The sequence below is a fragment of the Ammospiza nelsoni genome, chromosome 2, assembly GCF_027579445.1.
Source record: "Ammospiza nelsoni isolate bAmmNel1 chromosome 2, bAmmNel1.pri, whole genome shotgun sequence".
NCBI lineage: Eukaryota > Metazoa > Chordata > Aves > Passeriformes > Passerellidae > Ammospiza > Ammospiza nelsoni.
The window spans coordinates 120,489,656-120,623,804 of NC_080634.1; the positions used below are offsets into that span (position 1 = coordinate 120,489,656).

General features: G+C 59.8%; 10 protein-coding genes across 17 annotated transcripts; 3 read left to right on the top strand and 7 right to left on the bottom strand.

Moving 5' to 3' along the window:
• Nucleotides 1-1,869: 1,869 nt before the first annotated feature.
• Nucleotides 1,870-10,886, bottom strand: TRIM3 (tripartite motif containing 3). 2 transcript variants are annotated; one of them, XM_059493851.1, is made up of 12 exons: nt 10,781-10,886; nt 9,693-9,834; nt 7,788-8,022; nt 7,269-7,429; nt 6,843-7,023; nt 5,535-6,258; nt 5,295-5,398; nt 4,699-4,866; nt 4,451-4,619; nt 3,686-3,756; nt 3,421-3,561; nt 1,870-2,150 (listed from the first exon to the last, which is right to left on the bottom strand). In XM_059493851.1, exons 2-12 carry the CDS (start codon nt 9,818-9,820, stop codon nt 1,998-2,000), a joined length of 2,235 nt encoding a protein of 744 aa, XP_059349834.1. In that variant the 5' UTR covers nt 9,821-9,834; nt 10,781-10,886; the 3' UTR covers nt 1,870-1,997. The 2 variants fall into 2 exon arrangements, with proteins under 2 accessions (XP_059349834.1, XP_059349835.1); XM_059493852.1 differs by lacking the exon at nt 10,781-10,886 and adding an exon at nt 10,536-10,572.
• A 3,100-nt stretch (nt 10,887-13,986) lies between these two features.
• Nucleotides 13,987-19,240, bottom strand: ARFIP2 (ADP ribosylation factor interacting protein 2). Of its 3 annotated transcripts, XM_059493809.1 has the most exons (9): nt 19,174-19,240; nt 18,237-18,344; nt 18,055-18,163; nt 17,122-17,232; nt 16,549-16,664; nt 15,987-16,208; nt 15,544-15,701; nt 15,294-15,468; nt 13,987-14,970 (listed from the first exon to the last, which is right to left on the bottom strand). In XM_059493809.1, exons 2-9 carry the CDS (start codon nt 18,333-18,335, stop codon nt 14,815-14,817), a joined length of 1,146 nt encoding a protein of 381 aa, XP_059349792.1. In that variant the 5' UTR covers nt 18,336-18,344; nt 19,174-19,240; the 3' UTR covers nt 13,987-14,814. The 3 variants fall into 3 exon arrangements, with proteins under 3 accessions (XP_059349792.1, XP_059349793.1, XP_059349794.1); XM_059493810.1 differs by lacking the exons at nt 17,122-17,232; nt 19,174-19,240 and having other exon boundaries at nt 18,237-18,448; XM_059493811.1 differs by lacking the exons at nt 15,987-16,208; nt 19,174-19,240 and having other exon boundaries at nt 18,237-18,448.
• A 46-nt stretch (nt 19,241-19,286) lies between these two features.
• On the top strand, nt 19,287-20,246 carry TIMM10B (translocase of inner mitochondrial membrane 10B). Of its 2 annotated transcripts, XM_059493616.1 has the most exons (3): nt 19,287-19,392; nt 19,638-19,733; nt 19,803-20,246. In XM_059493616.1, the coding sequence occupies exons 1-3, from the start codon at nt 19,354-19,356 to the stop codon at nt 19,980-19,982; spliced, it is 315 nt and encodes a 104-aa protein (XP_059349599.1). In that variant the 5' UTR covers nt 19,287-19,353; the 3' UTR covers nt 19,983-20,246. The 2 variants fall into 2 exon arrangements, with proteins under 2 accessions (XP_059349599.1, XP_059349598.1); XM_059493615.1 differs by having other exon boundaries at nt 19,288-19,392; nt 19,638-20,246.
• Nucleotides 20,247-20,347: 101 nt separating this feature from the next.
• LOC132087423 (F-box/WD repeat-containing protein 7-like) lies at nt 20,348-27,337 on the bottom strand. Its single transcript, XM_059493606.1, has 13 exons — nt 27,025-27,337; nt 25,751-25,930; nt 25,152-25,454; nt 24,785-24,867; nt 24,322-24,460; nt 23,919-24,053; nt 23,718-23,841; nt 23,503-23,639; nt 22,790-22,903; nt 22,378-22,559; nt 22,047-22,272; nt 21,204-21,414; nt 20,348-21,030 (listed from the first exon to the last, which is right to left on the bottom strand). The coding sequence occupies exons 1-13, from the start codon at nt 27,145-27,147 to the stop codon at nt 20,762-20,764; spliced, it is 2,226 nt and encodes a 741-aa protein (XP_059349589.1). The 5' UTR covers nt 27,148-27,337; the 3' UTR covers nt 20,348-20,761.
• On the bottom strand, nt 27,110-29,814 carry RRP8 (ribosomal RNA processing 8). Its single transcript, XM_059493613.1, has 6 exons — nt 29,662-29,814; nt 28,944-29,585; nt 28,634-28,763; nt 28,263-28,369; nt 28,068-28,164; nt 27,110-27,428 (listed from the first exon to the last, which is right to left on the bottom strand). The coding sequence occupies exons 1-6, from the start codon at nt 29,724-29,726 to the stop codon at nt 27,318-27,320; spliced, it is 1,152 nt and encodes a 383-aa protein (XP_059349596.1). The 5' UTR covers nt 29,727-29,814; the 3' UTR covers nt 27,110-27,317.
• A 180-nt stretch (nt 29,815-29,994) lies between these two features.
• Nucleotides 29,995-36,171, top strand: ILK (integrin linked kinase). Of its 3 annotated transcripts, none has more exons than XM_059493610.1 (13): nt 29,995-30,116; nt 31,843-31,936; nt 32,946-33,111; nt 33,382-33,477; nt 33,556-33,652; nt 33,746-33,829; nt 33,934-34,019; nt 34,252-34,361; nt 34,607-34,734; nt 34,831-34,952; nt 35,033-35,132; nt 35,205-35,335; nt 35,566-36,171. In XM_059493610.1, the coding sequence occupies exons 2-13, from the start codon at nt 31,848-31,850 to the stop codon at nt 35,713-35,715; spliced, it is 1,359 nt and encodes a 452-aa protein (XP_059349593.1). In that variant the 5' UTR covers nt 29,995-30,116; nt 31,843-31,847; the 3' UTR covers nt 35,716-36,171. The 3 variants fall into 3 exon arrangements, with proteins under 3 accessions (XP_059349593.1, XP_059349594.1, XP_059349595.1); XM_059493611.1 differs by having other exon boundaries at nt 30,026-30,080; XM_059493612.1 differs by lacking the exon at nt 29,995-30,116 and adding an exon at nt 30,248-30,267.
• A 444-nt stretch (nt 36,172-36,615) lies between these two features.
• On the bottom strand, nt 36,616-38,486 carry TAF10 (TATA-box binding protein associated factor 10). The gene is made up of 5 exons (XM_059493614.1): nt 38,306-38,486; nt 37,728-37,879; nt 37,474-37,538; nt 37,251-37,365; nt 36,616-36,777 (listed from the first exon to the last, which is right to left on the bottom strand). The coding sequence occupies exons 1-5, from the start codon at nt 38,484-38,486 to the stop codon at nt 36,688-36,690; spliced, it is 603 nt and encodes a 200-aa protein (XP_059349597.1). The 3' UTR covers nt 36,616-36,687.
• A 190-nt stretch (nt 38,487-38,676) lies between these two features.
• TPP1 (tripeptidyl peptidase 1) lies at nt 38,677-44,419 on the bottom strand. 2 transcript variants are annotated; one of them, XM_059493608.1, is made up of 13 exons: nt 44,359-44,419; nt 43,739-43,834; nt 43,532-43,671; nt 43,310-43,460; nt 42,842-42,963; nt 42,368-42,558; nt 41,935-42,133; nt 40,509-40,697; nt 40,352-40,424; nt 39,991-40,111; nt 39,741-39,899; nt 39,494-39,631; nt 38,677-38,929 (listed from the first exon to the last, which is right to left on the bottom strand). In XM_059493608.1, exons 1-13 carry the CDS (start codon nt 44,367-44,369, stop codon nt 38,789-38,791), a joined length of 1,731 nt encoding a protein of 576 aa, XP_059349591.1. In that variant the 5' UTR covers nt 44,370-44,419; the 3' UTR covers nt 38,677-38,788. The 2 variants fall into 2 exon arrangements, with proteins under 2 accessions (XP_059349591.1, XP_059349590.1); XM_059493607.1 differs by lacking the exon at nt 44,359-44,419 and adding an exon at nt 44,276-44,293.
• A 5,249-nt stretch (nt 44,420-49,668) lies between these two features.
• DCHS1 (dachsous cadherin-related 1) lies at nt 49,669-91,502 on the bottom strand. Its single transcript, XM_059466355.1, has 21 exons — nt 91,330-91,502; nt 85,540-87,354; nt 71,215-71,403; nt 70,888-71,119; nt 69,632-69,868; nt 68,322-69,341; nt 67,753-67,940; nt 63,039-63,135; nt 62,686-62,843; nt 60,349-61,183; nt 59,548-59,787; nt 59,026-59,151; nt 58,551-58,760; nt 57,168-58,031; nt 56,593-56,706; nt 55,698-55,909; nt 55,402-55,556; nt 54,114-54,244; nt 53,374-53,660; nt 52,665-52,803; nt 49,669-52,442 (listed from the first exon to the last, which is right to left on the bottom strand). Exons 2-21 carry the CDS (start codon nt 87,289-87,291, stop codon nt 49,828-49,830), a joined length of 9,801 nt encoding a protein of 3,266 aa, XP_059322338.1. The 5' UTR covers nt 87,292-87,354; nt 91,330-91,502; the 3' UTR covers nt 49,669-49,827.
• A 17,280-nt stretch (nt 91,503-108,782) lies between these two features.
• Nucleotides 108,783-128,520, top strand: LCMT2 (leucine carboxyl methyltransferase 2). The gene is made up of 14 exons (XM_059493992.1): nt 108,783-109,094; nt 109,153-109,547; nt 111,195-111,276; nt 111,600-111,780; nt 114,041-114,197; nt 114,603-114,792; nt 115,275-115,382; nt 117,392-117,482; nt 119,621-119,878; nt 121,427-121,657; nt 122,653-122,750; nt 124,334-124,521; nt 124,716-124,851; nt 126,737-128,520. The coding sequence occupies exons 1-14, from the start codon at nt 108,783-108,785 to the stop codon at nt 126,902-126,904; spliced, it is 2,595 nt and encodes an 864-aa protein (XP_059349975.1). The 3' UTR covers nt 126,905-128,520.
• Nucleotides 128,521-134,149: the final 5,629 nt, after the last annotated feature.

The following is a 134,149-nucleotide window of genomic DNA, read 5'->3' on the forward strand; positions in this document are numbered from 1 at the left end:
GCCCCTTCCAGCTCCTCAGGGGTTCTGCAGCCCCTTCCCAGCTCCGTTCCCTGCCCTGGACACGCTCCAGCCCCTCCAGGTCTCTCCTGCAGAGCCAGAACTGGGCACAGCCCTCGAGGAGTTGTCCCTGGGGGACAATCCCTGCCCTGGGGGACAATCCCTGCCCTGGGCTGTGCCCACACTGGCACTGGCACAGCCCAGGTGCCATCAGCCCCTTGCCCACTTGGGCACACCTGGGCTCACATCCAGCCCCTGTGCCCGGCACCCCCAGGGCCGTTTGCAGCCCCCTGCCCCTCTGCCCAGCCTGGGGTGTCACAGGAGTTTTGGTGACCCGAGCAGAAGCCCCAGCACTTGCCCTTGTTGACCCCCACACTGCTGGCCTTGGCTCATTAGTCCAGCCTGGCCGGGCCCCTCTGGGGTTCTTCCTGCCCTCGGCAGAGCCACATCCCAACCAGCCGTGTGTGGCCCATGGGCTCACTGAGCACACACTCCAGGCTCCATGCAGGTCACTGACAGCTCTGGGACAGCCCTGGCCAGCACCGAGCCCTGGGAAGCCCAGAACCGAGCCCTGGGGAGCCCAGCAGTGCCTGGCCCCAGGTGTGGCCCCATTCCCCCCCTCCCTGGGCCCGGCCCTCAGCCAGGCACTCCCAACAAGGAGCACCTGTCCCAGCCAGGCTGCAGGTGCTCCGTGGGATGCCAGGGAGATGGAGATGGTGCCAAGGGCTTTGCTGAGCTCCAGGCAGGCACACCCACACCTGTCCCACAGGTCACCCTGTCCCAGCAGGACCTGCCTTTCCCAGCCCCAGCTGGATCTGATCCCCTGGCTGCCCTGCCCATGCTGTGGGACCCGCAGGTGATCTCTTCTAGGACCTTCCCAGCATCGGGACCAGGCACAGGCCTGGACTTCCCTGGATCCTCCCTCCAGCCCTGCTCGGGAACAGGGTCACGGACACCTCTGGGGCCTGGGACCCCCAGGGCTGGTGGGGGACGATGAGCAGGGTCTGGTGAGCTCTGCTGCCATCCAGGATCCCCCAGGGATGGCCAGAGCTGGTGAGGACCAGGTGGAGCAGCCCTGTGACCCCTCCACAGCCCCTGTGGTATCACTGGGGTTCCACTGGCCCCAGGGACCTGCGGGGTCTGAGCGGCTCAGCAGGTCACTGACCACTTTCTCCTGGGTACACGGACCAGTACGGACCAGCTCCTACTCCTAGCACAGACCAGTCTGACCCAGTACGAGTACAGACCAGTCCAACCCAAGCCCTGCTGCCTGCACAGACCAGTCTGACCCTGTCCCCACTCCAGCCCAGTCCCCGCTCCCAGTGTGTCCCTGTCCCTGCAGATGGGTCAGTGCTGGCAGAACGCCCAGGCCGGGCACTGAGCCTGGTGCCACTGAGCTCCAGGCACGGCTCCTGTCCCTGCTGGCCAGTGCAGCTGGGGTCCCACAGAGGCTGCAGGGCAGGGTGTGTGAAGGACAGCCGGGGCTAGGGGCAGCACGGGCCGGGGTACTTCCAGAATACTTTATTTTGTACATACAGTTTTGTCAGCGTGCGGCAGCTGCCCCACAGCCCCTGGAGCCCCCCAGAGCTGTGGAGCAGCAGTGCAGTGGGGCAGCAGGCACACACAGTCACCCCACAGCTGGGGAGGGGAGCTGGGGGGCAGCCCTCAAGGGGCGTGGGGCTCTTCTCTGGCCACCCCCAGCCCCCCACAAGCCCTTCCAGCGGCTCCCCCTGCCCCTCACTCCCCCCACGCCTCGGGACGCTGTCAGCAGGGGCAGTGGGATGCTGGCCCTGCCGTGGGTGAGGGGCCAGACCGCGACCCCCAGGCAGCCCCCACCCCACGGGACCCATCCTCACCCCCCCAGGCCCGGCTGCCCCCTGGGATAAAGTGCACATGAAGCCAGGATGGCGCTTGGGGGGCAGGCGAGGCCGCGGGGCAGCCGTGCCCCCGGTGCAGCTGCAGGCTCCTGCTGCCGTGCCCGGTGCCCGGCGCCGTGCCCGTCACTGCAGGTAGCGATAGGCCTTGAAGCAGTGGTTGCCCGAGTCAGCCACGACCACGTGGCCGTCGGAGGTGAGGGCCAGCCCCTGCGGGCCGTACAGCGGGTCGGCCGCCGTGTTGATGTAGGACAGGAACGAGCCCGCGCTGTCAAACACCTGCGGGAGTGCACAGCGCTGTGCCCCAGGGCCCGGGGACAGCCAGCCCAGGGACCCCCAATGGCCCCACGGCCCGGGGACAGCCAGCCCTGAGAGCCCCCAGCCCTGCAGGACGCACTCCCTGTGGGGGCACGGGGTCAAGATCCCCCTGGGTCTATTCCAGTTAACCCAAGACCCTCCCAGTTGCTCCCAGGTGAGCCCAGACCCCTTCTCAGTCCATCCCAGTTGCTCTTGGTGCAAAACTCTTCCCAGTTCCTCCCAGTTGCCCCGAGGCCCCCGTGGAGCATTCCCAGCTGACCAGAGACCCTCCTCTGTTGCTCCCAGTTGCCTGACCCCTCCCAGCTGACCGCAGCCCCTGCACAGACTCTGCCCACTGACCCAAGATCCTCTCCAGCCACTCTCAAACCCAGCTGTGCCTGGCTCCCTGCAGGTGCCCCTGGCACACACGTGGGATGGGGAGGGGGCAGGGCTGAGCCCCTTGGGCTGCGCTGGGGGATGTGTGCAGGTACAGGTGTGCAGGTGTGCAGGTACAGGTGTCAGATGCAAGTGTCAGTGCAGGTGCAGGTATGCAGGTGCAGGCACAGGTGTCTGTGCAGGCACAGGTGTCTGTCTGTCTGTGTGGGCATGGGTGTCTGTGCAGGTACAGGTGTGCAAGCACAGGTGTCTGTGCAGGCACAGGTGTCGGTGTGTCTGTACAGGCACAGGTGTGTGCGTGTCTGTGCCAGCACAGGTGTCCGTGTGTCTGTGAAGGCACAGGTGTCCGTGTAGGCACAGGTGTCAATGTGTCTGTGCTGGCACAGGTGTCCGTGTGTCCGTGCAGGCACAGGTGTCGGTGTGTCTGTGTCCGTGCGGGCACAGGTGTCCGTGTGTCTGTGCCAGCACAGGTGTCGGTGTGTCCGTGCAGGCACAGCTGTCCGTGTGTCCGTGTAGGCACAGGTGTCCGTGTGTCCGTGCAGGCACAGCTGTCCGTGTGTCCGTGTAGGCACAGGTGTCCGTGTGTCCGTGCCGGCACAGGTGTCCATGTGTCCGTGCCGGCACAGGTGTCGGTGTGTCCGTGCAGGCACAGGTGTCCGTGTGTCCGTGTAGGCACAGGTGTCCGTGTGTCTGTGTCCGTGCGGGCACAGGTGTCCGTGTGTCCGTGCCGGCACAGGTGTCCGTGTGTCCGTGCCGGCACAGGTGTCCGTGTGTCCGTGTGTCCGTGCAGTCACAGGTGTCGGTGTGTCCGTGCGGGCACAGGTGTCCGTGTGTCCGTGCGGGCACAGGGCGGTACCTGGATGCGGCTGTTGCCCCAGTCAGCCACGATGATGTTGCCGTTGCTGTCCACGGCCACCCCCGTGGGCGCGTTGAACTGCCCGTTGCCCTCGCCGTGTGAGCCGAACTTGAACAGGAACTCACCCTCGGCGTTGTACACCTGGGGGGCACGGGGGGTCACTGCAGCCCCCAGGCTGCCCTCGGAGCACAGGGGGGTCACTGCAGCCCCCAGCCCACCCTCAGAGCACCAGGGGCTCTCAGCACCTGCCTGTGCCTGTGCTCACCTTCACAGAGTGGTTGTGGAAGTCGGTCACCACGATCTCATTCTTGTTGTTGACAGCCACAAAATGGGGTCCTGAGGAGATAAAGGGGACTCAGCCCGAGAGGGGCACGGGAATCATCCCCAGGACTGGGGGACTCAGCCCTGAGGGGAATGGCGGGGTTCAGCCCTGGCCCCATGGCAGGACCAGGATGGAGCCAGAGCCCTGAGGTACGGACAGAGCCCAGAACTCAGAGCCCCCAGGATGGAGCCACTGCCAGAACCTGAGGCCAGGGCCCTGGCCCAGAATTGAACCCAGAACCCAGATCCACAATCTGTATCCAGAACCAAACCCAGTCCCCCAGTCTAGGACACACAGCTCAGAACCCAGACCCAAACCCAGAACCTGGAACCTCATCCCAGCCTGGGAACCAGAACCAAACCCTGAACTCAGAGCCTGGGATCTCAGTCCTGAACCAGAACCCAGAGATAGAACCTAGAACTGGATCAGAGCCCTGAACATGGTGCTGGACCTAGACCCAGATTCTGGCTCCCTGTCCAGCCCCAGAACTCAAACCAGAGCTCAGAACAAGTCCTGAGCCCAGAACCTGAACCCACAGCCCAGAGCTGGATCCAGAAAGCCCAGAGCTGGATCCAGAACTGCAGCCTGGACCTGTGCCCCAGCCTCAGGCCGTTCTTGGGCTCCCAGTGCCACCAGCTGTCCCAGCAAGGCGGGGCACACACGGTGCTGCCTGCCCTGGGCTCCCAGCTGGGGTGCCAGGGCAGGTACCTGCGAACTGGCGCTCGGCGGTGCCGCGGGAGCCGAACCGTGCCACCAGCTTGCCATTGGGCTGGAAGATGAAGACGCAGCAAGCCTTGTTGTCCACCACGATGATGTGCCCGTTTTTGTCCACGGCGACACCCTTGGGGCCCATCAGCCGGCCCGCGCCCAGCTTCGTCTGGGGGGGACAGGCAGTGAGGCTGGGACTGCCACGGACCCCCCGCCCACGGCTCCCCCCAGAGCCCTGCAGGCCTCACCTTGAACTTGCCCTCAGGTGAGAACACACTGACCCAGCGGTTGTCGTAGTCGGCCACGATGATGTCACCGTTGGTGTCCACTGAGACCCCCGTGGGGCGCTGGAGCTGCCCCGGGGAACGGCCCCGCACCCCGAAACGCAGCCGGAACTGCCCCTCGTTACTGAACACCTGCGAGGGCAGCACGGTCAGGGAGCCAGGGGAGCACCCCACACCCCAAAACGCAGCTGGAACTGCCCCTCACTGAACACACTGAACATCTGCAACGGCAGCAGGCTCAGGGAGCCAGGGGAACGGCCCCGCACCCCAAAACACAGCTGGAACTGCCCCCCATTGGAGAACCACTGTGGGGGCCAGGGGAGAGCAGGGGGAGTCAGTGGGGGTCCTGGGACACTTCGGGGATCCTGGAGGGGACTGTACCTGCACGCATTGGTTACTGCTGATGGGGTCAGTGGGGATCCAGGGTTACCCGGGGGGGTCAGTGGGGGTCCCAAGGGTCCATACCTGCACGCACTGGTTGCTGCTGTCGGGGTCAGTGGGGGTCAACAAGAGTCAGTGGGGGTCCTGGGGGGGTTTGGAGGTCCCAAGGGTGTCCGTACCTGCACGCACTGGTTGTTGCTGTCGGCCACGACAATGCGGCCAGCGCTGGACGTGGAGATCCCCTGCAGGTTGGTGAACTCGCCCTTCTCCCGGCCACGGCTGCCTGCAGGCACCAGTCAGGGGGCACACGGGGCCCCAGGACACCACTCACCACCCCAGGGAGCCACGAGGAGCCCAGGGAGACCCCACCATCCTGGGGAGCCCCCCATCATCCCCAGACACCCCCTGCCCTCGCTCACCGACGCGAAAGATGAGCTCGTCCTCGATGGGGTTCTCCTTGCGCTTGGCGCTGCCGTACATGCTGGCGGGGCGGCGCAGGGCCTTCTGCCGCACGTGCCCCCCGCCCGGGGACTTGACGCGGCGCTTGGCCTCCTCGGGGGACGGGGGCACGTCGCTGGGGCGCAGGGCGCGCGCGCGGAACGGGGAGCCGCGCACGGGCTGCCCGTACAGCAGGATGGACAGCACGAAGTCGCCCTCGCTGCGCGGCGTGTACACCAGCTCGTAGGTGCCGTTGCGGTTGTCCTGCACCTCGGCCTCGGCCGCGGCGCCGTCGGGGCCCGTCACGGCGAAGCGCAGGCGGGCGCCGCCGCTGCGCACCAGCGCCCCGTCCTTGTCCTTGGTGGTGACGCTGAGCGAGCAGGGCTGCCCCACCACGGCCTGGCGCAGCCCCTCGCCCGTGGCCACCGTGGTGTGCGCCGTGGCGCTGGTGGTCAGCAGCGCGCCCAGGTTCTGGATGGAGCGGCGCAGCCCCTCGGGCTCGGCGTGGAACTCGAGCTGCGCGTTCTCGTGCGGGTGCTCGGGGAAGGGCCGCGCTGCCAGCTCCCGCAGCCGCTCGCCCATCTGCTTCTGCACCAGCAGCACCTCCGTGGCCGAGCCGTGGTGCAGCGCCTGCTCCGTGAACGCGCAGCTGCTCAGGATGCTCTCCTGGCCCTGCCGCAGCACCTCCAGCTGCGCCTCCAGCACCTGCGCGACCAGGAGACCACCTGTGGCACCAGTGGGACCCCAGGGCCAGCACCCACACCCAAACCACAGTACATCACCTGTGGCACCAGTGGGACCCCAGGGCCAGCACCCACACCTGAACCACAGGACATCATCACCTGTGGCACCGGCTGGGACCCCAGTGCCAGCACCCACATCCAAACCACAGTACATCACCTGTGGCACCAGTGGGACCCCAGTGCCAGCACCCACATCCAAACCACAGGACATCATCACCTGTGGCACCGGCTGGGACCCCAGTGCTAACACCCACACTTGAGCCACATCCTGGCCCTGCTGCAGCACCTCCAGTTGCTCCTCCGTGCATCCTGTGAGGATGGCACGTCTCTGTGGTGTCCGTGTGGGACCCCCACACCCAGCAGCCCTAACCAATGCTCTGCCTGCTCCCCCACCTGCACCCCAGCCATGGCCACAAGCCCAGTGCTGGCGCTGCACTGGGACCCCAGCTGTTGCACCGGCTGGGCCACGGGCAGAGGGGCACAGCTGGGGTACCCACACACCCCCAGGAAGGGCTGGTGAAGGGCACAGAGCCCCAGGTGTGTTACCTGCTGCTTGGCAGCACAGGTGGCCTCCAGGTCGCGCAGCAGCACCTCCCGCCGCTGCCGCAGCGCTGCCTCCAGCTCCTCGAAGCTGCTCCCGATCTCGGCCTCGGCCTCAGCCCGGCGCTGCCCCAGCTGCCGGCTGATCTCGGCCACCAGCCCCACAGCTGCCGCCAGCTGCGGGAGCCTGGGGAGACACGGGCACCCCCTCAAGTCCCAAACCCCCACCCGCCCCACCTGAACCCTGCAGCCCCCCACAGCACCCTCACCCAGCTGTGGCATTCTGCAGAGGGTGGACACGGGCACTCCCTGAACCCTCAAACCCCAGAGCACCCACGACGCCCTCAGGCACAGTGTGTGGGTGGCACGAAGCTGGCACTGATGGCAGTGGGAGCGGGGCCCTGGGGACCCCCAGCCCCCCTTGCCCCGTACCTGGCGCGCACAGCGTCGAGCTGGTGCTGCAGGGCTGCCTTGTGCTGCTCCAGCACGTCGCGCAGCGGCACGGTGCGGTGGTCCCGGTGCTCCCGCCGCTCGCCCTCCGTGCACTCCCGGCACATGGCCGTCTCGCAGGGCTCGCAGTAGAACTCCATCACCTGCCACACCTGCGCTCACCTGCTGCCCCGCGCTCAGCCCGAGGAGCCTGCAGCCCGCCCCAAACCCCCCTCTGAGCCCACACAGCCTCTCCCAGACTCGCGGGACCACTGCAGCCTCCCCAGACCCTCTGTGGACCCTTTCTCCAAGGCCTGCAGCGCCCCCAGCCCCCCTGACCCTCACGGCCCTCCTTAGCCTTCCCCAGATCCCAGCCCTCCTAAAGCCTCTCCAGCTCCTGCAGGTCCCCAGTGCCCCTGAGTCACATCAGCCCTCGGGACCCCCCAGCCCCCCAGGTCCCCGCAGCCCCCCCATGAACACCCTGAGCCCCCAGCACAGCCCCCGGGCAGCCCCCGGCCCCACCTTTCCCTCGTGGTTGGGGCAGCAGAGCGGCTGCCCGGTGGCGGCGCCCAGGGGCGGCAGGGGCGCGGGGGGGGCCCCGCGGGGGTCGGGGTCCCGCTGCAGCACCTCCATCAGGTTGGTGATGAAGAAGTTGTTGGGCAGCGCCGGGACCCCCCGCTCGGGCAGGATGGAGGTCTGGCGGCACACGGGGCACGACAGGGACAGGCTCTGGGCCGGAATGTAGTTCTGCAGACACCTGGGGTCACAGGGGTCAGGGGTCACGGGGGCACTGGGGTCAGGGGTCACACGGGGCATGGCAGGGACAGGCTGGGCAGGGACAGCAGTGGGGGCACAGGGGGCTCGTGGGTCCAGATACAGGAACAACAGGGGGACCGGTGAGGGGATGGATGGGGGGACAGGGCCCGCTGGGCTGGGGATGGGGGATGGCTCTGGGGGCAGAACAGGGGGATGAAGGGACAGACGGATGCACAGGGACACAGGGGAACAGACGGGCAGGTTGATGGGGGGACAGAAGGGTGAACGTGCCACCTAGGGCTGGGGGCAGGTACAGAGCAGGATGGACAGATGAACACAGGGGTCAGGGTGCAGGACAAGGGCACGTGGATAGGCCTGGGGACAGAGGGATGGACAGGGGGGCTGCACACACTGACAGTGGGACAGGAGCAGCAGGATGGACAGACAGGGCAATGAGGAACACAGGGAGAGGGGGCAGCAGACAGACCGAAGGGCTGGGGTGCAGGCAGAGAGCAGGGGGAGAGATGGACACACGGACATGGGGGCTGCGTGGTGGAACACCAGGGGGTGAGAACAGGGTGGGAGGGACAGACAAACCAGGGGACAGATGGACAAGATGGCAGGGCTGCAGTGTCACACTGGGGTGCAGGAGGAGGGCAGACGGACAGTCACATGGGGGGGCTGCACAGTGTCACACGAGGATGGGAGACACAGATGGACAGACAGACAGGAGGGCTGTGCGGTGTCACACCAGGTGGGGGAGAGGCAGGGGAGCGGGCAGTCGGACAGATGGACAAGGGTTGCAGTGCCAGTGCCCCTGGGGACATGGATGGATGGATGGATGGATGGATGGATGGATGGATGGATGGATGGATGGAGCAGGACCAGAGGGCTCTGGGAGCACAGAGAGAGGGGGCCATCAGCAACAAGGCCCCCCCACTGGGGGAGCCAGCCATTGTTCCCCCAGCTCCCGCAATCGGGGGGCTCAGGGGCTCTGCAGCCCTCCCAGAGAAGTGGGGTGTGGAGGGCACAGAGCCCTGGGCAGGGGGTCCCAGCCCCACCGTGAGCCATGGGACGCAGGGGGGGCCCAGCCCAGCCCCCAGCTCTGGGGACACAGGAGGCCTGACCCCATGTGTCACTGGGAGGGCAGGGAGTGCAGCGGGGCCTGGCGCACACCAGTGGGGCTGAGGGGCGCTCTGCTCACACTGAGGGTTTAGGGGCTGCAGTGGGGCACACCGGGGCTGCAGGGACACAGGGGGTGCAGCAAGGCAGAGGGGGCTGGGTGCACTGGGGGCAGAGGGATGGTTGCTGGAGGGGCAGAGCAGCTGGGGGCTGCAGGGGGGCAGTAAGGACATGGGGTGCATTTGGAGGGTGGCAGTGCCGGGCTGCAGTCAGGGCTCTGGGGGGTGCAGGGGGCCCAGGGCACAGTGGGGATGTGCTGGGGATGGATGCTGGCAGGGTGCAGAGAGCACGGGAGGGGTGCAGGGGGGCTCAGAGACACGGTGGGGATGGAGAGTGGGGGTGCAGTGGGGTGCAGGGAGGAAGTGTAATGAGGGGTCCCCCCTCTCACAGAAGGTTTGCAGGCAGGGATTGGGTTCAGGGGCTGCAGGGGGGGCTCAGGAGGGGTTCAGGGGGTGCAGGGGGGGCTCGGGTGGGTTCGGGAGGTCGCACCTCTCGCAGAAGGTGTGCAGGCAGGGCAGCACCTTGGGGTTGCAGTAGCGGTCGAGGCAGATGCTGCAGATCAGGAACTGCTGGTCAATCTGCCGCACCACCGGGCTGGCGGGCTCGTGGCGGGCCATGGTGGCTCCTCAGCCTGGCAGGCACAGCACAGTGAGGGGCACGCACCCTGCAGCGCCCACGGCCGCCGCCAGCCCCGGGCATCACGCAGCCCCCACCCGCCCCACAGGCTCGCGGTGGGTCACGGCAGACCCTCCGCCTGAGGACGGGGCAATTTAAATGCTGGGGAGGCCCTGCATGGCGCCCTGCAGCCCAGCACTGAACCACAGTGCCCCACAGCCCCCTGCGCACCCCACAGCCCCACAGAGGGCCATAAGGAGGGACACTCACCCCACGGCATGAGGGCTCGGCTCCCCGGGGCACCCACAGCCCCCGCCCCAAGGCATCCCGCAGTCCCCGGCCCCACGGACACCTTGTGGGGCACACACGGGACCCCTCTGGCCCCACCGTGCCCACGGCACCCACAGCCTCACACAGCACCGCGTCCCCGGCACTGCCCTGCCCCTCCCGCCCCTCGGAACGCACTGACCCACAGCCCCTCTCCTTGGCCCCGCGGCACCATCCATGGTGAGGAATGGCCGCAGGGCACCCGCAGCACCCACAGCAGCCGTCCTCCCGCCCCACGGGCACACCCCGCCGCCGCCGCCACCGCCTCCTCCTGCGCCCCCGGCACCGAGCCCAGCCCCGGTCCCGTGGGACACCCCTCAGCCCCCGTGTCCCGGTGCCGCACTGACCCCACAGCCCCGTGCCCCCCGCCCCGGCCCCGGCCCCGCTCACGGCGCTGCGGCGGCTCCGCGCTCCAGGCCGCGGCCCCGCCCCGGCCGCCATTGTGCGGCACCGCCCCCCCCGCGGCACCGGGGCACGGCGGGCCCGGGGGTCGCACGGCCCGGGGGGCCCGGGGGGCGCTGCCCGCGGCCATCAGCCCCCCCGCCCCTCGCAGCCCTGCCCGCGGTGTGCCCCCTCACCCCCCGCCCGGTGCCCGGTGCCCGGTGCCGGTGCCGCCCCGCTCACCCCGCACTCACCCCCCCCGCAGCCCCCTCCTCGCTCCCGCGCGCGCCGCGGGACCCCACGGCGCATCCTCGGCCCCGGCCCGGGATGCGACAGGGAGGCGGCCGGGCCGGGCCGCACCAACCGCGCTCCGCAGGGGGAGGCGGAACGCGCCACCGCCTCCCCGTGCCACGGAGCCCGCCCCCGAGGACGCCCCGCTCGCGGTGCCGGGGCGCCGCCGCAGGACGCGCTGCCGCCCTCGACTGGGGGGTTCGTGGGGAGGGGGCGGTGGAAAAGTGTGCGCAGTGACTCCTCGGCCCCCCCTCCGGCGGCAGTGGTCTCGCCTGGGCTGTGGCTCTGCAGCTGGGGGGGGGCTCCGCGCATCCAGGGGTACCCGGCTGTTGCCACGGCAACCACATCCCGACCCCGAATCTGGGGGGGCTGACCCCAAACTGGAGCGGGAGCGGGGCCGGGGAACAATGTGGGCACACACTGGTGGGGGGGGGCACGGCGCGGCGGGGGTACCGAGCGTGGGGTGGCGGGCGGGATAAATTGGGCAGTAGGAAGAATATAAAAGGGGGAATAAAGGGAAGGTCAAGGCGAACAGGTGGGTACAAAGGGCGGCGAGGGAGATGCACAGGTAAAAACGGGGGTAACACAGGGATTATAGAGGGGTGGTATAAAGGAGGTACAGGCCGGGTACAAAGGGGTTTTTAAAGGGGGGGATAGGACTAAAATCAGAGCCCAGTAGGCCCGCCCCAGCCCCTCAGTTTTTATGGAGCCCACGCTTCTTCCCACCTGCCAGCTGCCACAGCTCCTCCTCCACGTGGGACCCCCTCATCACCGTCCCCCCCTCAGCTGGTGCCCCCCCCACCCGTTCAGGACGTGGCATCGAGCCCACGTGCTGCAGCTTCCCGGGAATTCCAGCAGAGCCCCACTGCCTCCTTTGGGTGAGGCAGATGGGGCCTCCTGGACAGGGCATCCTGGCAGAGCTGGAGCCCCAGGGGTGCAGAGGAGGTGCCCCCATCCCCAGGCAGGTCACTGCTGGAGTGGGCCATGGGGGGATGATGGCCACAGGGACAGGAAGGTGCTGACCCGGCCCAGCACATTTGAGGACCCATCAGGGAGACCCACCAGCTCCAGGATGGAGCCAGAGCTCTGCCATGAACCAGCCCCCCAATAAATCTGTCCCAATCCACATGGGGACCCCAACATGATCTCCTGACCCTCCACCTTGTCCTCAGTGTCTGGAAGGTTCCACAGCCAGGCCAGACGTGGTTGTGCAGCCATCACAGTGCCCCAGGAGCAGGGACGATGATGATGGTGATGGGGGTGACCTGCCTTGGAACACGGGACCCACCCCCAGGACCCCCCATCCCCAGCAGGCACCCCCAGAAGCAGCAGGGTGGGCTAAGGCTCTGCGTGTCCCCTGAGCACCAGCAGGACGGTAGGCATCAGCTGCTGGGACACCTGCAGCACCCTGGGATCAGTGCTGGGACACCTGCAGCACCGTGGGGATCAGTGCTGGGACACCTGCAGCACCGTGGGGATCAGTGCTGGGACACCTGCAGCACCGTGGGATCAGTGCTGGGACACCTGCAGCACCCTGGGATCAGTGCTGGGACACCTGCAGCACCCTGGGATCAGTGCTGGGACACCTGCAGCACAGTGGATCAGTGCTGGGACACCTGCAGCACCGTGGGATCAGTGCTGGGACACCTGCAGCACCCTGGGATCAGTGCTGGGACACCTGCAGCACCGTGGGGATCAGTGCTGGGACACCTGCAGCACCGTGGGGATCAGTGCTGGGACACCTGCAGCACCGTGGGGATCAGTGCTGGGACACCTGCAGCACTGTGGGATCAGTGCTGGGACAGCTGCAGCACTGTGGGATCAGTGCTGGGACACCTGCAGCACAGTGGATCAGTGCTGGGACACCTGCAGCACCGTGGGATCAGTGCTGGGACACCTGCAGCACCCTGGGATCAGTGCTGGGACACCTGCAGCACAGTGGGGATCAGCACGGGCTCCCCTCCACCAAGGACCTCCACCTGCACCTCCAGCGGCTCCTGCTCCCCACAGAGCCCCCCGCTCCTTCCCCTAGTGGATGGGCCTGGGGGCACAGAGCCCTCATCCCTTGGGGACAGACACCCACCCGAGCCCGGTGTGGCCAGGGATGCCCACATCCATGTCTGGGGAGCGGCAGCACCCCATGGGAGGGTTTCAGTGTTCCAGGGGGCTGAGGCAGAGGGTGTCCTGGAGGAAGGTTCAGGGGGGCTGGGAATCTTCTGAAGGCAGTGTCCCAGGGGCCAGTGAGTGTCCTGGGGGTGTCCAGGAGCCCCAGGGGAGCAGCAATTGGACAAATACAATGCCGCAGAGAGTAGGAATAGATTGAAGGGTGATGGAGGAGGGCACCGTTGGCACAGGCCCCAGTGCCTGGCCTGGGGGAGTCCATCCTGTGGGACTCCCGAGCTCTCAGTGACACCAGTGGGACAGTGGCAATGGTGCCAGGAACCCCAGGCCGATCCCACCCAGCCTGCCCCTGTGGTGCCCCCCATCCATTGACTCCCACCTGGGCTGGTTCATGCTGGTGCCATGGGGCTGGAGCAAGGGGTGGCTCCCCTCACCAGACACAAGGGAGCAGGGTCCCCCCACGCCCCTTGCTCGCCCCCAGAGCCCTCTCTCCCGGGCTCCAGCTCAGTCCCCCTCCGAGCCTGGGCCCCCACAAGCAGCAGCCAGCCCCCTTGCCCTAGGGCTCCATCAGGGTCCTCACCCTCGGGGGGCTCGTGTCCCATCTCCCACCCTCCCTGGCAGCCCCAGCCCCTCCCTGCCCCGCTGTGGCTTGGCACACACTGATCTGTACCATTTATTGGGGTTTTACACAAGTCAGGGCCTTGGGGGTCAGACCGTCACCAGGGCGGGGCAGGGGGAAGTCGGATCCCGACATTAAATTATGAGTTAAATTAATGAGCAAGAAAAACCAACAGTTTTGTCTCAGGAGAAAGTGCCCAAGTGCGGGGGTAGGCGGGGGGCCCCTCGTGGGGTGGGGGCGGGCCCTGGCCGGGACCCCAGCCCCCCGTGTGCAGCACAGGCGCCCCAGTCCGGGACACGCGTGTGCCCGCACACGGACACGCACGGACACGCGTGTGCCCGCACACGGACACGCGTGTGCCCGCACACGGACACGCACGGACACGCGTGTGCCCACACACGGACACGCACGGACACGCGTGTGCCCACACACGGACACGCGTGTGCCCGCACATGGACACGCAGGGACACGCGTGTGCCCGCACACGGACACGCATGCACCCCGTGCCTCCACTGACCTTTGGTCCCTGCTTGGAGACCCCGTGCTCTCCCAGGGTGCCAGGGGACCCGTGCCTGGCCAGCGACTCCCCCTGCCATGAGCAGCAGGGCACAGGGACCCCTCACCGGCCCAGCCCAGGCACCACAGCCCCGGGTAGGGAAGCAGGGGGCTCTTTGGGGGTGCAGCCCCCTGTGAATCAGGAGTGCATGAGCAGCCAGGCTGGAAACGGCCTGGAGGGGGCCGGGGTGTCCCTGGCACTGGCGGGCAGAGCAGGAGCCCCCTGGGTGCCAGGGGCAGCCCCACAGCCCCTCCCCAACACAGGGGGGCCTGGCTGTGCCAGTGCTGCCCCCACCCAGCTCCACTGTGCACAGGGCAGGGGGCTGCCTGGGGGGAGCTGGGGGGCCTGGGAGGGGCGCACCCTCATCCTGCCCCGGGGAGGCAGCACAGGGGGACAGTGGAAGGTCCTGGCTCACCCCAGGGTGAGTGGGGTGCCTGGGGGCAGCAGCCCAGCCAGCCCCCTTGGGAGTGTCAGGGGCAGGGGGGCTCCAGCTGTCTGCTGTGTGGGGTCTGTGCCGAGGAGCTGCTGCACCCTGCCCTGAGGAGGGGCTGTGGGATGAGGGGGGACCCAGCCCTCTGGCAGCTCCCCACACCCGGGGTCCCCCCCATCCAAGAGCAGGCCTGGGCGGTGGCCCCCACGAGCCCCCTGCCACAACTGAGGTCCATGTGTGCTCCTCCATCCCATCCGGGGGGCACGGGGGCTCACTGCTCCTCCAGCCAGGAGGGCTTCTCGGCGCCGGGGGTCTTGAGCTTGATGTTGAACTGCTTGAGGGTCTGCTCAAGCTGCTGCTGGTTCCCAGCAAAGTACGCGGAGATGGCATTGTGGAACAGCAGCAGTTGCTTGTGCATCACCTTGATCTGGGGGGGGAGGGATCATGACTGGGGGGCCTGAGCCCACCCCAGCAGCACAGAGAAGGGGTTGGAAAGTCCTCTGAGACCCCCAGAGTGCCATCGCTCCCCCCCTGCAATGCCCGTTCCACCCAATTCGTGTCCTTGAGTGACAAATCCAGTGTGGCTGTCAAATCCCTGCAGGGACCCCATCCCCGCGCCTCCTATCCCTGCACTTCCCTCCCATCCTCCTGTGTCCCAAACCCCCCCTCCTCATGTGCCCCATTCCTGCCCCATCCCACCTCTGTCTTGCATCTCCCACTCCTGCGCCCCCATCCCCACCCTGCACCCACCTTGTTCTCCTCCAAGAACTTGAGCTTGATGGCCACGTCCGCCCGCAGCTTCTCGTACTTGTCCTTGTGGCTCTGGAACTGGCTCTGGGCGGCGTCCAGGCGGCTGACGGCGCCGGCGTCGCGCGGGCCCATGCTCAGCTCCTCCAGGTCCGTGCGGTACGCGTCATACTCCAGCCTGCACGGCAGCCCAGCATCACTGACCTGCCCCCAGGCATGCCAGGAGCCCCCAGCCCCCCGAGCCCTGGCCCACCTGGCCGTCTCGTACTGCTTCACTGTCATGAGCGTGTCCTCCATGGTCTTGTTGACCAGCGTGTTGATGCTGGACACAAAGAAGTTGACGGCGCCCAGCAGCGTCTCCCCGTTCTTGCACAGCAGCTTCTGCGTCTCTGCGTTGTACCCAAACTCCTCCTGGGGACACAGGGATGGGGGCATGGTGAGGGGCCACGGATCCCATCCACACTCCCCTCCATCAAGGGTGCTGGGGGAAAAGCCCCCTGAGACCACCAGGGCCAACCACGATGCAGCGCCACCCTGCCCAGCACCAGCACGTCCACTCTTGTGCAGGTTGTGTTCCTGCCTTGGTGTCCAAGTGTGAGCCCCCAAGTCCTGACCCCCACAAGCCCAGGGTGAAGCCCCAGCCCAGGTACAGCCAGTCCCTGCCCTCACTGCAGTGTTCCCCCAGCCCTGGCACACCTGGAGCTCGGGGGATTTCTGGCTGAGGTCGGCAAAGGCGTCGCCCAGGGCGTGCTGGGTCTGCACGAGGCTGTAGAGGTGGGCCGTGAGCGCCCGTGCCAGGTGCAGCACGCTCTCGTACTTGCGCTTGGTCTCCCGCAGCAGCTCGATCTGGGTCTCCAGCTCCAGGTCCACCGTGCGGGACCCTCGGCCAAAGCGCTCCGACAGCAGCTGCTTGGTGCACTGCAGCAGGGGGAGACAGGGCCCCCAAAGCATGTGTGAGTCCCTAAACCCCTCTGAGAGCAGCTGCTGGTGCACTGCAGCAGGGGGAGATGGGCACCAAAGTATGTGTGAGTCCCCAGACCCCTCTGACCCCTCTGAGAGCAGCTGCTTGGTGCACTGCAAGCAGGGATGGGCACCAAGGCAAGTGTGAGACCCCCAAACCCCTCTGAGAGCAGCTGCTGGTGCACTGCAGCAGGGGGAGATGGAGCCCCAAGGTATGTGTGAGACCCCCAAACCCCTCTGAGAGCAGCTGCTTGTGGGAGAGGGCAGGAAGGCCCGTCAGTGTCCCCTCACCCCTCACCTTGTAGGTGTTGATGCCCCACTTCTTGACAATGTCAAACTTCTCCACGGCAATGCCACGCACGACCTCCTCTCCACCGGCTGGGGGTCCGGGGGGCGGTGGGTGCAGTCCGGGGCCTGGCACAGGGACAGGGATGGGAACCTGGCACCAGCTCCAGGAGGGCAGCAGCCATGGGCACTGGGCAGCCCCAGCCTCCAGAGCCCTTGTCCTGGAGCTGCTGTTTCCACAGCAGCATGCCCAGCTCTGGGCACACGCCCAGCACCGGCTCACAGACATCGTGGTGAGAAACCTGCTCCTGCCAGCCCCCCTGAGGGTCCCACACGGGGGCACAGAGCCCAGCCCAGCCATTTCGGCTTGCACCAGGCCCTGCCCCATCCTCACCAGGCTGGACACAGGGGGAACACTGCCCAGCAGCAGTGGCAGTGCCTCAGGTGGGCTCAGGGGCAGAGGAGCCACCTCTGAGCCCCGGGCCCGTCCCAGCGCAGGGATCAGCACCGGGCTCTGGCCACGGCACAGCCGCCACGGGCTCTCACCAGCGTCCCAGGGGAGGCCCGGGGCGGGGCGGGGCCGTACCTGCGGGAGCCGCGGCCGGGCGGGCCATCCTGCGGGCAGCGGGCGCGCTGGGGGGCACCGGCGCTCCTCGGGGGGGGTGAGGGTGGACAAGAGAGCCTGGAAATGGGGGGGCTGCGGGGCCGAGCGGGGGGGCACAGGGCACGGGACGGGGGGCAGCCAGGGCAGAGCGGACGGGGGCAGGGACAGGGACGAGAGCGCGGGCGGGCGGCAGCGGGAGAGCAACGGCAGCACGTGAGCCTTGGAACCCAGAGACGCGGGCACAGCCACGCAGACGGAGCCCCCAGCCCAGGAACCCCCCTCTGGCCCGGGGCAGGAATCCCTGACCCCAAGGGCTGGGCAGGCCTGGCGTCACAGGGACAGCAGTGGCGGTGCTCCAGGGAAGCACACGCACGTGCACTCGCTCTCTCTGCCCACACAGACCCTCCTCAAGCCCTGGGGGACCCTCAGGCAGAGGTCTGCGTGGAACAAGGACAGTGGTGCCAGGTCTCCTGGGGTGCAGAGCCCAGCTGGCCCCACTGACACAGCAAGAAGGGGTCAGTGAGGTGTGGGCTCGGGGCCCCCTGCCTGCCCCCTCATCCCCAGCACATGGATGGACATGGCTGGGCATGGCTGCACAGGAACCAGGACAGACCTGGGATCCTCCAGCACAGCAGGGACTCAGAATCCCACGGGGATGTCCTGGCCAAGGGGATGGAAATTCCCAGCAGTGACCCCACCCTGTGATAGGGGAGCACCCAGCCCAGGGAGAGCAGAGCTGGGGCAGCAGCCCCTGCTTTGCCTCAGTACAGAGCCCCCCACGCTGCCCCTGCACAGAACCCGAGCCCCCCAGGAGACACCCCAGCTAGGCCTTGTGTCATGAGTCAGGGGCACTGAGGGGAGCTGAGCCCCTCTGTCCCACGACGGCCCCGCTCCCTGCCAGGGCAGCCCCAGTACCTTTGATGGTGCCCGTGGGGATGATGCCCTCGGCTGTGCCTCCATAGCCGCCGGACACGATGCTGGTCTCGTTCAGGTTGGGTCCCGACACCATCACCTGCTGCAGGTCCTGGGGGCACAGGAGCACAGGGGGTGAGCCCTGGTACAGCCCCACACACCCCCGGGCTTCCCGAGCCCCGGACCTGCTCCAGGCCATCGTCCTCGGGCAGGCTGCTGGTGTCCCCGTTGCTGCTGATGGGGATCTCCATGGTGGCTGCCTTGCTCAGGATCCCGTCCGACATCCTCAGGGCCTGCAGGGACACGGACGAGGTGCTGGGGCCAGGACCCCCGCCCGGCCGGGGCGCCGGCAGCACCCGCGGGGCCGCGCAGGGCCAGCGGGAGGCCGCAGCGCAGGGAAGGGCCCGCACCGGCAGCCGAGCAGCCGCTGCCCCCGGGCAGGGCCTCCTGCAGCCGCTGCCCGGCCCGGCCGGCCCCCTCGGGACAGCCCTGCTCCCGGAACGGACCTGCAGGGCGGCACATCCCACAGGCACCGACCCCACCGCGGCTGCCGCCCCATCGCGCCCAGGACTGCCGGGCTCCCGCCCCTCGGGCTCCCGCTCACAAACCCCGCCGGGGATCCCCGCAGACCCTGCCCCGGACGGCGGCGCTGGCGGCGCCAGCACGGCCCCGGCCAGGAGGGCGCCCGGAGCCACGTCCGCAGGAGGGCGGGGGGGCCGCAGCGCCCGGACCGGTCCGGGCACATTCCAGAGCAGGCGGGGCCCGGGGCGGGCTCCGAGAGCCCGTTACCCGCGCCCCGTCCCCTCCCCGGCGGGCACGGCGCCCGGCCCGGCTCCAGGGTCCGGCCCCGCGGGCAGAGCCCGCCGCCGCCCAGGGCCATCCTCGCCGGTGAACGGCCCCGCAGTCCCGCAGCCTCCGGGGGCAGCCTCGGAACGGAGCCGCCCGCAGCCATGCACGGCAAGGCCCGGCACGGGACCGACCTCAGAGGGAACCCCCGGGGGCTGCTCCAGCCGGAACCGGCCCGAGCGGGCGGCGGCGGCCCGGCCTCGCCTCCGGGGCTGTCCCGCCCGGCCCCACCGGCCCCGCGGCCGCCGACCCCGCCCGGCCCCGGCCCGGCCCCACCTGCGCCCCGGCCCCGCCGGGCCCCCCCGCGCCGCTCCCGCTCCGCTTCGGCCCGGACGCGCCGAAAGTGGCGTCAAGGGCCCGGAAGCGGCGTCATCGCTGAGCCGGGCGGAAGTGACGCGCCGGAGTTCGGCGTGTGGTGCCGCGGGCGCGGAGGGACCGGGCCTGGCCGGGCCCGGGATGGACCCGGCGGCCGAGCACCGGCAGCAGCTCCGCAGCGTGAGCCTCGGGCCGGGGGCGGGGGCGGCGTGGCCCGCGAGGCCTTCATGGGAGGTCCCGGGTGCGGTGGCGTGTCCCGGCGTGTCCGGCCGTGGGATCTCGAGGTGTCGGGCTCGCCGGAGAACCGGCGGGGTCCTGGAAGGGACCCGGGCGTCTCGGGCTGGCCGGGGGCCACTGCGGGACTCGCGGTGGGTGTCGGGGGTCCCGGCCCGGTCCGCCCGGTGTGACCCGCGCCTGCTCCCCAGCTGCGGGACTTCCTGCTGGTCTACAACCGCATGACCGAGCTCTGCTTCCGCCACTGCGTCTGCAGCCTCAACTACCGGCTGCTCACGGGCCGCGAGGTGAGCGGGGCACGGCGCCCGGGGCCGCAGGCCGGGTGTCCGCCGCCCCTGACGCCCTGTCCCCCGCAGGAGTCGTGCCTGGACAGCTGCGCCGCCAGGCTGGTCCGCGCCAACCACCGCCTGATGGGCGCCTACGTGGGGCTGGTGCCCGCGCTGCTGCAGCGCCGCGCCGCCGAGCACGCGGCCGCCGCTGAGCCGGCGCCGGGCCCCGCGGAGCCCGCGGAAGGCGCTCCCGCTGCCGGCACGTAGCAGCAGCTGGCCGCAGCTCCCCGCGGCCGTCGGACGCCACTGGCGGCAGCCCGGCCCGCACGGCCTGAGCGGCCGCATCCCTGCTGCACGGAGCCCCAGGCCGGAGCAGCACCTGCGCTGGGCCCCGGGAGCCCCGAGCAGCGGCTGGGCTGTGCCGGGCACCAGGGAGGGGGGCACAGGAACAGGGGGAAGGCCCCCTAGCCCTCCTGGTTGTGGATTTCTGGGCAGTGGACTGTGAGTACCAATAAAACACCTTCACAGTAATGGCTTAGTGTGACACCTGGGGAGGGCACCAGAACCTGACCTCTGTTCCTTGTTCGGGGGAGCCCGTGGCACAACTGGGAATCCCAGGAATTGCACCTAAACGTGAGACAAACGTCTCCCTGCAGGAGCCCCAGGACACTGTGGGGCCCTGAACATTCTCACTGCAGAGCGGGCACTCAGGGCAGTGCGGGGTAGGTGGCAGGAGCTGCCAGGCCCGTGCCCACCAGCTCAGGGCACGTGTGTGCCTGGCCCCCGGGGGAGCCTGGCCTCTCCCCGCCGCAGCCCCTGGCAGAGGGTGGCAGCTGCAGGCCCAGGACAGGGCTTGGGGCAGGTAAGCAGTAGCCCCAGTACAGAAATAAAGTGATATATTCGTGTACAAAACATGCTCCTGCGGCCCGGCCGGGCACTCCCGCACATATAAATAAGGCCCGGGCCGGGCTCCCTCTGTCCTGCCCGCGGGGGCCAGCGCCTGCGCCGGGGCCACCCCTCCCGCGGGATCCCCGGGCTGGCCGGGGTCACTTGAGGTCCACGTCAAAGTCCAGCACCAGCAGCTTGGTCTCCTCGGTGCCGTTGCGGCTGCCCACGGCGCACACCAGCTTGGTGTTGGAGGCGCGGATGCGCCACACCACGCCCCCGGAGCCGCCGCTCTCCAGCGCCACCAGGTTCCGCACGAACTCCCCCGTCTTCAGGTCCCACAGCTTCACCGTGCCGTCGTCCGAGCTGGTCACCACGAACTTGGAGCTGAACTGCAGGCAGGTGACGGCACTCTGGTGCTTGCTGGGACCTAGGGGGAGGCACCCGTGAGCGCCACAGCCGCTGCTGGGTGACATGGCACCTCAGAGCCAGCCAGCCCTGGCTCCCCAGGGACACACAGCACTCTGCCCAGACGCAGCTGGCAGCTTAGAGCCAGCCCAGCCCAGCCCCGCGGCCCCCCGAGGGTGAGGAGTGCCCTCTCACCCTGCAGCGTCTGCAGGCACTGCCCCGTCTTGATGTCCCAGATCTTGACGGTGGAGTCGGCGTTGCCGGACACGAGGATGTTGTCGCGCAGCTCCATGCCGCTGGTGAGGGACTGGTGCCCCATGAGCGTGTGCAGGCAGTTCCCACTCTCCACATCCCACACGCGGATTGAAGTGTCCAGGGACCCGCTCACGATGTGCGTCCCATCAAACTGCCAGAAGGAAGGGGTCCAGCTCAGGACCAAGGACAGGAGTGTCCCTGCTTTGGGGTGCAGCCCACAGCTCTGGATCCCCTGGTTTGGGATAGAGCACCCCCCCAGTATCAGCAGAGACCCTAGTTCAGCAGATGAGACAGGCTCATACACCTCTCGGCTTTTTGGACTGTAGAAATGCTCCAGGGAAGGGGCACGGAGGAGTGTTTGTGTCCACAGCCTGTGTGTGTGGGGAGTGGGGTCAGGGGGGCAGAGACTGTCCCCACAGGACACAAACACGGTCCATGTGTCCTTGCAGTGCAGATACATCCCCTTCAGGGCACACATATCCCTGCAAATCTCACGGGGCCTTGCATGACACAGGCACAGCCTGTTGGTCCCTACAGCACACGTGGGACCTCTGGCACAGCTTGTGCCCATGACTGGAAGGCAGGGGAGTGATAGGGCAAGCCAGCAGGAAGGCAGGTTGTACCTGAGGGAGCAGGGAGGGCAGGATGTATCTGCAGGGTTGTACCTGAGGGAGCAGGGAGGGCAGGATGTACCTGTACGGCTGGAGGGATGTACCTGAGGGAGCAGGGAGGGCAGGGCAGCTGGAGGGGGAGCAGCAGGAGGGGATGCACACGGGACTGTACCTGCAGCGAGTAGACACGGTTGGTGTGCCCCTGCAGCGTGTGGGTGCAGCTCTCGCTCTCGGGGTCCCACACCTTGACCGTGTAGTCGTAGGCACCGCTGACCACCTTGTTGCCGTCGTACTGGACGCAGCGCACGGCCGCCACGTGGCCCATCAGCACGTGCAGGCACTGCCCCGTCTCGATGTCCCAGAGCCGCAGCGTGGCGTCCCGGGAGCCGCTCACCACCCTGCAGGTGAGGGCACGCGTGGGGCCCAGCTGCCGGGGCAGCGTGGGTGAGCACCCCAGCCCCGTGGCTGTGCCCCTCGCAGCGCACCCACAGCCCCTGCCGCACCTGTTGCCGTGCAGGTGCATGCAGCGCACGGTGGAGGTGTGCCCGTACAGGGTGTGCACGCACTCGCCGCTGTCCGCGTTCCACACCTTCAGCGTGCGGTCCGTGGAGCCACTGATGACAATGCTGTCCCTCATCTGGGAGGACCAAACCCCCCCAGTGTGGCCCACCAGCGTCTGCACGCACTGTGGGGAACAGGACACGAGGGACAGGTGAGCCTCTCACAGCTCCCTGCCCCTGAAACAGCACAGAGGAGCAGCACAACCCCGTGTCCTTGTCACAAAGGGCCCAAACTGACCCCAGGAGCCAGGGTGTAATCCCACCTGTGCCCAGCACAGGGAGAGGGTCCCTGCCCCAAAGCCCCGTGGCACTGTGACAATGCCACACTCACTGCCCTGGTGACAGTGACACTCACCTCCCCTGTGACAGCTGACCATACTTTGAGCGTGTTGTCATCAGAGCCGCTCACTATGCGATTCCCACAGAACTGCAGGCAGGTGATCACATGGTCATCGTGGCCCTTCAGCACCTGTGGGAGTACACGAGTGTGTGGGGGGCAGCGTGGCCCCTCCAGCCAGCAGGACCCCCCAGCACAGTGAGCAGTGGCAAGGCAGCAGAGCTGGGGTGTGTGGTGTGTCTGGCAGCTGCTCAGGGACAGGGGTTACAGGAGAACAAGGAGTGGGGGCTCAAGAACCCAGCAGCAAGAGAAGGGGTGGCAGGGACTCTGCCCAGAGGCGGGAGGGACCTACTAGCATCCTGGGAGCCTGCACAGAACACAGTTAAACCCTGTGACACCGCACCTTCCCTGGGTGCTGGGGCTGGCTGCAGCCCTGCATGGGGCCTTGGAGAGGGGCAAAGGAAGGGACCCACTTCTCCAGGCCCAGGGGACCTCATTTCTGCTGCCCTCACTGCTCTGAGCAAGCCAGATCTGATCCCCATGGAAGATCCTGTACCAGCTTCCCCATACCAGTGACCTATGCTCTGTCCCCAAAGGGAACCCACCAGCCCCTCAATTCTCCATGGCTCACCTTGGGGACCACAGCTCCCCACAGCCTGTCCCCAGGGACACCCAGACCCAGCTGGGACACGCAGCTCTCCAGAGCTGTCCCCAGGGACAGCCAGACCCACCTTGGGGGGCCGCAGCTCCCCGCTGCGCCAGTTCATGTCGATGCGGTGCTGGCGCAGGAAGGCGAATTTCCAGGGGCTGTACATGAAGCCGGGGCTGAGCAGGCGCCGCTTCCGCAGGTGCAGGGGCTCCTCGATCCCTGCAGGGACAACACGGCGCTGCCTCACCTGGGTCAAGCCCGGGGTGGCCCCCAGCCCCCAGCCGGGAGGACCCTCACCCTCCTCACGGCACTTCTCCCTCCAGAGCAGGTTGTCCTCGGCCAGCACCCTCCAGTAGCGGCACGTCTGGGCGGCACGGAGCAGGTCCCGCGGCTCCAGGAAAGACAGGACGTACAGGGCCAGCTGTGGGGGGATAAGGGTCACAGAGGGGGCACCAGGGGGCATGTCAGGCCAGGCCCTGGTCCCCAGGCTTCGCTCACCTCCTTGGGCAGCAGGGAGATGAAGTCCCGCTGGAACTGGGGCTCGATGACCTGCATCATGTACTTGATCTGCGCTGGCTCGCAGCGGTCGATGAGCTCATCCAGGGCCAGCAGCTTCTCAGGGCCGCTCCAGCGCTGCAGGGGGACCCCCAGTGACCCCGGCTCTGTGTCCCCAGCTAGCCCAACCACAGCTCTGGCAGCCAGGCCTCCTGTCCCAGGCCAGGAGCCTGAGGCAGCTGGGACTTTGGTGGGTCACAGGTGCTGTGTGACAGGTGACACCACGCCTGGCCAGGGCTGAAACCTCCTCTATGCTTCCTCACACCAACAAAACCACCCAAAATCCACTGTAGGCCCAACCCCTGCCCATCGTACCCAGGCTGCTGGAGCCAGCAGGTGACCATACCTGGAAGGTGCGGAGCCAGTCCTGTAGCTCAGGGGGAGGGGCCACCGGGGGGATGTGCCGGCGCCGGGCGTGCCCCACCTTAGCATTGCGCAGGTCCCCAAAGGTGGTCGTGGGGCTGGGTGTGCAGGGACCCAGCGTCCTGGGAGAAACACAGGCACAGCTGAGGCCAGAGCACCGCTCTGGGCCACAGTGCTCCAGAGGCTCTTGAACTGGCTCCTGCCAGTGGGAGCTCCACCCCACTGACCCCTTCTCCTTGCTCCCACCCTGCTGACCCCTTGCCCAGACATTCAGCCCAGCCTGTTCAGCAGACAGGCAACTGCTCAGGGCTGCATCTCCCTGGGCCAATCCCTGCTCAACCCAAGTGGCTCCACCATCCTCCTGGGGAAGGCAGCAGGAGCCATGTGCTGCCCCAGCACACAGGACCCCCTTCAGCAGCTGCACTCAGAGCCCCCCTACCCCTCACCTGCCATAGTCAGAGCCCTTGCACAGCTTCTTCCCGGGGGACAGGGCCCGGCCATCCGGCCCATTCTCTGACTTCCGCTTCATCTGTGGAACACAGCAGGTTGGAGTGGCTGGAGAAACCCAGGCAGACCCCCACAGACCCCCTGCCCACAGCTGATCCTTGCAGACCCCTACAGGCCACCCACCAGAACCGACCCCTGCAGGCCCCTTGCCCAGAGCTATGGGGCAGACCCCCACCTGCTCCTGCTTTCTCCCTCCAGGGTCTCTACAGCAACTAAGGACCCCTGTGCAGGGCAGGGTCTGCATGGGGACAGGGGCAGCGTCTCCCTCCCCAGCCCCAGCAGCCAGGCCCCACGGAGCCCCCGCACCTTGGGGCGCAGGTGCCGCAGCAGCCCCCCGTCCCCCGTGCGCTGCAGGTAGTCGATCCAGCGCTCTCCCAGCGTGTAGTACAGGTAGACGTTGCTGCTGTCTTCCCCCTCCTCGCTGCAGCAGCTCCCTTCCTCCTCCTCCTCCTCTTCTTCCTCCTCCTCCTCCCGGGTGGACCTGGGGGGCTCCTGTGGTCCCCGCCCCCCAGACCCATCAGGGTCTGCTCCAGACCTGGGGGTACCCTTCCAGGGGTGCTCCTGCTCCCAAGGCCCTGGCGCCTCCTCCTCCTCCTCCTCAGCCACCACCTGAGCAGGGAAAAGGCAGGGAGCAGGGCTGACTCTCCTGCTGGAGACCAGGAGCAGGACAAGGGCTGAGAGTGCTGCAGGATAGCTGCCAGAGGGAGCCACAGCCCTGCAGCACAGGGGCTCCACCCAACAGCACTGTGGGGGCTGCAGGGCAACCACACCCATGAGCTCCTCCACAATCCTACAGGTGCAGCTCTCTCTGTCTGCTCGCCACGAGCTTCTTCCCCTGAGCCCCCCCGGAGCCAGACCTCCTCCCTCATCCCCACACCTGGCAGCAGGAACCCCTCTGCACCCACCTGTGCCGCAGCTGCCCTGCGCTCCTCGCTGTCCCCCAGGGGAGCAGCGCTGGCCCGCGGGGGCCCCTCGGGGCCGGGGCAGCGCCGGCACGTCATGCGCTGGCTGTTGAGCTCTAGGATGCGTGTGGTGATGCCCTTGACGTGCAGCAGGTCATCCAAGCAAGTGAAGCCCTTCAGCTCCTGCGCGGAGGGAAGTCAGCCCTACCCAGAACAGAATCCCTCCTGCTCCCAGAGCCCCCTGCCCCAGCGGCCCCGCGGGGAAGAGTCACAGTGCTGCGGAAGGGGGGCAGCAGCCCAAAGCTGCTGGCTGGGGCAGGAGCACTGTGCCCCCAGATGAGCAGCACGGACAGCGAGGCTGCAGCTCCAGGCCAGGGGAACAGCTGCACACGTGAAGATGCACACACGTGAGGCACCCACGGTGCCGCGGGACCCCGGGCACTGCCCGGCCCCGACCGGCGATCAGCAGCCTCCGTCACCCGGCACAGCTCTCGGAGCGCCCGCCAGGGGCGGAACCGGCGGGCCGGGCCGTCCTGGGGCAGGGCTCGACAGACAACCAGCGCCGCCCGGGAAGGGCCCGCCTGGCCCCTCTGACCAGGCACGGCTCGTGCGACGGTGCTGCTGCTGCTCCCCACAAAGGGCTGCGAGTAACAGCACCGCCCGGACAGGCCCTGCCGAGAGCACCCTCCCGTTGTGTCACGGTTCCTGCCCTCCCGCCTCCCGGTGTTCCCGAGCGTACGTGCCCACAGCGCTCGGACATCCACCCCTCCACCTCCTCTCCGAGCCCCAGACACGCCAAGCGGTGCCAGCTCTGCCTCGCCCGGCCGCGGCGCTGCCCATCCCAGTGGCACCGGGGCACGGCTGCCCTGCCGCCGCCGCGCCCGCCGGGCCGGGCCCGCGGTGCCGCTCCCTCTGCCCCGGCCGGGGCACCGCTGCCCGCAGGGTCGCGCCCCGCCATCGCGGCTGACGGCGCTCGGAAGCCGTCGGGGCGCGGAGCCGGTCCCGTTCCCCCGGTTCCCCGCTCGGCTCGGGGCGCCGTCGGGACCCGGCAGCACCGGGGGCGGCTGCGCTCGCCCAAACCCGCGGGCTCGGGGCGGGACTCGGCGATCCCGGCCCCCCACCCGGCCCGGCTACCAGCACGGAAACAGCCCTGTCGCCCCCGCACTCCTCCTGCGGCCCCCGCCCCGGGACCGACACCGCCACGGCCACCCCCGCCTCGGCGTCCCGGCCCGGGTAGCTCAGCGCGGGGCGCCGTCGCCGCCGCTCCCCCCGCGCACCTCTCTCTTGCGGACGATACCGCGGGCACGGCGGCGGCCGATGCCGCTGAGGGCACCCTCCAGCTCGGCCACGCCGGCGCGGTTGATGTCGAGCTTGGCCCCGGCGGGGCCCGGCCCCGACATCCCGGTACCGGTCCCGGGCGCTGCCGCCGCGCAGGCCTGACCGCACCGCGCAGGCGCGGCCCCGCCTCCCACACGCGCAGGCGTAGCTGTGAGGAAGCAGCGGCTTTATTGGCGATTGCGCGCGGGGGCGGGGCCAGCCGCCGTGGCCCCGCCCCCTGGCGGCGCTCCGGTCACCGGCGCTTGTACAGACACGGCCGCAGGCGCAGCCCGGGAGCGGGGCCGGGCCGGGCCGGGCCCGTCTTGGTGAACTCCAACACGTAGAAATAGGAACTGGAGAGGTCCTGGGGGCGCGGGGACACCCGGCTGTTACCGGCAGCCCGGAGCCCCCATCATCACCACAGCCCCGGAATCCCCAGCCCTCCGGCACCACTCAACGACGCCTCAGAGAACCCCGGGTCGCCCCTGCCTCCTTCCAGACCCCCACGGTGCCCAGAGCCTGGCTCCAAAGCCCTTGTCCGGCCTGAGTGCCCCAGCCCCTGGCATACTCCTCTAGACGCCCAACACACCCATCACCAACCCCACACCACAATTCCTCCAGGCCCCGGGACCCCCAAGCCCCTCCTGGGCTACACGCCCACCTCCAGGCCCTGCACTGCAGTCCCAGTGTGCTCCAGGCCCCCCTCATCCCCTCCCCAGCCCTGGGACCCCAGCCAATCTGCATCCCAAACTGCCACAGTGTGTCCCCACAGTTCCCAGGACCTCCAAGCCTTCCCCCGGGACTCCACCCCTGTGCGTACACATCCCCCCGTTCTCCCACCTGCAGTCCCCCATGCACCAATCCCTCCCACCTCCATCTCCTTTCACAACCCCTGGTATCCTCCACACCAGGCCGGCCTCAGTACGCCCCCCCCCCCTCCAGGGACCCCTTCCCTGGGCCCCCTGGTTCCTGGTGCTCCCAGTGCCCAGCCCTAGGCACACACCTTGGAGACGGTCTTGAAGCCCAGCTGTGTCATGGCCCTCAGGAAGGCACGGGTGTCCTCGAAACGGCTGGCCACCTCGGCCACCAGCAGGGTCCCCCTGCGGTCACCGGAGCTCTGAGCAGGTGTCCAGGCATCGCCAGGACGCTGCTCAGCAGCCCTGCCCCAATCCCCCACTGCCCCAGCAGCTCTGCCTACCCGAGCTTGAGCACACGGTTGGCCTCTGCCAGGATCTCCTGCAGGTTGGTGCCCATCAGCGCCAGGCAGAACACGGCCACGTCCACCGCCTCAGCCGCCAGCGGCACCTGCCCACGCCGGGACAGCCCCGGAGGAGGAGGAGGATGACTGGGCCTGGAAGCCGCCCTGCACACCCCCGGGAGCAGGAGGAGGAGGATGGCGGTGTTGATGGGGCAGGGACACGGCCCGGACTGCCCAGGCTCGCGGATTCAGCCGTGCCCCAGGCACAGGCCCAGCTTTCGAGCAGGCACACCGGTGCTTCCCCCGCCCCACGGGACCCTCGGGATCGCGGTCCCCGTGCCCGCCCTCCCCGCCGCGGGGCTGCCCCGTACCTTGGCCATGTCACAGACGGTGACCCGCGGGCTCAGTGGCACCAGGTCGAAGCAGTGCACCTGGTTCTTGACGCTGGCAGCCAGCGTGCAGTCCCCGCAGCCGAAATCCGCCACCACCAGCGATGCGGGGCTGGGACGGGGACGGCGGGCTCAGAGTGGCCGGGACGGCGCCTTGGCCCCACCGCTACCGGGCCCCCGATCACTCCCGGTCCCCCGGATCGCTCCCGGGCCCCACCGCCCCCCGGCTCTCCGTTCAGCCCCCGGCCCCGCTCCCGGTCCCCGGTCCACGTTGCCGCCAGGCCCCGCTCACCGGCGGCGCAGGTAGCGCACGATGCGCTGCACCGGGCGCTCGGGCCAGCGCCGCACCTGCCGCTCGAAGCCGCGGTGGTACAGGTGGAAAGCGGCGGGGTCGTCGCGGAAGAGCCGCGCCGCGTCCCGGCTGCTGCCGGTGTAGAGCTGCTGGTTCAGGTAGCGGAACCGGGCGCCGAGCAGCCGCTCCTCCATCCGCGCACGGAGCGCGGCCGCGCGGCCCGAGCGCGGCTCCGGCGGAGCCTCGGCGGGACCCGGCGGCTCCGGGGGGCCCGGCCCGGAGCCCCGCTCCCCGTCCGGTGCCGCCGACGGCTCCTGCTGCCGCAGCCGCTTCTGCCGGTTCCGCCGCTGCCGGCGGCTCAGTCCCGCCGGCTCCCCGCGCTCCTCCGCCGGCTCAGCCGCGCCGTCTGCGGGCATCGAGAGGGGCCCAGGGCGCGGAGGCGGCTCCCCCCTGCCGCCGGGCCCCGGGGCCGTCCCGGTACCTGTGTCCGGCCGCTGCCCAACCTGCCGGGGCTCGTCGGGACCGGCCGGGAGCTCCCCCGCCGCGGCCCGCGGCTCGCCGGCCTTCTTCCGCTTCCGGGGCCGCTTCCGCGCCGCCTCGCCGTCCCGAGCGGCCCCGGGCAGCCGCCTCTTCCCGGGGGTCCTGCGCACAGCGGGGCCCGGTAACGTCCCCGCGCCCGGGACCGGCCCGGCCCGCCGCCCCAGCTCCGCCCCCTTACCGGCCGGCCCGGGCCCTCCGGGGCAGCGGCTCCGCTGCATCGTCCCAGCCCTGCTCCGCGAACATGGAGCGGGGACCCTCGCTCGGTACCGGGACGCACGTGCTCCCGCGGCGGACACAGCCCCTCCTCGCGGCCCGGAGGACCGGGCGGGGCCGGGGGCTGCACGGGCGGTGCCACGGGCGGCCCGCCCCGCCCGGCCGGGAGCCGCGCCCCCGGTCACTCGGCACGCCCCGCACCCGTACCGCAGCCCGCCCGCCCGCCCGCGCTCCCCGCCCCGCCCCGCCCCGGACCGTGCCGTGTGGCGGAGCAGCCGCCGGGGCGGGTTCCGGCCGGCAGAGGGCGCGCTCTCGGGCGGAGCCCCCGCCTTCCCCGCGCCCGCCGCAGCCGCCGCCCTGCGGAGCCGCCGGGACACGCACCCGGTAACGGCGGGACGGCACCCGCGCCCGGCGGGACAGGTTCGGGAGGCCGCGAGGGCGGCTGCGGGCCACCCAAGCGGGGGCAGGGCCGGACGGAGCCCGGACGGAGCCGGAGCCAGGGCCGGGCCGGGGCGGGAGCTGCTGGGGAGCGGTGGGGGGCGCAGGGAAGGGATCCGGGTACCGGGGAGGGGTGAGTGGCGCAGGGAAGCGTTGGGGTGCACGGGAGAGTTGAGGGTACAGGGAAGGGATCGGGGTACAGGACTGGGGGCACAGGGGAGGGTTGGGGGTACACGGGAGAGTTGGGGGTGCCGGGAAGGATTGGGGTACAGGGGAGAGTTGGGGGTACAGGGGAGAGGTGGGGGTACACGGGAGAGTTGGGGGCTGAAGGGGAGGCATTGGGGTACAGGGGAGAGTAGGGGTGCAGGGGAGAGGTGGGGGTACACGGGAGGGTTGGGGTACACGGGAGGGTTGGGGGTGCACGGGAGAGTTGGGGTACACAGGAGGGACCGATGTGGCCGCAGGGCAGAGCGGGGCCCCAGCAGCTGGTTCGGGGTGACACCGGGCACTGTGTGTCCCCATGCCGTGCCCTGCCCCGGGCGCTGGGCAGGCCGAGGCAGGCACTGGCCATCCGGGCAGGGCTGCGGGACTGGGCAGGGGCCGGTGGGTGACAGTGGGCACAGTCCCGGCCGAGCTGGGGACAGGGTGGGGCCAGCACGGGGTGTCATCGCTGCGGGGGTGAGGTCCCACAGGGCCGGGACTAGTGTGGCATGTCCTGGGCACCCCTTTTCATGGGGTGCCCCCAAATGGGAGGGGGATAAATCTCATCCGGGAGTGTGGGTGTTCTGGTGCCGGGACAGGGCCAGTTCTGCTGTGGCTGTGCTGGGGCCATGCTGGGGTGTACGAGACCCTGGCAAAAATCCGGGGTTCTGCGTCCCCCTCTCGGAGCTGCCTGGGGCAAGGGGTGCAGGCAGGGCCCTGGGGGACAGCTGGCGGTGCTGGCAGCTGGTGGGGGTCCTGTGTGTCTGGGTGGGCAGCAGGTCCAGGGGATCCTCCAGCAGCAGGTTTGAGCCCCAGTGGGTGCATGTCGGGATGCCATATTCAATCTGACTGTCCCCACGCTGTGAGACACTGTGCGTCCTTGCTCAGATCACAGATCACTGGACAGCGGGTGCCACGCTCGCAGCCGGGGGCTCGGGGACACGGGCAGCAGGAGGGAGCTCAGTGCCTGGCTCTGAGCTGGGGTGTCCATGGATGTTCCATGTCCATGGGCTCCTCCATGCACGAGGCTTTGGGGTCTCTTTTTCTGAGCATGGCCTGTGCCAGGCCCAGCCAAGTGGGTCAGGAGGGTCATGGGGCTGCAGGATCCCATGCCAGGGACGCTGAGTTACCCCAGTCCCGTTCCCCCACCAGATCTGCGGGGTCCCATCTTGAGGGTGCTGAGCTCCCCAGCCTCACTGCCCCAGAGCTGTGGGCACCGGGGCCGGCTGTGCCTGCTGATAAGCCCGGGGGTGCCAGCCTGGCTTCCTGTGGGCGGCCACGGCCCCGCTGGAGGCACCCGGGATGTTCCCCTTGGGCTGCGGGTCCGGCTCCAGCCCTGACCTCAGCCTGCTGCGGCTTCCTGGAGAGCTGCAGGGACAGGGACAGGGACAGGGACAGGGACAGGGACAGGGACGGGCGGGAGGCTCCTGTACCTGCTGTTCCAGGGCCCTTCCTGCTGAGGGCCATCGGGGTCTGTCCCCGTGTCCTCACCCACGTCCCCCCGCAGCTGCCATGGACGACATCTTCACGCAGTGCCGGGAGGGCAACGCGGTGGCCGTGCGGCTGTGGCTGGACAACACCGAGAACGACCTCAACCAGGGGTGAGTGGGGCTGGGGGCTCTGCGGGGCGCTGGTTTCCGCTGTCCCCGTGGAAAGGCAGGGGCAGATGGCAGGACGCAGCTCCTCCCCGCTGCAGGAAGTTACCGCATCGCTGAGGCACGAGGCCAAACATCCTCTGGCCGCTTCCTCAGGGCCCGGCCGGGATCAGCTGGGCTGGGGCTGCCTCCCCCGTCCCTGTGGTGGCGGCTGTGTCCCCTGACCTTGTCCTCATGTCCCCGTCCCCTTTCTGGGGAGCACTGTGGCACACGTGTGGGCACACAGCTGGGCCGGGAGTTGTGGGGGCCACTCTGCGTGCCCAGGGCTCTGCTCCCCACGGCGCGTTTGAGGGGTCTCACAGCACTGTGGGGTCCAGTGTGTGCTCACAGCCATTCAGGAGCACGTTTGGGCCAGGCTTGGGGCTCGGAGCATCTGCCTGCAGTGTGTGAGCTGGTGCAGGGTGACCCTGCACCCTGACCCCAGCCAGGCCACGGCCCTGGCATTCCAGACACACTCCAGACAAATGGCCTCCCTTGGTCAGGCCTCCCTGCCCCTCCTGGGGGTCCCAGGCACGTGGAGCTCTCCCAGACCCACAGAAGTGCCCAAGGAACTGTTCTGTGCTGGGCAGCCCCTGCCTGCAGGGCCATGGTGGGGACAAATGGGATCTGCTGTGCCAGGGGGCTGGAGCGGGGCTGGGACCGGGGGGGAGCTGGGCTGGAGGGGAGCCGGGGCTGCAGCAGCCCCTCTGCCAGTTCCTGATCTCCATTTAAGGCCTGGCTGCCACCTCCTCCCTTACTTGGTCATGGAGTGGGGGGATGGGGACAGGATCCAGCTGTGATTCAGCCTTGGAGGAGACAGGATTTGGCCTGGGCTGGTGGGGCCCTGGTGGGGGTGGGAGTGGGATGGATGTTCAGCTCGGTCCCTTGGCCCTGCCGCCGGTGTTGTGAGAATGATGCCAGGGATGCCCGGGGCTACAGGGGGCCTCAGCTGAGCAGAGCCCCCGCCGCCCTGCAGGGACGACCATGGGTTCAGCCCCCTGCACTGGGCGTGCCGCGAGGGCCGCTCCAACGTGGTGGACATGCTCATCATGCGCGGGGCCCGCATCAACGTCATGAACCGCGGCGACGACACGCCGCTGCACCTGGCCGCCAGCCATGGCCACCGCGACATCGTGCAGAAGGTACCTGGCCCCCGCGCCAGCACCTGCCCCGACCCAGCCCCTCACACCAGCCTCGTGGGCCTCGCTCCCCTGGTCACTGCCAGGAGCACCCCTGAGCTCCCCACTCCTCACAAATCCTGCAAATCCCTCTGAGCCGCGCGTCAGTTCAGCCCCCTCCCTACAGTGCCCAGTGTGCTGCCCCTGCATCCCCCAGGGCAAGGCACAGGGACAGGGCTGTCCTGGGCTCACAGGGACAGTCCTGGGCTCACAGGGGCTGTCCCGTGTCCCCAGCTGATGCAGTTCAAGGCAGACATCAATGCAGTGAATGAGCACGGGAACACGCCGCTGCACTATGCCTGCTTCTGGGGACACGAGCAGGTGGCTGAGGTGAGTGGGAGCCCGGGCAGGAGGAAGGGGCACTGAGGGGCCATCACAAACCACAGTCCTTGCTGCCTGCTCCCACAGGACCTGGTGGGCAGCGGGGCCCTGGTCAGCATTGCTAACAAATATGGCGAGACCCCCACAGACAAGGCCAAGACACCACTGCGTGAGATCCTGAAAGGTACGAGGGTCTCAGGACCCCACAGCTGACACAGCCTCCAGCCAGCCACAGCAGGCTCGGGGTGCCACCCTCCTCCTCCCTCCGCCTCTGCAGAGCGTGCTGAGAAGCTGGGCCAGAGCCTCACCAAGATCCCCTACAAGGACACGTTCTGGAAGGGCACAACCCGCACCCGGCCCAGTAAGGACTGGGGGTCCCTTTGGGGGTGCCATGGGTCCCCTGTGTCCTGTTGGCACTGCCTCCTGGATCCAGCAGCCAGAGGCATCATCCCCCTTCCACTGCAGGGAACGGGACCCTGAACAAACTCGCTGGGATTGACTTCAAACAGCTGAGCCTGAGCCACAAACTGAACGAGAACCAGTCGGGAGAGGTGGGTCCCTCTCAGCCCCGGCGGGCGCTGTGCCCGTGCAGACGCCGTGTCCTGGCCCTGCTGGGCACAGCCGTTCTGCAGTGCCGTGGCCAGCTGCAGGGAGGGAGCTCCCCCCCAGCTCAAGGGGCTCCTTTCTCATTGTGCACCCTTGGTCCCGTGGGCTCCACACAGGGGCCTGGGCATGCTGGGGCCTCTGCACCCCTTTCAGTGCCTGTGTCTGCTCCTCCCCCAGCTGTGGAAGGGGCGCTGGCAGGGCAATGACATCGTAATCAAGATGCTGAGGATCCGGGACTGGACGACGCGGAAGAGCCGGGACTTCAACGAGGAGTACCCAAAACTGCGGTGAGCGCTGCTCGTGCGTGGAGCCGCCCCGGGAATGTGCTGGGATCCCCACCAGCCCCTGGCCAGGGCACCTTCTCGGGGCCAGCAGCAGCTGCCAGAGTATGGGGCAGGCATACCCAGCTCTGTGGGGCCAGGAACGCTCCAGGGTGGTGGCCAAGGGCTGGGAGGCTCTGGGGGATGGCAGAGGGCAATGAGGGGATGCGGGGAGCCCCTTCCTGTTCTTAGGGCTGTCACTTCTCTTGCAGGATCTTTTCCCACCCCAACGTGCTGCCGGTGCTGGGTGCCTGCCAGGCCCCTCCAGCTCCCCACCCCATTGTCATCAGCCACTGGATGCCCTACGGCTCCCTGTACAACGTCCTGCACGAGGGAACCAGTGAGTGCTGGGGGGTCGCGTGTTTGGGGGCAGCCTCTCCAGCCACAGCCCTGGCTGGACTTGGGGTGGGTTGACCCCGTCCCCCCCCGTTCCCAGATTTTGTGGTGGACCAGATGCAGGCGGTGAAGTTCGCCTTCGACATCGCGCGGGGCATGGCCTTCCTGCACACGCTGGAGCCCCTCATCCCGCGGCACCACCTCAACAGCCGCAGCGTCATGGTGAGCGAGCGCAGCCCCTCGCCCAGCCGGGGGCTCTCGGGGCGGGGGGGCTCCTGCTGACCCCCTGCTGCTGTCCCCAGATCGACGAGGACATGACGGCACGCATCAGCATGGCCGACGTCAAGTTCTCCTTCCAGTGCCCGGGGCGGATGTACGCCCCGGCCTGGGTGGCTCCCGAAGGTGAGTGCCCCGTTCCCAGCCCCCCAGAGCCCCCCGAGCCCCCAGCCCCACTCAGCCCCCAGCCATCCCCAGCCCTGCAGAAGAAGCCAGAGGAGATCAACCGGCGCTCGGCTGACATGTGGAGCTTTGCTGTGCTGCTGTGGGAGCTGGTGACACGTGAGGTGCCCTTCGCTGACCTGTCCAACATGGAGATCGGCATGAAGGTGAGGGCGTGCGAGGATAGCAGCAGAGGAACTCATTTGGGTCAGTTAGGGGAGCAGTTTTGGCCATTGAGGCTGGTGAGGCCCTGGCACAGAGAACTTGGGCTGCTCCATCCCCGTGAGTGTTTAGACCAGGTTGGAGGGGGTGTGCAAGCACCTGGGCAGGTGGAAGGTGTCCCTGCCTGTGGGGGCAAGGTCCCAGCCCTGACTCTGGCTCCTCCTCTGGCCTGCAGGTAGCACTGGAGGGGCTGCGTCCCACCATCCCCCCCGGCATCTCCCCCCACATCTGCAAACTGATGAAGATCTGCATGAACGAGGACCCGGCCAAGCGCCCCAAGTTCGACATGATCGTGCCCATCCTGGAGAAGATGCAGGAGAAGTAGGGAGGAGGCGCCTGCTCCCTCCAGTGCTGCCTTGCGCCCCCCGCCACCCCCAAGTGCCTTTAGCCCCAGATTCAGGGGGAGCAGAGGACACCCCTCACCCTGAGCCAGCCACGGACACACGGTACAGATGGCACTGCCTGCGCTGGAGCTCTGCAGGCCCCGGCCCCCCAGCCCGGGGCAGCCCCCCCAGCCCGGGGCAGCCCCCCCAGCCCGGGGCACGGCGCGTGGCCTGGCCCTGCTGCAGGGGCACGGGGCTGTGGGGCCCCCTGTCCCCCTCGCTGGGCAAAGCCTGACCCAGGACTCAGCCCCCCAAGGCTGGGGGGCAAGGGGCAGCCCAGGAGAGGCCACCTGTGGTGCCCAGCACTGCCCCTGCTTCGCGCTTCACTGGCCACTTCCCTCTGGCCCCAGAATGGCCTCTGGCAACCCAATAAACCTTTGGTATGGAACAAGCTGCTGGGGTACAGGGCGGGGAATGGGGAGAGCTGGGGGTGAGGGGCTGGAGTGACTGGGGGGCTGGGACTCACAGGGGGTGTCCAGGACTCAGGGTGGGGTTGGATTGATGTGGCGCTGCCTTGCACCAATCACCACCCACAGCAACCTGTGATGCCCAGCACAGGAAGGGTAGATGGGCACAGGGCCCTCGGGAGCTGCCTGCTGCAGGAAGGGTGGGCTCAGATCCTGTCCCTGGCTCCATTTGCAGTGCAGCCCCCAGGGCATTCCCTTGGGAGGCAAGGGGCAGTTCAGGGAAGGAGGAGGAGTGCTGGCCAGTTCCTGTCCCCTCAGCCCACTCTGCTCCAGCACTGTCGGGAGCACGGAGCCCCCTGAGACGGGCAGAGGGGGGTGAGCATGTAGAGGAGCAGGGCCAGCGCTGGTGGGCGCAGGCACAGGAGCAAGGCTGCCTTCCCTCCAAACCCTGCGAGGTGTTTAATGGCACCGACACGACTCCTGCACCCTGCCCAAGCTCCCCAAGCTCTACGTGAAGTAGTGTGGCTTCTTCACGTTGATGCCGTACTCGGCCAGCGCCGGCGTCAGGTCCTCCATGGTCAGCGTGTACTTCTTGTCCTGGGGACACGGGGCAGGGGTCACAGCAGGGACAGCCGGGGCTGTGGGACCCCCAGGGCACATGGACAGGCGTGTCCCCCTCCCAGAGGAGCTGCTGGGCAGCACTGAGGCATTCCCAGCTCCCCGTGTCCTGTTATCCTGTGCCCTCAGGCGTCCCCAGACACCCAGCACCCAATCCCACTGGCCTTGCAGAGCCCCTGCACCCCAGACATGGCACTGGGAGGGTCCCGGGACCCCTCACTCCAGCTCCTCCCCAAACACAGAGCTGCAGCCACTGCTGGGGTGGGGGGCACCAACGTGTGCCCACAAGCTCCGTGTGCCCCCCTCGTGTCCCCGCCAGCCCCTGCCCGCCTGCAGGGACGCACCGTGAGCCCGGCAGGGTCTGGGATTCCTGCAGCCCGTGTTCCTGCCCTGGGGGGCTGCAGGCTCAGCCCCGTGCCAGGAGGGCTCCCCACCTGCCTCGGTGCCCTCACCTTGCTCTTGCTGCGGGAGCTGCCCGAGGCCGTGCCCTTCATCTTGCAGTGCTGCAGCGCGTCGTTGGCGATGTCCGAGATGAACTTCTGTGCGGCCAGCGAGATCAGGCGGATTCTGCGGGACAGGGCCGGTGTCGGCGGGGCGGCAGGGACCCGCGGGCCCCTCTGCCGGAGGGTGAACCCCCGCGGGGCTCCCGGACCCCCCCGCCCCGCGGCCACTCACATGCGGGGGTCCGAGGCCTCAAACCCCGCCCGGTTCAGGTAATATCCCGTGACGGCGTCCGGGATCTGCGGAGGGAAGAGTTGGAACAGCTCCAGGGCGCCGCGGGAGCGCTTCCACATCCTGTATCCCGCGGCACGGGAGCCGCCCCGTGTCCCGGCACCGCGGGACTGCCCCACGTACCGGCACCGGCCCCGTGTCCCGGCACCGCGGGACCCGCCCCGTCCCGTCCCCCAGGAGCCGCCCTGTGTCGGTACCGTGGGCGTGTAGTCCTCCAGCTGCATGAGGAAGTCCACGAGCGGCGTGGTAGACACCACGGGCTTCACGTCGCCGTTGGCCGCGGGCGGCACGTACACGCCGTTGGACATGGCCCCGTCCGGGGGGGCGGCCACGGCCGCGGACACCGGCACTGCGGGACAGCACGGTCAGCGCCGGGAGCCCCGCTGGTACCGGCACCGGCACTGCGGGACAGCACGGTCAGCGCCGGGAGCCCCGCTGGTACCGGCACCGGCACTGCGGGACAGCACGGTCAGCGCCGGGAGCCCCGCTGGTACCGGCACCGGCACTGCGGGACAGCACGGTCAGCGCCGGGAGCCCCGCTGGTACCGGCACCGGCACTGCGGGACAGCACGGTCAGCGCCGGGAGCCCCGCTGGTACCGGCACCGGCACTGCGGGACAGCACTGTCAGCACCGGGAGCACCACCGGCACAGCACGCTCAGCGCCACCCGGACACCCGCGCCACCGGACGCCGCTCCCCGGCCAGAGCGGCTCGGGGCGGCCCGCGGGGCTCCCGCACCCGGGGCCCATCCCCCGCCGGCCCCACCGCGACTCACCGGGCCCCCTCGCGCCGGCCGCACAGCCCTCGGAGGCCCGCGCCGCGCCGCCCCCCGCAGCCGGCGCCGCCCCGGGCCCGGCGCTGCCCACGGCGGCCGGGCTGGGCTTGCTGCCCTCGGCGGGGCCTGGCGGGGCCGCCGGGGCGGCGGGCGCGGGATCGGGATCGGCGCTGCCGCTCATGGTCCCGGCACCAGCCTCCGCTCCGCGCCTGCGCGCGCGCACCCGCCCGATTGGCCCCGCGGCCCCTCCGCCCCTCCCGCCAGCCCATTGGCTCTGCCGGGCCCCCGCCCCGCCCCCATTGGTCCCGCCCCCCGACGCTCACGCCCCCACACGCCCCCTGGCGGCACCGCGGACACAAACAGAGACGGTGGGCGGGGCTTGGCGTGTTTATTGCCCCGCCCCGTCCCCGGTTCCGCGGCCTTCGCCGTCCGGTGGGGTTCGGTTCCGCTGTCCGGTGCCGCTGTCCGGCCACGGCGCCCTGCTCAGCGCGGCCCCAGCGCCCGCAGTAGGCGCGGGAAGTTGGGGGTGCCCCAGCCGGTGACCGGGTCCCAGGCGGGGGTGGCGCAGAAGCCCTGGCCCTGCACGGTGCCGTCCAGGCAGGACAGGTGGCAGCCCTGGATCACCTGCGGGGACAGCCTCAGTGCGGGGGCTCCGAGTCTCGGGACAGAGACCTCCGGAGCACAGGAGCCCCACACAGCCCTGGGACAGCTGTACCATGGGCACAGGGACCCTGCCTGCAGTACTCGGGAACCAGGGACAGTCGTCCCTGCCATCCCTGAGACGGGAATCCCAGGGACAGGGGCCCCAGACATCTGACACGGGGACCCGCACAACGCCCCCCATGGCACAGGGTCCCCTCGGGACACGGGCAATGTGGAACAGCACGCTCAGCTGCACCCTGGCACCTCTGCAGCCCCTGGACGCTGCTGCCCCGGCCACACGAGGGGACCTGACCCACAAAGCTCACAGGAGCCCATGGACACCCCTCCCATGGGAAGGATAAGGGGAACACCAGGACACCCCTCCCATGGGAAGGCCATGGGGACTCTGTCCTGCCCCAGGCACAGCTCTGGGAGCAGGAGCCCCACGACAGCCCCTGGAGCAAACATGGCCTTCCCCAGGCCTCAGCCCCACACGTCAGGACACCCAAGTCAGCCCCCAGCAGAGCCCCTCCCTGCCCCACTCACATCGTAGAAGGCATCACCGAGCCCTTGTTTCTGCAGCTGGTAGAGCGCCGGGTTGAGGAAGCCGAGGGGCGGCAGCCCCCGCTGCAGGCGCCGGTCGTTGATCAGTGCCACCATGCCTGCCACCACCGGCGTGGACGCCTGCGTGGGCACAACCCCCCTCAGCCCAGGCCTGCCACGCCGAGGGCAGCGGGGACGGGCTCCTTACCGAGGTGCCCCAGACCCAGGGCAGCGGGCATGAGCTCCTTACCGAGGTGCCCGAGACCCAGGGCAGCGGGATGCGGTTTGTCACCACCCAGTAGTTGTCGGAGAGCGCGGCCAGGTCGGGGTAGGCACGGCCGCTGCTGTTGTAGTAGGAGCTGGGGGGCAGCTTGGAGGCTGAGCGCAGGAAACGCCCGACAGCAGCGGCCTGGGGATGGCACGGCCTGTGGGCATCTCCACTGCCCCGTCCCCCCAGCCCTACCCCTGCAGCCCCGGGCTGGCAGCACAGGGGTCCCTACCTGGTACTCAGGCATGGGGAAGACGTTGCTGAAGCCGCCCCCACTGATGTAATCCGTCACCTCCTCTGTCACCAGGAAGGGGTTCTTGAAGGACGTGCCACCCACCGTGGTGACGTAGGGGCTGGGGAGACGGGGACACTGCAGGTGGGCACACGGCTGCCTGGGCCTCGGCAGCCACCAAGAGCCCCCTCTGGTACCAAAACCTCGGCCCACAAACCCAAGCAGCCCCTGGAGCTGCACAGGCTGCACCTCTGGGGTCTGTAAGAAGTTGGTGAGGACCCCAGGCGATCTTGGAGGGCTCAGACCCCGTGGGGCTGGGGCTGGCTGTGCCCCGGGGGCTGCACTGACCCCTGGCACCCACCTGGAGGCCGGGAAGCTGGGCCGGAACGTGTGGTTCCCGCTGTGCTCCCGCCGGCAGCCAGCACCGTCGTCACCTGCCGGCACAGAACAGGTGACAGGGGACCCCCTGGCACCGGGCAGCCGCTCCCCAGCCCCTCCCCAGCCCCGCCCGGCCCCACCTGAGGCGAAGAGGATGGTGAGGCCGCGCGCCGCTGCCTTCATGAGCTCGGTGTTGACGCGCTCCATGTAGGCGTAGGACAGGCTGTCCTCGTCGTCCCCGTAGCTCACCGAGTGCACCCAGGGCACCGAGGACATGTTGCTGAGCAGCACCAGCCAGGCCAAGAAGGGCTCCTGGCTCTCGTGGCGCCCTGCAAGGACAATGGGGCAAGGGACACGAGGATGGCTCCCCTGACATCAGGGATGGGGGACAGAGAGGAGCCCTGCCTCAGCAGCACCAGCACCTTCCTACAGGGCAGGGCAGCCCCAAGTGCTCGTTCCTGTGGGCCCCAGAGCCGCAGCACACCCTGGAGCTCCGTGAGCTCATCCTGGGGCTCCTGACATTGGCACTGAGCTCCAGCTCAGCCCATGGGCTTGGCAAGAGGCCCATCGTTAGCCCAGGACAGGGGGCTGCACTCACACCCCTCTCCAAGACTCTGCCCAGGGCTGCAGCCACGGGGGCACCTGTGGACCCAGCAGGGCCTCGGCTCCTCCTGTGGCAAAGGTCCCAGCAGAGTGGTGCATGTGCCACCTCCACACATTCCACCCGCCCGGTGCCTCCCTGCCCTCCAGCCTCGCCCCTGGGAGGGGGGCAGAGCCCCAGCCACCCCCGCTGACTCTCAGTCACCCACACCAGTGCACCTGCACCTTCCCACACCTGCAACTGTGTCAGGGTGGAGGGAAGGGCAGCACCCTGCTGCCACTGTCACCATCAGGGACAGGGCCACTGTCCTGTGGCACTCACCTGCCCAGCCAGCTCCCAATCTGGGACACTGCCCCTAGCACCGTGCCGTGTTTGTGTTTGTGCAAGCTGTTTGGCAATTTGTTTTCCCCAATTCCCTCACTCTCCCTCATCTGCTGCCCTGGGAGACTCGTGGGTGGGAGCTGAGCTGCAGCAGAGCTGGAAACCCCTAGGGGAGGAGGGTTGTGCCCTCCTTCATGGGATCTGAGCAGGGCAGCTGCTCCGTGTGGTGCCAGCAATGAAATACCTGCTCCAGGATACCCTGGGCGTTGAAGGTTCACACAGTTCACAGTCACTGCACACAGCAGGAGTGACATCCCCAGGAGCTGGGAGTGCGGGGCCAGCTCTGACTTGGGGAGCACGCAGGGAGCACTCAGAGCAGCTGGGAAAGCACCTGGGGCTGTCCTGCAGCCAGCTGCTGCACAGCCCTGCAGCTTGGGGAGCACACAGGGTGCACTCTCTCAGCACCTGGGGCTGTCCTGCAGCCAGCTGCTGCACAGCCCTGCAGCTCTGCCCTCACCCTCTGAGCACTCCCCTCTCCCGTTCCAGCCCCCTCCCTTACACCTCCAAGTGTTCCCTCCTGTGCTCCGGGCACTCCCCTCCTCCCTCTGGGTGCCCCCCCTGCCCCTCGGGCTGTTCCCCAGTACCTGGATTGCTGAAGACCCAGGTGGAGACGTTGGCCCCCGTGCTCATGATGTACTCCACGTCCAGGCTGGCCTCCAGCCCGGCTTTGCCGCGGCCCTGGCGCCCCACCACCCGGTCCACCTGCGTGCGGTGGGCAAAGCCGCTGCCAAAGAGCTGCATGAACTCGGCCAGGTCAGCCTGGTGGAAGTACTGCTCGAGGAACTGCGGGACACAGAGGGACAGGCTGCCTCCTCTCGAAAAAACAAGGTAACACCGTGATCCTGGCACAGGAAATCGCCCAGCACGGCTCTGTACAGCAGCCACCAAGGGACGCCCAGCTGTGCCACGACCCCTGGACCAGCAGCCACCCCTGGGACACCCAGCTGTGCCGCAACCCCCGGAGGACCAGCACCAATCCCTGGGACAGCCATGGCACACAGAGCGGGCAGGGGTTACCTGTGCACAGGCCTGGCTGTTGTTGGGCAGGAGCCCCACGTCCCCTCCTGTCATGTTGTATCTCTGGCGCAGGACGGCCGGTGTCACGCCCAGGTGGAACGACGCTCGTGCCAGCTGTGGTGCCAGCTGTGGCTCCTTCCTGGCCCTGCTGACCGCCTTGCGCTCCGTGGGGAACCGGTGCAGCCCACCCACTGCAGCAGAGCACAGCAGGACAGGAGAGGCTGTCAGGGCACAGAGCCCCGGGAAGGCAGGACACAGCCCTGGGCTCTCCATCACTGCCCCATTACTGCATGGGCAGGCCAGCAGCAGGGCTTGCATTGCCCAGCCCTACAGCCCTGGCCCAGGGAAGAGCCTCTGCAGCCTTCCACAGCTGAGCCAGCCCCAGCCTGGCACGCCCTGCACCTTTCACTGGATCCCACGGAGCAGGGCTCTGCAGGAGGCTCCGCAGCCTCACCTCCCCCAGGGGGGACCTACCGAAGTCCAGGTGCTCGGCGAGCTCTGCAGGGACCGTGTAGGGCAGCGGGGACCGCACCAGGCTCTGCTGGCCCTGCACGTAGCGGTGGAACTCGGCCCCGGGGAGCAGGCGCTCGGCCGTGCTGCAACATAGGGACAGAGCTGGGACACAGGGACAGCCACCACAGGATGGGACAGGGCTGGGAGAGAGGGACAGCCACCACGGAGTGGAACTGCACTGGGACACAGGGACAGCCACCACAGGATGGGACAGGGCTGGGAGAGAGGGACAGCCACCACGGAGTGGAACTGCACTGGGACACAGGGACAGCCACCACAGGATGGGACAGGGCTGGGAGAGAGGGACAGCCACCAGGGACGGGGGCTGCACTGGGACACAGGAACAGCCAGCACAGGATGGGACAGTAGTGAGACACAGGGACAGGCACCACAGGGCCAGCAGAGCAGGTTCCAGCCCTTGGAGCTCACCTTGCAGGCAGGTAACACTCCAGAAAGTCAAGGGTGGTGACACTCCAGCAATCCTCTACACCATGGCCCTGCAACCACTTCAGAACTGTCATCAGCGTGGCTGCGGAAGGCTGGACCAAGTCCCTGAGCTGCTCCAGGGACAGGTACTGCCCTGGGGGACACACAGGGGTCAGATCCCCTCACGGGCCCCGGGGTCCAGGGCCTCAGGGACGGGGCCGTTACCGTATCGCGGGGACCGGGGGTCGGACACGGCCTGGACCAGGCGGGCGAGGCGGGCGGTGCCGCGCTGCCGCAGGGCGAAGGTCAGCTGCACCGGCTGCCCGGGATCCACGCGGCCGGCGTGGGCCCAGCCGGGGGGCACGCTGCGGGGACACGGTCAGCGGGGCGGCACCGGCACCGGCACCCGGCCCGGCCCGGCCCCGCACCTACCGGAACGGCTGATCCCGCTCCAGCTCCAGCGCCAGCCCCGGCGCGCAGCTCCAGGCGGCCGCACACAGCGCCAGCACGGCGGGGACCCCCCAACACCTGCAACGGGCTCAGGGGAGCACGGGAGCGGCACAGCCCGGGGGAACCGGGACCCACCGCGGACCGGGCCCGGAGCCCCTCTGGCTGCGCCTTAGCCTGGGCCTGGGGAGCGCCGCCGGAGCTCTCGGGTCCCAGCACCGGGGAGGGAGCCTGTCTGACCCTGTGGCCGGGAACCCCGCCTGACCCCCGGCCCTCACACCGGGGAACCCCGCCTGACCCCCGGGCCCTCACACCGGGGAACCCCGCCTCACCGCCGGGCCCATCCCCACCGCCACCCGGGAGCCCCATGGACACCCTGAGCCTCCGTCACCCGGGAGCCCCGCCGGACCCCTGCGGTGCCCATCGCCGGGGCCGGAAGGCGCCCTCGCCCCGGTAGCGCCCATGCCACCGAGGGGTGTCCCGGTGTTCCCGTGCCGGGGTGCCCCGCTCGGTGCCCGTTACCCCCGCGCCATGCCGCCCTGCCGCGGTGTCCCCCCGCTCCGTGCCGCCCCGCTCGGTGCCCCCCCCCGTTCCGTGCCCGTTACCCCCGCGCCATGCCGCCCTGCCGCCGGTCACGTGCGTGTGCGGGCGCGTGACTCCCGCCACGTGGGGACACCAAAACAGCGCCACGTGACCGCCCTCACGTGACGGGCGGAGCCGCGCGCCGGCACCGGCGGGGAGGGACTGGGCACGGCACCGGCACCGGCACCGGGACTGGGCACGGCACCGGCACCGGGCACGGCACCGGCACCGGCACCGGGACTGGGCACGGCACCGGCACCGGCACCGGCACCGGGACTGGGCACGGCACCGGCACCGGCGGGACAGGGCACGGCACCGGCACCGGCACCGGGACTGGGCACGGCACCGGCACCGGGCGGGGCGGGACTGGGCATGGCACCGGGACTGGGCACGGCACCGGCACCGGGACTGGGCACGGCACCGGCACCGGGCGGGGCGGGACTGTGCATGGCACCGGCACCGGGACTGGGCACGGCACCGGCACCGGCACCGGGACTGGGCACGGCACCGGCACCGGGCGGGGCGGGACTGGGCAAGGCACCGGGACTGGGCACGGCACCGGCACCGGGCGGGGCGGGACTGGGCATGGCACCGGCACCGGGCGGGACCGGGCACGGCACCGGCGGGGGGGGACTGGGTACAGAACTGGCACCGGGGCGGGACCGGGCACGGCACCGGCACCGGCGGGGGCTCGGGGCGGCGGGGCGGGCCCGGCTCCGGGGGGCACTCGCTGCTGGCCGGCCGCCCCGAGAGGCGGCTCACACACGGCCCCGGCCGCCCCCTGTTCCCGCCCGTCTCCCGGCGGGAAGCGGAGCGGACATTTCCTGGAGGGATGGCTCGGACCGGGGGCTCGGCGAGGGCCCGTGTCGGGCTCCCGGGCTGCCACCGGGGCAGGGCTCCCTGCGGGGCTGATGGTCCCGGGCTCTGCGGCGGCAGGAGAGCCCCGTGTGAGGCCGGGGGTCCCGGGGCGGGGGTCGGGGCTCCCTGCGGGGCTGATGGTCCCGGGCTCTGCGGCGGGCGGAGAGCCCCGTGTGAGGCCGGGGGTTCAGCTCGGGTCGGGGGTCCCGTGCAGGAGCGGCTGCTCGCAGCAGCGCAGGAGATACACAAACGATAATAACCATTAACGAACATCAACTCTAGACACCACCCTCGAGCAGGAAACCAAACGCTAAGAACTTCGAAACTTGGGACCAATGAACCAATGGATTTCTGTGTGTTTTAACTGTATGAAATATGTGGAAAATTTAGTAAAATTCATGTGTCATGGAATGATTTTCTCTGCACAACCCAGGACATATGTGGATGAAACGGTTTCTGTTGCACATCCTGGCCAGAACAAAATCCTGGCCAGAATACAGTAATGCCTTGATTCTCTAACAGTAAAAACGTTGTTGGGAGTTTTTTGGTTTTCCTGCAGTTTCGGTGACAAGCCCAGTCACACGGCACATCCCACGGCTCCAGCCGTTCCCAGCTGTTTTCCTGCGTCTGCAGAGCGGGGTCCGGGCCAGGAAGAGACAGGCAATGGGAAAACCACCTGCCCGGCCGTGGCTGCCAATCCCCCGCACTGGAGCGGTGCCAGAGGCGTCTGCTCCTGCTCGCCTGTGCTGCCCTGCCCTGGCAGCCCCGGTGTCCCCCTGCCCACAGACAGAGGGGTCCCAGCTGCCCTGGCCGCAGCCGGGGCTGGGGGGCTGCGTGCCCCACGTGCAGTTTGGGGATGGGCTCTAAGTGGGATGGGATTTGCAGGGGATGCTGTCTGGCTCTGTCTGGACAGCCGGGATTAAGGTGGCCGGGCAGAGCTAATCGTGTTAGGGAGCACCTGCTGCTGCTGGCCCGGTGCTGGAGGTCAGGGGGCCTCAGAGTCCCCTGGCTGCAGCCTCACTCCCCAGACCTCTGTGCTGAAGGGGTCGGGTGGGGATGGAGGAGCAGAGGGAGCCCCAGGGACACCGTCAGGGACAGGGTGGCCCTTTGCCCCCTGCCCCGGCTGTGCTGGCCTGTGCTCACCCCTGTCAGAGAGGGGGACAGGAGGGCTCCCCTGGGCCCAGAGCTGCCAGCAGGGCTGGGGGGGCTGCAGAACAGGCTGGGGCTGTGCAGAACAGGCTGGGGCTGTGCAGAACAGGAACAGGCTGGGGCTGTGCAGAACAGGCTGGGGCTGTGCAGGACAGGCTGGGGATGTGCAGAACAGGCTGGGGCTGTGCAGGACAGGCTGGGGATGTGCAGAACAGGCTGGGGATGTGCAGAACAGGCTGGGGCTGTGCAGAACAGGCTGGGGCTGTGCAGGACAGGCTGGAGCTCTGCAGGATTCACTGTGGGGTGCTGGAATCAGAGCTGAGGACAGGGAGCACACAGGTTGGTTTGGGGAACAACAACAACAAAAGGAAAGCAGGGAAGGCAGGATGAAAGGGGCTGATCACATGTAGGTGGTTGATGGTCACTGCTGGGTCTGGCCACATCCGACACCTGACGGCTGCACAGCCACTCCTGGGTGTCCAGCTCTGTTTCTCGGGGTTGGGGACACTGTTTGGTGAGAGGAGCCCGTGTGGCGTCAGGAGATCAGCAAAGAGCCCTGTGCGTGCCTGTGTCACCCAACAGGGACAAGCAGAGCCAAAGCTGCTGGGCAGACTGCTGGGAGCACTGGGATCCCCAGGGCAGTCTGCGTGTGCTGGCTGTGATGAGGCTGTGCCTTGGGGAATTTGTGTGCCCAGGTGTCCTCAGTGGGGATCCAGGAACGTGAGGTACCTGCTGGGCAGATGACATGTCCAGGTGTGGCTGCTGCAGCCCTGGGGGCCTGCGCTGCCCTCCCACAGCCCCCACCAGAGCCAGGGTACGGGATGGGATAGGGATGCCCGTGGCACGAGGTACCAGCTGTGTGCATGTGTGTAGCCATGCCTTCCTCGTGTGCCTGCATGGAAACACACCCAGCCTGGCTGCTGGACAGCCCCGGGGCCATGGTCCTGCTGCAGCTCCACTGACCCCTCAGGAAATGGACTCGGCAGGACGCAGCCATGGACGTGGGACCAGAGCCTGGCCAGCCCCCCCCGTGAGCCCTGGGGCAGATCCAGTATCCCCCCACCATCAGCCCCATGGATCACGGTGCCAGCCTGGCAGGAGCCTGGCAGCAGGGACGGGGCGGTGTCTGTACAAACGTGTGGTTTATTAAGGCATTTTTGAGACGTTGGCACTTGGGTTCAGGCTGTGCTGAGCAGCCCCTGCACGGCCGCAGGCAGCGCTGGCACATGCAGCTCCACGAGACACAATACAAAAGGTACAAACGAGTAAAAACAGCAATCGTAGTACAATGTGTAAAAATAAATAACTGGGGCTCAGTGACCCCAGCCCAAAGCAGGGTGCGAGTGTCTGGCCCTTCCTGTGGCGTGCAGGGTGACCCATCTGTGTCCCCACCCCAGATGTGCAGTGCAGCTGGGCTGCGTGGGCAGCACAGGGCCAGGGGGCACCCAGCATGGGACTGGGGGGCACCGGGTAGCCCTAGAGTGCCCCCACAGTCCTGGGGGACACGGGACACCCCCAGAGTGTCCCTACAGGGCTGGGGAGAACAATGTGTCCCCACAGTGCTTGTGAGCAGGACACAGAGGGGATGGGGTGCCACCAGCCCAAGAGCCTCTGTGGGCTGTCCCTGTGCCAAGGCAGAACCGTCTCCCCCTCCCAGGGCACCCCGGGCCCCTGTGGGTCCCCAGCAGAGTGGGCATGGCCCTTGGTGGGGCTCCCTTGGTGCCCACTATTGCAGGTGCCTGTCCCCTGTCACTGCCCTGTGCCCAGGACAGCACCTGGGACCAGCAGCACATGCCAGGTCCCCATGGCACAGCAGGGATGGATGAGAGGCTGACTGTGACACACAGAGCTGCAGACACAGATGGTTCTTCCTGGGACAGGGGGGACGGGCAGAAGTGATGCATTTGTCTGCTGTGACACCTTTGGGGCTGGGTCTGGGGAATGTGTAATGGGAAGGAGCTTCCCCCAGCTCTGCTCAGGCACGGGGTATCCCCCCGACCCCCAGACACACCCCTGAGCAGACTGGGCATTCAGGGCTCTGTGGGGCACCCATGGCCGCGCAGGGATCACAGAGCCCAGGGCTGCTGTGGGGCACCCATGCCCATGTGGGGATCACAGAGCCCAGGGCAGCACTCCCAGGGAGGGCTGTGACGTGGGAGCAGCTCCGGGGAGCAGCGGGCTCAGGGAGAGCGGGTGGGTGGGTGTGCTGCGGGTGTGACACTGCCTGTGTGTGTGAGTGGCCGTGCTGGCAGGAGATGGGCACCGGCCCCGTGCCGGGCTCACAGCATGCATGACGGGGGTGCAGGGCAGCCCCACACAGGGGCTGGGCCAGCAGCAGGGGCTTCTGGCACCCTGACCATGCTCTGCAGGTGACCAGACTGTCCTGGGAGGCAGTCATGTGACAGGGCCCAGGGAAGGCCACATGCCCAGCGTCCCACTGTGGCTGTCAGAGAACACGCTGGGTTATGTGGCTTTTTGGGGCACCATCTCCCACCTGTGCTGACAGAGAACACGCTGGGTGATGTAGCTTTTTGGGGTCACCTCCCACCTGTGCCCCTGCAGCTGCAGGCTGCCTGCCGGGCCGAGGGTCACAGCAGCCATCCTCACTGCTGCTGAGGCTGGGCTGGCCCTGTCAGCTGCACACAGCTCTGCCAGCCACACTGTGCTGCCTGTGCCCGGGCACTGCCCCTGCCTGGGACCCTTGCCCAGAGAGGCACCTGCTCCCAGGAATGGGATTCCCATGCTGAGCATGGCAGGTGCCTCCCTGCCAGACCACAGGAACCATCCTGAAGTTCTGGCAGGAGATTCCCGGATGTGTCACCTGCAGTGGGTAGCCAAAGGGCTGGAGAGACCTCAAAAGCTTTCCTGTCCCTGCCCAGCCACAGACAGGCAGCAAGGTGTGGGCACTGCTGCCTCCTGCTGCAGCCAGCCCGGTGAGTGTCCCCTCCCGGGCAGGGGCCAGGCTCATTCCCACAGGCAGCATCCGTGCCCCAGGGCATCGCCCCTGCCCGGAACATCACCCCCGGCCACGGGGCATCGCCCCTGCCCTGGGAGCTCCGAGGGTCGCAAGGGAAGGCTCAGGGTCCTCCTGCACCCAGGCTGCTGCCTGGCCCTGGGCAGGGCAGGGTCTGGGCCTCCATCCCCTCAGCTCCCCTCAGCTCCCGGAGCAGCAAGTACCGTGAAGTACCATCGTGCCCAGCACCCATCTGAGCCACATGGACCATCACCCCGGGCCAAGCAGCACACGGACCATCACCCCGGGGTGCCAGCACTGGGGTCAGCAGTCCATAGGGCACCAGCCAGCACAGGCTCTGCCAAGCTGTGGGGAGGGACGGGGCCACGGCCCCCAAGGGCATCGGCAGTCCCAGGGCCCAGGCCAGGCCCAGCGCTGGGAGCAGGATGAGCGCCCATTTTAGCAGCCCTGGGCTGGGCCCCACTCCGGCCCCATGGCTGCGGGCTGGGGCAGAGGAGTCCAGGGCCCAGCTCTAAATCCTGAGCTCGGCCTCCTCAGGGGGCTCCAGCGAGTGCTCAGCACTGATGGTGGAGGTGGACGGTCCCTGCGAGATGCCGAAGGGCGAGACCACCGGGGAGCGGGCGGCCAGCGGGGACAGCGACGGGGAGAAGCTCGGCGACATGGCGGAGGACGAGATGGAGCCCTTGTGGCTGATGGGCGAGCGGCGCAGCGAGGACGGGTGCGGGAAGGTCCTGCCTGGCGGCGGTTTGGGGGGCACGGACTTGGCACCCGGATGGGCCACTGAGGTGATGAGGGGCGGGGGGTCGATGCGGGGCTTGGGCTCTGCCTTGGGCTTGGCTGGGAAGGGCTTGCGCAGGGAGCTCTCATCCTTGAGGCGGGCGATCTCCGTGAAGACGCTGGCCAGCGGCTGGAACTGGGGACACCAGTTGAGCAGGTAATCCCAGTTGTAGCTGCCGCGGAGCTCCTCGTCGCTGGCCACGATGGCGGTGAGCGAGCCCTCCACGGAGGGCTTGCCGTCCTCGGGGAAGGCGTAGTCCTGGGGCTGCGAGGAGACGCTGAGGCCGCAGCGGACGCCCAGGAAGGCGCTGCCCCCCCCGTCCTCGCGGTACAGCTGCAGCGGCGGCCCCGGCAGCAGCAGCCCAGAGCCCTTCTTGCTCTTGAACCACTGGGCGCTCTCCAACGCAGCTGGCTCACACGAGATGTCGGAGAGCTGGTCAGCATCCTGCTGGATGCCAGAGTCAGGGCCGCGGGCAGCGATGTGCTCCTGCATGGAGGCTGTGATGCTGGCCACGCGTGGGTACTCATTGATCATCCGTATCTCGTCATCCTCAGCGGCTTCGGCAGAGCCACGGCCGCTGGAATGCGAGGGGTCCAGGGAGCCGCCCCGCGTGTAGGGCCCCGCCGGCTCAGTCCCGTACCCTGGCAGCGCCTGGTGGTAGATGTGCTCGGCCCCGGGCAGCGCCGGCTCCTCACGGCCCAGCTTCTGCAAGGACCCGCTCTGCGCACGGGCCAGCGCCCCCTCTGCCTCTGCCTTCTTGTGGCCCCGGCGCTGCCGGGAGCGCACCAGGGCCAGCACGATGGCCACGGCGGCCAGCACCACCACAACGCCCAGCGAGGCGGCCACGGCCACCAGCAGGAGGTTGAGGTCAGGTGCCAGGCCAAAGGAGGTGTGCGTGACGTCGATGGTGACCTGCGCAGAGGCCACACGGGAAGCAGGCAGCGGGCTGCGGGCCTGCACCTCCAGGCTCATCTCCCGTGGCTCCCTCTTGGTGCGCCCAGCCCCGGCTTGGGGCTGGCTGTCCACACGCAGGTAGATGGAGCCCGTGGTCTGGTTGATGGCAAAGTACGGTGAGGGCTTTGCCAGGGTGTACAGCACAACACCGTCAACCCCCTCGTCCTCATCTGTGGCCAGCACCCGCCCGATGCTCTGCCCTTTGCGCGCACCCTCAGGCACCTCAAAGTTGAAGGAGGGGCTCAGGAAGATGGGATCATACTCATCTTCCCCCGTCACCAGCACCCGCACAGTCACAGTGGCCGAGGCATTGCCGGCGTCGGTGGCCCGAACCAGGAGCTGGAAGGCTTTGGCTCGCTCGTAGTCAAAGGTGAGGCGGGAGCGCAGCTCCCCAGAGCTGCCATTGACAGCAAAGGCGTCCCGGCCGTCCCCTGTGCTGGGGTCCCCCAGCGCCTGCTCCAGCACCACGTACCGCAGCTCCCCAAAGGCGCCGCTGTCGGCGTCCACGGCGCGCAGCGTGGTCACCAGCGTGCCGGGTGGCAGGTTCTCCCGGATGCTGGCGCTCAGCACCTCCACCGGGAAGTACGGCTTGTTGTCGTTGATGTCCTTCACCTCAATGGCCACGGGCACCAGCGCAAAGTGCCCGCCCGGCGTGTCCGTGGCCCGCACCACCAGCGTGTGCAGCGCCTGGGCCTCCCGATCCAGCGGGCGCGCCAGGCTCAGGGCGCCCGTGCTCTCGTGCAGCTGGAACAGCCGGTGCTGGTCCCCCGAGCTGATGGTGTAGCGCACGCGGCCACGCGGCCCCGAGTCGGCGTCGTGGGCGGCCACGCGCAGCAGCTCGGTGCCGGGCAGCGCGGCCTCGCTCACCGCCGCGCGGTACTCGGCCCGGCCGAACACGGGCGGGTTGTCGTTGACGTCCTGCACCGTGATCAGCACGGGCACGGTGGCGCTGCGCTGCGGCACGCCCCGGTCCGAGGCTGCCACCGTCAAGTTGTACACCGGGATGGCCTCGAAGTCCAGGGGCTCCACCAGCACCAGGGCTCCCTGCGTGCGGAGCTGCCCCCCGGCCTGCGCCACCCGGCTCTCCACCTGGAAGGCGTTGCCGCCGTTGCCGCTGACGATAGTGTAATCAAAGCCGGCGTTCTCCCGGGACAGGTCGGCGTCGCCTGCCTCCAGCATCAGCACGGTGGTGCCTGGGCGCAGGTCCTCGGGAACGCTGGCGTTGTAGCACAGCTCCTGGAAGCGGGGGCTGTGGTCGTTCACATCCAGAACCTGGATCTGCACCGTGGCCCAGGATGAGAGGCTGGGAGAGCCGTGGTCGCGGGCCTCCACCACCAGGTCCAGGGTGGGCTGGCTGGCATTGAACTCCACCTGCCGCGTGGTGAAGAGGGTCCCTGTGGAGCACAAGGCCAGGGTCAGCATGGGAACCAGTGGGAGCTGGGAAGGGTATCAGCTGGAGGAGCATTTGATGGTCACCCTGCTGTGTCTGCTTCACCAGCCACACCAGAAAGTGACCTTGTGAGGGTTTGAACGGAGGCAGGATGGGGGCACTCTCCTCCACAGGCAACCTTAGATTGACCCATGAGAGAGGCACACAGAGCACCAAGCCCACGCACCGTTGCTGGGGTCGATGGCAACATCAGGGCTGGGCACAGTCAGGTGGAAGGTGATGTCCCCATTGCTCCCTGAGTCGGGGTCGGTTGCACTCACAGTGAGGATGACACTGCCAGCAGGTGTGTGCTCTGGCAACAGCACCTGGAAGATGAGGAAACCCCAGTCAGCATCTGGTTCCCCCCTGCTCAGAGCCCCCAGCATCCCTGGGATGGGGATCTGGGGCTGGCCAGGCAGCCAAAGCCAAGGGCACCCAGCCTCTCACTGGCCAGGAAAACCACACACAAGGAGTTTGTGCTCCTAGACCCTTCAAGCATTCCTGGGGCTCCCCAGCCCCTTGGCTGGGCTTCAGTGCTGCAGCACACACTGCCCAAGCCAACCTTCAACAGGGACCTGCCCAGGTCTCACCACAAACACTTGTCTGGGCTGGGACCCATTTCCCACCCCCTCTGGCTTCCCCACTGTGCTCATCCCTTTCTGCTGGACCCTCTGCATCCAGCTGTGCCCCTTGCAGGGGCTGGTCCCAGGGTCACCTGCCTGGTTTCAGCTCCTTCTATGCCACAGTGAGAGCATGAGGGATGCCAGGATGCAGATGTGGGTCAGAAAGTGGGACCAGAAGGGGCTCAGACCCATGCTCTGCTTTGTAAGGGCAGAGAGGCCAGGCAGGAGCTGCAGAGGCTTGTGTGGGCTGGCTGGCACACCCGGCACCTGTACCTGATAGAAAGCCTGGGTGAAGGTGGGCACGTTGTCGTTCACATCCTCCACGAGGACGGTGAGGTTGGCCTCGGTCTCGTGGCGCGTGTCGGAGGCGCGCAGGGTCAGCGTGTAGCGGCTGCGCTGCTCGCGGTCCAGCGGCCCCGTCAGGGACACGTGACCCCCGTAGCGCAGCACCCCGAAGGTGTCTGCCACGTCCCCCTCCAGCAGCAGCGTGTAGGACAGGGCCGGGCCCGAGTCCACGTCGTTCCCGGTCAGCTGGGCTATCTGGGTGCCCAGCAGCGTGTCTGTGGGAGCAGACACGTGAGTGAGCACACCCAGCCCTGCCCAGCATACCTGGCTCACCTGGTGGGAAACCAGCTCAGTCCAGAGCCTGAGCACCAGGAAGAGGGGAAGATGCCATGGGAGAGGGGGATGAGGGCGGAAGACGAAGGTCTCAGGAGCTTGGCAGGACAGGTGGAGGTATGGCATGGGCACAGGGCATACTGGCTGAGGACGGTGAGCAGGCAGGGCAGTGTCTGCAGCCAGAGTCCCAGACATGGGGCAGGGGTCAGGGCTGAGTTGGTAATTCAGGCTGCTCCCTCAGCACACAGCAGCAGCACAAGGGTTGTGCTTGAGAGCTCGGGGGGCTTCAGCAGGTCAGTGTGACCCAGCTCCTGACAGGGACTGGCCTGGCCTCCCTGGGGCTCCTCCCCACCCCATGGCACCCCAGCTCTGGCCCCCAGTGCTCCGGCACTCACTCTCGGGGACACGGATCTCCCAGGGCACCGGGATGGTGGGGCTGTTGTCGTTGATGTCCATCACCACCACGGTCAGCGTGGCCGAGCCCATCAGCGGGGGTGTTCCTCGGTCCATCGCTGTCACCACCAGGCTGTGGGCAGGCATGAGGTCAGATGTGTGTCCACACATGTGAGGGAGCACCTCACCCGTGTACTGGGATATGCACTGCACACCTGCATCACACCTGGGACGTGAACTGCAGGTGTGCACAGGGCTGGAGAGTGTGTGTGTGTGTGTGGAGGGAAATGCACAGCGGCTCAGACCCTGGGGTGATGGATCTGTGCAGGGCATCCTCTGGAGGTGTTTAGGGAAAGACTGCATGCAGCACTCAGTGCTCCAGTCTAGCTGAGAAGGTGCTGACCAGTCACAGGCTGGACTCGGCAATCTCAGATGTCTTTTCCAACCTCAGGGGTTCTGTGATTTGGAGAACACATGTGGGGCAGTGGGTTTGGTACATGGAGAGCACGGTGGGGCACAGCAGCAAGTTTTTGCACACCTAAGGCATGTGTTGAAGTCTGGAAGGTGTGTGGGTGCAGGCAGAGCACCTTGTGGGGTACAGGCAGGGCTCTGGGGCTCTCTGGCTGCTGGGGAACACCTGGAGCCTCTCTGGAATGGTGAGGGATGTGTGGATGGAGGAATACCCCAGACTCCCCCCACGGGGAAGAGGGCAGAGGAACCCCCAGCCATGGGGGCACCTGTGGAGGGGGAGAACACGAACTGGGGGTCCTCATCGGAGCAAGGTGTGTGGGGAAGGGCAGGAGAAGCCTCAGATTCATGGCAGGGTGTTTGCCAGCATGTCACATACATGTGGATGGACATGTCCAGAGCGTGCACATATGGCGAGGGGCCCAGAGGACCTGTCTGGATGCAAGGGGACATCTGGGGGGGATAGTGCAGGGGTCTGGAGCCATGTGGCAGGATACAAGGGTCCCGTACTTGGAAGTGGAAGAAATTGAGCAGATGCAGTGCAGATTAAGGAGGCAGGAAGGGGAATGGATGAACCTAGGGCCCTCTCACAATCTCCTCAGCTCTGTAGAGACCTGACTGAGCTATGTGTGGGCTCATCTTGGCCATCTGGCTCCTGTGTCCTTCACTCCCACTGACCCTCAGCTGTGCTGCCTGACAGAGCCATTTCACAGCCAGGCTGGGACAGCTTTGGGGGCACCAAGAACAGTGTTCCCCATGCCCCGGGGCTGTGCTCCACAGCTCTGTCCCTGTCCTGGCCTCCCCCAGCTTGGCTGCACTCACCGTGTCTGGGACCAGATCTCTCTGTCCAGGATGGCAGCAGTGGTAATGGTGCCAGTCTGAGGGTCAATGTGGTACAAGCCCGGCATTGGCAGGGACTGGTTGATGGCATAAGTCACCTGCCCATTCGCTCCCTGGTCCAGGTCATCTGCCAGCACCTGCAAAGCCACATGAGATGCAGCTGTGGAGCCCCTGAGGCAGGACTTGTGTGCTGGTGCCAGCCCCAGGCCCATGCAGCCCCCATCCCATAACCCCAGCCAGGCCAGGGCTCAGGTGTCCCTGTTTGTGCCCTGCCATACCTGGATGACAGGTGAGTCGTAGCCCTGTGACTCCCAGATGAATGCCACGTAGTTCTGCAGCTGGAAGCGGGGCAGGTTGTCGTTCACATCCTGGAGGTTGAGGTTGATGGCCATAAAGCCAAAGGAAGCTGCAGTCTCTGCCTGAATCACCAGGCGCAGCCGGGGGCTGGCCTCGAAGTCCAGGCTGCTGGAGTCCTGCACTGAGATGGCACCTGCAGGGGAACAGAGGGAAGGGGGAGTGAGGTACCAGCACCATCCATCATCCATCCATCCATCCATCCATCCATCCATCCATCCATCCATCCATCCATCATCCATCCCTCCATCCGTCCATCCATCCATCCATCCATCCATCCATCCATCCATCCACCCATCCATCCCTCCATCCATCCATCCATGCATCCATCATCCATCCATCATCCATCCATCCATCCATGCATCCATCATCCATCCATCCCTCCATCCATCCATCCATGCATCCATCATCCATCCATCCATCCATCCATCATCCATCCATCCATCCATCCATCCATCCATCCATCCATCCATCCATTCATCCGTCCATCATCCATCCATCCCCAGGGATGAGGCAGCCACAGCTTCTCTGGGCAACCTGTGCCAGAGCCTCACCACCCTCACAGGGAAGAATGTCTTCCCGAAATCCCATCTAACCCTGCTCTCTGAGGTTTTGGGAAAAGGTCTCATTATGGGGGACCACAACTGCACTGGGAGCAGTGCTAACAGCCTCTGGTCAGTGACAGGGCAGTGTCCACACTCCAGTACTAACACCTCTCACCGAACTGGTACAGACTGTGGACAGTGCTCCTGTGCCCTGGGGGCCCCAAGCACCTGAGCAGGCATGAGCAGAGCTCCCCAGGTGTTCCTGGAGCCGTACCTGAGCTGGGCTGGATCTGGAAGGTGTTCCTCTCATTGCCACTGACGATGCTGTAGGTGATGTGCCCCGAGGAGCCCCCCATGTGCACGGCCTGGACACTCGCCACCTCAGTGCCTGGGAGAGCAAAAGGGCATGAAGAGACAGAGCCTGGGAGCACGTGGCAAAGGGTCAGGGTGACGCAGGGCAGCACGTGCTGTACCACTGCTCTGCCTGAGGACACTGGGACAGGGGATGAAGAGCTAAGGTTAATGCTGGGCTGGGAGCCTGGTGTCATGGTGCATATCCACGGCTCCTCAGTGGTCTCACTGTGACCCTGGGGACCTTCAGGGAGCACTTGGGCACCTGTGGCTGCTGACAGTGATTTGAACACACTCAGGCCAGCCCACAGGGACACCACCCTGACCAGCCTGGGCACCACTCAGACCCTGCAGCTCCTTGGGTCTGCCCAAAGCACAACAGGACTTCCCCAGACCCCACAGCGCTCTGTGGTGGCAGTTGCCCACAGCGCTGCTCCCACCTCCCCTTTACCCTATCCCATTCCATCCCAGCACTTTCTGGTCGCTGCCCATGGGTACCTGGGGTGGCATTTTCAGCCAGGGCCACGTCTTTGGTGCTGCGAGGGAAGCGCAGCCCGCGGTAGGGCTCCTCCTGCACGTGGATCACCACCACCCCCGTGGAGGAGAGCGCTGGCTGCCCCAGGTCCATGGCCAGCACGAAGAGCGTGCGCTGGCGCTGGCTGAGGGCGCCCAGGGGCTGCAGCAGCTGGATGTCCCCCGTGTAGGAGTTGATGGCGAAGGCGGAACTGGGGCTGGCAAAGCGGTACAGGATGGAGGCATTGGCGCCCGCGTCCCGGTCCTCAGCCCTCATGGTGGCCACCACCTGCTTGAGGGGCGTGTGGCGGGACAGGTTAACGGTGAGCGGGCTGTGCAGGAAGGCCGGCACGTGGTCGTTGACGTCCTGCACCACGACGGTGACGCGCACGGCGGCGCTGCGGGGCTCCCAGGGCGCCGCGTCCACCGCCATGGCCAGGAAGCTGTAGCTGGGCTGGCGCTCCCGGTCCAGGGCCTGCGCGCTGCGGAGCCGCCCGCTCTGCGGCTCCACCTGGAACATGCCCAGCGACTCGTTGCCCAGGTAGTAGGAGACCTGCCCATTCGTGCCCTCATCCGGGTCCTCGGCCGCCAGCTGCAGCACCAGGGCGCCGACCGGCAAGTCCTCTGGCACCTCCACCGTGTAGCTGGCCTGAGCAAAGCTGGGGGCATTGTCATTGAGGTCCAACACCTGCACGGTCACCGACATGGTGGCACTGCGTGGCGGGGAGCCGTGGTCCTGCACCACTACAGTGAGGCTGTAGGAAGCAATTTGCTCTCGGTCGAGGGCATGTGCGGTGGAGAGGACACCAGAGACGGGGTCTAGGCTGAAATCCTGCCCAGGGTCTCCACCTAAAAGAGAAAGGGGGGAGCAACAATGCAGCATGCCTATAAGTGGAATGAGAAAGGCCCCGGAGAGCATGGAGCCCAGCACCACGGGATCTGGCAGGGTGGGTAAAGTGAGCCCCAGTGGGAGCAGACTCCTTGGGCTAGCTCCATATGAAGAACTGACTCTAACCACTCACAGGCTACTGCTGCTGCCATGGGGAGTTGCCAGGCAGCCTGTGGCAGGATACAGCAAAAATCTGACTTGGTAACCTGTGAATTAACAGGTCAGAGCAGCCAGGAGAGGTGTGGAACTGTTCTAAGCCTGGGGAATTATACACAAGCCTGGGGAATGAGCAGTGCAGCCTGTCCAGATCTCAGGATGCTTTTCACTGGGGACAGAGAGCTGAGAGATGACAGCAATGCCGTGCAGTTTGCAGCAGGAGAGAGCTGCCATGGAATGGGACTGCTGCAGTTGATGTCCCCAGACATAGGGGAGCCCAGGGAGAAGTCCCTGCCCAGTCCCACGCTCCCAGTGCATCTCACCTGCCACCCGGTACTCCAGGCGTCCGTTCTCCCCACCATCAGGATCAGTGGCCCGCAGGGTGTAGAGTGCCACACGACTCTGGTTCTCAGGAACCTCCATGGAGCAGGACTCCCTCTCCAGGAGGGGTGCATGGTCATTCTCATCCCCCACGGTGACCCACACCGTGGCCTTGGTGAGGCTGGGCGGCAGGCCGGCATCCCGCGCATAGACTGCAGGACAGCGAGAGCACCAGAGGCTGACTGGGAGCTGCAGCCACAGAGCCCGTGTGCCAACAGCCAGGCACCCACAGGGGCAGCCAGGCATGTGAGCATCAGCGTTCCTGCAGCCCCAAACCGCCCCACAGCCCTGCTGTGCCCCACAGCCCCTCCTCCCTCCCTCCCTCCCCATGCCGTGCCCTCTGCAACACTCCCCACGCCAGCAGCAGAGTCCCTGTGTGCCCCCCCGACCCCCTGCCCGCTGCCTCCCCTTGCTTACCTGTCAGCACGTGCTGCTCCTGCTCCTCCCGGTCCAGAGGACGCGTGGTGACAATGAGCCCCGTCTGTGGGTGGATGGAGAAGGGCCCCCCCGAGAGACCCCCATAGGACACCTGCCCGTTGGCACCTGCGGGCACAAGGGTGCTCTGAAGGCAGCCCAGCAGCAGCCCCAGCGCCTCGTTGGGCTCCTGCACCTCCCGGATCTCATCTGGGGAGGGTGGGCTTGCTCCCTGGTGGCACAGGTGTGCGTGGGGTCCCAGCCTAACCCAGCTGCTGGCAGGCCAAGGAGTGCCCACAGAACAAAGGCCACGGGCCAGGGGACCAGAGGGAACCACAGGTTCCACTCCCACCCTTTCCCAGGATTCAGCCCACCTCCCACCTCCAGGCCAGGTGCTGGTCCTTCCCTCTGGTCAGCCAGGCTCTCCAGACTGGCAGAAGGGAGCAGGGCATGCCCAGGCCTGGGGCTGCATTTCCAGACAGGCCCTGTCCGAACTGGGCAGCTGACCCTGGCCTGCGTCCTCACCCAGATCGCGGTCCGTGGCCAGCACCTGCAGCACCGGGCTGCCGGCCGGCAGGTTCTCCATGATGTGGGCCTGGTACTCGGGTTTCTCAAAGACAGGAGCCTCGTCGTTGACGTCCAGCACCAGCACGGACAGCAGCTGTGTGGCCGAGAGCCGTGGGAAGCCGTGGTCCGTGGCCACCACCGTCAGGTTGTGCTGGGCCACCTCCTCCCGGTTCAGGGCCCGCACGATGGAGAGGGCACCTGAGGGCACAGGAGAGGGCAAGCTGGCACCAGGGGCACCAGGCCCTATGCCTCGGGACTACTGTGGGCTGCAGGACAGATGGCTTTCAGGAGACAGCAGCACTGTGCTAACCAGATGCTGTGCTTGGCACTCCCTGCACCCCCAGTCTCCCTCCTGGGGCTCCCCAGCCCACACCCTCCATGTTCCCACACACTGTGCAATGTCCTCATGTATCCCTGCACCCTCCTCAACCACCGGCTCTCAGGATCCCTGCACCACCTCTGCACCCTCCATGTTCCCACACACTGTGCAATGTCCTCGTGTACCCCTGCACCCTCCTCAGCCTCCATGTTCCCAGGATCCCTGCACCACCTCTGCACCCTCCATGTTCTCACACACCGTGCAATGTCCTCGTGTACCCCTGCACCCTCCTCAGCCTCCATGTTCCCAGGATCCCTGCACCACCTCTGCACCCTCCATGTTCCCACACACCGTGCAATGTCCTCGTGTACCCCTGCACCCTCCTCAGCCTCCATGTTCCCAGGATCCCTGCCATCACTCTGCATGCTCCCAGCCCTCACCAGTGCTGGGGTTCAGGTGGAAGCAGCCATCAGCGTTGCCTGCTCGCAGGGAGTAGCTCACGCGGCCGTTCTCTCCCAGGTCGCTGTCCTGGGCCACCACGTGCAGCGCCACGAAGCCTGTGGGCTGGTCCTCCATGACGCTGACGGCGGCCGGCGAGAGGAAGACGGGCGCGTTGTCGTTCTCGTCGGTGACGAACACGCGGGCGGTGACGGCGGCCGAGCGGCGCTGGCTGACGTTGCGGGCCTGGTCCGTGGCCTCCACCACCAGCAGGAAGGCGGCGGCGGCCTCGCGGTCGAGGCCCTGGCGCAGGCTGAGCTGCCCCGAGCGGCCGTCCAGCTGGAAGGGGGCTCCGGGCGGCTCCAGGTGCAGCAGAGCATAGCGCACCTGGCTGTTGGGGCCCACCCCATCCCCATCCAGCGCCTGGAAGGTGAAGATGGAGGAGCCAGCCTGGGCGTTCTCAGGCACCACAATGGTAATGGGGTCTTCGGGGAAGGTGGGGGCCTGGTCATTGCAGTCCTGCACGTGGATGTGGACCAGCACCAACCTGCTGGAGGGATAGCCGTGCTGCGTGTCCTCAGCACTCACCTGGAGCACGTGCCGTGCCCCGGCCTCATAGTCCAGCTCACGGGCAGCGTAAATCTCCCCTGTCACACTGTCAACCACAAAGGTGCCGTCCCCACCGCCTCCTACCACCGTGTAGGTCAGCTGTCCTCGGGCAGGGGCGTCCGGGGGGGCCACTGAACCAATCACAGACCCTGGCTTGACCCCCTCGAGGGGATGCAGGGTCAGCACGGTGGCATCAGGCCGGGGCAGCACGCGGGAGGATGGCAACACCTGTGAGGAGAGAAGGAGTGAGGGGCACGCAGAGGGGCTGTGTGCCAGGGCACACAGCTGGAGCACAGGAGGGTCCCTCTGCTCCTCTGAACACACTCTACTTGTGAGGGTGCCTGAGCCCTCCACTGGCTGCCCACAGGTGGTGGAGTCTCCAGCCTTGGAGACAGCCAGAAACCACCAGGCAGCCCCATGTGAGCAGGGGGCTGGAGAAGGTGACCCTCACAGGTGCCTTCCCTCAGCCCCTCTCGGGCTCTGTGCCTGGGTCCGATCCTGCAAAGTCAATGGACAGCAGCAGAAACAATTCTGCAAACGTAAGCAAGAGTGAATGAGAGGTCACGCTCATCCTGATGGGAGGCACAGAAAGAGAACCCAGTATGACCCCAAGATAAATAAACACCATCACTAGTTTTATTAAAGGTACTGGAGTTAATTTGGGCATGAGGTGCACATGCAGATGGGAGAGAGGATGCTGCAAAGGCCACCACAGCATGACCTGAAGGGAAAGAAGCACATTCCTGTCAAGGAGCTGAGGAAAACGGCAGTAACAACAAACCTGTCAGCCCAGAGGGGACCAAACCCAGTGACTGTCCGGCAAATATCTATTACAGGGATGCCAACCAGCATGGTGGGGATGGCCAGCCTAGCCTCAGTGCTCTGGAGGCTGCAGAACAGCTCTGATGGCAAGAACAGTTACAGATATAGTGTAACGAGGAAATGGTACAAAACATGCTGCTGGTGGCTGAAGGCAGCTGTGGCAGGCTAACACCAGGCTCCACTCAAGGGAACGTGGTGTATCAGACCCGCCTGGGCTAGAACTCAGCTCTGGAGCTCCCACACTAGCAAGGGACAGGCACAGATGCTGTGTGACAAAGGAGTGAGAGACCAGCTGGCTCAAGGGAGCAATGGGCAATGGCTGGAGGTGGCACAGCAAGGACAGTCAAATGGCCTTGGCAATTGCAAGGACATGGAGGAGAAGATGTGAAACAATGTTCAGTGGGAGTGCTTTGGTGGGGGAACCAGAGCCTCTGCTGTAAAAGGAAGCTCATTACTAACTGTAAAGAAAGGATGTAGCTGTGTGGGCAGCAGCAGGCAGGGAGTACCAAAGTGACACAGACATGAGGGGCACCCTGCAGGTCAGAATAAACACCCTGCAGGTAAGAACACTGGTTTCAGCAGACCGTGGGAAGAGTGGAAGTCTCTGTGCAGGGTATCTAGGACAGGGTCAGCTGTCTAAAGCCTGGAGAAGGCAGAACTGCAATTGTCAGTTCTTTGGACATGAGAACAGGTGCAGGGTCATCCCTTCCCATCCAGGTTATCCCTGTGGATTTTAAGGCTGGATCAGCAGCTGAGCAGGAGCAGAGGGGGCTCAGGGATGAGGGCGGCAGGGGATGAGGGTGGGCAGAGGGGCTGCCAGGCATGGATGGTGTGCTCCAAGAGCCGAGTGCTGTGCAGGTGGCACGGGGACAAGCGGAGGGGGCGTGCGGGGACAGGAGGGGCTGTACCTGCACGCGGACGATGGCTGTCGTGCTGCGGGGCGCCGTGCCACGGTCGCTGGCCGTCACTGTGAACAGGTACTCGGCGCGTTCCGCCCGCCGCAGCACCGCCGCCGTGCGCAGCTCGCCTGTGGCCACGTGCAGGCTGAACCGCTCTGCCCAGGCCCCTGCGGACACAGGGCAGCGTGGCACGGGGAGCACGGGCAGGGTGCCAGGGAGGGAGCGTGCTGGGGGATCCCGGCAGCGGGCACCATCGCCCGGGGCACGGCTGCCGGGCAGAGGTATGCTGCTGCCGGGCAGGGCAGTGTGGGTTTGCTGCTGCCGGGCAGGGCAGTGTGGGTTTGCTGCTCTGCAGCTCGTACCTATCAGCGAGTAGGTGATGGTCCCGTTCTCCCCCTCGTCAGGGTCCTTGGCCTGCAGGGAGGCGACCAGGAGTCCCGATGGCTTCTCCTCCAGCACCTGCAGCACAGCACAGGGAGCAGTTGAGTGGCACAGGGAACCGCTCAGACCACCCCACTGCCCCAAGGCATTGGCATGACTCAATGAGCTCTGCACCATCCTGCACCAGCCCTACACCTTCCCCACAACACAGACTCCCCACAGCACCCACAGTCTGTGCTGAGGCTGGGAACACAGAGGAGCCCACGGCAATTGGCCAGGGAGGTCCTGCCTGACCAGCCCTCCTCCCCTTGTGCCCTGTTTAACAACCCACTGGGCAGGCTGGGGGCACACGGAGGAGGGCACTGCTTCACCCTGCTACACCCAGAGCCTCTGCAGGCAGGGCTCCACAGCAGCCCTGCTCCTCCCTGCCCCAACAGACACCTTCAGCTGGAAATGCCCATGGTGAGCCCTGACAGCCCAGTGCCAGCCTCCCTGCCCACAGCCAGGGATCTCCTCAGCTCCCACAGTTAGCCAGGGAGGTTTCCCACCTCTGGAAGGGCAGCTGGCAGATCTTCTGGGGCTCAGGTACCCCAGCCTGGGCCTTTCCCCTTCTCTCCCTTGTTCCTGGGTAGCACTGCCTGTGTGTTGGTACTTCAGACCCTCAATTTATGCCAGTGCAGCACAAGACCATTGAGACATCAATCACACGTGCTCAGATAACCTTGTGTCCTCAGGGGAGCTACCTCCGTTGCCACTGAGACCACACATTACAGCACTGCACCCCTTTTCTGGATAGCTGTGGAGCTGGATGCACCCCATCACTGTCCCCCAGCCCCTGTCAGGTTTGAGACCACAGCCTGTGCTGTGCCTGGGACACAGCCCTGTCCCCCCTCCAGCACACATGCTGGTGGAACAGGATTCCCACTCGGCACAGGCTCTGCTGCTCCTTCCACCCCAGCAGAGGCCAAATTCCCACCTCAAGGGGACAGACCTCACATTCCCAGCCCACCAGCACATCTTGTGGCAGAGACCACCCTCCCAGACCCAGCTGTGCAGGGCAATCTGTGCCACTTAATGCCTTTAGGAAAGGGACAAGTGGAATCCAAACACGACTCTGGAGAAGAGGGCGCAGGTTTCTGGGCAGAGGGTGAGGGCCAGAGCTATTGCCCAAGCTGCTGGCACTGAGCTGAAGCCCTGGGAGGGGAGACCAGAGGAGCTGGACTCGCTCAGCCAGGCCAGGCAGTGCTGGGACTGTGCTCTGTAAACACTGCGAGAGGGAGGGAAATTCCAGCGAGAGAGGACAGCTTTTTAAGCAAAAACACAATATTGGCACAAGAACAAATGAGTATAAAATGGTCAGAAATTAGTTTAGGCTGGAAATGAAGAGATGTTTTCTAGTACCAGATCAAGGAATCTGGAACAGCCTTTTGCAGCAGTGATGGAGGCACAGACCTAAATATAGCCTGGCCCTTGATGAAAGGAAGGTCTGCATGGACACCTCGACGTGAGGCCACCCTTCAGAGGCCCCTTCCAACTCTCCCTGCCACAGTGGGGCAACATCCGCCCCACTGCCCCCAAGCCAGACTTGACAGGCCCCTGCTCCTCCTCTCCCTTCCAGGAGGAGCCAGAGCCCTTTGGGAGAAGCCCTTGAGCACAGCACCCTGCTCGGACACGCCAGAGGAGCTACAGAGCAGCACCCACATGTACCAGTGCCAGCCCAGTCACACAGACAGGAGCAAGCAGCAGTGGCCTTGCCCATGCACGCTGGCAAGACAGAGGCCCTGTGGGCATAGCTGGGTCTGCCCACCCTCCCCAAAGGCTGGTCCAGGCTTGCAGAGCCCTTCTGGGCACCAGCACAGCTCCAGCAGGGCTGGCAGTGGATGCAGAAATGCGAGGAACATGGCACGTATGGAACAGTCCTCCTGTGAGCTTCCCCGCTCCCAGCCCGCTGTGGCTCAGACACTTCCTGAGCCACAGATCATCCTATTTGTGCTCATCAGCCTTTGATGGATTTTTTTCCTTTCCATGAATTCATCTAGTTTTGAACCCATGCAACTCTGGACAATGATTTCACAATTTAATTACATTCTGCATGAAGAAATGCTGCCTGTGTTTATTTTAAACCTGCTGCCTGGTCAGTTCTTATGGAGCTGCCCAGCCTTCTGTTATGGAAAAAGCAACTTCTCATTTCCCCATGACTCTGTGCACACCTTTGTGATATTCCTGCAGCTTTGTCCATGCCAAAGAATGTTTTATTCCTGCTTGGAGCCATTATCTGCCAAAGATCCCGTTAACATCCTTTTCTAAACAGTTTCTATCACTTCTGCTCACTTAGGAAATGGAACCAGACAGAGAGTGTGGGCAGAATCTGAGCTGTGGGTGATGATATTTTCTTTCATTCTCTGTTTCTTGTCTAATTAAACTCAACGTTTGATTTGCTTTTTTGCCTGCCCCGAGCCTGGAGTGGCACACTCACAAAGCTCCAGGCTGAAGCAGCCAGCTCAGAGCCCACCCTAAGTGCCATCTGTGCTGCTTTCCAGCAGTTTGCTTAGCAGCAGTGACCTCATGTCCCATCCTCCTCCCTGACCCAGCAGTGGAACCTGATCCTCCCACAGCTCTTCACAGGGAGCCCCCACCCTGAATGCTGTGAACAGACCAGTGACAGCAACACATCTTTGGGGGGATACAGCAAAACCCCAGCATCAGGGGCATGCCCTCTGTGAAAACAGGCCCTGTGCTCTCTCCTCTCTCCTAGCAATCATTCCCTGGAGCATCCATCGCTGCAGACCCTTTGCAAGCTCCCCCTGTACTGCCAGCACATCACCAGAGCTTCACCTCAGCACGCCACAGCTGTGCTCCAAGGTGGACACAGAACCCTCCTCTGCTCTGCCTGAAGAACCCTGACAGGAAAGTGCCCTGAGCACGTCTGCAAGGAATCATGGAGTTTGTGTTATCATCCAGTTTCACTTCTTCCTCCCAGCCTCTTCTACATCCAAAACATGGCCAACAGTGGGCTGTTATGGGACTCCACCCTTCTCTGCCTCTGCTTCCAGCACCTGCAAACCAAAGTGCCCAAAGAGGTGTTTTCCCACAGCTGCTGCAGCATTTACCCGCCCTCAGAACCCTGAGCCCATCTCAGCCTTGTCCTATCCCCTGAAGGAGGCATCTGCTTTCATGGTCTCTTTGCAGGAGCAGAGCCTTCCCAGGCTCTGGCAGGGCCCTTTCAGCATTGTGTGCCCCCAGACACTGCAGATCCTGCTGTGTGGGATGTCACACGTGTCCCCACGAGGGCTCCTGGCAGATGCCAGTGGGGCAATGATCGCAGAGCCCACCCAGTGCTCCCTCAGCCAGGCTGTGCTGGCTACTCCCTGGCCTGCTCTGTTCCCAGAGCCTTGCTCAGAGACAGGGCAAGACCCACTGAGCCCCCTTTGCCTCCTCCAGGTCTGGGAGAGGTGCTCACCCCGGCCAAGCCCTGCCAGCATCTTTGCCTCAGAGCAGGGCACGCCAGGAGATGGCTGGGCAAGGAATGGCTGCACCCCAGGATGGAAAGGAAAGGAATGGTGCACCCTAGGATGGCAAGGGAAGGAATGATGCACCCTAGGATGGCAAGGGAAGGAATGATGCACCCCAGGATGGCAAGAGAAGGAATGGTGCACCCTAGAATGGCAAGGGAAGGAATGGTGCACCCTAGGATGGGCTGGCAAGGAATGGCTGCACCCCAGGATGGCAAGGGAAGGAATGATTGCACCCCAGGATGGGCTGGCAAGGAATGGTGCACCCTAGGATGGCAAGGGAAGGAATGGTGCACCCTAGGAAGCCAAGGGAAGCAGCAATGAATGGGGAAGGCCTGGCTGGAGCAGCAGTGTCCCCAGATCTCATGTCACCCAGGTGCCTACCAACACAGTCCTCTCTGCTCTGACCTGTCTGGGGTGCCCAGCTCGGGCAGGACGTGTGGCAGAGCGTGGCTGTCACCATCGTGGTGTTTGTGGACCACCCAGAGCCAGGGGCTTTGAGCACACAGCCTGACGTACAGCAATGGATGGGCAGAGAGGGCCTGGCTGCCCAGCTGTGGGCTGCCCCTGCTCTGTGCCAGGCCCTGCTGCCCATCCTGCTGCTCTGCTGCTGCCAGTGTTCCTCAGGTGGTGCCACGAGCCCTCGCTGGGGCAGCTCCCCTGCCAGCTCTCCTGAGCAGCCCCCATGAAGCTGGGTCTGCAGCACATGCAGTGCCCAGGGACTGCTGCCACCAGGCTGGGCAGGGAAAGCTTGGCTGGCAGGCACAGCAGATCCACTGAAAACTCTTGTGTGTGCCAAGCCAGCTGGACAACACCCTGCTCACCACTGTTCACCCTGGCTCTTCTCTGAACCTGCCTCAGGTTCAGGCTCCTTTTGCTGTCCCTCCCTACAGGCACGTGTGAGCCAAGAGCTCCTGCCCGCTGGCCAGTCCCGATTGTGCCAGAGCCCCCCACAGCCCTGCCTGCTCTGTGCACCAGGATTTCTGCCCTGCCCAAGGACATGCCCCTCCTGCCACATCTCAGATTTATCCAACTGTCCTGGCTGCTGCATGGATCCAGCTGGTGCCTGCTCATCTCCTACCCTGAAGCTCTCCTGGGTCCCCCTGCCCACCCCCTTTACCCAGCAGTGCCCCCACAGCCAGAGGCCACCAGGCCCCATGGGTGCTCCAGCCTGCAGCCCTACCTGCACAGAGAGCTCCTGGCCGCTGCCCACGTGCAGGAAAGCAGGAGCGTTGTCATTCTCGTCCAGCACAGTGACATAGATGGTGCCGGTGGCACTGCGAGGCGGCGCTCCCCCATCCTGCACAATCACCAGCAGCTGGAAGTTGGACTGCTGCTCCCGGTCCAAGCTGTGCTTGGTGCTGACCTCTCCTGTGAGGGAGAATCCCAGAAGGGTTTGGGTTGGAAGGAACCTTCAAGCCCACCTTGTTCCACCCTGCTGCCACGGGCAGGGACACCTTCCACTATCCCGGGTTGCTCCCAGCCCTATCCAACAGGGCCTTGAATGCTTCCAGGAACGGGGCAGGCACAACAAGTGAGAACACTGACGAGCAGGGACCCAGCTCAGCCCACAAGCTGCATTAGAGCCGAGCCTGTGCTCAGCTGTGCTATTCAGCTGTGTTGCTGGAGCCCAGCAGTGCTGGGCGGTAAGGTGAACATTCTGCTGCTGCATTGGCCCGGCTGCCATCACTGCTGCCCTGCCCTGGGCGCTCTCAGCAGACAGCCCCACCTGGGAGGCCGGGAGTGCCTCACCTGTCTGTGCGTGGATCAGAAAGTTGGGGTCGTGCTGGAGCAGGCGGTAGGTGAGCCGGCTGTTCTGCCCGGCGTCGCGGTCGCTGGCCATCACCCTTCCCACGGCGCTGCCGGGAGCCTGGTTCTCAGACACGGTGAAGAAGTAGCGCTCCTCGCTCAGCCGCGGGGGGTTGTCGTTCTCGTCGGTGACGCTGACGCGCACGGTGCTGGTGCCGGTTTTCCGCGCGTCCGCCGCAGCCCCGGCGCCGCCCACGGAGGCCAGCACGGTCAGCACGTACAGGTCCCGCGTCTCCCGGTCCAGGGCGCTCTTGACGTACAGCCAGCCGCTCTCGGGCACGATGCCGAAGCTGGCGGCGTCCCCGTCCGCACGCAGGTGGTAGGTGAGGGCCGCGGGCTCCACATCGTGGGCCAGGGCCCTGACCTGCAGGAAGCGGGTGGAGACGGGGACGCCCTCCTGCACCTCCACGCGGTAGGTGAGAGTGTCGAAGATGGGTCCGTTGTCGTCCTCGGCCTGCACGTGCACCAGCAGCGTGAAGGTAGAGCTGAGCTGGGGAACGCCGCTGTCCCGGGCCGCGATGGCCAGGCTGTAGGCTGAGACGGCCTCATACTGCAGGGCCCCGAGGAGCCGCACGGCCCCCGAGGCACGCTCCACGACAAAGGTGCCCTCGCCCCCCGAGAGCAGCTCAAAGGCCACCTGCCCATTGGCGCCGCTGTCGCGGTCCTCAGCCTGCAGGGTGTACACCGTAGCGCCGGGCTCCGTGGCCTCCGGCAGCAGGATGGAGTCAGAGGGAGCTGGGAACGCCGGCGCGTTGTCGTTCACGTCTGACACGGAGATCTTCACCCGCGTGTTGCTGTAGGCAGGGGGGGAACCGCTCCGGGCCTGCACGTCCAGCACCAGAACTGCCTGGGACTCGTGATCCAGAGGGAGGCTGGTGCGCAGCTGCCCCGAGGCCGAGTCGATGGAGAAATAGCCATGAGGGTCCCCCGAGGAGATGGAGTAGAAGATGTCATCAGCATGACCTGTGGACATGAGACAGAAGGAATGAGGTGCCACCCAGCTTACTGCCTCAGCCCCGGGGTCACAAAACTGTGCTCCAAGGGGCGCAGCAGCACAGTGCCCATGTGCACAGCCCCCAGGTGTGCTTACACACTTGTGTGAGCACAGGTGCTGAGCCAGGTGCACACTCAGGTGTGAGTGTGTGGAGCTCTCAGAGCAGGGCCGCTCCATGAGGAAGTGTGGTGGATGCTGGACCCCAAGGACGGTGTGGGGACAGGGAAAGTGGCAACATGCAAAAGGGACAAGGCCATACCTGGCGGGTTCTGGGCCTGGACAGCCCCCACAGTGGCGCCCTGTGGCATGTCCTCGGGCACGCTGAAGAAGTACTGAGCTTGCTCAAAGACAGGGGGTGAGACTGTGCCCTCCACGATGCTGATGTTTACCCGGGCATTGGGCTGTGCCTGCAGGCCCCCCCCGTCCTGAGCAGAGATCACCAGCTGCACCAGGGTGTTGGCTTTGCCACTCAGAGACCATGACAGAGAAATGACACCTGAGGAAGAAAGTCATTGATGCGGCATTGTGCTGCAACCTGGCTCCAGGGGACAGACCAAACCACAAGGTGGAAAAGACAGACCAGAAGGGGCAGAAAACAACGTGCATCACAGTGGGAGCCCACCACGGAGGAGCTGGAGTGAATGAGTGGAGCTCTCCCAGGAAAGCCTCCCCAAATCCTCCGCACTTTGTCTTACAGCCAGCTCTGAGTTTAGTGGTGGTACAGGCTGTGGGGCACGAGCCAGAAGGCAGGTCTAGGGAGAGGGAAAGGCAGGGAGAAGGCTTCCAATCTGGGGCACAGGGTGAGTGTCATAACACAGCAAGCAGGCCTGGGCTGGCAGACAGGGTCTGGGAGGGGATATACAAGTGAAGGACCATAGTTGATAGGCCTTACAAAGGAGGTGGCCCTGCATTAGGGGGTCTGGTAGGGCTTGTCACCCTCCCAGTCACCTGCTGGGAATTGAGAAGCAGTGTGCAGATTCCCCAGTGCACCCTTCTGTCCTGCTGAGAGTCCCTGGCATCACATACCCATGCATCCACTTCCCCAGCAGAAACTGCTTTGGCTTTCACCAGATGCAGCCAATGAGAACAGTGGGATCAAGAGTGACAGAGTTATAGAGGAGAGTTAACTGAGCTGGAGATGAGGGGACTGGCAGGGACAAGAAAGGAAGCAGGATACAGCTTGATCATACAGCTGATCATACAGCTGTGTCATCAGCACACAAGAGGAAGGGCACAGTGAGTCGGAGATGGGGAATGGGGAGAAGAAGGTAGACAGGACAAATGAGGAACACAACAGGGAGCAGTAACAAAAGTCAGGGACTGAGTCTGGGAAGGGGTTACCAGAGGCTAAGGAAGTTTAGCAGGGAATGATGTGGCAGGGAGAGGAAGAGACGTACTCTGGAGACAGGCTGCACTGCTGAGGTGGCCAAGCAGGGACACTCAGGCTGGTTTTCAGGATATCTCCCACATCGCAGCGCACCAACGGCTGCCTGCCCTGGCTGCCCGAGGGCTCACCTGTGTCCTTGTTGAGGGAGAAGAGCGGGGGCGAGTTTCCCCGGACGATGCGGTACGTCACCCTGCCGTTGAGGCCCTCGTCCTTGTCGTGGGCAGCGACGCGCAGCACGGCCGTGCCCGGCATGCTCTGTGTGCTGATGCTGGCGGCGTACTCCAGCGGGTAGAACACCGGCCGGTTGTCGTTGGTGTCCTCCAGGAACACCTTCACGTACACCATGGAGTTCAGGCCGCCCTGCGGAGGCACGGGGTCAGGGACAGCTGAGGACAGCAGCACCCGGCACAGGGCTGGCTCAGCAGCACTGCGTGCGCGGCCTCGGCAGCACTCACCCCGTCCACTGCAGTGATGGTGAAGTCGTAGGCAGCCGTGCCCTCATCGCGGTCCAGGGGCTGCACCGTGCACAGCTGCCCCGAGTGCTTGTCAATGCTGAACTGCGTGGGGGTGACGCTGCCGATGCCAGAGCCGATGGAGTAGGAAAGGGAGCCGAACGCACCGCTGTCTGCGTCTGTGGCTGTCACCTGTGCGAGAGAACGCACCACCTGAACAGAACAGAACCAGCCAGAGCCAGCCCAGCCCCACCACCACGCCCTAGTGCCACCTTGTGCTCCATGGCACAGCCACCATGCCACCCTCAGAGCTGGCCATCACAACGCAGCGCGACAGCAACTGTGGCTCTTGTCCCAGACCGGCCACTGCTTTTCTGCAGGACATGCAGCAGCCCCGGCACCTCTATTCCTTCTTTTCTGCAAAGACACTCAGGATGGGACAGGAAGAAAGTCACCCCCCTGTCACCACGGCCCTGGCTCTGTCCTGCTCTCCGGACTCTGTGTCTAGCAGCCCCAGACAGGGCATGAGGATGGAGGGTGGCACTGCCCTGTGACAGTCCAGTCTCATGCTGCCTGTAGCACAAGAAGTGCACCCACTATGACAGACGTGGCAGGAGGAGGAATGCTGCTCCCTGCCTGCCCTCCCCAGCTCCTCCTTCGGGCTCCCACAGAGCTCAGGCCAGCAGAAACCAACTCCTGACTCCACATCCCTGCCCACAGCTCCTCCACCAGCTGGGAACTCCAGGGAGAGCAAAGCTGGGGGACAGAGCTGGGGAAGGCAGCTGGGCCAGGCCCGGGTGAAGCGGAGTTCAGGCCTCGTCAGCCACAGCTCCTCCCCGCAGCAGCCATGGGGCCTCGCTCATGGAGGAGCCAAGCCGAGGGCCCAGCTGGGGGCTGCGAGCCGCGCACCGGGATGCAGCAACCCGGGCAGGACACAGGGCCTGCAGGGAGCAGTCACTGGGAATGGGCCACCCCGTCCTGAGCAGCAACGGGAGGCAGCACCTGCGACACCCCAGCAGCCCTGCTGCCGTGGGGCTGCCTGCAGGGAGAATCTGAGACCACATCTCCAGCGAGCACTAAGCTCCGGTGCAGAGGATCTGCTCCCCAGCCCTGCAGCAGCTGCCAGAAGAAGCACCATGGAACAGGATCCCCCCTCCCCACTCCAGCTGCAAAGCGCTTGGAAACACAGGTGCTGTGACAGAACTGGGTCAGGAGGCACTTTGGGAAACTGGACCCTCCTAGAGCTCACCATCCCCCTGCCTTACCGACTCAGCCCATCTTCCTGGGGAGCTGCTCAGCAGAAACCACAAATCTGACCCTGCTGATATCACTGGAGGTCATCTGCAGGTTACCAGTACAGTGGCTCCATGCTGCCTGTCATTACTGGGGTACAGCCCTGTACCCACACCCTGTGTGCCTGTATGGGATACAGCCCTGTACCCACGCCCTGTGTGCCTGTGCCATTCCTTGGGTCAGCTGCCAGATGGAAATGCATAACCAGCTGGAATAGGTACTATATGGTAAATGAAGTTTTTTCTTTCCTTCAGAATGAAGTATTTCTGACTCTGAAGGTTATCCAAAATGCACATCAGCTGCTTTAATCACTGTACATCCACAGTCTTTGCTGCAGAGTGAGATAGCAGCGGCAGGCGGCTCAGCCCCGGGGCTCTGATGCTTCCAGAAGAGTCTCCTTTCCCCACCATAACCATCTTCTGATGGCTGCCCCCCTTAGGAATACCCAAAGGGGGAATACCCAGCTTCCTGCCACAAGACCTGGGCCAGGTTTCAGGAACAGGCAAGCAACAGATGAGCTCTCACTACTGTGCAGTGCAGCACCACCTCCCTGGTGGCTTCCCGGTACCCAGAGCCATGTTCCAGCAAGATAACTGGTGGAGCCAGCAGTCTGGTATCAGAACCAGCCCTGGCTGTGCAGCCAGGACAAGGTATCCCATGTATCTACTGCTTCACTGCCCCATCCTGTGGTGGGACCATCTGTGAACTGCTGGTCCAACACAAAACTCTGCCCAATATGAGCCTACACAGCATCTAAGAGAGGTGACATCACTGGTGCCACCACACCTGCAGCCCTGCACCTGGTTCTTGTCTCCCTTGGATGGGAGATGCTAAACTGGTGCCTAGAGAGAAGCCACAGGAACAGGAAACACCTGCTAGACCAGGTCATGGTGTTGGCTGAGTTTGGGGCCACTGGACACTTTGCTCCGTGCTCTGCCACTGCTCCCCAGTCCCAGCTCCCTGCCTGCAGACTGCTGATGTCCCATGTGTGAATCCCATGGGATGGGGCTGGCTGACTGCCCGCGGGCAGCCCACGCTCAGCAGGGCCTGGCACGAGAGCCAGGGGCAGCAGGATCCCCAGTGCAGCTGGGTGATGGCTCCTGGGGACTCCTGAGAGACACCACAGGGACCACCAGGTATGGCAACCACCTCATTCCAGCTGCACGCACTGCTGCAGACTCAGAGCACACACAGTTTGAGACAGGGACACATTTTTAGCTGCGAGGGCAATTAGCCACCAAAAGGGCTCATTAAGGCCTGTGGTGAGTTCACCACTTCTGGAAATTTTTAAACCAAGCATGGACATTTTTCCAGGAACTTTGCTAGAAGCTAATGCAGGGCAGCCCCAGGCTCTGTATTTAGCATCTGCCCCAAGTCTTGGATCCACAGCTGGTTTCACTGCAGCTCACTCATGAGACTCTTGATGTTTGCCTGAAAAATAGAGGGAAACGGGGTCGAGCTGCCTGTGGAACTGCCCAGGAAACTCTGCACTGGGGCTGTGCCAGTCCTGCTGCTCCCTAGAATGTGTGGGAGCAGGAGCCAGGGCTCTGAGCCTGAACGGCGGCCCCACTGCCCTCTCTCCTCTGACTTCTGAACGGAGCCCGCCCCGCCTCAAGGGCTGTAAGCACAAGGACACCAGTGCCCTGCCAGGAGGTTCCTGACCTGAAGCTGCCAAGGAAGCAGCAGTACCTGAGGAAGCCAGGATCACAGACCCCCGGTCTCACAGAGATTCCAGAGCCCCTGCCAAGCTGGGGTGGCACGCAGCTGGATCTGCTGTTCCTAGAAGGGACTGCTGACTGGGGATGTGGCAGCTGGCAGCAGCTGTGACTGCAGTGGCCATGCAGCAGCAGATTCAGGATCCTAAAGGGAGTGAGGAAGAAGAGAAGCAGAGTACAGACCCTGGATTGCAAGGCAGAGTTCAGCTTTTACAGGGAACTGGTCGATGGAAGGGATCTCGTGGGAGGCAGCACTGAGGGCCAGGGCAGCTGAGGAAAGCTGGCAGGCCTTCAGGACAGCACACTCAGAGCAGCCCATCCCAGTGCTCAGGAAAACACAGAGACCTCAGCAGATGGCCTGGGCTAAGCAGGGGCCTCCGGGCTAAGCTGCCATGCAGAAGGTGGTGCATGCTGAGAGAACTGGACTGTGCAGCCTGGAGAGGGGGAGGCTCTGGAGTGACCTCACTGGGGCATTTCAGCACCTGAAGGGAGCCAACGAGATGGAGAGAGAGGCTATTCAAAAGGGCCTCAAAAGACAGGACAAGGGAGAGCTGCTCTACACTGACAGCAAGCAGGTTTAGGTTGGATATTGGGAAGAAATTCTTCCCTGTGAGAGTGATGAGGGCCTGGCACAGGGTGTCCAGAGAAACTGTGGCTGCCCCTGCATCCCTGGGAGTGTCCAAGGCCAGGTTGGACAGGGCTTGGAACAACCTGGTTGAGTGGAAGGTGTCCCTGCTCATGGCAGGGGTTGGAAGGAGATGATATTTAAGGTCTCTTCCAACCCAAACCATTCCACAATCCTTTGAGATGGGCATGGAGGCAAGACAAAGAGTAGGAATCTATAGACACTGCCAGGCATGTCAGGCTGTGCCAGCAAAGTCAAAGTTCAAGCCTGAGTGTGCCAAGAAGAGCCTCTGCACTGTGTTGGCAGTGAAGGCCTGAAGAGGAGCCCATTTCTGAGTGTGGATTCAGCAGCAGCAGGCACAGCTAAGACTGGGACACTCAGTGCCTCCTCCACCTCGGTCCCCACCAGCCTCCCAGGCCCCCATGCTGCTCAAAAGGCTTCAGAGAGCCTCCAGAGAGGGGTGAGGAGAGAGCCAGTATTTCTTTGGAAAGATTGATCCACGTGAATCCATGGGACTCAACAGGCTGCATCAATGGAGGCTGGCAGAAATGGATTTGTGGGGCTGCTCTTTACATGTGGGAGCAAAGCAGGGGAGATCCCCGACACCTGGAGGAATGCAAGTCTCACATCCCACCCTCAACAAAGGCCAAAAGGATCATCTGAGGGTCTACGCTCTCGTCAGCCACACTTTGGGCCCTGGGAGAATCATGGCATGAGTCTTCTAGCATGTTTTAGGCCACATGAAAGATCCTGGAAGGGAAGAGCCATCATTGATTGACCAACCTGTGTGCTCTCTGTGGTGTTTGGATCTGGGCTGAAAGGGCTGACAGTGTGGGTGACAATTGCCTTGACTTTGGGAAGGATTTTGACACCTTCTCCCACTGTCCTCATATCCAAGGCAGGATGTTGCAGTTTGGAGGGCTGGGCAATCGGTGGGTGAAAGACAGGTTGGGAGGCAGGCTCTGGGGACAGGTTCATGAGCAGTGAGGGAAAGGCTCTGCATGAAAGTGACAGAAGAAATACTCCATTTCTGTCAAAAATGCAGATGATGCAGATGAAAAGGCACATGCCCTTGAGACCAGAGGATGTGTTAAGGAACCCAGGCATGACCCTCATGTTTTGAAGACTTGGTGGATAGGTGTAGAAGAGGCTGCTACCGTGGCAGGGTTTGGGGATCACATCTGGGCTACTTTCAGCCGAAATCACTCACTGATCAGTGCAATTACATGGGAACGCTGCTGTTGGCATCCAGTTCCCAGCTGGGTTTGAATCTGGCAAGGGATGTCCAAGTCAACAAGGAGGGCTTCTGTAAGGACATTGGTGACAAAAGGAAGGCTGGGTAAAATGCAGGCCCACAGCTGAAGGAGATGAGGGACCTGGTGACACAGGACATGGAAAAGACTGGGGTACTTAATTCCCTCTTTCCCTTACTCTCCATTAGTGAGATGGGTCTTCAGGAGCCTCAGGTCTCAGAGAACAGGGGGAAGCACATCACCATCAGCGCCAGGCCCTTCACAATAATCATCACGTTTGCAAGGTGCCTGAAGACTGTGGGAAGGTAAATATCTCCCATCTTCAAGAGCAAGGCAGGAGGACCCAGGTAACTACAAAACAATCAGCATCACCTTGATCCCTGGGAAACCGATGGAGCAGCTACTCCTGGAAACCATTTTTATGCATGGGAAGGACAAGAAAATCATCAGGAGTGGTGAGCACAGTGTCCCTTAAGGACAAATCATGCTTGATCCACTTGATAAATGACTGACCTGGTGGATGACAGAAAAGGAGTGGATATTGTCAACCTGAAGTGCACTAAATTCTTTGACACTCTCCCCCATGAGATCCCCATTCAGGTGAAAACCAGCTGAAAACCAGCTGAATGCCTCCTGTGCAGAGAGTGGTGGTCAGGGGCACAATTCCTACCTGGAGGCCAGCAGCCAGCAGTGTACCCCAGGGCCGGTCCTGCCTGCAGCCCTGTTTGGCACCTCCATTAATGACCTGTTTGATGGTGCAGTGTGCACCCTGAGCAGTTTGCTGATGGCCCCAAATTGGGAGGAGTGGCTGATTTGCCAGAGGGTCATGCTGCATCTGGAGCAACCTTGAGAGGCTGCAGGGAGGCACGAGAGGCCTCCTGAAGTTCCTAAGGGACAGTTCTGGCAAAGCTCTGACCCGGGGAGGAAGCAATGCCCTGCAGCAGCAGAGGCTGGGGGCTGCACCCTGGAGAGCAGCTCAGCAGAGAGGGCCCGTGGGTGCCAAGGTGAGACAGCAATGTGCCCTTGCTGCAAGGAAGGAGAATGGTGTCCTGGCAGCATCAGGAGAGTGTGGCCAGCAGGTCAGGGAGAGGATCCTGCCCCTCTCTCAGCAGTGGTGAGGCCACAGCTGAAGCTGTGTGCAGCACAGTTCTCCTCAGTGCTCCTGCAGTGCAGCACTGGCTCCCCAGTGCAGGAGAGAGATGGCCATACTGGAGAGAGTCCAGTGAGGGCCACAGAGATGATGAAGGCACTGGAGCACCCTTCCTGGGACGAAAGACTGAGGGAGCTGGGGTGGTTCAGCCTGGAGAAGGGGTATCACTCCTACAGGAATGAGGGCAACAAGAGGATCCAGGCTCTTCCCAGTTGTGCCCAGTGTCAGGATCAGAGGGCATGGGCACACACCAGAACACAGGAGAGTCCCTCTGAAGATCAGGAAGCACTTTTCCTTCATGAGGCTTCCCAGGAAAGTGGGGATGCCCAGGGCAACCAACTCTGGATGGTGCTGCTTGTGCATGGGGGGGTCGTACTAGACTATCTCAAGAGGTCCTTTCCAAACTCAGCCATTTTGTGATCTCCAGCCAAAGACCCTCCTGAACACCCCAGTTTCCCTCTGAGCTCAGACTGTTCCAAGAGAGCTGATGTGCTCCCCGTCCCTGCAGAGCAGCCCTGACCACCCCGGGCAGCAGCATCTGCTGCCTGCCCCGACCTGCCCACAGGTGTGGTGGGAAGGCTTTGCTGCAGTGCCTTGCAGCTGGGCAGAAGAGCATGCAGGGGGAGGGCTGTGGCCACCACGGAGCAAAGAGCACAACAAAGGAGAACAGCAAGATGACTCAGGGTCAGGCAGCACAAAACCAGAGCACCAGACTTGGAAGGGGAAGCGGGGTCCTGGCCAAGTGTGCCTCTCCCTGCTGCATGGAGAGCTGGGAGGGCAGTGATGGGTATGGAGGCCTTGCAATTTCACACCCTCGTCCCAGCACCCCAGCAAGACAGGAGGAACAGCCAGGGCACAACAGACTTCCTACATCTCCCAGAGATGGGGATGGATGAAGTACAGCCCCACACCGAGGTCCCTCACCCTGTGGGAGTCAAAGCTGCCCCTTCCCATAGAGCCATCACCAGAGCCCCTCGTACACAGCTCCTGCTGCCCCGTGCCCCAGCCCACAGGGCTGAGAAGCGATGGAGCACAGCTCAGGCTCCATTCCTCAGCCCTGCTCCCCACTGCAGCCAGCGCAGTCAGCAGGCAGGGAGCTCATCTGGAGCCTGGCCACGGCTGGGGCTCTGCTGCGCACATGTTGTGCTGTGGCTTTGGCAAACATCTGGCTCTGGGGCTCCCGCCCCTCTGAGTGACGGCTCTTGGTGGGAGAGGAGGGGAGGCTGGCGCCAGTGTGGTCAGCGATCCCACGCACGGCTCCCCGCGCCGGAGCGCGCGCCAGCCTCTGCCCTCCCAGCCCTGGCACGGCCACCGGCCAGCCCAGAGCGGCCAGGCAGCAGCCACACAGCTATTTCAGGAGCCGCTCCTGTCTCCAGGCTTTGTCCCAGCCCCCAGCACGGCCGGGTCCCAGGGGAGGCAGCAGGGTCAGGGTTTGGCCCAGCAGCAGCGCAGCCACGTGGCCAAGGCGAGGGTCAGCCCCCATGGCTCCCCATGGAGCCCCCTGTGCAGGGAGCCCCAGTGCAGCTGCCAGCACTGCTGGCTCACACCCCTGGGTCACACCGCTGGGTCACACCACTGGGTCACACTGCAGGCTCACAGTGCAGGCTCACACTGCAGGGTCACAGTGCAGGCTCACACTGCTGGCTCACACCCCTGGGTCACACCACTGGGTCACACCGCTGGGTCACACCCCTGGGTCACACCCCTGGGTCACACCGCTGGGTCACACTGCAGGGTCACAGTGCAGGCTCACACTGCTGGGTCACAGTGCAGGCTCACAGTGCAGGCTCACACTGCAGGGTCACAGTGCAGGCTCACACTGCTGGGTCACACTGCAGGGTCACAGTGCAGGCTCACACTGCAGGGTCACAGTGCAGGCTCACACTGCTGGCTCACACCCCTGGGTCACACCGCTGGGTCACACTGCAGGCTCACACTGCATGGTCACACTGCAGGCTCACACCGCTGGGTCACACTGCTGGCTCACACTGCTGGCTCACACCCCTGGGTCACACTGAAGGCTCACACCCCTGGGTCACACCGCTGGGTCACACTGCAGGCTCACACTGCCGGCTCCCCAGGGCCCCAGGCACGGGCTGGGGGTCCCACAGCCATGGCCTCCACACTGCCCAGAGCAGCTGAGGCTGCCCCAGCCCTGGCACCCAAGGCCAGGCTGGATGGGGCTTGGAACAGCCGGGTCTAGTGGAAGGTGTCCCTGCCATGGCAGGGGGTGGAAGGAGATGGGCTTTAAGGTCCCTTCTCACCCTCCTGTGATGCTAGGACAGACACAGGGCTGCCAGAAACACATGTAGCTGGGCATGGGGAGCAGGGGCTGCCCTGAGATTGGGCAGGAAGTTAACCACAGACACTGGCAGGGAGGCAGGGTGTGAATGGTGAGGCTGGGCAAGAGGGGAGGGAGCCTGAGAGTGCCCAGCACCCTTCTGGGAGCCCAGGGGCCTCCAAGCACAGGGCACAGACGGACAAGGAGCGAGGTTCTGCACCTGAGTGTCTGCTAGTGAAATGGCATCTGCAGCCAGGAGCTGCAGGGCATAGGGAGCCCCACAGAAGGTGCAGGAGATGAACAGGACCTGGAAGCTGGGGAGCAGAAAGGGGCAGGGAATCCTGGAGCAGAGCAGGGGTGGGAAGCTGGGAAGAGTGCTCAGGGTGGGGGGCTTGAATGGGGCAGGCACAGCCCAGGGCAGAAATGGCAGGACCCTGGGGGGCACTGAAGCCAGAATGACCCAACCCAGGGTGTGGGGCTGGGTTTCAGCCATGTGGAGCTCAGGCAGAGAGCGCTCAGAGAAGGTCTGTACAAAAAGATGGGACACACATCCATAAGATGTGCAGGAGAGACTGGGGTCAGCACAGGATTGAGCATGCCAGGCAGGGTGAGCCTAGGGAGCAAGGCCAGCATGGGGCTCCCAACATCAGCAGGACATGGAGCTGCTCTGGAGACAGGCTGGGCGAGATGGGGGTGCTCAACCTCAAAAAGGCTCCAGGGAAACCCTAGAGTCCCTTCCAGTGCCTAAAGGGGCTCCAAGAGAGCTGGAGAGGGACTTTGGACAAGGGCCTGGACTGACAGGGCAAGGGGCAATGGCTTCACACAGCCAGAGGACCAGGTTAGATGGCATCTTGTGAAGAAGCTCATCCTTGTGAGGGTGGGCTGTGGCTGCTCCATCCAGTGTCCAAGGCCAGGACTGGTCTAGTGGAGGGTGCCCTTGCCCATGGCAGGGGGCTGTAACTGGACGATCTTTAAGGTCCCTTCCTACCTAACATCATTCTGGGATCCAGAGGGAGAGGCTGGCATGCCCCAAGGGCTGTGCAGGTGGAGGAGAGCTGCCCCGGGTCACAGTGGCGAGGGGGGACACGACAACTGCAGCTGGCACTGACCAGGGGTGCGGGAGAACAAGGGGAGCAGAAAGGGGGGAGCAGAAAGGGGGAGCAGAAACAGGGGAGCAGAAAGGGGGAGCACACTGGGGCACGGGAGGGGCAGAAGGACTGGCCCTGCCGAGCTGCAGTGTGGTGGGTGTGGGTGGACACAGATGAGCAAGCTGCGCGAGCAGGGGCAGCGGGGGAAAGAGCAGTTCTGCGGGCCCTTGGGCTGAGGCAGAGGTACGGGAGAAGGGGCAGCTGTGAGGGGGCTGGGGATCGCACGGAGGAAGGAGGGAGCTGTTCCAGGGGGCTGGGAGGAGGAGCAGAGCATGGGGGAGAGGAGCGCGAGGGGCTGGGGCCTCTCAGCTGCAGTGGAAAAGCTGCTGCAGCTCCAGGGGAAATGCTACTTGAATTAATCATGGCGCTGGCTGCTGTGCCAAGCCCAGGAGGAGGCTGCTGGCAGCGCAAGGAAATAACTTTCACAGGAATTTGGAACAAATGCAGCTCTTCTGGCGGTAACAACAGCACTCACCTCCCCCCACAGCCTCCCATGTACCAGCATCTCCCCCTTGCCCACACTGCTGTGTACCCCCGATCCCCCCACACGGCAGCCTGCTCCTCAGCACCCTGACACTCTCTCCCCCTTGTTCCTGCCCCCAGCACGCCCCCAGGCATCTCCCCATCTCGCTCTGGAAAGCTGGCCTTCTTGTTTCCAAGGAGGGGAGGCCTGCTCTGTGCTGTGCAAAGGTCTGGAAATAGGTTGATACCGAATCCCTTGCCCTAGGAACACAAATGCAGGCAGGCAGCAGTGCCCCCTCCCTCCTGCACTCTCCTTGCCCGCAGTGGGTGAGCATTAGTCCTCGTGCTGCCCCAGGCCCATGCCTGGCCACGCTCCATGTCCCTGCCAGGAACAGCCCTCCAGACCCTCCTGGTAACACAGTGAATGTGCTCTGGTGTAGCCTACAGCTCTTCATCCACATCCTCCTCCCTGGGGCATGGCCCACGGGGCTATGCTTGTAGCACTGACCATGAATGCCCGATGGAGTCACAAACCAGAACCAAACACTCATCAGACTTGTCCTCAAAACTGCAGAGACTCTACATTAGGTGCATTGCTGGTCAGCTTTTAATTTCTGACGTTCCCCAACGTTTGTGTACGGGTGCAAAGGCAGTGTGTAAACCCTGATTCCAAAATCATCAATTCTGAATATACGCAAGAATCAATAATCCACCGCTCCATGTCATTCAGGTTGCTGTCCAACCAGCCCATGCTCACCACATGGGGCTCACAGCTCTCTCTGCCAGAACACAGACAATACTTGATTTAGCATGAAAAGTCAGAAAGCCCCAGAAAAACACTATCTGACCATGCATGCAGTGTGCTGGTACACAGTCAAATGTTTAAAGCAAATTCAAACCAGCAGGGTGAATTTATACCAGAGCAGATTTACATGGAGCCCAGCACTGGAGCAGGATCCAGTGCCCTAAAGCCTCGGCAGCATCAGCCCATGGCGGCAGAGAGGAGCAGGGCAGCCAGCTGGGGACCAACTCCTGCTCCATTTTCTGCTGGTCTCACGTTCACTGCTACCCTGGGCTCTCTCTCCACCAGTGTTTCTTTCTCATCTCACATCTGAACAGTGAGTTTGCCATTTCCTTTGCTTCATGCTCAGTCTGCTACTGTGGGACCTGGCCCATAGTAAACACGAGTAATAAACAGAGAAGACGTTATGAGTTCCTTTTTCTCTCTCAGAAGCTCAGGCCAGCAACCTGCTCTGCTCATCCCTGTTCACACTCAGACACAAAGACTGTCGTGGCAGACAGAACGGAGTCTGCAAGGGGGCAGATCATCTGTAGTGATAGTTCAGGTCTCTCCTGCTCACTCTTGGGGACTCCTTCCTTCCCCACCCTTCTGTCCTGTCCACAGAGAGTAGACATCACTGTCTAAAAACAGGCCTGGTCCTCCCAGCCTTTTCTGCTTAAAAATGGGGCAGGCTGACAAAGAAGCAAACTCACTGAGCTCTGTGCTGACCCGGGTGACTGTCGTGTGTCCTGTGCCTCATCTGGCAGGGCCTGCCCATGACCTGAGCACTCATCACCACTGTGTGGGTCCGGACAGAACCCAGGCTTTGACAGAGATACTCACTGGGTGAGCCCCAGTGCCTGGAAGCCATAGAGAGATGGAGCCAAGCAGGGGCAACAGCACAAAAGGGCTGTGGGGGCAGCACACCTGACACGGGCAGCTTCGTGGGGAACAGTGCTGGGCACTGGGCACGACAGCCCTGGCAGCACCTCTGCAGCCTTCCTGTTTGAGGCACAGGGGTGGCCATGCCAGGCAGCCGCGCTCCAAGCCAGGGCTCCCTGTCCCGGCTCTGCCCAGCTCCCAGACTCGGCTGGCTGCTGCTGCATCCTCGATCAAGCCTGGCCAGCCTCCTTTCCCATCCTCTCACATTTCCTGGCTCAGAGGAAGCAGCAGCAGATGTGTGAGCTGTTTGCTTTGTGCCGGGGCCGCGCGGGAGTTACCTGTGCTCCGCGCTGTTCCAAACGAAACAGAAACACCCGCGCTCGGCCAAGGCATCAAACGTGCCAAGCCTGGGTCACTGCCAGCTGCCAGTCCAGCCGTGCCCCTGCACAGGGCAGAGCCGGGGGCCGTGTGCTGGGCACTGCTGGGTGTGCCCCCAGCCCCTGTGCTGGGCACTCTTTGGGGTGCCCCCAGCCCCTGTGCTGGGCACTGCTGGGTGTGCCCCCAGCCCCTGTGCCGGACACTCTTTGGGGTGCTGCCAGCCCCTGTGCTGGGCACTGCTGGGTGTGCCCCCAGCCCCTGTGCTGGGCACTCTTTGGGGTGCCGCCAGCCCCTGTGCTGGGCACTGCTGGGTGTGCCCCCAGCCCCTGTGCTGGGCACTCTTTGGGGTGCCCCCAGCCCCTGTGCTGGGCACTCTTTGGGGCACCCCCAGCCCCTGTGCCGGGCACTCTTTGGGGCGCCCCCAGCCCCTGTGCCGGGCACTCTTTGGGATGCCCCCAGCCCCAGCTCTGTTCAGGGCGCTCTTTGGGGTGCCCCCAGCCCCGGGCACTCTTTGGGGTGCCCCCAGCCCCTGTGCTGGGTGTGCCCCCTGCCCCAGCCCCGGGCACTCTTTGGGGTGCCCCCAGCCCCTGTGCTGGGCACTCTTTGGGGCGCCCCCAGCCCCAGCTCTGTGCAGGGCCCTCTCCTCCAGCCCGGCCCCACGGCCGCCTCAGGAGCCCCGCCGCCATCTCCGATTGCATTTCCAGAACCCTTCCCACACGGCGAGTGAGTGCGCTGAGCAGGAAGGCACGGACAGGGAAAGAGGGGGCCCTCCCTTCGGGGGCTCTGCACAGGCCCGGGGCTGCCCTGCACCTCCGCCGTCCCCGTCCCCGTCCCTGTCCCGGCCCTGTCCCGGCCCTGTCCCCGGCTCTGTCCCGGCCCTGTGCTGGCCCTGTCCCGGCCCTGTCCTGGCCCTGTCCCCGGCCCTGACCCGGCCCTGACCCGGCCCTGTCCCGGCCCTGTCCCGGCCCTGTCCATCCCCACACTCCCCACACCGGGACAGGCTGTAGTGCTGCCCTGCATACACCAACCCCAAATCTCCCCTGACCTACATCTTCCTCCTCATCTCCCACTCACTCCTTCTGCCCATCCTTCCCCCTAATCCTACCCTGACCTGTCCCCAAGCCCCCCGATCTCTGCCATCCTACACTTGCCCCAGCTCCACATGCCTTCTCTATTCCACACCTGGCCCTTGCTCCCACCCAATTCCTCCTTCCTGACACTCTCCTACCACATCTGCTGCACTCACTGCCCAACAAGCCCCTCTCCAGCACTCCCGCCCCACACCATCAGTCACCTGTGTGTGTGCATGCACACACACACCCCACAGCCCATCCACACACACCCCATGCCCCTGCAGTGTACCCACAGGGCACTCACAGACCATCCTTTCTTGCCACCTCCAGCGTGACCTAGGGACCCCTTCCTGGCCAAGTCACAGGACCTCCTCGAGCCTTGTCTTATGGACCCCAGAATTTCTGTTCTTCCCGTCCCCTTGGGCCCCTCTCACCAACCTGGCACCAGAGCTTCTCGTGGTCCCAGCCAGACATCCCCGTGCCCCACACCTCCAGCAGGGACGTGCCCCCGGTGCCACTGGTGCTTGTCCCCATGCACAGCCTGGCTGCTGCCACAGCTGGCAGTGCACCCCCACACCTGCCCTCACCCCAGCTCAGGCAGGTGGATCATCTGTCCCAGGAACCAGGGCTCCAGGGCCTGAGCTGCAGCAGAAACACCGAACACAGGGAGCACAGAACACACGGAATCCCAATGGCATCAGTAGCTCATCACAGAGCTTTTGGAGGCCCAGCAGCTCTCCAGCCCCAGCCGTGACCTCTTGCCACACAAAGGCTGGTGCAGCAGCACGTGCCTCAGCTCATTAGCTCATTAGCATAATTAATGCTCACAAGCAGCCTTACCAACACTGATGATCTTGGGCTAACGACCTCACAGGGGGAGAGGGAAGTCCAAAGCCGGGCTAGAGGCAGTTTCCAGAGGCAGTATCACATTCCTTAGCTCCATTTTGAGTGTCCTGGCTGCTCCACACTGATGCAAGCAAGGCCTGGCACAGCAGGAGCCACCTCAAGAGAGGCCCACACCATGCTCTGGGCAATGGACAGTCTTGTGGTGTGCCCGGTGGCAGTGGCATTGCCCACTGCTTGCACACAGAAACGATGTACATGACTTGGCCCCATTCTGGACTCACACCAAGGGCGGGGATCTCGGCCCCGGCATTCCTGCTGCAAACACTGCCTGCCAAAGCCATGACACCTGCCCCAAACACCCTGCACGGGCAGCTCTCCCACCCCAGGCTGCCCACAGCCCTGGCTGTGCTGCCGAGCTCCGGCCTCAATACATGCACCTACCTGCAAGAAGCAGGTCCCAACAGGGGTGCTCTCCTTCAGGGACACATTGTAGAAGTTACTCCTGAACACGGGCTCATTGTCATTGACATCCTGCAAGGCCACGTGCACCACAGCTGAGGAAGAGAGCGCAGGGGTTCCCCGGTCCGTGGCCAGCACAGTGAGCTGAGGCTGAGGGTCCTTTTCATAATCCAGAGGGGCAGCAGTGGTGATGATGCCGGTGGCAGGGTCAATGGTGAACCAGCTGGAGTGGGTGTCGCGGCCATGCAGGATGCTGTACCGCACCTCCCCATTGGGACCCTGGTCCTTGTCACGAGCTGTCACCTGCAGGACAAAGCTGCCTGGGTACACCACCTCGGGGATGCTCTGCTTGTACTCCTGCTGGTCAAAGAGCGGGGGGTTGTCATTAACATCCATCACCTGCAGCACAAAGGCTGATTCTGCCCGCAGCGGGGGCGTTCCTGAGTCAGTAGCTGTCACCCGCAGATCATAGGAGTCTCTTTCCTCCCGATCCAGAAGTTGGTCCACGCAGATCAGATAGATTATGTTGTCCTTAGTAGTGAGGGCAAACTTGCCATCTCCTCCCTCCAGTGTGACATTGACATTGGAATACTCTCCATAGTCGGGATCGGAAACAGAAATGCGTGCCACGTACTGTCCGGGCTGGGCTCCCTCAGAGATCTGTGGGGAGCCATCCTCACTCAGAAAGATGATAGTCATGGTGGGCTGGTTGTCATTGTAGTCACGCACGTGGATAGTGACAAAGGCTGTGGTGACCTCAGGATGGACAGCCTTATCCCTTGCCTGCACCACCAGCTCGTGCACCTTCCTCACCTCATAGTCCAGACCCTTGTTGAGCTTGATGACTCCGGTCCGGGCATCGATGGTGAAGTACTGCTCAGGATCGCTCTGCCGTCGGTTGATCTCGTAAATCACATCCCCGTTGTCACCTTCATCTGCGTCAGAGGCAAAGACCTGCAGGATGCTGCTGCCAGGTTTCAGATTCTCCGAAATGAGCGTGTGATAGCGGCTCTGGTTGAAGCTGGGGGCGTTGTCGTTGATGTCCTGAATGGACACGTCCAGTGTCATCTGGGTGCTCCGGGGCGGAGAGCCCCCATCGTAGGCTTCCAGCAGCAGGGAGTACGAGGAACGGTTCTCCCGATCCAGAACGTTGCTGACCACCAGGTCCAAATACAGGACCCCGTTGGGTCCTCGGCGCGTTTCCAGGCGGAAGGCCTGCCCCACATTCCCTCCCTTAATCGTGTAGCCTTGTGTGTTCAGGAGGCCACTGTCGGCATCAAAGGCTGGGTCCAAGGGAAACCTGCTGCCAAGGGGGGTGTGCTCCGGGATCTGAAAGGTGCTGCGCTGCTTGGGAAATGCTGGGGCATGGTCATTGATGTCATTCACCTGGATGTTCACCTCTACCGTGATGCCCTCTGGGGTGACAGCTATGAAGCTGTAGCGGTCCCGAGTCTCTCGGTCCAGGACACGAGCTGTTTTGATGATCCCTGTATTCTCATCTATCCCCAAGTCAGTGGAGACACCACTGCCCTCCTGTGCTGAGATGAAATACATGTAGGCACTAGTTTCAGGGGGCAGGCCAGCACTGATGTCCCCAATGATGGTGCCAGCCGGCTGCTCCTCATCTATTTGTAGGTCCAGGGTGCCCAGGACAGCAGAGCCCATCGCTGCTCTCAGGCCCCCAAGAACAAGCAGCTCCAGCAGAAGCATTGTTGACCTCTTCATTTGCTCCATGGCTGGCAGCAAGCAGAGCAGAGGGTGGCTTGATCTCCTTTGCAGAGTTCGCTTTAATCCTGCCTGGAATGCAGACCAGAGGATACTGGTTAAGAGAGAGCAAAGGAGGGACAGAAGGACAGAAAACAGCCTGGAGAGGGAAGGCCTGCAGGTATCTGCTGCCCGACCACCATGTAACGCCCGTCCCTCCCAAGAAGCGAACGTGACAATATGTGTCAGAGCCTGCCCAAACAAAAGCCTGGCACAGCACCTGGAGGGAGCTCACACCTGGCAGTGCCCCGAGGTGAGCAGCTAGGACCCTGTCACAGAGGCGCTTCCTACATGCCCAGGTGCTCTTTCCAGCCCCTGCCCGCCTGGCAGCACTGGCATCAGCTGCCCCCGGGCAGCAGCCCCTGTGTCTTCAACAGCCGAACGCTTCCTGAGAGGCTCAGAGCCTGTCTGCAAGAGGACAGAGGGTTTTGGGCAAACAGCAGCCTTGCATCTCTCCTCCCTGTAAAAAGCTGGTCTCAAATTACGAGATAGCTCAGCGAGTCGCTGCTTGAGACCCTGGCCCCCACCCCCTCTCTCCGCAGCAGCGTGCCTTTCAGGACCTCGGGGACTTAGGTGCCAAAACCCGTGAAGTGCAAATCTGCTGTCCCTGGGAAGGGGCACAGAACTGGAGCGGGCTTCCATTCAGCGAACAATAACTCAAAAAGGATGCATTGCAAAGGATGTGCCCACAGCTGGGAATGCCCGGGATAAAATCGGGCCGTGCTCATTGTTTGGGCTGGCACGGAGATCGGCGGGTGCCCCACGCCGGTGCCATGGAGGGCGGCGGCAGTGCCGTAGGAACGCAGCGACTCCCTCGGAGCTGCCAGCTGCTCCGTCCCACACCCTCCGCCGCTCGCTCCCCTCCTTTGTCTCCTTCTCGCTGCTCCTTGCTGGCTCCGGCTCCTTCCCTCCCTTCCCCGTAACTGCGTTTCGTTGCAGCAGTGGGGGAGGGCGGCAGAGGCAGCCGCAGCTCCTGCAGCGCTGCAGCCGGACGGGCAGAGCCCGGAGAGCCGCCCGTGCCCGGGTGCCAGCGCTGCCCTGCCCTGCCCGGCCCTGCCCCGCCGGGAGCACCGGGTAACGGCGCGGCCGCGGAGCTGCGCCCGAACGGCGGCCCCGGCCCCGCTCCGCGCCGCGAACGCGGCTCCGTGGTCTGCGGGGATGGCGGCAGCATGAGCTCACTCTTGGACTCTCTTGAAAGCGTTTGCTGCTGGGCCCATAACCACACTCAGGAGCCGCTCATGTCGCATGCAGGAGCAAGAACCTCCCTGTCTTGGGGAATGGAGGTGGCTGGCAATGCCTGCTTTGGGAACTAAGAATATCAGCCCTTGACCAAAGAACTCTGCGGCGGTGTTAACCCTTCCCAGGGCACATATGATGGTATTCTTGGGTCCCCTTTCCCACCTCGGATCAGCTGTCCAGATTTTTTTTTTCCTGTGTAAATCCTGGGTTAGTGACAGAAACAAAATAATTTAAAAGTATTTTCTACTCATATAGAAATGTTTACTTCAGTGGGCATCCATTCTGAGGCCTATCCACACAGTCTGAGGTAAATCCACATGCTCTTCTTGCACCCAGCAGGTGAGAGCCCTCACAATGTCCTAGGACCTGAAGTCAAAAGAAAATACTTTTGTGTGCTGCAATTTGGGAATCTGCATGAACTCAGAGGTCCTAGACAGGTCTGCCTCTCTGTTGGAGCTACTTTTAATTCCCCAGATGGAGGGGTAACTGCCTACCCCCAGAACATGCTGGAGGAATGGGGTCTGAGGTAGCTTCTGTGATGAGACTGCACCATTGCAATGGTGTTGCAGATGCTCAGGTCATGGGAAGGGCCAGGGCAGAGAGTTTAAAGCCTTGGTAGGAGCTTAGACTCTTGGGCAGCTTGGACTCTTGGACTCTGGAAGAAGTCAGGGCACAGGCATGGGGAAAAGCCCACCTGGTTCCATTAGTTACCTTGAGAAGCCAGTGAGGCTTTATGGACTGCTGGAGGGGAGAAGAGAGACTTGAAAAGCAAATCTGGGGAGTGTGAAAGCAGCTGAGAGCACTAGCACAACCAGGGAACAAAAATTAGGGTCCCTGGGCTGGAAAACTGGTGATGAAAGCCTCTATAAGCTTCTTCAGTTCTATCCTCCCTGGATGCAAGTGAGTAGTTTCACAGCAAGCCTATCTTTCAGCTAAAGGTGGAACTGAACATTACTGGAGTGCGCCAGCGGGAGGTACCAGCCATCCTTGGTGCCAGCAGAGCCCTGTTACAACGAGGTGTGCAGGTTTGGGTCAGAGGGAAGCAGCAGTGACCTCAGTGGATGCAGAGTCACAAAATCGGAACAGCTGCTTTCAGTTAGCAGAGAGCTCAGTGCGGGGCTGCTTGGCCGCTCTGTAACGTGAGCCACGCTGCCCCGCTCCCTCTGTGTCCCTCCCACCACCGGGCACCCTTGTGAAGAACGGCACCAGCAGCCTCTGAAGGAAACTGCCAGAATCTCTTCACACAGCTCTTTGAGGTCCAGAGCCATGATGAGGAGGTTGACTGGAAGGGCAGCTAAAATGGAGCGAGCTGCAACATCCATCTAAGCCTAGAGCTGATAGGCTGGAGCACCAGGAGAGCCCAGCCTACACGGAGCAGATGTGTGATATTTTGAAATAAAAAAGACATGGAATTACATTGGGACCACTGTGTGCACCCTTGCCAGCAGTGCAGCAGCTTGTGCCTGCTGTCAGCCATGAGAAAGGGGAAGTGGGCTGCCAGCAGCCCCAGCAGAGGAGCTGGAGAGACGGCTCCCCCTGTGCACGCCACAAACAGATGTCAGAGGGCTTGCTGTGCGAAGGCTCCATGAAAGCTGCAGATGCTGCTGATGCCATAGCCCAGGTCTGACATGAGAGGCCATGACTGGTGTAATGATGTTTTTGAGACTGCAGTCCAGAAGAGGAAGCCTGTTTAATCTTTGCTGAGCACTGGTCACTGACCTGGAATATGCTTTCCTCCTGTACATTCACAGAGATTCTCTCTCTCTCGTTTCAGATGTCTGCCCTCCACACCATGCCCAGCCCCGACTTGCCTGCAGTGCAGCCTTGGGCTAACAACTCACGTCCAGCCTCTACTCTACCTACCACTACCCGCAGCCACCTCCGTGCCTCCCGGCTCTCCCACCATCTCCCAGCTGGGCCTGCAGAACCGGCACCCTTCTGCTGGCTGCAGCCCGGCCCCACAGGCTCATGACCCTCCTCTACGGCCCGAGCACTCAGAGCGGGGTGGCGCTCCTTTGCTGCGGATGCAGTCCAGTCCCTGCTGCATCCTTGTGAATCTCATTTTTGTGCCACACTGGGGCTCCCCGCGGGCTCTCCCGTCTCTCAGAACGCATCCCCCACAAAGGAAAGTCTAATGAAACATTTCCGCGCCGGAGCCAATTCCCACAGTCCCTGTCTCGGGACATCCCCGCTCTGCATCGGCCCCTGCCGGATTGTGCCCATCGCCAGGGCGCTGCGGGGCCTCGCCTGTTCCCCGTACACCGGAGCTGTTGGGGCTCGCTCTGCCCCGAGCTCCGGCCTCCCGGGGCTGTCCGGCCGCCGGGCCCAGCGTCCGCTGCCGCTCCCCGTCCCGGTCCCTGGCGCTCCGGACGTCCCGCACCGCGCGGCCCCGGTGCCGGCGCTCTGCCAGCCCCGCTCTCCGCTCCGCCCGGGCTCCCAGCCCCCGCCCGGCGCCTCCACGGTTCCGCTGAGCGCCCTCGCCTCGGCGGCTCTGCCCTGCAGCGGCACCGTGAGCGCCCGGTGCGGTGCCGTGCCGTGCCGTGCTGCCCGGCAGCCGCCAGCGAGCCCCGTCCGGCGGCGGCTCCGCGGTGTTGCGCCGCCTCGGGCGCGTCCCTAGTTCTCCCCCGCCCCCCCCCCCGCCCCAAGCTCCATTGTCTCCGCGGCGGAGGCAGAACAAAGCGCCCGATCCCGGTCCCGGTCCGGTCCCACCGCGCGACGATGCCACCGTGCGAGGCTCCGGCAGGGGCCGAGCCCGGCGCCGGGACTTACACTGCACGTCCCGTGCCGGCGCCGGTCACATCCCGCGGGGTCCGGCCCCGCCGCGACGTCCCGCAGCCTCCCCGCGGCTCCGGCGCCGAGGTCCCTCCGGCCCGCCGGCCGCTCCGGTGCCCCGCGCGCTCCGGCGCTGCCCCGGTGCCGCGGCCGCCCCGGTGCGGCGCTGGCCCCGCGGAGCGCTCGGCGGCGGGTCGGCGCTGGCTCGGCGCTGGCTCGGCGCGAAGGCTCCTGCTGAAACCCGAGCCAGCGCCGCCCTCAGCCCCCCGCTCCCTCCGCCGCCCCCTCCCCGCCCCGCACCGGAGCGCGCCGGCGGAGCGCGGCCTCGGGGCGGCCCCGGACGGGCGCGCGGGGCTGCGGGCGGTGCGGCGGTGCGGCCGGGCTCCAGGGCCGGGGAGCAGGACCGGCACGGACAGGGAGAAAGGGCTGGAGCCGGGCACAGAAGGATGGAAGGAAGCGGCGGGTGCCGGGAGCCCGAGAAACTGGGAAGGGGCTGGCAGGAGCCGGAGCAGGAGCGGGACGGGATCGGGCAGGGAGAGGGCTGGGCAGGGCATGAAATGAGGCTGTGGGCGACGCTGGGGCATGTGGGGACATGATCACAGGCCATTCTTTCCTCTCTACCGCAGTTGTTTCTTCGGCTCAGAACCCAAAGCTCAAGCGCCTGTGACTCCCAACACCTTGACTCACATCAGGCCTCCGAAGGTCCAGCCTGGTCCAGGCTCACTCAGTGCGTCTGTGCTACAAGGGACTGGGGCTCCACCAGCCTATGCCAGGGTAAAAACAAGACTGATGACTGTCCAGCCATCTCCACCAGCAGCTGGCTCAGCCCGGCTTGGCCACTCAGGCAGCTTTTCCCTGCTCCAGACAGGTCTCAGCAGTCTGTGTGTCTGTTGGAGCCATGTAGCCTCTAGGACCAGTAACTGCTGCTGGAACTTCTTTGATTTCTTAGTGGAGAAACTGCTGTGGACTAGGCTCTGTTGCTAAGATCATCTGCTAAAGACCATGGCTCAGTGTGCTCTGAGATGGTCAGATGGTCCTTACAATCTTGTGCCTGTTCCAGTTCCAACAACTTCAGCCTTGACTTAGCTACCACGTGTCTTCTTTCTCAGACAGACCTTTAATGGCATTTTGTGTAGAGTACAACGGTTCTCAATCCCCATGTGTAAGAAATCAGGCGAGGAGGGTGAGAGACTGGCACGGCTGAGTCAGGACCTGCTGGTCAAACTAAAGAGCAAGATGGAAACACACAGCCAGTGGAAATGGGAACAGGTATCCCAAGAGGAGTACAGGGACCTTACCCAGCTGTGTGGGGAAATGATGAGGAATGCTAAGGCACAACTGGAGCTGACCTTGGTGAGAAATACAAAGAATTATAACAAGACTTTCTACAGGAATGTCAGCCAGCAAAGAAACATCAAAGACAGTGTACCCTGCTGATAAACATGACTGGCAAACTGGTGACAAGGGACAAGGAGAAGGCTGATGGGTTCAGCCATGCTGCACAGGATTGTTGATCTGGTGGAGCGCAGGAAGGCTCTGCAGAGGGGTCTGGGCAGCCTGGGTTGATGGGCTGATAGCTGATGTTCAACAAGGCCAAGTGCTGGATTTGAATCACCACAACCTCAGGCAGCACTCCAGGCTGGGAACAGAGTGCCTGGGAAGCTGGAAAAGGACCTGGGTGTGCTGGCTGGCAGTGGCCAAACCTGAGACAGGATGTGCCCAGGTGGGCAAGAAAGCTAAACATGAGACAGGATGTGCCCAGGTGGGCAAGAAGGATAAACGTGGGACAGTATGAGCCCAGGTGGGCAAGAAGGATAACATGAGACAGGACGAGCCCAGGTGGGCACCTGGCTTCTGTCAGCAATAGTGTAGGCAGCAGGACCAGGGCAATAATTCCTCCCCTCTGCTCCACTCGGGAAAGACTCCACCTGGAGCACTGCTCCCAGTGCTGGAGTCCTCAGTACAGGAAAGACACAGACCTGGTGGATTGATCCAGAGAAGAGCCCCAAAATTGATCAGAGATCAGGACCACCTCTCCTGTGAGAATATGTTGAAAGAGTTTGGGTTCTTCAGCCTGGAGAGAGTGGGCTCTGAGGAGATCTTAGAGCCCCTTGCAGAATTTAAAGGGACGTTATGACAAAAATGGGGACAGACATTTTAGCAGGACCTCTAATGACAGGACGTGATGTTTTATAAAAAAACCCAGCAGATTCAGACTAGGTATAAGGAAGAAATGTTCATGGTGAGGGTGGGGAAACACTCAAGCTCAGGTTGAAGGGGGCTCTGAGTCACCTGATGAAATAGAAGATGTCCCTGCTCATTGCAGGGGGGGTGGAGTAGGTGACCCTTAAAGGTTCCTCCAACCCATCCCATACTATGATTCTATTATTCAAACTTTTCACTCACCTTTAAGAAAGAGAATAAGGAACTCAGAGAAGCACCAGTTTGTGAAGGTCATCAGCACACCTGGAAAACTCAGGGACTGCACCGTCTCAGAATCCACTTCTGACCATATGGAGAACAAAGAGGCAATCAGGAATAGTCAGTGCAGATTTAGCAAGCACAGATCATGCTGAGCTGCCCAATTAGCTTCTCTGAAAAAACGATTGGCTGTATGGATAAAGGGAAAGCAGTGGCTTGGCGGCATTGACAGCTGCTCCCGCTGAGTTTTAGTTCACAACCTGAGGACATGATCTGAGTGAATGGAGCATTGGGCTGGAGGCTGGTGGCACCTCTGGGCTGTGAGGGTAGCGATCAGTGACTCAATGCAGCCAACAAAATACACCAAGCACTCATTTAGGAGCCAGTATTGTTCAGTCTTTGTTGATACTCTGTGATGACAATGGAGTACAAACTCCAGGAGATGACACTATGAGGGGTCACTGATATGTGGCTTTTTAGCCCAAAGAGGTGTCTAGAACCTTACAGAAAGAAATTAGCAGAAGTTAGATCTGAGTCAGAATAACCCCACAATTGCTACAGGTTGGGAACCATCAGGCTGTCGTAGTCCTGCTGAAAGGAAGATGAGAGTAGGGATGAGCATGGAATGAAGAGTCAGCAGGATGCCCTCACTGCAAATCAGGCAGACAACTTCTCCACTGCTTTAGGAGAATGGTCAGCGGCAGATCGAGGGAAGCAATCATCCCCCTTGAGCTGGGACATTGTGAAGCCACAACTGGAATCCTCTGTACAGTTTTGTCTCACCCTGTTCATGAGGGATACTGAAAAGCTGTAGGAGGTAGGTAGTGCTCTGGGGCATCTGATCAATTTATAACAAGACACTGAAGAAGGTGGGCTCTCTGGTGATGCTGAGGCAGTGGGGCTGTTTAACAGCATCCTGCTGCTGCTGCCTCAAGGACAGGTTACAAAATGATGGAACCAAATGCAGACAGTAGCACAATAACAATGACCGCACTTACGCGTTGAGAGATTCAGAATGAAGATTAGACACTGTTTTTTTTCACTGGGAGAGTAGTGTGGCACTGGAAAAAGCTGCTCTTAGAGTAGTGAATCTCATCCACTTGCAAGTTTCCAAGGCTAATCTGATCCATTATTGCTGATTGTCTCCACATAAGAGGTTGGATTATGCAATTCTGGACACCCCTGTTAACCACAGGACTGTCTACCATGAACTGGTGAATTTCATTCCATTTCTGTTATGCTACTCCTTAATAACAGCTTTTTGCTTTTATGATGTCCCAGTCACCCTCTATACTCACAATGCCTCTCGATGCTGTGTCACTAAGCTAACTTATCCATGTACTTTTTTTTTTTTCCTGAGATCTTTACTGAAAAAAATTGAAATAGAGGAACTCTAAAACTGACCTTGAAAAGACACTGCATTTCCTCAAGCATAAAACTCCTAATTTACTATTACTTTTTTGCCAGTCTTCCACATTTTAGTGGAAGTTTTCGTATTAATATCTGTCTTCTTCAATTGAGTAAATAATTTCTCATGTGTTACTATAGCACTGCAGTTCACATAGTCTGCTCAACTGAAAGGTTGGTCCTGGCCCCAAATAAGCCACTTATCAAGGTGTCTAATGTGCTATTCTGGCATAATTTGGCAAAATTACAGAATCATAGAGCATGCTGAGTTGGAAAGCATCCACAAGGACCATCAAGACCAACTGCTGGGTTTGCAGAGCACCATGCCCAGGAGTCTGTGTGTACACCCAGGATGCCCCGTCCCAGGGGCAGACCCTGGCCCTTTGCCTTGTTGAACTTCATCTGGTTGATGATTATCCTGTCCTCTGATTTGTCCAGGTCTCTTTGCTAGGCCTCCCTGCCTTCCAGGGAGACAACAGCTCCTCCCAGTTTTATATCAACAGCCAGCTTGCTCAGTGTCCCTTCCATTCCTGCATCCAAGGAATTCATGAAGATGCTCAAGAGCACAGGGCCTACCACATTACCAACGTGTTTTCAAATTATCATTTTCAAATCTGCTTTGAATCCTTTATACTACTGCAAGCACTCTGCATGTTCCTAGGTCATTCCCTTCAGTTCTTCCTTATTAGTCCTCAGCCCCATGGCATTACCCCAGACCATCAAACAACCCTCCTCTCAGACTTGCAATGGGTTCTCAAGTGCTCTCTCTACTCAAAGATATAAATTAGTGGATTCCTTTTGGTCTTCTAGTAAATTCTAGTTTACTAGATATTCTGGGAGCCCCTTTGCAGGAGAGGGGAGAGCACAGCCATATTATTGTCTCTCCCACAGTCATTCTGAGGTGCATATGGGGGCTGGTAGGAAGAGGTTAAGCCAAACTGTGCTTTGTGAAGGCAACCATGTCACAGAAGCAAGAGCAAAAATACATTATTCACCTCCTCAGGGCAGACCATTACTGCCTGTCATATACATTCAGTGCTTTGGTGAACTCCCGAAACTGAAATAATGTAGGAGGTGATAAAATATGGCAAACCGAGGCCAAGCTCAGGTGAGACGAGCACAGGGAGCACTCTCTGCGTGCTGCAGGAGTGCAGGCTCCACGGTGGGATGCCGTGGTACCAGCCCTCAGAATGCTGCTCTGCCACACCGACCCTGAGCCCTGAGCCCTGAGTCAGGACCCCCCTCCCCAGCCTGGACCTGCACGTTCCTGCCCTCATCCCCAGCAGCAGGGAGGTGCCTGGGCACTTTGGCACCTCCCTGCTGGATGGCAGCTTGTCCCAAAGCTGGCAGTGTCCCCCAGCCCCTGGCAGGGCAGCCTGTTTGGGGCCCAGAGGCTCTGCCCGTGCAGGCTGGAGCCTGGCTCCGAGCCCCAAACAGGAAATCCTTCTAGGACGTGCTCAGGCTCCGAGTCCCGGATGTTTGCAGCAAGCAAAGGCTTCCTCCATGCAGAATGGAGGTTAAAAATAAAACAAGGCACCTGCTGGGAACATGCGTGGCTGGGGCTGCAGGGAAAGTGAGGGCACAGCTCTCCCTGAGACAGGGAAAGTCTTTTTCATGTGGGATCCCAAGTTTGCCTCTGCCATTTTGAATTCCCTTAAAAACCGTGAAAGAGAATCCATTAAATCCATGGACAGAGAAGGCACTGCAGGGTCATTTCACCCTCAAATGGAGCTGGTACCTGAGCTGTTCAGCTCTGTATTCACAAGAGGAAATGCTCCTGTGAGCTGCCTCTGGATCCAACCCAACCGGAGAGCTTTGAACTCGCAGTGGAAGGGTTCTCCTGCATTCCCTGCTTGTGCAGATGGACACAGAGCTCTGTCACACGCAGCTCTCCCAACAGGCACACATTCCTGGGCCACAGGGGCTGTTCTTGAAGCCCTGGGTGCAAGGTCCACTCCCTGGGCTGCATGAGATGGATGCTTTTAAGGTACAGCAGGTAGAATTCAATTTGTGGATGGGAATGTTTACACTCTTGGAAATTTGGTGAAGCTCTGGCAGGTATTTTTTAAATAGCATAGTAGAGGCAGGTTTCAAACAGAAGAAGAAAGATCTACGGCTGTCAGATGATTCATTCCCTCACCTCAAGGAGGTTCAGTTGAATCCAGGGTACCTGCCATACCTCACAGATGTGCACCTGGCTAGTTCTAAAAGTCCACCCATAATGAAGATTTCAGAAACCTGCCAGTCAATGTATCCAGTGCTAAATTTTCTTTACTATTATGTAACATTATTTCTTGTACTACCTGTCCTGAACACTGGAAGTAGATTGTTCTCTTTGCAATGTCCTTTACAAATCAAGGTGGTGATCGCGTCTTTTCATTCTTCTCTAACCTAAATTGCCCAGAGCATTTGATCTTTTCATATTGCATTTTCTGAACCTCTCATTGTTCCCTCTGGACATTCACAAATGTTTCTACATTCTCTGGGGTGCACTGGCGCACAGTACTGGCTGTGGGTCTGATCACAGCAAAGCAGAGCCAGAAATGTCAGTTCCTGCATCCTGCAAGTCACATTCCTGTTTGTACCATCTCGTACCATGTTATTCTGTTTTTACAATATGCCCTCAGCTGATTAATATTCAACCTACAGGTGCCTATAAACCAGACCATACAGACAGTCCTTCTCAGTCTATCTTTACAGTTTATTGTTCCTATTAAGCACATAAACTTCCTAACTAACATTAATTTTTAAATTTCTGTCAATGTTTTTAGTATCTCCAGTAATGATCTTCAAGGAAATATAAACTGACTAAACAGAAGGTCACAGAACAACAGGAAAATTCTGTTACTGCAGCTTTAGTCATGCAAACTTAATGTTTGATATTTATAAAGACTGCAGAAAACTCAAAATGGCCAGAGAAGACTCATTAGAATGAGTCAGGATCCAAGGAACAAGGTTCCATGTGAAGACCTTCAGTAAGATTTTAAAAAGTAATGATTTCTAAGGATCTCTAAGAATGAAAATTTTTAATTGCTTCAATAATAATCATGTTTCAATCCAGCAAGTAAAGGTGTAACAGGAGACATGCTGTGGAGCTGAAGTTATACAAACGGAAAGGAAAGAGGAGTAGTTCAGTGGAAGGAGGAATGAATCACTGTAACCATGAAATCACCATAACCATGAAAAAGACATAACAGATTCCTAGCAGTCAGACTTGCACATCTTGGCTGATGAGGGTGCTGGGCCAGCTCACACGGACCGTGCTTTTGCCCAGAAAACCTGCACACATGGCCCCTGAGATGGCTTCCAGCCCGGTGTTCCGCAGCCCTGCGGGTCTGTGCCTTTCCCAGGAGGCAGAGCCCGTCCCAGGCTCTGCGATGGCTGCGATGCCCAAGGGAGCGGGCAGTGCCCCCCAGCCCCGGTGTCTGAGCTGCCCCAAGGAGCCCTTCCCAGAGCCGGGGCCGGGCTGTGCCACCCAGGACCCGGCGCATGGGAGAGGCAATGAGATAATGATGAGGAGGAAACCGTCTCATACACGTTCATGTGCGCGCCAAGGCAGAACTGAAATCACCATTTCCAGAGGGTGCGCGGGCTGGGCCGAGCCCTGCGCTGCTGCCGGCGGCGCTTCCTGCCCTGGCTCTGGCTCTCGGCTGCTCCGAGCTCTCCCCATCCACGTTTGCAGCGGGGTGACCTCACTTGGCAGCGGCCGGAGCGCTCCGCTCTCACCGGAGCCCCGGAGCGCCGCTCGCCGAGGCTGCGCTTCCTCCCTGCCGCAAACAAGTCTCCTTCTGTTCCCCTGAAATCAGCTGGGAGGAAGCGGGGTGGGGGGGTGGCTTCCGAAACGCGGGATTGCGATCGCAGACACAGCCTCAGGCTGGGGCAGGGGCTGCGGGGGGATCCAGGGGCTCCTCAGGAGGGGACGGTGCCTTCGGTGGGCACACACAGGTACAGGTACAGGGCAGTGGGACAGTGCCTTTGGTGGGCACACACAGGTACAAGCCCCATGGCAAAGGACCCGCTTATTCCAGGGAAAGGAACAAAACAATTTGTGAATTACCCCTTCCTAAGGAACATGGCTTTTGCTTTGGAGGAGTTTTCTATATATAGTGAGGTGATTATTTCAGAATGGAAAATGTTTGTTCAGGAAGGAAAGGCTCTGAGATCAGTAGAGTCAAATCTCACCCACATGCTGCCAAGTCCATTGGAGTCCTCTGCCCAGCAGCAGGACAAGGAGAATTCTGCAGGGATGAGGGTGCCATCCAGGAATTGCCCACTCGCACCAAATTTATCTGTGCTTAAGCTTTGGTTCAAGCTGGGGTCTGCCATGAGTGGCAGGTCTGAAGTAAGATCTGATGATTTCTCCAGGGGAAAAAATGCAGATGGCTTGACCTTCTTTTTCCCCGAGACAAACCATGTTTATCATCCACAACTGTTGCACTGGGATGCAATGACATCCCACAAATACTCTGGACTGCAGATGCCAGCAGCAAAAGGAGCAGTGCCACAGCGAGCAGAGTCTGTGCAGAATGTGCTCCATGCACACAGCAGATACCACAAATAGGGTGGGCAGCTGTCTGCGGAGAGGATCACCAACACACACACACAGACACAGAGACACACACGGACAGACAGACACACAGACACACAGAGACAGACAGACAGACACACACAGACACAGACACACGCAGACAGATACACACACACACAAATACAGACACACACAGACACACAGACACACACAGACACACAGACACACACGGACAGACAGACACACAGAGACACACACAGACACAGACACACGCAGACAGATACACACACACGCACAGATACAGACACACATAGACACACAGACACACACACAGATACAGACACACATAGACACACAGACACACACACAGACACACAGAGACACACAGACACAGAGACACAGACACAGAGACACACACAGAGACACACACACACACACACATATACAGATAGAGAGACACAGACACACACACACAGGCACACACAGAGGCATACACACAGATAGACACACACACACACAGACACAGACACGCACACAACACACACAGACTCACAGACACACACAGACACGCACAACACATACAAACACGCACACAGACACATACAGACACACACGCAGCCACACAAGGACTGCCCAGGGGAACGCAGAATGGACTGGTATGGTGCAGCTCCATCTTGTGGGAGTTTCTCAATGCTGATCTCAGGAATTTTATTTATCTGTGGTGTGGCGTTGCTTGTGAGTCCCACACTGACCAGTGCCTGCTAAACATACCATGTTTGAGCTATTTAAAAGAAACACAATAACAGATTGTTACCTTGCAGTTTACCATGGTGCACATAATCTGACAAACATGTGACCATTGGGTAACATCACCTCATCTAATCCAAGTCACAATCCCAAAACATCCCTAGATTAAAAGTGCACATATGAGCCTCCCATTCACTTTAAAAGGTACTCAGTCCTCCAGGTTAAATCCCAGCCCTGTTGCTCCTCCCCAGACAGAATCAGGCTACAAACCATTACTTTGCTGATGCTGTTTTACACAACCTTAGGGGCCATAACTGATGCAGAAGAAGGAAGAAAATTTGGCTTATGAGTCAATGATCTAATTATCCAGAAATAACTTGGGCCACTGAGAGGTGCTGTGAGAGAAGGGACAGGTGATCCAGGGGGAATACAGATGTGTTATCCAAGCAAGAAAAGGAGTAGGGAAAACCCAAGCCCACGTGGAGTCAAATATGGCAAGAGATGTGAAGTGCAGTGAGAGAGGCTTCTGCAGAGATGTCTGCAGCAACAGGAAAACTGAGGAAAACATGGTGCCACGACCAAACAGGGCAAGCAGCCCAGGGCTGAAGGACGTGGAACAGCAGCCTGCAGGGATTGCAGGGCTGAAGGATGAGGAACAGCAGCCTGCAGGGATTGCAGGGCTGAAGGATGAGGAACAGCAGCCTGCAGGGATTGCAGGGCTGAAGGATGTGGAACAGCAGCCTGCAGGGATTGCAGGGCTGAAGGACGTGGAGCAGCAGCCTGCAGGGATTGCAGGGCTGAAGGATGTGGAACAGCAGCCTGCAGGGATTGCAGGGCTGAAGGACGTGGAGCAGCAGCCTGCAGGGATTGCAGGGCTGAAGGACGTGGAGCAGCAGCCTGCAGGGATTGCAGGGCTGAAGGACGTGGAGCAGCAGGGATTGCAGGGATGAAGGACGTGGAACAGCAGCCTGCAGGGATTGCAGGCCTGAAGGATGTGGAACAGCAGCATACAGGGATTGCAGGGCTGAAGGATGAGGAACAGCAGCCTGCAGGGATTGCAGGGCTGAAGGATGTGGAACAGCAGGGATTGCAGGGCTGAAGGATGTGGAACAGCAGGGATTGTAGGGCTGAAGGATGTGGAACAGCAGGGATTGCAGGGCTGAAGGATGTGGAACAGCAGCCTGCAGGGATTGTAGGGCTGAAGGATGTGGAACAGCAGGGACTGCAGGGCTGAAGGATGTGGAACAGCAGCCTGCAGGGACTGCAGGGCTCTGAGACCAAAGGGGAGCTCCAGAGCAAGGAACAAACCTGAAGTGCAGCAGAGTGACACGGGGAGCACTGCCAACAGAGACCCAAAGGGTGCCCCCACGGGTAGTGAGGGAGCTGGGCAGCACCACTGTGATTCCCTTTGAGAGGGCCTGGTGGTGAAGGGAGGCTCCTGACAACTGGAAGAAAGTGAATATCACTCCCATCTTCCAGAAGAGCAAAAGGGAAGATCCAGGGAACCACAGGCCAGCCAGCCTCACCTCTGCCCCTAGAGAGGTGACAGAGCAAACCTTCCTGACAAGCATCTCCGAACACAAGAAGGCACACAGGTGATTGGGAGTAATTAGCAAAGATTTCAGCTCAGCTGGTGAGAGCATGGTGCTAATAATGCCAAGGTTGTGGGTTCAACCCCTGTACGGACTTGGTGATCCTTGTGGGTCCTTCCCAGCTAAGAATGTTCTGTGATTTATAAAGATAAAATCATGCTCAATAACCCAATAGCCTCCTACAAGGAGATGATTTAGGCTAGGAAAGATCAGCAGATGTTGGTGGCTCAGCTTCAGCAAGGCTCTAGTCAGGAAGGATAACCACAATTCCACAGTGATTTGGATTGACAGGAACTGAAAAATCACCTATCTCCAGCCCCCTGCCGTGGACAGGGACACTCCTCACTGGACCAGGTTGCTCCAAGCCCCATCCAAACTGGCCTTGAGCTCTTCCAGTAACCAGATGGGTTAAACCCTCCTCGCCTCCCCTTTATGAACACCTGCATGGGATGATTTTTCCTCCTTTCATTAAATTGAATGACACCTTAGGTAACTGCAGAGAATGCCAGTCCCACAGCTGGTGCACAGTCACTGATTTTAAAGCCAGGGTGTTAGTTATCCTTTAAAATATTCATTTTCACAAGCTGCAGTGTAATTTTATATTTAACATTTCAAAGTTTGTGATACTCTTCTCCTCTCTGATGTTCTCTTTGATGGCCAAGAACAGGCTCCTGTCTATTACTGAGGATGGAAGTCTTTGGCTGCCACTAATTTGCCATGGGGTCACAGGTTCACAAAGCAGACAAGGTACAATTTCCAGTTTATAGCATTTATATTTGCCTGCCTTACAAAATCTAAACACTTTCCAGAAGCTCATCAGGCAATGCTACAAACCCTCTCTGATGGGCTCTACTGGAGGTGTCTGTGAGGTGAGGGACACAGTAAGAAAGCTGTGAAAGCTGGGGCATGTCTGTAAATCAAATTACGTAATGCCAAGTATCTTCAAATAAGCAGATCTGCTCCCAAACAATAATTTCTCCTCACCTGGTCTCTCTAAAAGAATCAGGCTGGAGAGCATTGAACCCTGATAACTGACCAAACAAACCAGAAATTTATTTTGTCAACTGACGGCCCAGTATAGAGCAGGGAGACAGAAAATCTGGCTGGATAACAGAACAGCCTAAGTAATTAACAATATGAGCAACTTAACTAAAAATGTTGTGAATTTCTGGTGGCTGGTAACTTCTCAGTGAAAACATGTTTGTGAGGGGCTTTGCTTTGGGTTTATTTTTGTTTTGTTTTGTTTTAATTTTTTGTTTGTGTTTTGGTTGTGGGGTAGGGGTTTTTTTTTCTAACGTATGTTATTAAATCAAGGAAAAGATAATTCAGTGAAGTTCTATGGTGTGTTTTACAAGATGACAGTCCAACTCACAGTACTCTTTCTGTTGATTTGGGGTTTATGACTGCTAGCAATTGCATTGCTGGATCATTTAAACCCTACAGTTCTGAAGATTATACCCACAGTTATATGTGTGTTTAGACTGTAGATCTTATAATTACTAGATATAATTAAACAAAAGGGTCAAGAAGATTCAAGGATTGGAGTTTTTCAAGGATAAGAATATTCAGCGTTACATTATCATGGATTGCAAACTAAAAAACCCCAGCCTTAATTATGTGAGCACGTCTCTGTTATGTCAAAATCTCCCCTCTTTCAGTTTAAAACCATTATTCCGTGTCCTGTACTGAAAGCAAAATATGATCTCAGGCAAGTGAACATTCTCCATTCACCCTGGATCTGACAAACCTAAAAAAGCGTTCAAAGTGAAATCCTGTGAGCAGGGAGCACCACAGTAGAGGAATCAGGAAAATCTGCGTTGTGTTTTAACCTGAGCAGGCAGGTTCAGATGGCATTGGGAAGCATTTCTTTAGCAGGAAGGCTGGTCAAGCACTGCAACAGACTTTCCAGAGAGATGGTCAGTGCCCCAGGCCTGTCAGTGTTTAAGAGGTATTTGGACACTGCCCAAATACCATCCTTTGAAATGCTGCACTTGAAATCCTCAGAGTGTGTTACTTGAGATTGCAATAACACAATAGGTAAGAAATTTCTGTGTTAGTGATGGGGAGTAGAAAGAGAAGAATGAAACAAGGCAAAAAGAAAGAAAAGGTTATTTGCTGTTCCTTTCCTGGGGGAGGAAGCAGAGAGCTCTCACAAAGAAACAACCGAGCCCAGGAGGAGGAAAGAGTCTGAGGAATGAGCTAAAACAGGTCAAATCCACCTGAAATGAAGGAGGAGGAAATAAGCCAAACTTCGAACCTTCCCCTTTTAAATTAGGAAGATGGCAGAGTGAAAGTGGGAGGGAGCAGTGCAGGAGGTGAAGGAGATCCTAGAAGTCTTTTAAAGGCCGAGGATTTTCAGGGGTTTCATTGTAATGGAAGAGAAGGAGAAAGCTGATCAAGGGCAGAGAGCATCAGAGCACGAAGAGAATTAGCCAGAGGAGAAGTGTGAGCCGTGGCTGAGCAGAAACAGAAAGAGCAGGAGCCGAAGGAAGGAAGGCAGGCAGGGCGGCTCTGGCGAGAGCAGCGCCCAAAGCTGAGCACAGCTCTGCTCTCAGGAGAAGGTGGAAGGAAGCAGGCTAGAGGGAAAGGCAGCAATGGAAAAGCAGCAGGGCAGCACTCCCCCAGCTCCCAACTCAGTTCAAACAACATGAGTTGTCAATTCAGACCTGAGAAATGTCAAATAAAGGCACTGAAGCTGCTAAAGACTCGGGACATGCACAGGGAGACCATGAAGGTGCCAGAGACAGATCCATTTCTTACAAAGTGCATTTCAGAAACTGCAGGAAAAAGCAAGGTGATATTAAAATCAGCAACATGACCAGTTGAATAAGCAGAAAAGAGAAAGGAAACATTAATCAAATTAAGGGGGACAGAAGGAAGCAGCAGCTCTTGCAAATGGATGCAGAATTTAAATTTATACTTACCATGGGAAAACAAAAACAAGGCAGAGAAAGGAACTAGCAAGGGCAATGGGAACCACTAATAGATAAGGGTAACAAGATGGAAAAACAGCATCAGCAAGATGGGAGGAATAAAAAAGTAAGAATGGCATATAAACAAGAACCCTCCCTCAAAAAAAAAGCATTTGAAAGATACTAAGCAGACAATTTTCATAGTAGGACCTCAGGGTGCACAATTGTACCAGAGGAAAAGTGCCTGATTGCAGGGGAAGGCATAAAAATTACAACTAAACAGAATTTCAATAATGTATTCGTGAGGGTTTGTTAAACTATGGGAGAGGGCAGAAAAAGTACTAGAAATTATAACTATGTATTAACAGTCCACAAAGCTGCAAATTTAAGAAAAATGTATAAAAAGCAAAGCTCTTTAGGCATCACTCCAGGAAGGAGCCTTTCCCAGAGCATAGGAACGTGCTCCGCTGCTGCAGTCCCTCCCTGTGACAGACTGGGTCAGGACTGCACTGTTTATCAACGCTGCAGCTGCCAGCAAACTGTCTGCTCTGCACTGGTGGCAGAAAATTAAAACCTTCCTTGGTGCTGCTTTCTCCTCTCAGAACAGAAAGTGCCTTCCTCCCCGTTATGAAACCCATCCCCAGCCCAGAACAAAGGCTGGGAGTTTCTGGCAGCTGCAGATCTCACCACAAGAAAGCAGGGGCCAGCACAATTCATCCCGTTTCCTCCCTTGCCATCCACGTGTGGGGCCCCAAGGTGATGACACTGTGGCTCAGATGCTGCAAGGCCAAACTCATGGAGCTCCCTGGGGACCGAGGAGGTGCCTGTGTCAGGCTGGGGGATCCTGGAAGCAGAAATGGCAGCAGGATGAAACGGCGACAAGGAGATGCTGCAGAACCGGGAGCCAGAACATGAAGGACGTCCCCTGTGCTAGTCCGGTCCATCTAAACCTTCTGGGAATAAAGGGGGGTGTGTGATTCTGGTTTAGACATCATGGGGATGGGGAATTCTAACCTGGGGAAAGCAGCACTACATTGCTGACCAACATTGCAATACTGGTGATCCTGGAAACATCAGGAAATTGGTAAGAAATAATGTCAGCTGCCAGCAGACAGAGTAGATGCACCATGGAGCTGGGAGCTTGACAAAAGCTGCTCACAGTCCAAATACAGATTGGATTTCATTTTCTAAAAGTCTTGTTGTAGATCCATACTAGTCAGTTTTACAACCATTTTACAACTGAAGAGACTCTGTGCCCTCAGCCTCTGAATACAGAGGAGAATTTAAGGAATTAGTGATTGCATTAGGTGACCATTGTGAATCACAACTCCTTTCAACTCCTAGCCAAGAGGGGTTTGAAATGCTGATCCCAGAACACTGACATTATGCCACTAATCATTTTTACTGAAATAAATGTAAATAATGCAAATCCTTCTTGCATCTGAACTAGATGATTATTGGTCTCTTTCAACTGTTCTATTTTTCATATATGCTTCAAAACACCTTTTGGCCTAGCTGTCTCATTAAAGTGGAACCTCTGCTTTGTTGGTCACCCAATGCAATCACTAATGCCTTTAATTCCTGCTTTCCAGGACACAGGCACCAATCTGCACCCATGAAGTGCTGTGTGGCACTCTCCTGGAAACAGCCCTACTGCTGGCAATCACCTATTGGGAAAGCACAACAGAGTTTAAGTCAGAAGTTGATTAATCACTGATCAGTGTTCAATCAGCTCTTCATGTGCTACTGACAAAGGTCTCACAGACATCACCTACTTCTCTCTGATGTGTCAAAAAATCCTTTTTTTTCCCTTCATGCTTTTCCCCTTGGAGGTATGAAATTTGGTCTTATCCTCATTTTTACAGACAGGGAATTGAGACAGAGGTGAGGAGGAAACAATGGAAGAGCCAGATTTTTGAAAGCTTTCAAGTCACCAAAGAAACTGTGAAACAGTCAGTGTGTAACTTGTGCATTTAGAGAGAGAACAAGGCAGGGTCTTTATCTCTTAAATACAAAAGGAGCTCTGAGAGGCTGAGTCTGCTGAGCACAGCAGCTGCAGGAACAGCAGCCCAAACACCAGGTCCCTAAATACAGGCATAAAGGTGACTTTTGGAACTTCAGCTTCCCTCTGTGGAAGTTAAAGGCTTCTGTCTTGCCCAGTAACTCTTTGAAAAAAGTCCACACCGTGCAATAACTCAAACTGCAGTTTGGCCTGTACAGACGATGCCTAGAGAGGCAGACCTGGGACAGAGGCTGGACAGAGTTACAGGAATAAAGCAGGGATTTATTAAAAGGCCTTTAAAGGATGCGCCTTGGGCAGCACAAGGGCCTGGCTGCGGCTCCACCCAGTGATGGATGATGGGTCACAAGCTTTCACACTTTTGTAAGTTTTGGTCCATTTCTATATTGGGGTTAATTACAATTACAGCTCCAGGTGATGCAGTCCCACCCTCCCAGACTGCTCTCCTCCATTCACTGCTGTTTGCACTTTTTGGGCTGAAGCTGCAGCGGTGTCCTTGGTTCTGGGCTGGAAAAGGATTGTTCTGTGGGACTGAGCCGTGAGGAGAACTGCTGACACTTTATGTGGAGTTCAGAGTCACACACTAAGGCAGTACAGAATCTGGAAAATATGAAATCTAAAACTTAAGGCACCACAGAGAGCAAAAGTAAATCCATCCAGTGTTTCGAGGTCCCTGAACAGCACAGACATACCTGCAACACAGCAGCACGTGCAGTGCCAGTTTATCAGGAGTACCATGCCATGAGTGCCATCCATGTTCATTCACAAAATGCAGAGAATCACTGAATGTAAATGCAACAGAAGCATTTGGTAATGTGCCCTTAAAACAGGGAAAGCAGCAGGTGGCACAGGAGCTCTGTGGTGGGTGAGCAGATGAAGAGAGCTCCCACTGAGCAGAGGAAGGCAGGTGGAGCTCAGCACACCTTGATGTGGAGCTTGAGACTGTCCTCCTGCAAGAAGACATAATTTTCAGAACTCTAGTAATTTTTCCAAAATTGCTGATTCCAGCAGTGCCTAAAGTCTCTTGTCTTTCAACATGAACTGGATAACACAACTTTAAGAAGTTCTGAATTACTAGCAAGTAGATTTTAAAAGACCACAATATTGAGTAAAAATAAAACACAGGGAAGCAAAATATCCTGGGACAGCAACGTACCTCCGCTGGTGGTATTCCAAATCAATTGGAATCAATTTCATTTCTTGGAAATATACATTGGCTGTGCAGTTAGTGGCAGTCACCATTCCCTCTGACAATGTGTGGCCAACCCTTCCACTACTCTGTCCAGGGCTGATACTGTAGTATCAAACAATTTCACAGGACATGTCATTTTCATCCTATAAATGTCAGCACTCTGGTACTTCCTTCAGATCCTCTGTCCAAGTTCTCTGCAAAACAAGAACAACAGAAAAACAAAACCCCCATCTTCAGCATTCTCGTTTGCCCCATCTCCTCAAGTCTTGATTCACAAACCCATCTCACTGTAATACCAGTGCAAAACCTATCCAGACTAGCATTTCAGCACATCCATATCTCACTTCCTCTCCTCTACTGCAGTCTCCACAAGCAATAAAACAAAGCACTCTTGAAAGCCCTCACAACTGTTTCCTGCACTTTCCTTGTCACTTCTGTGACAAGACGGGATGATTGTTTCTTCTCTTCACCGATGACATCACTGCCATTATGTCTAAGGATATCTTCTAAAATTCCTTTCTATCACTCTTTTTGATGGAGACAAGATTCCAGTGAACATCAAAGACTGAGAAAATCACGGTATTTTCCTGGAGAGTGATGGGGTTTTCTGGAGATGTTTACACTATAAACAATGACCAGGAAGCATGTCTCGTGTGACCAGGTTCCTGTGGTTGCTGTCAGCGATCAGGGCCGGTGGGTGGGTCCGGTGCCGGCTGTCCCTGCCCGTGTCACCGGGACGGACGGGCCCGATGGTTCCCGCTCCGCGGGCGGCACCGCAGTGCCGGGCCGGGCCCGCAGGGGGCGCGCTCCGCGGGCGGCACCGCAGTGCCGGGCCGGGCCCGCAGGGGGCGCGCTCTGCGCTCTCTGCCTCCCGCGCTGCGCGCGCGCTTCCGGTCGGTGTCGGTGCGGCGTGCGCAGGATGGGCCGCGGGCGTCCCGGCGCTGTGAGTGACCCCCGGGCGGTGAGTGACACCCGGTGCTGTGAGTGACCCCCGCTCCGAGTGCCACCCCCGCTCCGAGTGCCACCCCCGCTCCGAGAGCCACCCCCGGGGGCCGGCTGCTGCGGGGAACAGCCCGGGGAGCCTCGGCCCGGCTGCTTCGGAGGGCGAGGGGAAGCGGAGGCTGGGTCGGAGGGGGATCCGACGGCGGTGGGCACTGCTGTCCGCTCCCCTCGGGGTCCTCCCGGGGCTGCCCGGCCCCGCCATCCCGTGCGTTTCTGGGGTCGCGGTGCCGGCCGGGAGCGGCAGCAGCGCCGTGTCATTGCCCCGGCAGGTGCAGGGCACCGGCGGCAGCAGCGCCGTCAGCAAGTGCTCGGCGGCAGCGCGGGGCTACATCCGGGACCGGTTCCTGCGGCTCCTGGCGGAGCGGCGGCGGCGGCGGGCGCCCCTGATCCACCGGTGAGGAGCGAGGGCTCGGCAGCACCTGCGGCTGCTCCGGTGCCCGCGGGGCGCGGGAGGGATCTCGGCGCCTCGGACTGCGGAGAGCCGGAGCGACAGCACGGAATGGGGGGAGCGGCTTTGAGCTGAAAGAGAGTCGGTCTGGGCTACATATCGGTAGGGACATCTTCCCTGCGAGGGTGGCGGGGCCCTGGCTCTCCGGTGCCCAGAGCGGCTGTGGCTGCTGAAGGTGCCCATGGCCAGGTTGGGCACCTGGAGCAGCCTGGGACAGTGGCAGGTGTCCCTGCCGTGGCAGGGATGGAACGAGAGCAGCTTCAGATCCCTTCCACCGCAACCCTCATGCTTGGAGCTGTCAGCTGGGCAAGGCACAGCCTCTCACACACAGTTCAGGCAAAGTACAGAGCGGCAGAGTGGCAACGTGCAGTGCCCTGTCTCGCAGTAATGTAACCTTGTTAGACTGTTAATATAATGTTAATGGCCTCTGGACCAAAACTGAATGGTTTGTCCTGAGAATGATATGCCACCAGACTGGTTCCTAACTCCAGTGTTCAATGCTGCTGAAAACTTTGTAATATTTGAAAATGTACCAATAGTGTTATAACATCAATAGCTTTCTCATTAACTCCCCAGAATGTTACAATTTCTGTAAGGTATCTGGTGGCACTGGGAAGCAAGATCTTTTGAGTCGGTGGTGTCTGACCAGGAGAACTTCTCCAGAGCTTTGTAACATACAAGAATGTTTTAATGTGTCTTTGCAGAGGGTGACGTTGTGGAATTTACGTAATTTGAGGAGAATAGTTTAATGCAATCCAGAAGTCTGTGAATTGCCAAAGGAGTTTCATTCAGGGGAAAATCAAACAGAAGCTTGCATGCCTATGAAGATGTGTGTGGCTCATCAGGAAACCTGCATTGACTTGTCACACAACATTGGCATGCCAAGCTGAATTCACAGGAAGAGTTCTGTATTGCATTTATCAACAATTTTGGGGACGTCTTGGACTGTGAGGTCCCTGTGAGGTGTGAAGACGATAACATGCTTCTTAAAGGGGTGAAAGAAGCTGGAATATAGCCAGGTGGATCTGGGATGAAACTAACTAAAAGAGAATGCCAAGAGGCATCAGTCCATGCCAGGCTAGGGAAATGGTAAATGCTTTCCAGGAGTTACTCTGACTTAGGTGCATTTATTCAAAAGCCAGAGAACAGGATTCCTCTCCTGACTGCTTTTCCTCCCTTTTTTGTTCCCTTCTCACTACATGAGCACACGCATTCATTTTGTTGTGGCATGTGGTTTGGGGCAGGAACTCAGGTATCAGCTATCTGCATTGCCAGGGAGCATCATCACTGCCAGGATTCAGCAGATATTTACTGGTGCAAAACAGAACAGGTCCACCTGGGGTATCTGCACATTTTCTCTGCATTATCTGTTGTCCTGATGGCTAATATGCACACTGATTGCAGGAGATCTGTATTTATTAGCAAGCTCTAGAGATGACAAAATCATCTCCCAGTGCAGGTATGTAAACAGGGAATTATTGGGTAGAAGCTTAGAGAAAAAAAAAAAAATCTTTATTTTTTTTTTAATTGAAGTTGCCAGTGCTGGAGAAATCAGGTCCTGGAGAGTGATTATAACTGAATTTGCTCCTGCAGGGGTTATTACATCCGTGCCCGTGCTGTGGATCACTGTGTTCAGGACTTCCTGCTGAAGACACAGAGCCTGCCCAGGACACAGGTGCATTTTCTCTGGGACCTCTGGCATCTCACAGTAAATGTGTATAAAGCCTTTCTGGCATGTGGGCAGTGACTCGTCAGTGCCTCTGTTGGGATCCTTTCCCAGCAGGGCACAGAATCTGGCTGGCAGTACTCTGGCTGTCCGTGCGTCACTTCGGCAGAAGTATTGGGAGAGGGGGCAATATCCACACAGGATTCCTCTGCCTCTTGCAGGAGGTTGACTGATTTTGTCACTCTACAGATGATATTTAATATTTTTCACGCCTAGATGCTCAAGATGCTGCTAGAGTTGAGTATAACTTTTTTCTGCTGCTTTCTCTGCAGATCCTGTCTTTAGGTGCTGGCTTTGATTCCTTATACTTCCGTTTGAAGGATATGGGTCTTCTGCAGCACACTGTGGTGTATGAGGTAGATTTCCCAGATGTGGCATGCCAAAAAGCTGCTCTGATCAAAGGAGTGAAGGAGTTGTCAGCACTGGTGGGAGACGCTGGAGGGGAAGGATTAGGTATGGCATTCATGGAAGATTTTTTTGTACAAAGTGTTTAGAAAGAATAAACACAGCTTCAGCCTTCAAAAAGCAGGAGATTATAGCAGGGAAATTATGAAATTGTAGATGAAAAGGATATTCATTTTATGAAAAACATTGAAACAAATAATTTGTAAGCATTGGGAGATAACAAGAAGCCAGGATGGATTTGTCAGGAGCTGATTATATCAAACCAATCAAACCAAGGTCAGGTTTTTCTGTTGCAATTTCTGAAAGGCTGTGTCCAGCTTGGAGCATACTGGTCCCAAACCAGTGGCAAACTGTAGCGTGTCCAGTGGGAGGTTATGAGGATGATGAAGTGATGTAGGAGGGGAGGCTGAGAGCTGGTTTTGTTCAGCCGTCTGGGGAGGAGTTTGGGAGGGAGGTGAGTCTTACAGCACTCTTCAGCTTGCCTGTTGGGAGAGGTTAGAAAGGACAGAGACACACTTTTCTTGAGGACATAAAGCAAGTAGTCAAGGGACAGTTGAAAGTGGCAAAAAAGAGGAAATTCCAGTGATGTATAAAGAAAATGTTGGGGGAAGATTGTGCCACGAGTAGTTAAAAATGGGAACAGATTGCCTGGAAAGGTAATGGAATCTCCAGCCTTGGAGACCAAAACCACTACAGAGCTAGAGCCTGACTGGACAAACTTTGAGTTACATGACACAGATAATTGCCATGAGGAAGTATTTGGACAGGATGACTTTTAACTCTCCCTTGCACCCTAAATTATACAATGATTTATGGGCTTGATGGGTAAGAGAGAAGGTTTGACTCTCAAGTGTCTTGACTGTAATAAAACATTAGTTGTTATGTCTCCTGACTTTTCTTTTGCCCTTCAAGGCAGGAGAAAATGAGCCTTGTGAAACTACTGCAGAATTTTGTTCCAGCTGAGTGCTGAGGGGCAAAAGGAGGAATGCAAAGCGTGTGGATCGCTAGAGGTTTCTCCTGCATCTGTTTTCCTCCAGCATTTCCAGTAATGCTCTAGATGATGTGCTGTAGAATATGAAATGTCATAAACCTGCAGGAAACATGGGGATTTGCAATAAGATGAGTGAGTGTAGGAGTTTGGGAAAGTACATGAATGGTCTGGCAGACATGGAATGAAATGCAGTAGGGACGTATGTTAGCCTCTGCATTTAGATGGCATTGATTAATTTAAACACAGATGGAAGACTACAGAGTGTGAGTTCCTGACTCACAGGTCTCAGTGAGTAGCTCTTCCATGCGCTTGTTCCTTTCCTGCCTGAATCCATGCACATTTTTAATATTTGCGGAGTCCTGTGGCAGGGAACTCTGTCCGTACCAAGTGTCTTCAGGTGCTTAAAGGAAGGTCTCAGACAGTTGGAAATACCCTATTGTCTTTGTCCAGAGGTCAGCAAAGGATGGATGGACAAGTTAGACGAAATTAGAACACTGTGATGGATTTCTGAAAAAGACCATTTTACCTCCAGAAGTGTCTGCATTTGACAACAGTGTAGGTTAAGTGTCCTCAGGACAGGTACAGTTGTTGGGCTGCAGGGACAGAGTAGGTGATTTCTAAAGGTACTTTACAGTTTGCTTTGTTAATGATATGGTTTTGACTGAAAAGGTCAAAACCAGGCCATAACTTACCCTATTCTGATGGGTTACAGAGGTATGGTAATGCTTGCAGATCATAAACTGGAACTTATTTCTGAGGAGGGTGGTCTGTGAGTCAGGTCCTGGTGCTTGCTGAGAGCTAGCATGTGCAGTTTCAGGACACTGTGCCATTATACAGAAATGAAATCTGTTTAGCAAACAAACCAACCAAGCCTAGGAAACCTGACAATGGTGTTCTAATTGTGGGGGGAGCCATTGAAATTCTATCAAAGCAATGATGCTTTCTTAAAGTGAAAGGTGTATAAATGAGAGCCCTTTAGGTTTGATTTTGAATTACAGTGGTTCAAAAAAAATTCTCTTAAAGTAAATATAATAAAGTTTTGTTGTTATAGTAAGTGTAATAATTCAATGAGAAGTCTGTAGGTGAAATTTGCATTAGGAATACAGGAGTTTTAGACCTGCATTAATGGCTCACATGGCACTATCCCTTCATGGGTCATGTATTGATGGGGATTTTCTTGTACATGTTACAGAGAAATATAGTTTTTGGACATAGCCTTGTGAGTGATTGCCTGTGGGTTTGATTTTCATGTTTGTCTCTTTTGGTCTCAGTATTGCAGCAGCACCATAGTGAGGTTGCATCATTTTTATCTCCCAGGAGCCATTACCATTTCTGGAGATGACTATAAATTACTGGGAGTGGATTTATCAGAGCTCCCTGAGCTGGAGAGAACCCTGGAGGAAGCAGGACTGAACAATGAAATCCCCACCCTCTTCATCGCAGAGGTGGTGCTCACCTACATGGAGACCGCCAGGTGAGCTTGGTTCTCCTCTCTTGCCCTGCAAACAGCAGGCTTCTTTCTGAGTGTATCACCTTGGGCTCGGAGACCTGGTCTCTTGGAACTGAAACCTTGGGAATTCTGTGGTGTCCCAAATAGCTCCCTACATCGTAATTAGGATGATGTGATTGATGTCCACATGATATACTAAAAGGAAGGAAAGAAAGAAGAAAAATCTCAAATGAAGAATTTTGAGGTTTTTGTTCTTCTCATCCCCTGAGTTGTCTGTGCAGGTGGGGAGGAGATGTTCAGCCCAGCACTCTCGTTAGTGTGTTGCCACTTGTCAGGATGCCTCAATAGCAGCTTTGTGGTGTTGCAGAAGGATGCATTGCATCTGTTGTAGGGCCCTCAGTTTAATTTCTTACCACACTCTCCCAACAGGTCAGATGCCCTGATTCAGTGGGCAGCAGAGCGTTTCCCTCGGGCGTGCTTCCTGCTGTACGAGCAGGTGCAGCCTCAGGACCCCTTTGGGCACATCATGCAGCAGCACTTCAGGCAGCTGAGCACGGCGCTGCGCTCGCTGGAGCTGTATCCCGACTGCCCGGCCCAGCACGGGCGCTTCCTGGCCCAGGTGAGCACTGCAGCTCCATGGTGGGCTCACTGGGGCTGTATCCTGACTGCCTGGCCCAGCACGGGTGCCTCCTGGCCCAGGTGAGCACTGCAGTTCCAGGGCAGGCACCAGGCAGGATTTACCTGAGGATGGGGGGAACACCGAGTGCTTGCTCAGTTATGGGCTGAAGCAGACAGGGCTGAGGCTGAGCTGCTGCCTTCTCTGCTAACATGAATTGTCATCAGGAGGTGCTTCCAACTGGCTCACAGCCTTCTGCCTCCTATGGGATTAATGGGTTCCTCTGAGACTTTTGATGTAATAAGTTAAATTTTTTAGAACTTTACAGATGAGAGATCTATTTTCGCCAGTTTTTAGGAAGCTTTTGCTTTAGCTAAACAGTCTTAGTGGCTCATGCAGGTGTTTAATTTAGGGTCTTTGTTTTCCTGTGGGAAGTGAGTTTCTGTCCTTCCAGGGGTGATAACTTCGAGGGATTTGTCTTTTAGGGCTGGACTGAGTGCAGTGTCATGGATATGAATGAGTTTTTCACCTGTTGTATTCCAGAAGATGAGCAGCAAAGAGTGCAGACTCTGGAGCCTTTTGATGAGTATGAGGTAACCCTCCATTATTCTGAAGATCAGGGACCTGGCTTTGATATCAGAAGGTATTTGCAATTTCTTATGGTTGCAGTTCTGTACAGAGCTGCTGGGCACAGGTGTTCCTGGAGGCAGAAAGGACCTTGGAACAGCTTAGTTAAGCCATGGGGAGCTCCTGGTGAAGCAGCATGGGAAGAAGGCTCTCCTTGATCTTAGAGAAGCTGCATGTTCCTTCCTCCCTTCCTTGAGCAGTCTCTCAAGGACACAGGCTTGTCATAGCAAACCACCTGGTAGTATAAAAAAAGTTATACATGCTAAAAGTTGGCATGGATTCAAGGGACAATTACTTTAATGAAAGAGAAATCTGTTAAGGATTAATGAATACATAAATATGCACCTAATGTGATGGTCCTGACTACAGTTGGTTGAAAGCATTCCTGGGGAAAGCAGATGCACTTTTCCTGCTCCCTTCCATTTCCATAGACGACTTTATTGTTTGTCATTGTTGGATACAGGTTACTAATTTCAGATTTTTTTGGTCTGACTTTGTACAGCCATGCATTAATGATTGAAATTCAACTATGACTCTGTTCTTTGCCATTTTTATATTAACTGCTGGCAAAGTTTCTGAGTATTTGAAGTATAGAAGTGAAGATAAGTGCAAGATAGTGAGTTACTTGAGCTAAATATCCTGTGGAATACTTACTAGAAGTTTCCCTTTTGATTTTATGGTTTTCTATTTATAATTCTAGAAATTGAATAACTGTAGTATGAAAACAATTGAATGTGCTTGAATTTATTTTGCCAACATGCTAGGATCTGCTCTGCCATATTAATGCAAAAGTGGTGACTGAAAGTGGTGGCAGATTTGCTAAGTGGTTCAGAAATGTCTACTGGAACTGTAGGTCAAGGTCATTGCTCATACAGTGGGAAGGTAAAGCCTTGGTATTGTTTTCCTTACAAAGGAGGTTAATGTGCATGAATCCGAGCTGGAAACATGCACAGGAGTAAACGATGTGACAACAGAGAGCTCTACAGTTAGCCTTTGAGAGAAAGATTAAGATCCAAGGAATTACTGTAAACAAGCTTGGTCAAATTAGGTAAAAAATGTAAAATAGACACCCAGTGTGGAGGGAGACGATTTTTAGAACAATTTTCTTAGGGACTAATAGTGTTCCATTTTCAATATTTACATTAATTTCTGGATTAATGTACTTTTCAAAAGATGCTTTTTACTCCTAATATGGGTTGGGGCAGTGAAGCTGATACAAAGAGTTCTTGTGCCTTTTAAATTCATGTTTATGCTTGCTAGTCACAACTTGCTAGTTGGCTGAATGTATCCCACCCCAGGGGAATGAACACACTCAATTCCCTAATGTCCATAAACGCCACAGTGAACTCTCATTGCTGCTGGCTTCCTGTGCCTGCCTTTTGCTTGTGCTTCTGCCTCAGAATGTTTCTAAGGCCAGACTGAAAATGATGTATTATTGTCCGGCACAGAGCCTGTTGCACCTTTTAACATTTGTGATTTCCTTGGAATCACTTCAATCGCTCTGGTATAAAGACCTCACTCTTTTTTATTATCAGAACTCAGAGGCATAAGGGGAAGCTGATTCCAAAAAGAACTTTCCCATGCAACACATAGTTAAGCTATGGGATGTATGTTGGGCATGTTAAAGTTTATGTGAGTTCAAAGAGCAGATGGGTACGTTCATGCATGAAAAATCCATCGAGGATTGTTCAATACAGCTTCTTGTTTAGAAGATCCCTGGGCTTTGTTAACTGTTGGAAGTAAATTTTTGCAAGTTGGAGTGAGAGAGGTATTTACCCACCAGTTCTTTCTCCAATTCAGCTTTACCCCTCTGATTTTGACCATTGATGAGAACAGTGCTAGGCTGTTGGTATTTGTTTTGGTCACCTTGGCTATTCTGAGGTCCTTACTACTCAAGGGGATTTTGAAGGGGATTGTTTTTTGTTTGGTTCTTCCTTTATTGGTTTGTTTGTTTGTTACTTTGGGCTTGCTACAGGAATGGCATCTGAAGTGTTCTCATTACTTTGTGTTGGCTGCATCGAAGGGGATGGAACCTTCCTGGACTCCGTTGTCACCCAGTGGGACAGGTACACACCAAGCACTTTTCACATTACTCTTTTATCTCATGTAGGTGTCTCTGAGAGGTTTTAGGAGGCACTGAAAGCCTGGAAGGGGCTGATGGGATGCTGCTGTCTGGTAGCTTTCTCCTCTCCTCCACAATAGTTCTGCTGTCCAAACCAAGGCCAGGGCTGTGGCCTAGTGCTGCTGGTTCTGGTCGCTGCTGTTCTTTCAGTTCATTGACCCTCTCAGTCTGATCAGCTTGTCATTTGTTCACACATGAGCCCCTCCAGTGCATGGCTGCAATCAATGCCAGCCTGCCCTGCTCCTAGTCCTGTTTTCGAGATCCCTTTTGAATTTATTCCTGGCTGCCTCCACGTGCCATTCTCTCCTTCCAGCTCCCAGAAGGTTGTTCTGTTTTCTTTACTGCCCTGCCCAGACCACTCAGGAGCCTGACATGAAGCTGTGCTTTGCTTCCTTATCCCATGTGGATGCAGTTGTACCTACCATATTTCTGTTTCTGAAATGCTTTTTAAATCTGCATGTCACCTTTTTTAGATGGGAGAAAAGTGGTACAGCTGGGGAAAAGCCCAGACCAAGATTGTCTTTCCAAGATAAAAAGGATTTGGTGGCCGTAGCAGTCCAAGAAATTCCTGGTTTTGACTGATTGCTTCCTTTTTCAGGATAGAAAGTTGAAGGTTATTTTTAGCCTGTTTTATATCACTAGTGTTCACAGTATAGCACCACAGATAGTTGTAGCTTCAAGAGAGAGTTGAAATCTGTGTTCTAGGGAGCAAGAAAAGCAGCTGAAAAAGGATAGGCAGGATGACATTCCTGAGGCCAGCAAGGCCACTGAATCCATGTGTTGTGTCTCAATTAGATTTGGAGATGTTGGGAAATTGAAGCCAAAGAGATTTACTGTGTGGTTGTCACTGGTCCTTAAGTTAAATCCTGGAGGCTCCTAAACACATAGTATCTATCCTTAAATTAAGAAAAAAAATCTGACATTTTCTTAACGAACTTTACTATAGTGAAGACATTTGATTAATTAGAGACAGGATTAGAGTATTCCTGCTGCTATCTCTGTTGTATTCAAAACTGATAGCAAAAGCCTTAAAATCCAGTACATTGTCCATGCTTAGATATATTTTACTGGGAATGCAAAAGATATGTCTGTAATATCAATAAATGCCCCCAGTTATCCTCTCAGATAGACTTGGGTCCCAATTCAAGAGAGTGCAAGTACTACATCTTCCAAAGAGATCATGGTAAGTATATGTTGTGACATGAAAAACTCATTCATCTTTAAAAAATGAGTCTGTAAAAAGATATTTAAGCCCAAGGAGATGAAATTTATTACTTCATCAAATTATTAAGTAGGGTCATGTGCAAAGCAATGATCAGTACAGGCAATTTTTCTGACTATGGCATACAAAAACTGGACTGTGAGCTGCTCCTCCTCTTCATCATCTCTTACAACACAAGAATAAAGACCTTGATTAAAACAAAGAGGACACAGATTCCAAACTGATTAAAGAAAACAATGTGTAGGTGAGCCAGAGTCCTGTGCTGAGAGTTTGCTTCGTGCTGAGGGATATAATATTTAGAACAGAAGATACTTATGTAACTGGAAATACTCCCCTGTAGTAGGACCACTGGAGTTAATGGATTACTTGTCATGCTGCAGAATGTTATTTCAGTGCTTCTGTGGAGGTAGGATCAAAATCTGACAGGAAACTTTGAAATCAGCTTCCAGGTGTTTGTCCTTTTTCTGCTGTTCTTTGCTGTTCATGTGGCCAAATATTGCCTTAATCAGACACCTCCTCCTTTTGAAGGTACTCTAGTGGTTCATGTCTTGCTGCAGCAGTTAGGACACTGCACTTGCCTGGCCAGTCCTGTGTCCATCCCATGAAAGCAGTCTCAGAACTGCAGGAGCTGAGTGAGCAGAGTAGAAGTTACAGTTAGTACAGTGGTAGTTTTAACCATTATTACATCCTGTTTTCTAGGGCATGTCAGATTATCTGTGTGCACTGTCAACTTGCTTCTCAGTTATTTTTCTTGAAAAGATGAATGTTCATTTTGAAAAGGTGACGTGCTTAATCTCTTGGTTAAGATGTAGTCGTTGGTTGTGTTTGTGCCCAAGTTCTTTGTTTCTCTTTGTCTCCAGTGCCCCGTCACGCTGGTCCTGTCGGGGTGGCAGGCAGTGTCCCTGCAGCAGTGTGTGCAGGGCTCTCAGGGGTTCCTGGCCTGAGGCGTTACGGTCACCGCTCTCTTCTTGTAAAGCCCAACGTGATTGTCACCACGGGAGGCTTTGGGGAGGAGCATGGGCAGCACTGCCGTGTGAGGAATGTCCACCTGCTGAGCAGGCATGCAGGCCACTGGGAGGCTGTCTGTGTGACACAGAATGCTCCTGATCAAAGATGGGGTGAGTTCCCATACCCATGGCTTTGTGCTAAAAGCCAGAGAAAGTCTAGTGAAAAAGAAAAAGAGTGCTGTCACGGCACAGTGATGCTGGCAGTCACAGACACCTGACAGGTCTGCTTGCTGAATGTCCCTTCCTGCCCTTTGGTCACCACAGCCCCATGCAGTGCCCCAGGCTGAGGGCAGGGTGACTGGAAAGCTGGAAAAGGACCTGGGGGTTCTGTTTGACAGTGGTTGAACATGGGCCCAGGTGGGCAAGAAAGCAAATGGCACCTGGCTGGTACCAGCCTGGTGTGGGCACAGCCCCAGAGCAGTGATTGTCTCTCTCTGCTGGGCACTGCAGAGACCCTTGGGAGTGCCAAGTCCTGTCTGGGTCTCTAACAGAAAGAGAGACACTGAGGGGCTGGAGTCATAGAATCACAGAAGGGTTGGGGTGGAAGGGACTTCAGAGATCATCTAGCTCCAACCCTCTGCCAGGGGAAGGGACACATTCCAGTAGGCCAGGTTAGCCAGAGCCCCATCCAGCATGGTGTGGAACACTTCTAGACAAATGGCAGCCACTTCTCTGGGCAACCTGTGCCAGAGCCTCCACACTTTCACAAAGAAGAATTTGTTCCCAATACCCCATCTAACCCTGTGCTCTGGCAGTCAGAAGCTGTTCCCACTTGTCCTGTCACTGCAGGCCCTTTTCCAAAGTCCCTCTCCAGCTCTCTTGGAGTCCCTTTAAGCACTGGAAGGGGTGCTAAGGTCTGCCTGGAGCCTTCACTTCTCTGGGCTGAACAGGCCACACTCTCTCAGCCTGGCTTTAGAACAGAGGGGCTTCAACCCTTTGATCAAGCTAGTGGACTCTGAATTTTTCCAACAGCTCCATGTCTTAATTGTGCTGGGGGCACCAAACCTGGATGCAGAACTCCAGGTGGAGTCTCAGAAAAGCAGCATAGAGGGTGAGGATCATCTCCCACTGAGTGCTCCCTCTGTCAAACCCATGTCTGCAGTTCAGACACTGGGTGCTGGGCAGGACAGTGCCAAATGCTTTGTGTGAGTCCAGGTGGATGGCGTCTGCTGCTCTTCCCTCCTGCACCACTGCTGTAAGCTCACTGTAGTAGTGCCCAAGGGAGCTGGGCAGGGCAGGCAGCTCAGCCTGAAGAGAGGGAGGCTCAGGGGAAGCTTCTCACTCTTCACCACTACCTGAAAGGAGGGTGTAACCAGGTGGAGGTCAGCCTCTTCTCACAGGAGACAAGGGACAGGACAAGAGGAAATGGCTTCAAGCTGTGCTGGGGAGGTTTAGGTTGCATACTGAGAAAATTGTATCTAAGAAAAGGGTTGTCCATGCCTGGCACAGGCTACCGGGGGTAGTGGTGAAGTCCACATCCCTGGAAGGATTTAAAAGCCGTGTAAAAGTGGCTCTTGGGGACATGATTTAGTTTTGCCCTTGAGAGTGCTGGAGGAATGGTTGGACTTGGTGATCTTTAAGGGTCCTTTCCAACTTAAATGATTATAAATTTCATAGAAAAACCACTTGTGTGAAGCATGATGTTTTGTATCTGCACAGGTGAGAGGTTGTACCATACTGTGTCTCGTCTCTCGGACACTCTGGCTCTGGTGGTAGGAGGACGGACATCCCCATCGAGCACAGGCTTGGGAATGTTGTGGCTGAAGTTCCCCAAAACCTGTGGTGCTTCAGGCCCAGGTGACGTTGCAGTGGAGCTTGCAAGTCTGCAGCCTGATGCTGAAGCAGCAGCTTTGCGTTGGAGACACAGCACAACTGAAATTACATTCAAAGGTAAAAAGCCTGGAAGGAGTGGAGATGGCTACAGGGATGCAGGATCTTGCACTTGACCTTGTTGAATTTCATGAAGTTCATATTGATCATTCCTCAAGCGTGACAGTAGTAAGAAATTAGGAGGCTTTGAGATCTCTTCTTGACACTTCAAATATGGTAACTTTTTATTTTGTTATCTGCATAATCCCCAGTGGCAAGTAGGATTGAAACCTACTGTAATCCATTCTGGAAGACCGATTCTTTGAGATCATCCATGGCTGAAGTTACTCTTGCTTGATCATGGCAGAAATAAGTTTTGCTCTCTCTGAAGGATATTTTTTGGGGAACAGGATCCCAAGCTCTTTATCCCAAAGTCCTTCAGAACAAATGTTACTTTTCTAGTAGCAATTGACAAACACTCAGTAGTTGTGAACAGCTCTAGAATCAGGTCCTGCAACAGCAAGCTAAAGGTTGGTCTATTAAAAGATCCAGATTGTAAGGGGCAAAAACTTGAGCAGTGGCATTCGGGAGCTGAAAGCTGTCCTTTCCTTAGGTGTCCCATTCCTGCAGCTGCCAGGGAACTCTCCAAGTTAAGCAGTTAATTGTTAAGCAGTTGTTAGTCTAGGCTGAAGCACACTTTCCATTTGTGGAACAATGCTTAATTAACACTGTAGCATTAAGCCTTCCAGTCAGAATTTTATATCCAAAAAGCAAATGCTAAAAAATTTTGTTAATTTTACACTGGGTTTTGTCTTTGTCAGACTGTACTGTTTCATCTTACTTTTGCCTTGATATTGCTTTGTAGCTGCAGAAAGTGACCAACACTGGTGTTACCTGCACAGTCCATTCTGAATCAATGAAAGGACAGGGCACAGTGCAGTAAATGCACGTCCTTGACATCTGCCCAAAGCGTTACTGCACCCTTTTGGCAGCTTCCCCTCTATGCAAACAGCAGTTTTTGCTGCTGTGGCACAGCAGGCTGTGAGTTGTGTTGCCTCCTGGCTGTGTTTCCCCAGGTGAGCAGTACCTGTTTGTGTACGGTGGCCGTTCTGCTCTGCAGCCTGTGCTCGGGGATTGGCATTTCCTGCACGCTCCAGAGCTCTCCTGCACTGCGGTAAGAATGCACTCTGTGGGCACTGGAGTTAGAGCTGACTGCTGAACACCCAGCTTTTCAGTGAAATGCAGTCTCTACAGAACTCTGGGGCTGGGAAGGGACATCCAGAGGTCGTCCAGTCCAGCACTCTTGCTTAAAACTGGTCTGTCTAGAGCAGGTTGCTCAGTATATTGTCCTGGTAGGATTATCTCCATAGATGGAGACCCCACAATCTCTGTGGGCAACCTACTCCAGTGCTTGACCACCCTGATAGAACAATATGAGGGGGTTTTATGTGTAAGTGTATTTTTTTCTATGTCAATTTGTGCCCATTTCCTCTTGCCCTTTTGCTGGATGCTACTGAGAACATACTGTCTGTCTTCTTTCACCTCTCCCATCATTATCTAGCTGTGAGCTGGACATTTTTGTGGAAGGATACTCTTAGAGACAGTGTTAAAAGCTTTGCTACAATCAAAACCACCTCCCCATCTGCCGATTTGCCTCAGTCAATTAGACTGCTGAATGTGTCATAAAAGGAAATTGAGTGGAAGAGGACTTACTCCCTCGTTTATGTACTGGCCGCCAGCCTGTGTAACTCTGTTTACTATAACTCTTTGAGCCCAACCTTGTAGGTAGCACACTTGTAGGGTGGGAGATGCATAATTGCAAGAGGTCACAAGCTAAGCATGAGTAAGCAAATTCCCACTGTTGTGGGAGGCCTACGCTGTGTCTTCAGTTATGTAACCAGGAATGTTACCTGCTAGACACATGAATTGCTACTTTTATTTTCTACATGTTCTTAATCTCAGCCGAACTCCTGTAAAATATGCAAAACTGACAGCTGAAAAGGAGGTGGACAGGGTGTAAAACAGTTTTATAGAGGTATGCAGCAAAAATGACCAGGCCACATACCTCACGGGGAGGTTTTGAAGTCTTCTAGCTATTGAATCTGAGGAAGATTCAAGATAGAAATAATATCTAATATCTAAAATACTGCTGCAGAGAAGAAAAAAATTGTTCTCCATTTTAACTTTGAGTAGTACAGAGGATCAGATGGACACTAAGGAAAGCTATTGATGGTGAAGCTAGCTGAGTCTGCAATGGACTGCCTAAAGAGGTGGGAAATTCTTGTCACTGCAGACTTTTGGAAACTGTTACATAAACATCCATCCATCCAGATGATAACATATAGTTTCATTTGTTGTAGGGGAAAGGTATGGACCAAGTGGCCTCCAAATTTTTCTACATCACTTATTTGCTGTGATATTCCTTTAATGCTTGACCTTGCATTTTTTCCTTTAGTGCTTGCACTAAAGGTTTATTTCTCTGGATTTTAGTCCTGCAGTTGAGCAGAAAGCAGCCTGCAAGAATGCAGATAAAGTTACCTCTAATAAATGCATGAAAATAAAGCCTCTAAAGGCTGATTATATTAAATGTACTGAGGGCCAGAGACAGTGTAAATGGAAGCATGGAGCAGTCCCTAGAGGAACATGTGGGGAAGGTTGGGTGTCACAAAACTCAGCCACACAGGAAAAGGCATTTAAAAGCCTGGACGTTAAGCAGACAGCTTGGCAAACTTCAGCCTTGGCCTTGTGTTTTTCCAGATTGCTGTTGATGGTCCAGTCCCAGAAAGCCGCCACTCTCACAGTGCCTGCAGCTGGGAAGGAGGTGTGCTGATTGCAGGAGGTCTGGGAGCAGCTGAGCAGCCCTTGGGGTCAGTTTTCCTTCTGAGGGAGCTTGAACATGGCTTTCAGTGGCAGACAATAGAGACACACCCTCCTCTTGTCCCACGGTAAGCAGAAGGCATTCAGAGCATCATAAAATAGTGTGGTTTGAGAGGGACCTCTTAAAGGCCAAGTAGGACAACCTCCCTGCAGTGGGCATCTTCAACTAGACAGGTTGCTCAGAGCATGCAGCAGAGAATCTTCAGCCTGTCTCTGCCCACATCCCCTGCTAATGGAGTCCAACCTCATTTTGAACTGCCAGGTATTCACATACTGCACATGTGCATGAAGGAAAGCTTCTGCTCGTTGGTGGAGTGTGGTTCCATGCATCCTCTGTGCCCGGTGTCACTGTCATCGACCTCATGACCGGGCTCTGCTTGAACTATGTGATTAATGTGGTGAGTACTGACATTTTCCTGTCAGGGTGAGCAGTGTCCTGTGAAGGAACATGGCCACTTTATGGAGAGGTAGGATCTAATTCCAAAGTGCTGTTACCCAGCACAGAGAGCGTACAGGGTTAAGAGAGGGACAGATGGAATGTGCAGAAGACTGGAACATGGAGCTGCTCTGTTTCAGACAGGGGGCAGCAAAACTGATATTGTCACTTCGGGATGTCTGTGGAGGAAGGGAACAGATAAACCAGAGGCTAAGTTAGTGCTTTTGAAGGTCTGTAGTATAATTTCATTGAGAACTTCTGGGTGGAAACTGGTGTTCTCTAGCTGCTGCCTGAAACATGAGAAAAAAACCAGCACAGAAATGCTGGAAACTCCACTGGAACATAAAAGCTTCCTGTAAGGATGATTGGACCCTGAACAGGTTGCTCAGAGAGGATGTCATATTTCCATTATTTGAGATATTTGAAACCTGACTGGGCAAGCTACTGAAAGGCCTGCTTGAGTTGAGCCTGCTTTGAGCAGGGTGGTTGGAGTGGATGATGCTTGGAGGACCCTTCCAACTTTGACTACTTGGTGACTTTCTTGTATGAATCACTGAAGAGCAGTCACACGGGTGGTGTCACACAACAGGATTTTGGGATACCCTGGCCAAAACTTGGTCTATGCCTCTGAGTAGCCCTCACCTCAGATAATACTGCCCTGAGTAAAAGAAAGACATATATCTGTTGGATGAAATCCATAGAAGGGCCACAAAGATCAGCAGAGAGCTGGAGCTGATCTCCTGTGAGAATGTGCTGAGAGAGTTTGGGTTGTTGAGCATTAAGAGAGAGGGAGGGCTCTGGGGAGACCTTAGAGCCCCTTCCAGTACTTAAAGGGGGCTTGCAGGAAGGATGGGGACAGACATTTCACCTGTAGTGGTAGGACAGGGGGTGGTGAGGCACCCACAAAGGCTGCCCAGAAAAGCTTTGGCTTCCCCATCCCTGGAAGAGTCAGAGGCCAGGTTAGATTGGGCTTGGAGCAGCCTGCTCTAGTGGAAGCTGTCTCTGGCCAGTGCACAGGTTGCAGCAAGGTGGCATTGTTTAAAGTCCCATCCAAAACCATTCTGTGATTCTATAAGAATATTTCTTTGGCCTGACAAGTTTTTATTTATCTTTTATGTAAAGAAACAACTTTCTTTTGGTAACTGCACATATGGAACCTGTTGTTGGTGAAACTGGAATTTGTGATGAGTCAGTTTTTTATAGTGAACAGTGTGTGTGCATCCAGTTGATCTTGCAGCATTTTGCTGAGGGTATCAAAGCATGAAACATGCTTAATTGTAGCTTAGTTTTCAATTATTATCTGTAGCAGAAGGTGTAAGTGCCTCATATCCTTTAGATAAAATAGACTGCCCTTGTTGGACCGCAATGAGGATAGGTACAGTGATAGTAAAGTTGTATCTAAAAGAATGTAACTTTTTTGTTTAGACTGAATAAGCGAATGCAAATGGATTGGTGTCTTCCTTTGCTTAGGGGCTGTTTGCTTTGACTAAGGTGAAACTCTCTAGGCTTTTGAACCTGCCAATTCCATAGATAAGCTCTAGAACTCCTTCCCACAGGCCATGAATGCCAAAGATTTACATTGAATCCAAAACTGACTGGCTACCTTCTTGGGAGGAAAAGCATTAGGATTCAGGATGTACAAAGGCATTTTTTCTCATTAAAAAATCACTGAACTGCAAGTTGGTGGTAGTTGCAGAGGAGTACAGTTAGTTGCAGGGTGGTAGTTGCAGAGGAGTACACCTCAGAGGTTGCTTGTTCCTGTATTCTCTAGCTATCTGCTCTTGCCCACATTCAGGGGTGGTACTGCATGATGTCCTGTACGTTCAAAATCTCCTTTCCTTTCTCAGGAGCACCTGGAGTGGCCATTAATGCTACATAATCACAGCAGTGTCTTTCTGCCAGATGAGAAGGAGCTGTTGGTCATTGGCGGTGGTGGAAACTGCTTCTCCTTTGGGACACACCTGAACCCAGAGCCTGTCTTGCTGAGCCTCAGCAGCATCCTGGCCAGCCACTGAGTGGGACCAAGCAGGGCTGAGCCCTGCTGCTGCACAGTGGGGAGACACCTGTTCACTCTAGGTCCAGAAACAGCACAGCATTTCCACAAAGGCTTTGTGTCCGGAGTGCATTTGTGAAGGCGGGATCAGGAGGGACAGTTACAGTGAGGGATTCACACCCCACTGGCTGTTGCGTTTTTACGGCTCGTTGTGTTGCTGTAAATACAGTACCTCAAAAGCAGCTGGCAGCAGTAGTGCTTAGAGGTGAAGAACAGTGTGGTTTGGCTTGGAAGGCACTGTAAAGACCATCCTGTTTTACCCCCTGCCATGGGTAGGGAAACCTTCCCCTAGACCACATTACTCCAAGCCCCATCCAGCCTGGCCTTGGACACTTTGATGGATGGGGCAACAACAGCTTCTTGGGGCAGTGTGTGCCAGGGCCTCACCAGCCTCGCAGGGAAGAATTTCTTCCCAACATCCAATCTAAACCTACTGAGTTAGAAGCCGTTCTCCCTTGTCCAGTCTCTCCAGGCCCCTGTAAATAGTCTCTCTCCATCCTTCTTCTTGGCCCCCTTCAAGTGCTGCAAGGCCACAATTGGGTCACTTCAAAGCTTCTCTTCTCCAGGCTGAACAATGCCAATTCTCTCAGCCTTTCCTTACAGCACAGAGGTGCTCCATCCTTCTGATCATTTTGGGGTCTCCTCTGGATTCTCTCCAGCAGCTCCACGTCCTTGCTGTGCTGGGACCCCTGAGGTGCAGGCAGCACTGAGGTGAGATCTTACCAGAGCAGGGCAGAAGTGAGGAATCCCCCCTTCCCTGCTGCTCACACTGTGGGATCAGCCCAGCACACAGGGACACAGGGCCAGGGCATGTCCAGCCTTTCATTCACCAGCACCCCCAAGTTCTTGGCCAGGGCTGTTCTTGATCTCTTCATCCCCCAGCCTGGTTTGGTACTGGGGGTTGTCCTGATCCACATGCAGCACCACCACTTGGTCTTGTTAAACCTCATGGGCTCCCACGGCCCTTCTTGAGCTTATCCAGCTCCCTCTGGATGGCGTTTGGTCCTTCAGGATGTGGAGCTGCTAGAATGAGTCCAGAGGAGGCCACAGAGATGCTCGAAGGCTGGAGCCTGTGTTCTGGAGACAGTCTGAGAGAGCTGGAGGTGTTCAGCCTGGGGAGGAGAAGGTTCCAGGGAGACCTTGGAGCCCCTGACTTCAAGAGAGCAGGAAACAGACTTTGGACAAGGGCCTGGAGTGCCAGGACAAGGGGGAATTGCTTCCCTTTGCCAGAGGGCAGGAATAGATGGGATATTGGGAAGGAATTGTTCCCTGTGAGGGTAGTGAGGCTCTGCACAGGTTTCCTGGAGAAGCTGTGGCTGCCCTTTGTTTGGAAGTGTCCAAGGCCAGGTTGGATGGGGCTTGGAGCAGCCTGGTCCAATGGAAGGTGTCCTTGCCCATGGCAAGATGGTGGCACTTGATCTTTAAGGTCCCTTCCAACCCAAACCAATCTGTGATTCCATGATGAGTGTCTGACTGACTGCACAGCAGTTGCTGGGTGCAGAGAAATTGTTAATATTAACTGAATTAGGTTTTCTTTTCTCTCATCCAATATTTTTGCAATTTGTTTCTATTTATTAAATGATCTCACTTTATGAGTTTCTTTCTCACTCTTTTTCTTTACTGAATTTCCAGCTGGGGTTAAAGAACAAGACCCTTCCCCAGCTTCATTGCCCTTCTCTGGATACACTCCAGCAACCTCAATGTCTTTATTGTTGTGCAGGGCCCAAAACTGAACACAGGATTTGAAGTTCAACCTCACCAGTGCCCAGCACAGGGGCATGGTCACTGCCCTTGTGTCATGGAGGCTCATGAAACTGAGACAAATCATCTATTCAGAAGAGATCTATTTTATGAAGCAGTTAGCCTCCTCCTGCTCCCAGCAATTACAGATCCAACAACAACTGAAAACAGATTCATGATGTCAAATGAAATTGTTACCACCTGACTGACTTAAGGAATCCTGGAGATTTCAACAGGGCCGTGTGGAATGCATGGCAGCAAGGGCTCTCCATTGGCCACCTGTGGGCTCCTGGGCATCCAGAAGGGGGTTCTGACTGCTCGGGATGGCACACAGGGGACTCTGGCTGCCCCACACTGTCACACAGGGGACTCTGGCTGCCCCACACTGTCACAAAGAGGGCTCTGGCTGCCCCATGATGTCACACAGGGACTCTGCCAGGCTATAAAAGGGCCCCAGAGGAGGAGACCGTGCTGGGCACCACAGTCCTGGCACACAGCAGCCTCAGCCTCTGCCACCCCAGCAGGGTTGGATTGCCCTCACTGGGATCCTGCAGGTCTCTGGGGAGCCTCTCCACCAGCCTGTGCTGGTGACCTGGATTGCCAAAGAAGGTGCCATGGGGCTCCTCAGCATCTTCACCACGGGGGAGCTGGTGGCAATCTCCATGGTGCTGCTGCAGCTCATCCTGGCCATTGTCATGCTACGGGACAAGTGTCTATGGGTGCGTGGCCTCTGATCTGTGTGGGCTGGGCTGGGCTGGGCCGGGCTTGGCTGGGCTGGGCTGGGCTGGAAGGGCTGGGCTGGGCCAAGCTGGGCCAGGTTGGGCGGGCCGAGCTGGGCCAGGCTGGGCTGGGCTGGGCTGGGCTGGGCTGGGCTGGGCCGGGCTGGGCTGGGCCGGGCTGGGCCAGACGGGGCTGGGCCAGGCGGGGCTGGGCCGGGCTGGGCTGGGCCGAGCTGGGCTGGGCCGAGCTGAGCTGGGCTGGGCTGGGCCGGGCTGGGCTGGGCTGGGCCGGGCTGGGCTGGAAGGGCTGGGCTGGGCCAAGCTGGGCCAGGCTGGGCGGGCCGAGCTGGGCCAGGCTGGGCTGGGCTGGGCTGGGCTGGGCTGGGCCGGGCTGGGCTGGGCCACGCCGTGTGGGTTTGGGGAGCCATGGCGGTGTGCCATGCGTGGCAGGACAGTGTGGAGCGTTCTGGGAGCCGCTCCTGTCTCACCCACGCGTGGCTCTTGCAGAGGATCCGTCGGAGCTCAGAGCATCCGAGCGCAGCCAGAGGCCGGCTGGAGGGGCAGAGCAGCGCGGGCAGGGCGCGGAGATCAGCGCAGATGGGGCTGCCCCACGGCAGCTCCCCGCGCGGCTCCGTGAGCTGCAGGAGGCGCTTCCCGAGGTTCATCCGGAGCTGCCAGGACTCGCTGGCGCTCTTCGAGGAGCACCGCAAGGAGCTGGAGGCGCAGCTGTCCCAGTGGCAATGGGGCCGGGGCAGCCGAGGCAGCGGCATGGTGGTCCACGCTGATGCGCATGTTGCACCAAAGCTGCTGGGGGCCAGAGAGCGTCCCCAGAGCCTTGCAGTGGAGTTGGCAAGGCCAGACATGCACAAGGTGACAGAAGAGGGCAAACCTAAGGCCATAAGCCGATGCAGTAGCAGCAGCTCCCTGCTGCTGCAGCGCAGAAGTAGCAGCAACTCCCTGCCGGTGCAACGCAGAAGTAGCAGCAGCTCCCTGATGCTGCAGCGCAGAAGATCTGTGGCAATCAACAGGTTGCTCCCCAGACTCGTGGTGATCATGAATCCCATTGTGCTGGAGAGCAGTTGGAGCAGCAGCAGCTCGGTGGAGCCGGCATCCAGCACGGGCACTGCTGCTGGCAGGCTCCTGGAGCAGCTCCAGGCGCACCTGCAGCGATACCGGGAGGCCTGGCAGACACGGCACGGCCAGCGCCGCCGCTCGAGGCCCCGCTGGTGGCGGCGGTGCTGGACCCAGCTGAGAAAAAGGGTGTAGTGAGAATGAGCGGCCAGGGAGGGGCAGGGGAGAAGGGGGTTTCAGCAACCGGCAGGGGCAGTACAATCCCTGGGCCTCTACAGATTCCTCTGCAGACTCTTCCTGTCCTCTGGCAGATTTACAAATTGGCTGAGGGTCCCCTCCTCCAGGTCGTGGGTAGAAACAGGACTGGTCTCAGTGCTGCCCAGGGGAGCCCCGCTGGGGACTGCATAGCAGCTGAATTCAACTGTCCCCTACCACTCTCTGGGTCTGGCCATCCCGACCCCTTCTTACAGTGAATGGTGGACGTGTCCAAGCCATGGGCAGCCAGTTTCTCCACAAAAATGCTTCGGGGAATGGTGTCAGAGGCTTAATGAAAGCCCAGGTAAACACCATCCCCAGCATTTTTCTCTCCCACCAAGCAAGTCACTTTGTCATAGAAGGAAAGCTGTGGACAGTGCAGGAAACTTCATTGCACCCTGCTTTAAGGGTAGAATGAAGGACCCTGGGAACTACCAATCTGCCTGCCAGCCTTCCCCGTGTCTGAGAAGATTCCCACTCTGGTGTCTGCTCTTCCCCTGATTCTTACCCATCAACCCTCGACCCTTTCATCACCACTGTCAATTTCTAGAGTCAAACATGCCCTCATATACAGGGCTACCCCACTGCTTCTCCTTCCTTGCTGAGCCCTTCTGAAGAGTTTATCTCCTCCCAGCTCCTTGTGCAACAGCAGCCCATTTGCTGGCAGGATGCTGTGAGGAGCCCCAAAGGCCTTGATGCTCAGCACTGATTGAAACGTCCACAGTCTCTTCAGCACAAATCCAAACCACAGACCCACTGGAAGAAACTGATCTCCTCCTGCCCAACTCAGCATGTTCTCCAGCCTTTGTTAATCCATGCTATGTATGTCCTGCTCAGGTCCCACACCATCACAACACATCCTCACCACTCCTTTGCCCATGAAATGTCTGGGAAATGTCCATCAATCTCCAGAGCTGGGCAGCAGTTGTCCTGTGGAAGCACTGAGGAGGAGGGTGATGGATGTGGAGGATCTTGTAGAGCCAGATAGGAGGAGCAGCTCCATGGGGCTGTGCAGCACTGTCACCATTGCTCTGGGCAGAAGTGGTTCCCCAGGTCTTCTGCTTTCCCCTTTCTAAAAATAGGGGTTGTATTTATCTTTTTCCAGTCATCAGGGACTTTACCTAACTGCCACAATTTTTCAAAAGATTATGGATATTGGCTTAGCAACTTCTGCTAGTTCCCTCTGGGCCTGGGGATGTATCTCCTCAGGTCCCATGGTCACTTGAGCACTTGGATGGTCTCAAATCTGGTTCCTTGGATGGTCTCAAATCTGATCCTCTCAGTGGGCTCAGGGTCTTCATTCTCCCAGTCCCTGCATTTTCCTTTCTCAGTTTGGCACTTGCCATTGCAGACGGAGGCACAGAGGTCCTTGTGAACATCATTCTTCTCTTTGTGCGGGGTCTGTTTCCTTCTGGAGGGGGCCCACATGACCCCAACTCCCTTGCTTGCAACGTATCTGCAGAAGCCCTTCCTGCTGTCTTTAATGTCCCTGCCCTCCCCTTAACCTTCACCCCAAGCTCTCAGCTGGCTGCTCGTGCTGCCCCAGGCAGAGTTCCATGTCTCTGGAGGGCTGCATCCCCTCCTCATCCTCCTAGCTCGTCTTTCCTCAAAAGCCTAAGCCCTTCCATGCCAGTGCTCTAGTCATAGGAGCCATCCCACCATGTCTCCAAGACATTCTGCTTTCCTTTTCACTTGTTGGCCATTGCCAGTGCTTGCTTTTATTCAAATGAGAAAATTGCCAAGCAGTTTGGTTAAAAATGGCTTTCCCAAGTATGGGAGGAGATGAAAGAACCTGAAACTGCTTCTTCTGATAAGTCCATAAGGGTGGGATGCTGTATGAAGCTCACTACTGTAACTAACCAACAACTTTCACTGATATTTTAACTATTAAAAAATGTGACTTTCATCATGAGTGTGTGTGTAAAATACAAAAACTGTTGGGCCTTCTCCATTCTATTAAGCTTTGTTTGTGCATCTACATCCTGGGGAGCCCTTGGGCCCCAGTCCTGGGTTCGTGGTGCCACCCCTCACACAGCTCCCCCACCCAGGTGTCTCCACCAGCTGGTGTGCAGCAGCCTCAGGTGCGGCGGTGAGGATGAGGAGGGGCAGATGCTGCTGTGGGGGGGGGGGGGTGTGACACCTGGCAAGAGCTGCACGGGGGAGTCCAGGGAGCCTCGCACGGGGGGGTGGTGAGAGCATCTCACAGGGCTGGGGAGGAGCTGCGGCACTGCCCAGGTGTGCAGGGACGGGCCCTGAGCAGGAGAGGCAGGGGAGGAGGGGAACACACCCACCCCAACCCACCTGGGCAGGAGAGGAGGGGAACACACCCACCCTAACCCACCTGAGCAGGGGAGGAGAGGAGGGATCCCACTGTAATATGCGGATCACTTCCAGAATGACACCCGAAGTGCCCCCCTCTTCCAGCCACCCCCCCATTCTTTTTAGCAAAAAGCCCTCCCAGGACCCTGAGCTGCATCAGCATTCCTTTAGAAAACAAACTCAGCAATCAGCAGGTTCATGCACTAATAAAAATACTGTATGGTGAGTGGGCCAAGGGGTTTGGAGATGGATTTCCTCAGCCCTTTCCCTTTTTTTCTGGGGGTAGCAGTGCTCCCTGTCCCCTCCATCCTGGCCCTTTAAGTAACTTGAGCCTCCAGGCTGCAAATCCCAGTCTCCAGCTAAAAGGATGGAAAAGCTCCTTCCCCCTTCCCCCTTCTGGGGCTTTTCTTTTGAAAGCAACTGTTTTCTATCCTGTGGTGGGAAGAGAGAGATCTCCAAAAGACAGAGCAGCTTTCTGAGTGTTTTGCGGAGAAAAGAAGAAGCTTCACAACTTTATAAAAGTTGTAAAGCTTGGTATGTTTATTTACGGTGTGCGCCGGACGCAAGTCTTTCAACAAGGCATGCGTGCTTCTGAAGACTTCGGGTCTTTTTTTATTTTCTTTCTAAATGCATATGCATACAGTTTTACAATAAGTTCATACATATTCATTCTGCGTGACATTTAGCACTAGTTCTTCTTTATCAAAGGAATTTCTAAGTCGAGGGCAAATCGACATTGTGGTCTTTTCTGTTTTTCTTTCTCTGTCTCTGCTGTCTCGGCATGCGAGTTTTTCTTTTAGCTTTGGCTTTACAGATTTTTCACTTTTCTTAGACACTTTACTTAATTCAGAATGGATCTTTACTTTGTCTCATTCCCCCCTTTCCTAGGAAATAAGTAAATTTTTTTACTTAATGAAAACTTTCATGACAGTAAGTGTCTTTTAGTGCTTCACTATGTACTTTGTTTGTTTGACAAAGATGTTAGTACAGCTATTTGTTGTAGCATTCTACAGTTCTAAATTAACAATATAATAGATAATCTTAAGTTTATTTTAACTAATATTAGTAAAACTACAATGGGGTGGCACAACTTATTAAAGATT

Bases quoted from the DNA above. Each gene is read 5' to 3' on its own strand.
- TRIM3 (XM_059493851.1), bottom strand. From the start codon at position 9,820: ATGGCCCGCCACGAGCCCGCCAGCCCGGTGGTGCGGCAGATTGACCAG. The intron at 6,259-6,842 runs GTAACACACCTG...CTGGTCGCGCAG, and splicing joins CCTGTGCTGCCAAGCAGCAG to GTGCTGGAGGCGCAGCTGGA. The intron at 4,620-4,698 runs GTGAGGCCTGCA...TGTCCCCCCCAG, and splicing joins CACCTGAGGGCAAGTTCAAG to ACGAAGCTGGGCGCGGGCCG.
- LOC132087423 (XM_059493606.1), bottom strand. From the start codon at position 27,147: ATGTCGGGGCCGGGCCCCGCCGGGGCCAAGCTCGACATCAACCGCGCC. The intron at 24,868-25,151 runs GTGCGGGGGCTC...TGTGTTCCACAG, and splicing joins TGCGGCACCTGCGCCCCAAG to ATGAAGCGGAAGTCAGAGAA. The intron at 23,640-23,717 runs GTGAGGGTCCTC...TTGTCCCTGCAG, and splicing joins GGAGAAGTGCCGTGAGGAGG to GGATCGAGGAGCCCCTGCAC.
- ARFIP2 (XM_059493809.1), bottom strand. From the start codon at position 18,335: ATGTCGGACGGGATCCTGAGCAAGGCAGCCACCATGGAGATCCCCATC. The intron at 15,702-15,986 runs GTGTGCCAGGGC...CTGTGTCCCCAG, and splicing joins AGAAATCCCCCGAGCTCCAG to GAGGAGTTTGGGTACAACGC. The intron at 14,971-15,293 runs GTGGGTGCAGGG...CTCCCCCCCCAG, and splicing joins AGTTCTTGGAGGAGAACAAG to ATCAAGGTGATGCACAAGCA.
- TAF10 (XM_059493614.1), bottom strand. From the start codon at position 38,486: ATGAGCGGCAGCGCCGATCCCGATCCCGCGCCCGCCGCCCCGGCGGCC. The intron at 37,539-37,727 runs GTACCGACACAG...TTCCCTCCGCAG, and splicing joins TGGAGGACTACACGCCCACG to ATCCCGGACGCCGTCACGGG. The intron at 37,366-37,473 runs GTGAGTGGCCGC...CCTGTCCCGCAG, and splicing joins GAGGCCTCGGACCCCCGCAT to AATCCGCCTGATCTCGCTGG.
- DCHS1 (XM_059466355.1), bottom strand. From the start codon at position 87,291: ATGGAGCAAATGAAGAGGTCAACAATGCTTCTGCTGGAGCTGCTTGTT. The intron at 69,869-70,887 runs GTGAGCCCTCGG...TTTCTTCCTCAG, and splicing joins CTCCCTCAACAAGGACACAG to GTGTCATTTCTCTGTCATGG. The intron at 54,245-55,401 runs GTGAGTGCAGCC...GCCTGCCCACAG, and splicing joins GAGATCTGGTCCCAGACACG to CCTGGTGGTGACAGCGATGG.
- ILK (XM_059493610.1), top strand. From the start codon at position 31,848: ATGGACGACATCTTCACGCAGTGCCGGGAGGGCAACGCGGTGGCCGTG. The intron at 31,937-32,945 runs GTGAGTGGGGCT...GCCGCCCTGCAG, and splicing joins GAGAACGACCTCAACCAGGG to GGACGACCATGGGTTCAGCC. The intron at 34,362-34,606 runs GTGAGCGCTGCT...CTTCTCTTGCAG, and splicing joins GAGGAGTACCCAAAACTGCG to GATCTTTTCCCACCCCAACG.
- LCMT2 (XM_059493992.1), top strand. From the start codon at position 108,783: ATGACCAGGAAGCATGTCTCGTGTGACCAGGTTCCTGTGGTTGCTGTC. The intron at 114,793-115,274 runs GTGAGCACTGCA...TTTGTCTTTTAG, and splicing joins ACGGGCGCTTCCTGGCCCAG to GGCTGGACTGAGTGCAGTGT. The intron at 119,879-121,426 runs GTGAGTTCCCAT...GTATCTGCACAG, and splicing joins TGCTCCTGATCAAAGATGGG to GTGAGAGGTTGTACCATACT.
- TPP1 (XM_059493608.1), bottom strand. The intron at 42,559-42,841 runs GTAGGTCCCCCC...GCTCTGCTGCAG, and splicing joins CGCCGAGCACCTGGACTTCG to TGGGTGGGCTGCACCGGTTC. The intron at 40,425-40,508 runs GTGGGGCCGGGC...CTGTGCCGGCAG, and splicing joins CACCATCCTCTTCGCCTCAG to GTGACGACGGTGCTGGCTGC.
- TIMM10B (XM_059493615.1), top strand. From the start codon at position 19,354: ATGGACCCGGCGGCCGAGCACCGGCAGCAGCTCCGCAGC. The intron at 19,393-19,637 runs GTGAGCCTCGGG...CCTGCTCCCCAG, and splicing joins ACCGGCAGCAGCTCCGCAGC to CTGCGGGACTTCCTGCTGGT.
- RRP8 (XM_059493613.1), bottom strand. From the start codon at position 29,726: ATGTTCGCGGAGCAGGGCTGGGACGATGCAGCGGAGCCGCTGCCCCGG. The intron at 28,165-28,262 runs GTAGGCAGAGCT...CGGTGACCGCAG, and splicing joins AACCGTGTGCTCAAGCTCGG to GGGGACCCTGCTGGTGGCCG. The intron at 27,429-28,067 runs GTGTGTGCCTAG...CCGCGCCCCCAG, and splicing joins GCTTCAAGACCGTCTCCAAG to GACCTCTCCAGTTCCTATTT.